The sequence below is a fragment of the Ailuropoda melanoleuca genome, chromosome 1 (assembly GCF_002007445.2).
Source record: "Ailuropoda melanoleuca isolate Jingjing chromosome 1, ASM200744v2, whole genome shotgun sequence".
NCBI lineage: Eukaryota > Metazoa > Chordata > Mammalia > Carnivora > Ursidae > Ailuropoda > Ailuropoda melanoleuca.
The window spans coordinates 128,361,704-128,498,841 of record NC_048218.1 but is presented as its reverse complement, the minus strand read 5'-3'; the positions used below and the strand labels follow the sequence as shown (position 1 = coordinate 128,498,841).

Genomic DNA, 137,138 nt, shown 5'->3' with positions numbered 1-137,138 from the left:
GCCCCCGCGCCGGGAGTGGCCGCGGCGGCCGGCGCCCGGGTTCCTCCGCCCCCGGCCTCGGCGCGCCGGCTCCGCCGAGGGCACCAGCAGCTGCAGGCACCGCCTCAACGCCCGCCGCTTCGCCATCGCTGAGGCGAGCTGTACCCATAAGCCGAGGCATAGTTCGCTCCACGTGGCCTGCTCACTCACTCATTATGACCTTCGAATCTGGCAGCCCTGCCAGCGTCGGGGCCGCCGCTCCGGCCTTTACCAAGATGGCCGCCCCCGCGGACCCCAACGCCGAGGCCATCTTGGTAAAGGAGGCGCCGCGGGGCGCGCGCTTAGCACCCCCCCCCACACACACTCCTTTCCGCCTCCCGGTCAGCGCGCGCTTCTGGTTCGCCCTGCAGAAGCCTTTCTCATACCAGATTGGTTACCCTGCTCTAAATCAATAGCTAACTCTCAGGTGCATGAACACGTTCCTAGACACGAGCCGTAACTGCTGAGACTAAATGGGATCTTGGTGGCATCTCATACCCGGCGCTATCGTAGTAGACAAACACTTGGTAGAATACTTAAAACTTACGATGCCATGAGCCTGGCAGCAAAGAAACTAATCGGAAGTGTGTACAAGAGATAATGAATATTAGTGGCAGCACTGCCTTTTCACAGTGCTCATTACCTCTTAAAATGATGTCACAGCCTAATAGTGTAAAAAAGAAAAAAGGACAAGAAATGTACTATCAGGTTACAGAGCATTAAACTGTGATTCGAGTTTCTCCTAGGATTTTTAAAGATTTTACTTATTGAGAGAGAACAGGGGCGCACAAGTGGGAGCGGCAGAGGGAGATAGAGAAGTAGACCCCCGCTGAGTAGGGAGCCCCACAGGGTGCTGGATCCCAGGACCCTGGGATCACGACCTGCACTGACTGAGCCACCCAGGAGCCCCTGGGATTTTCTTTTTAAACTGCAGGATATTAGCTGTTTTAAGAAGTCATTTAAGTATAAACAAGTTGAAATTGAATTCAACAGCAGATGGTTGGGCAAAAAGATTCCTTCATAAGAGTTTCCTGTTTGTGCCCATGGCCTCTGGGCCTTGAGGGATGGGGTGTTATGTTGGGGGAAAAATGCACAGGTCCCAAATGGAGATAGGACTGCTGGAAAATGCAAACGAAACTATTTTGCTATCCAAAAGTGAAGGCGCCGGTGTCATACTGTAGAAATACGAAGATTAGGTCAGGCGTGGACCGTGCTCCCTCCCGCTAGTGCTGACGTCACTCAATATTCAGTCCATATTCAAGTTTCTAGGATTATCCCAAGAACGTCTTTTATAACTTTTTCCCTCTGAACTAGGATACTGTCTAGGTTCAGGTGCTGCATTTGCTTACTAAGCTTAAGAATCAGCTTGCAGTATTCACTTGCAACTTTTCTCTACACATTCTTACAGATGCCATGAAGAGACCGATGCTTGCAGGGTGTTTTTCTGTGAGAGCAGGTACTTGGGATGAGCACACCTCTGTAAATCAGGAAAGCCTAGGAGGGATGAATAGTCTTTTAACACAACACTGAGATTATAACTGAAGCTGTATTAATTAAGGAATAGTGTTTATGCTTGCTTAACTCCTGGCACTACATAAACTTTATGGATTGTGTCATAATCTCTGCTCAACACAACTTCTAAAGCTTTTACAATGGTTGGATTTTTTTCTAGGCCATGAAAACAAGCTGATTAGTGTAACAATTTATATCACTCCAGGCAAAATTTCTAGGTTGCCCTGCTTCCCGGCTTAGGGCAAAATGAACAGTGCACCCTCTGCATTTCACTCATGGTTTAATTTTAGATCCCGACTTGCTGAACGGAGTTTTATTTGTCCTTCCCTCTTATGTCACCCCTAGGAAGTCAGGCACCTAGCACATAATGGTAACTATTTGTCTTCTGAATGGTTACTGTTAAAAACAAGACAACAGGTCTCAGAGTCACTCAGGCTAAGCTTCACATCACCAAACTGAGAAGTAGTTTTTGCCTCTCTCAGAAATGGAATCTTAAACTAATCAGGAATCACCTGGTCAGCAATAGTAAGATCATCTGCCTGACAGACCCCTGCCGTCACCTAAAGACACCTTGCCCCACCAGCCCACTTTCTGCTAGCGTAACTTCTTTGTCCTGCTCCCGTTGAAACTATAGAAATGTAAAGATGGACAGAAATTAAGATGGACAGTAATGCTTCAGCAAGGCTTGACTTTAAACTGTACACATTTTTCTCCTCCTCTTTCTTGAAGCCTCCCCTCCCCTTCACTTGTTTTTCTGTAGAATCCCTTGTTCCAAGTAACTCCCTATAGATGCTGACATCCTGCTGACCTCAACATACACTTAGTAACAAGACTCAGGCAGCCAGTCGGAATCTTGAGGCCACCTTGAAGACAATGAACATGGCTGGAAGCCCATGCTAGATTCCGGTCGAAACCGCCCAGATCCTGTACTTTTCTATAAAACCCCTCAGCCTTTTACCTGAGGGTGGGGGCGGGGGAAGGTTGGTCTGCGGCTTTGAAGGCATTAGCCTGCTGCAGCCTCCTTTGCCTGGCAAAGTAATAAAACGATCGTTCCTCTTTATCCCTAAACTCTTTGTGTTACATTTCAGCTCCAGAGCAGAGAGATTGGATTTCAACACCTTCTGGCTAGAAGTCTTTCATTTCGTACAGCTACTCAGAACTCCTTTCTATCTGCTGGATGGGATGCTGCCCGATCCACAAATCATTGAATAAAGTCAATAAGATCTTGAGAATTTGCTCACTTGAGGGGTGCCTGGGTGGCACAGTTCGATTGTGTTAAGTATATTCACACTGTTGCAGAAACAGATCTCCAGAACTTTCTCATCTTGCAGATCTGAAACTCTATACCCATTAAACAACACTCCCCCTCTTCCCCCCACCCCTAGGCCCGAATAACCACTATTCTACTTTCTATTTATGTGGATTTGACTATTTAAATATCTCATAAGCGGAATCACCCAGTATTTGTCTTTTTTGTGACTGGCCTACTTCACTTGGCATAGAGTCCTCAAGATTTAACCATGTGGTAGTGTGGGACGGGATTTTCTTTTGAAGGCTGAATAATATTTCATTTTATTTATTTACCCCGTGTTATTTATCCATTCGCCCACTGATGGACACTTGGCAGGCTTCTACCTCTTGAGTATTGTGAATAGTGATGCTATCAACAAGGATGTGCACACGTCTCTTCCAGCCCTGCCCTCCATTCTTTTAGATATACACCCAGAAGTAGGATTGCTGGGCCATATGGCATTACTATTTTTAATTTTTTGAGAATCTTCCATACAGTTTCCAGAGTGGCTGCATCATTTTACACTCCCACCAACAGTGCCCAAGGGCTCCAGTATCTCCACATTCTCGCCGTTTGTTATTTTTTGGTTGGTAGTGGCCACCCTAATGGGTCTGCGGTGAGCTCATTGTGGTTTTTATTAGTACTTTTCCGATGATTAGGAATGTTGAACATCTTTTTGTATACTTGTTGGCCATTTGTATAGCATCTTTGGAGAAATGTCTATTCAAGTCCTTTGCCCATTTTTAATTATATTATCTTCTGTTGTCAGATTCTTTATATAGGCTGGACATTAACCCCTTTCAGATGTAGGACTTGCAAATATTTTCTTGCACTCTATAGATTCCCTTCTCACTCTAATTGGGTCCTTGATGCACAAGTTTGAGATAGTCCCATTTGTCTTTTTGCTTTTGGTATCATATCTAAGAAACCACTGCCAGGAGCACCTGGGTGGCTCAGTCATTAAGTGTCTGCCTTCGGCTCAGGTCATGACCCCAGGGTCCTGGGTTCCAGCCCTGCGTGGAGTCCCCTGCTCAGCTGGGGGGCCTGCTTCTCCCTCTCCCACTCCCCCTGCTTGTGTTCCCTCTCTTGCTGTCAAATAAATAAAATCTTAAAGAAAAAAAAAAAAGGAAAGAAAAAAGAAAGAAAACCACTGCCAAGTCCAAGGTCATGAAGTTTTTCCTGTTTTCTCCTAGCAGGTTTATAGCTAGAGATCGCATCTATTTTTATATGGCCTGTGAACTAAGAATGGCTTTTACAATTTTACATGGTTGGCAGAGGGGGGTGGGAATCAAAAGGAAAATATTTTGTGACTCCTGAAATTAACACAAAATTCAAATTGCAGCGTCTGTAAAGTTTTATTGTCACACAACAACATTCATTCGTTTACATATTGTCTAACTGCTTTGCACAGGAGGGCAGAGCTGAGTACTTGCACCAGAGACATAGGACCCACCAAGACTAAAATATTTACTATCTGACCCTTTACCAAAAAAGTTTGCTGACCTCTATGTTAGGCTACTTTTCTCCCCCTACTCTCAGTATCTGAGATGGGCCAGAAAGAAAAGGTATAGAGTCAAGGACTCAAAGACAAGGACTGTGTTCTACCTAAAGGAAAGGGACAATTAAGTAAAAGTTCTCCAAACCTTCTCTTCTTTTAAAAGCGGAAATAGCAGCCAATTAGAGCCTGGGTGGCTCAATTTAGCATCTGCCTTCAGCTCAGGTCATGATCCCAGGGTCCTGGGATCGAGCCCCACATTGGGCTCCCTGCTCAGCAGGGGAGCCTGCTTCGCCCTCTGCAGCTCCACTCCCCCTGCTTGTGCTCTCTCTCAAAATCTTAAAAAAAAAAAAAAAAAAAAAAAAGGCAGCCAAGAGGAAGTTCTGAGTCAAATGATATCACCTTATAGTCACAGCTTCCAAGGTGGGGTGCCCCAACCCAGTGGGTATGCAAGAGAAAAAAAAAAACTTCTGTTTACATTTTTAAATCTTGTTTGCTTTCTGATCTTGAGTTTCATAATATGTATCTATACAGTAGCATATTATAAAATTAAAGAACAAGCACATATGGGTTATTTGTAGGGCATTCACAATAAAAATTGGAGACCACTGCATACCTCTAAATTAGAGAAGGATATTAGCAACTGGAGAAGGCACCTGATCCAAGGAAATAAAGAAAAATTAAGCCCTTTTGCTTCGTAAAACTAATTTCACACACTATAGTCATGAGATTGTACTTTGAATTTCATTTAGCCTTTATCCCGCTAGAAAAGAGACTAGCCAGATATTCTAGTATTTCAGTTGTGTGAGAAGTAATATTCCTCTTGCTGGTAACTGGCCAGTGTATTTCACCTTTTTCCAATCTAAAAGACTCAGGGTATGATCTTCATAAGCCCCAGGTAAACTCATCCAAGAAATGCTGATTGCTTTGACAATTTTAAAAATCAGAATTTTTTCTAAGAGCATTTTCTGTGGATTAACAGCACAGAAAGTACAGGGGAGAATTCAGACGTGGAGGGGAAGAGTCGGCCACCATTGCTATCTATTCTACCTGGAAAATTCTGTGCTTCCAAGAATAGCACTGAGAAAGTACAAGCTAGCCTGCTACTTTGAATCATGAAACTTGAGATTTAAAAAAAAAATTAAAATTTAAAAATTTAAAAAAATAAGTCGTGCCTGCCTGGCTCAGTTGATAGAGCCTGAGACTCCCTCTCAGGGTTGTGAGTTTGAGCCCCACTTTGAACATAGAGATTACTTTTTAAAAAAAGCATGGGGGGGGGGACCTAAAGCAACCAATACATACTTTGTGAGCAAGAAGAATTTTAGACTTCAGGGGTTTTTTAATATTTGAATTTATTCCTCATTAATTATTTTTTAAAGATTTATTTAGTTTATTTGAGAGAGCTAGAACACTAGAGCAGAGGCGAGAGGGGGAGGGAGGAACAGAAGAAGAGGGAGAGACTCTCAAGCACACTCCGAGCTGAGGGCGAGCCCAACATGGGGCTCAATCCCACAGCCCTGAGATCATGACCTGAGCCAAAATCAAGAGTTTAATGCTTAACTGACTGAACCACCCAGGCGCCCAAAATTTATTCTTCTCTTAAAACACTAGTTTTAGGGGCACCTGGGTGGCTCAGTCAGTTAAGCAACTGCCTTTGGCTCAGGTCATGATCCCAGGGTCCTGGGATCGAGCCCCACATCAGGCTCCCTGCTCAGCAGGGAGCCTGCTTCTCCCTCTCCCTGCCGCTCTGTCTACTTGTGCTCTCTAGCTCTCTGTCAAATAAATAAATTAAAAATCTTTTTAAAATAAAAAAGCACTAGTTTTAACTTTTAAAATGGTATTAGTGTTGAATATGGACTTGTTTTTAATCCTCTTATTAATTCGATTAGGAGAAATCCACTAAGTTAACAATGAGAATTTGGTTTTCTCCAATGAGAGACAAGACTTCCACACCTAAGTGGTTCCCAGAATAGGATTTGAGTGAAGTCTTCGTGGTGGCACACCGATTATGAAAAATCACTTATTCTTTTGTGCTTAGATTTTTGATAACATTATCTTTACTTCCCATGGAGCACAATCACATAGTTACCACAAAGGATTGTAATTCAGAATAAAGAACCAAACATATTTCAAAATCTAAACACCCAAACCCAACTGTTAATGTTGAAGACATTAGATTTTATTTATCTCCCTCAGCCACCCAGCCAAACGCCCTATGTTATGAAGGTTGAGGCCTGGAGATAGATACTTTCCTAATGACTTGAGGGATTCCATTCCGTTGAGGGCTCAAAGAACTGGACTTGACTGCTTCCTATTATGGGGCTTGCTTTGTGCTGCTCTGCGCAGCGTGGCCTACCGCTCACTTTAGCATTGCTATTCATAGCAGTGAGTGTAACTCTCCAGCCCTGCCCCTGATACATACAGAGCCCGAGGCAAGAGTATTCATGAGGCATACATCCCACATGTCTAATCATTGAAAAATTATATATCAGGCTGAAACTGGTAAAAGATCTTCAATCCTCCTACCTTAATAAAATACACCTTCATAAGGATGAGGCCCGGGTTCTTTAGAGTTCTCTGGCTCCCCAGAGCTCTCTGCGAGCCACTGGAGCTCACTTGGGGAGAGCTGGCAACTCGTCCATGACATCAGCTTCAAGCTTTTGTCCTTCACTGTGACGGCCTGGAGCTTATGCATGTGAACCCTTCCCAGTGTCTATGTCCCATCCATGCCCAACAGAGAGCCACCTCTGGGCCTTGGGGTGCACAGAGCAGCGTGTTGCCTGAGCTCAAGGGGACAGACATGGGGTGAAGTGGGTACAGGTCCTGGAAGCAGGCTTGGGACCATTGCGGCAAGACTCCAATTCCTGGGTACCTGGAGAGTGGTTGGGGATGGAGCTCGGGCTCTAAGAGACCAGGTCCCCGGGGCACAGTTAGGGTGCAGTAAAAGGAGGCCAGCATGGGCCCCTCTTACCTAGGTCTGAGGATAGTCATGCTCTCAGACTAAGGCATGTGCCAATCCAGCATCCGAAACTATGAACCTTCAGTATTTCCACATAAGACAGTTCATTCCCGGTGCTCAGCCAGTCGCGTGGCTCTGCCAACATGGATTCAGCAAGCAAAAATTTCAGAAGGAGTCCTCTAACCCTTTTTAAATTACCCAACACATTTCTAGTACAAGGGTAATCCAACTTGGATGGCATTTATTATGAGCAGAGAGAGAAAAACTATTGCCTTCTTCCCCACAAAGATCAGACCAATCCCTCAGGTATCTGATTCTCCATAGACTCAAGTCACTGATGAGGGTTACTTGTCCCAGCCCTTCTCATCTACCCCTGAATTGCCAAGTCCCTGGCCACAAACAGGAATGTGTGGTCTGCATGCTTCCAATTCAGGGACAAAGAGTACTACTATCTGTGTAAACTGACCAATCCTCTGTTCTCCCTAAAATGCCCACCTGCTAATCCCCAGAATCTGTGAATGCTACCTTGTGTGGCAAAAGAGACTTTAGACACGTGATTAAATGAAGGATCTAAAAGAAAGGGAGGTTAACCTGGATGATCTAGGTGGGCCCCAAATGTAATCACAAGGGTCCTTACAGAGAGAAGGCGGTAGGAGGACAGCAGCAGAGAGCAGAGTGAAGCAGCCATGGCCAAGGAATACACGCAGCCTCTAGGGGGATCCAGTCCTGTCACACCTTGACCTTAGCCCAGTGAAACAGCTTTTGGCCTCCAGAACTACAAGAAAATAAATGTGTTTAAACCACCAAGTTGAAGGTCATTTGTTACAGCAGCAATGGAAAATGCACACCCTCTCCTGTAAGCGGCCTTTGAAGTCTGATAACAACGTGTGTAAGACACTGAGGTCAAGGCTAACGTGACAAATGAGCAGATACATAGATCTAAACTCCATACTGTGACTTCCGGCTTGAACTCCGAGACAGCCAGCTTCTGGGCCTTATAGGAACAGCTTGCCAGGTTGGGGCTAGGGGTCATGGTTGGAGAAAGGAGACCTAGCACCGGAAGAGATTGCTTCTGGTCCTGGTGAGAACACATCGTGGACAGCCCTGAGCCACCATGATCACCAAGATCCCTTCTGATTCTAAAATTTAGAGCTGGAGCCAAACAGGTCTTACCTTTGAACTTCGCATTCATGTGTTACTGCTATTACAGTCTCTCTCCATCCTCCCTGTCCACGTATCTAACCTTGTGCACGTGTTACTACTTCTGCTCCGAATTTTCTTCCCTGCTTTCACCCTGTGAGCCCTCAGGCTCATTCCTCAACACTCCAATTGAGAATCACCACCTTTGAGAAGATTTCCCACCTTCCCAAAGCAGAACGGTTATCTCTGACCTTGGTGCTTTCCGAGAACTATTAAAGCAGTTATTGTAGTGTGACTGTTTCCATTTCCGTCTCCCTAACCAGACTGTGGGCCACTCGTATACAACTGTTCTGACACATATTTATACCTCTAGCAGCGAATTCTGTGGTTAGCACACAGCCCGCACTCCTATTATGGCTGGAGACTAGATAAAATAGATGAATGATTATTCCCTGAATTCTGAAGAGCCTCCTTGGGGCTGGGCGCGGGCTGGGCGGTGGGGAGAGATGGCGGTGAAGCACAAGAGGACAGGAAACTCATGTTTCAGCAAGACATCCAGAGCCCTGGAGAAAAAGAGGAGGCTGATTTGTGTGATGATTTAATTCAAGGCTATCCTCAGATGCTCATTGTACATGCAATTTGGCATCTCTCCTGACCTTGCTTCAAAGTCAGTTTCTAAGTGGAGTTAACAGTATGAGCCGCCTCGCACAGCAATCTGCTGATTAGAGGCTCTTAACTGGGGCGGATGGCAGGCAGCCATACCCGATTTGTCAGCTCCGCATCCCTGCGTGCCTCCAGGCAGAGGCTACAACTTGAGAATTTTACCTTAGCTAGCTCACAACTCTGTCCTCATAGACCCTTCTGGATAACAAGGCAACACATTCAGTTTTCCTTCTTAGGCATCACCAACACCCTCCCCCACTCCTAGAGTGCTCCAGATAAATAAAATCTTAAGAGAACGCAAGATCTATTTATTTGACGGTGAGACAGACAGCCAGCGAGAGAGGGAACACAGGCAGGGGGAGTGGGNAGGAAGAAGCAGGCTCCCAGCGGAGAAGCCTGATGTGGGGCTCAATCCCAGAACACCGGGATCACGCCCTGAGCCGAAGGCAGACGCTTAATGACTGAGCCACCCAGGCACCCCCAGATCTTGCCTTTCCTTGATTCAAATACAAAGGCCAAACCCACTCAGAAAACCTCCTTGAAGTGGAAATGAGGTTGTCATTTCCACACATCTAGAAAAACCATGAAATCACACTTTTTGCAATATACACTGAAATCTACAGTGTGTCCTTGATCATGCAGCACTTTTTATGACGTAGTCCTCTCTGTATTCCTTTGTTATTTACACTGTACACTTATGTTGATTTAGGAGTTTGCATTTCAGGCTCAGCTTTTTAAAGGTACACTTTTGTGCCTTTTCCATAGGCCAGACACTGTGTGAAGTACTTTCTAATTCTCAATCTTCATAACAAACTCAGACACTAGGCATTATTATACTCCTCTTATAGAAAATGGAGATTTAGAGAGACTAACTTTCCTGAGGGTACCAGGCTAGTAAGATGTGGAAGCAAGATTCAGGCCCATTTCTGTTGGAGGGAGGGAGCCAATAATTAGACTCTCCTCTTGCTTTTTACAATGTTAATGTCACATTATATTGCTTAATAAATACCACTCAGCAATTAACAATAGCCTGGGGTGCAGATAAGAGTATGAAACAATGTAATCCTGGTTTCCAAAATTCCAGCTCCCTACAATGTCCGTTCTGGAAAAGCAAAGGCGCTGCCAGCATGGAGGAGATCACCTAGCATTATCATCTAGGTGGGTAAGCTGTGTACCCCCTATGCTCAGAGTTTCCCCAGCATTAAAGGCTGGAAACCCTCTTGGAAAACAAACTACTGTTTTACCTCTTAAAGTTAGGGAGAGCAGAGTTAGAGCCCCAAGGACTTTCTACATGGATCTAGGCCAGAAATGAAATACAGGTTTCTCATGTACATTGAGGGGAACATTAGTAGAAATTAGAATGCTTTACAGAAATTCCCACTAACCTGCAACCTCTGTGCTGTTCTATACCATCATAAAGATGAAATCTACTGTGAATTAGAATCTGTTTTTTTAAGATTTTATTTATTTGAGAGAGAGAGAGAGAGAGAGAGAGAGAGCGCACTAGTTGGAGCAGGGGGAGGGGCAGAGGGAGAAGCAGGCTTCCCACTGAACAGGGAGCCTGACACTGGATCGATCCCAGGACCATGAGATCATGACCTGAGCTGAAGGCAGACGCACAACCGACTGAGCCACCCAGGCACCCCTAAGATTGATTATTTAGTAAACACAATCTGTATAGTAAGAGACAATCCAGATCTACGGAGGGATAAGGACTATGAGAGAATTTCTAACGCAAGCACAGTGAATTTATGGTTTACAGATTGTTCCAGATTTGTAAGGATCTCAGAGTCTGAGATTCACTCTTGGCTTGGTCTTGGCTCCTACAAGAAGCTACTCAATTCCTCCTAAGAACAAGAGTAATAGACTTCAGTGGTTTTGCAGGGGTCTATGAGCAAGCCCAGATGATTGCATAAAAATCACTTGGAAAGGGGCTCAGTTGGTTAAGCATCTGCTGAGGTCATGATCCCAGGGTTCTGGGATCCAGCACCCCATCAGGCTCCCTGCTCTGTGGGAAGCCTGCTTCTCCCTCTCCCTCTCCGCCGTGCTCGTGTGAGCATGCTTGCGTGTGCGAGCTCACTCTCTCGCAAAAACAAGTAAAAACTTTAAAAAATACAGAGAGGCCTTCCCCAGCATAAGCCTCAGTAATAGCAACAACTACTACTTTATATAGTAGTGTTTACTGTTTTCCAAGCACTCTTCTAAGCACTTCACAAACATTTCCTCATTTAATCTGCTCAACAACCCTGTGAGGTCAAAGTTGTTACCATCACCATCTATCAAAGATGAAACTGAGGCACAGAGAGGTTAAGGAACTTGCCCAAGGCTACCCAGCTAGTCAGGGGCTGAGCCAGACTTGAACATAAGCTCCTTGGCTCCAGTCTGAACTTTTAACCTCTACACTATATTCTCCATAACCTGTACATTAACAAGTTTTCCAGGTGATTCTGATGTGCAGGAAGGCTTGGAACACCTGACAATCCTCAATGGATGTTATGAGTCTTCCTATCTCTCACCACCCTGTGCCTGGCAGCCTCTGAGCTAATGTTGGAAGGCAGCCAGCTCAGGACGACTTGGTGTTTGAATTTCTAGTCATTAGCTCTTGCATGCTCTGCTCTGGGGAGACGGAGTCTGATCCTGGAATGAGGCACATAGAAAAGACTGTAGATTGGGAGTAAAGAAAGCCATATATGGGCTGGCTCATAGAACTTGGAAGAGCTAGCTGTTGGTGTGCCTCTCTTCCCAACCCTATGTTTAATAGCATTATATTGGTGGCTTGAAATCCACCCTGATGGGAGACATCAGCAAACACTACACACCAGGCTTTCTATTTCCCTGGAGAGCCGGTAGTTAAACCTTACCAGCACACCCCTGGATTCGCCGCGTAAGCTCCAGCCCCACCACCTGGTGGCTATGTCACTTCAGATGCATTGCAAAACCCTCCAAGCCTTGGTTTTCACATTTGCAAAAATGGAAGAAATGACCACTGGGGAAGTCAAATGTGGAAGCACTGGGCATAGTTTCAAAGAGATGGCTCAAGTGTGGGCATCTTACTGGTATTCTCTCCTTTCCATTTCCCAGTTGCTCCCAAACAGTGGAAGACACCTGTCCTAGTCCCGCATGCCTGCTTTCCCAAGGTAGCTTTTTTTTTTTTTTTAAGATTTTATTTATTTGCTAGAGAGACAGCCAGTGAGAGAGGGAACACAAGCAGGGGGAGTGGGAGAGGAAGAAGCAGGCTCCCAGCAGAGGAGCCTGATGTGGGGCTCGATCCCAGGACCCTGAAGATCACGCCCTGAGCCGAAGGCGGATACTTAACCAACTGAGCCACCTAGGCGCTCCCAAGCTAAATTTCTTTCAACTAGGACTCATTTTTTCTTAAGATTTGAGAGAGAGAGAGAGAGAGAGAGAGTGAGAGAGGAAGAGAGAACACACAAACAACGGAGGGGTAGGGGCATAGGGAGAAGCAGACCCCCCACTGACCAGGGATCCCAACTTGGGGCTCAATCCCAGGACCCCCAGGATCACGACCTGAGCCAAAGGCAGACACTTAACCAACTGAGCCACCCAGAAATCCCTCAACTATTACTCACTTGTCAGTGTTTCCAGACTTTTTCATATTTTGAGCTAGGTCACACAGATCACAGCTCTAGCTCCCCTGGGAAGTATTTTGGTCATTTCTCTGAGTCCCCAGGGGCACCTCACTTGTGCTCAGTCTGGTCAACTGCTCTTCCTGCTCCAGCTCCTTCAGCTGACACCACCTCTGCCTGCAACTTTGCTGCCAGTGTCAGAAGCCTCCGTCACCTCTGGGTACCCGTACCGGTGCACCAGAGCTCAGGAAACGTCACAGTTCTGTGGCAAAGCAGGAAGACGGCACCTGTCCCCAGATGGTGGACACTCTTCCACAAGCACAAAAAACATGTTGCTTAGACACCCCAATCTGGAAGTGCTTTGGTAAAATTCTGTTTAACTGTTTCACTGCTGTGCCCTCTCCATAGGAATCAAGTATGGATACGAGGGGATGGGATTTCCTGAATCACGAGAAAAATTCGAGTGACAAAACTTACAGGGATGGAATACATAGTGTGGGGAGTAGAGTCAATGGTGCTTGTAACACGTTGTATGGCAACAGATGGTAACCAGACTTACCGAGGTAACCATTTGGTAACACGTTTAAATATCAGATCACTGTTGTACACCTGAAACTAGCACTATATTGTTTGTCAGTTATTCAATTTAAAAAACCCTTTGAAGAAAGAGGGAGAGAGACGGACTGATAGACACCAACACATTGAGCTACAGAGGAAGAAAAAACCACACAAAAAAGGAAGGAAAAGGATGCTGTCTGCACTCATACATTAAGTCTCTCTGCAAAGAGAGAAGGCATGAGCCAATTTGGGGGCAGTAATTCTAATTATTGCCCATGAACACTTTTGTCAGAATGACTTGAAGAGGCTATTAGTTATACATAGAACACTCTAGTTCTGCTAAAACTGGGAGTGCAAACATCCCCATGTTTTCTAGTTTAGACACATGCATCTTTTTGACAATGCTATCAAGACGTTGCTACTGGGACGCCTGGGTGGCTCAGTCGGCTAAGTGTCTGCCTTCGGCTCAGGTCATGATCCCTGGGTCCTGGGATCAAGTCCCTCTCTCTGGCAAATAAAGTCTTAAAAAGAAAAAAAAAAGGCGCTGCCACTACAGTTCCGGAGGCGCGGGAGTCCAAGATCAAGGTGCCAGCGCAATCAGTCTGGGAAATCATCTTTCAGGATTTCGTGAGGAACTTCTTACAGCATATGAAGTCTGGAAGTAAGACCTGCAGTGATTTTCCTTAAGGCACCACGGAAAGACCCGGGATACTACAGTGTCTAAAACCAAATACGCGGGCGCCTGGGTGGCACAGCGGTTAAGCGTCTGCCTTCGGCTCAGGGCGTGATCCCGGCGTTATGGGATCGAGCCCCACGTCAGGCTCCTCTGCTTATGAGCCTGCTTCTTCCTCCCACTCCCCCTGCTTGTGTTCCCTCTTTCGCTGGCTGTCTCTATCTCTGTCGAATAAATAAATAAAATCTTAAAAAAAAAATAAAATAAATAAAATAAAATAAAACCAAATACGATCTCTGGAATCTTAAAAAAGAACGACTTACATTAAAAAAACAAAGCAACAACAACCAAAAAAAAAAAAAACCCTTTGAAAAACAGCAACAACAAAACACCTTATGCCCAGACCACAGATCCTTCAACACTTAAGGCTTCATAAGTGAGGTAGGGTTAGCTGCCTGACTCTTCCTTCTGCCTCCATTCTCTCCGGAGAGGCTCATTTGTCCATCAACCACCCAAACACATCTGTGCCAACCTGAATTTCAGCAATGACTTCTGATAGATTCACCTTTGGGGGCGCCTATACAGTTTCTCAAGTACGTACCCACGTACCCAGAGCCGAACACCATATTCCAGGAAGAGCTAGCTGTACAGAATGGAGTGGGAAGACCTATTCTCCTGGATAGAACATTGTGGTTTTATAAAAGTTGCCTAAGATGGAATTACTTTTTTGGGGGGTCATACTATTATTGGGTCATACTATTATTACTATAAACTTGCAGTTTGCAAAAAGATTGTTTTAGGTTGCTGTTTAGTCCCATCCTCACTCATCTCATGTTTATACAGTTAATTATTTGAAAATAAAGAGGGCTTTTAAGTTTGCATCTATGAAATCTTACTTTAGGACAGGAGGCCCAACATCCCAGCCAATGCAGGGAAGTTTAGGTTTTGATTTAGTCTCTGTCAAACATGACTAAGGGGATAGGTTTTTACTGAAAGGTATAGGAGAAAAGCCTCAAGGCAGACTGGACAAACATTTAACATTTAGGACATAGCAGTAGCTCTCTAGGCCCAAAACATCTCTGGCAACCCAAAGCCATCCAAGTGGACACCAATATTTCTGAGGCCCTGAACCTGTCTTTGTTTCCTTGTTTCCCTGTCTTTTCTATTATTGTTGCTTCTTTCTTCAATCTGCTCTAATTTTGAATGAGCATTCATCAGGTGGGACCTGATGTTAATTTGCAGGGTTTCCACCAAATTAGTGAAATGGTCAGCAAGAGTGTTGAAGCTACTGCCAGGTCCTGTTTTTTGTTTTGTTTTTAAAGATTTTATTTGAAAGAAAGCGTGCACAGGCACCAGTGGGGGGAGGGACAGAGGGAGAAGCAGACTCCCCGCTGGGCAGGGAGCCTAGCCCCAGGACTGCACCCCAGGACCTGAGCCAAAGGCGGACGCTTAACAAACTGAGCCACCGAGGCATCCCTCATATTTTCTTAGAGTAATGACCATTTCCTGTTATTTCAATATGGGGTTATGTTATTTGATACTACCAGCCTGATGCTTCAACATACTTTGTCACAAATAAAAAAATTACTGACTGGGTGGTCCAGTCAGTCAAGCATCCCATTCTTGGTTTCCAGCTCAGGTCATGGTCTCATGGGTCATAGGCCTGAACCCCACGTTGGGCTCTGAGCTCAGCGGGGAGCCTGCTTAAGGATTCTCTCCCTCTGCTGCTCCCCCCACTCCCATTCTCCTTCTTGCTCTCTAAATTGTTTTAATTGCTGTTTTAACATTAATCATAGGTTGCTTGTATGTTGCCCCTAAGAACAAAGAAATTGGAGCCAAGAGTGCTCATTCGTGTACAGTAAGGAGTCAATGTGTTCATGGAGTACAAAGACTGTCGGTTTGGACTTAGGCAGACCTCAACTTGCCTCTTCTTAATGCTAGGACCTTGGGCTATTAGGTGTCCTCTGAGCCCCAGCTTTCTCATTTATATATTCGAAATAATTACACCTACTTTACAGAAAGGTTTTGAGGTTAAGGATAATGCATGCGAAGTCCTAGTACAGAGTCCGACACACAGTAGGCGCTCACCACACAGTTGCTGTTTTTATTAATGTCAGGTTCTGTCTAGTCCCCAACTATTTAATCCCTCCCCTGACTCAAGTCTGATGCCCCCTTACACCCCTTCCAGCCCCTGCTTTGCGCCAAATGGCTCGACTCTGGGATGGTGTTTAGGCCAATCCGGGCCTCACTGTCCACCCTTCCCAGCTGCTAGTTTTCCTGCCCCCAGCCCTCCCCAACGCAGACGTGCGAGCGAGCTCTCACTTTCGCTCATGCGCTCGCGCTCGCGCTCTGTGTCTGCTTGGAGATGTGGACCTCTGCTCTGTTCCCAGGGGCCTGAACCTTGGTGCTCCATCCAGTACTAAGTCTGTTTCTTTGGAAACCTTCCTTTCAGACCCCATAGTCCTTCCACAGGGAGGGTCAAGGACAAGGCCACAGGGCCAGTCCCATAATGTGGTCCTATCACCAGCTAACAAGCCTCCCGGATCCCACTGCCTGGATTTCCAAGTATCGCCTGTTCCGGACCACCAGGCCTTGTCCCTCACCATTTGGGATATCCCCGTTGGTTGGGACTAGACCTCTCCTCACTTGGCTTGGAGAGCGTGTCCTCCTGCCTTCCAGATCCTCCTTTCACCCAGGACATGTTCTCCCAACACGTGTTCCCACCCAGTTATCAGGCCTAACTCCTGCCTATTCATATTGTAGGTCTATGGGGATATGAAACTACTATACCAAAGCCTTTTACCGAGGGTCACAGGGAGGTGTGTAAGATCTAGTTAGCCTTTCACATTTTAACCTTGAATGGTAATGAAGCCTACAAATATTAGGATGCAGGCAAGTCACAACTCGTGTGGAGCTTTAAGTTCATCTCAAATGGTCATGGAACAACGAGCTGGAGAGTTTGGCTGCTCTTCACATCAACGGCTCAGTGAAGACAGCTTCAGGTTAGATGATAGATTGGTGTTGTAATAACACAAATTCTTAAAAACACAGCTGTTGGTTGTTGACTCCACTTAGGAGCTGCGAAGTCATAAGCAGCTGTGGCTGGTACTGTTTTGTCAACACTGGCCCAGAGGAACGCCTGACTCAGACCCAGCAAGTCACTGGACCTGGTCACCCCTCTTGCTGATGAGGCTTCTGGGGAAGTTTCAAGCACTGGGTGTTATGAAGACCTGTGTTTCTAAGTTTTCTGTCTGCTTATTGGCAATCATCTAAGTCACAAATGAGAACACCTTAGGATAAAAATAACACATGTTCACTTTAGGAACTTAGAATACAGTGAAGCAGAAAGCAGCAGACAAAATCATCATCCATCCCCAGCATGAAGACATAAGCGCCACTGACATTTGTAAGCTACATTCTTGTAGCTTAAGAAGAACTTTGCATGTGTTTAGGAAATAATGTTAAGAGAAAAACAGTAATAGAAATGACTGAGAAGTGCCTGAAGGCACTTATGTGCCTGCCTCTTTACTTAGTGCTTTAATATGTATTAACCTATTTAAATCTCCCAACAGCCCTGGGAGATAAGCATGTGAGGTAAACAAAAACAGGCTTCAAACCAGGCAGCCTGCCTGGAGCAGGTGTTCTTACTCAACATAACATGCAAAGGAGAAAAACAGAGGCTACTCATAGTCCTAGGACTCAGAGGACCATTTTAACAAGTTGTGTTTCAAGAAACTGATTTTGAAATTCACCGGAAATTTGTGAATTTATGGAACAGGAGTAATATTAAATATAAAGCATCAAGATGGGTAACATGTATTAGTTCCTTGCCCCAAAGTTGAATATTTTCTCATAGGCAGAATGATGGTGTAACTAACCTTTGGTCCGTTCCTTTAGTCCTCAATGCATTCAATCTATTATACTGAGCAGTGACCTGGGGAACAAGTCTGGAAGAAGAGGGAAATGAAAGTAGGCAGAGAAGAGTGCCTCAACACACTGGGGTGGGAGACGCCCAGGACAAGATATCCAACTCCCACTTTACAGTTAGCCTCTTCTGATCTTATTGAGGCTTTGCAGGGACCAGTGCAGTAGCCACCTCGCTGATCTACCAGCACCCACTCTGGCAGGCTTCCACCCATTTTCTACGTAGAGCAACCAGAGTTTCCTTATAAGAAGTTGGGCCTGCTACCTCTTAACGATGACAAGCTCCATTTGTGGCCCACCAGACCCTGTGAGCCTCACTCCCAGCTGCATACGCTAGCTTCTGTGGCGCCCTCTGACTCCTACACCCTTTCCCTCCCCATAGCCTGTGTGCCCTCCGCCTGCATCATGGCCCACAAACTGCTTCTCCTTCCTGGGCTTAGAGGCTCATTCCTCAGAGGAGACTTTCCCGACCTATGTGAATAAACAGAACTGCCATCCAGTGGGTGCATAAGGTGGGTACTGTCCACCTCTCCTTCCCAGCTCAGGTCACAATTCCAGGCTTACATTTGTGCGTTTGACATGTGAGAGCTGTCTCCCCGACTAGAGTGTGAACCCCATGAAAACAGCCTCCATGTCAACAAAGGATCCCAAGGTCTAGCAGAGCACCTGGCATACAGTAGACACCCCAAAAATGAATAAGTGAGGGGCGCCTGGCTGGCTCAATCAGTAAAGCATGTGACTCTTGGTCCCATGGTTGTGACTCTGAGCCCCCCACTGGGTGCAGAGATTACTTGATAAAAAAAAAAAAGTGAATGACTAAAAACATTTTTACTGGAGTTTACCAGCTGTTATTTTTAAAGTAAGTTGACTTTGTGAATTACTGTCTAATTAACATAAGTTAACAACATTAAGGGACAAGGTGGTAGGAAAGAGTGAGCACTAAGCTGATTTTTCCTATCCTACCAAGAACAGAAAACTGATTCCAGAGAGGGTTTCAGCTCCATGGGATGGAGCTTTAAGGAACAGTGGTGTGATGGGGTTTTAAAACCGCATCCACCAATAATCCATAGGCTAATGGGCTTCCTGATGGGTTGAATTCAGCAGAATGAAGTCACAGCAAACTGACCATTTATTTCACCATCAGGGTGCTTTGCTGCTGGCTCTAACAAGTATTCTGGGAAAAAGTACTCCATTTCTTTCTTCTGACATCCTGACTGCTGTGTTGACATTTCTCTCACCCTCCACAGCTCAGACATCTGCAGATCATAACAGTGAGGGCTCCTCGGACGACTGGGTTTACTTTTACCTGGTGGGACACCGGGCTGCATTCATCTGTAAAACGAGGCCAAAGCTATCTTTCTCAAAAGATTCTTCTGCAGATGAAGAGGATTCAAGGAAGGGAGGTAGTGGGTAATATACTTAGTAAAGACCACTTAGGTTTTATTGAAAATGCTGTCCATGATTTAAATGAGAAAATTGTTTTACTTGAGGGCTAGCATGTCAAGCCCTGCTAAGTGGTGCTGGGCTACTGAAGACCGTTCCCATTTCTATGTTGCTCTTCTGAAGCAGAACAGGCAACATACCTGATGGAGAATCTCCCTGAACAAGTTTCTCTTCATTATTTTAAATAAAGTGATGCCTTCGGTACCATCAAATTCAAGGCTGAGGTTGTTTGGGGAAATTCCTTAGCTCATGGAAGTGAAGACTTAGGATGGGGGGGTACGTAAAGCGTAGAATTTGGTCAGACCTCTGGGTTCTTTTCAGCATCTCACCCTGATTTTTTAGAAGCTACGTGATCTCCTCAGAGCCTCATCCGTAAGCTGGCTGTGATATTAGCTGCTCCCCACCTTATCATAAGGACTAGAGTTTTATGGGAAACGGTCAACTCCCATACAAACTGAGTAACTCTCACTTGTATACATAAAAATACCAGTTTTACAATGATAACTGGGCCTAGTTCTCCACAGAAACACAGCCGTGTTACCCCCACCATTGGTAGCAAGTTGGTCCTATGTGCCTAATAAACTTCAACGTACTCAAGGGTTAGGGGACCCAAAACACCAACGTCAAAGATGACCGCATGAGGTTTAAAACCATTATATTGGCCTATTTTTTTTTCCAGGAAAATGTCCAATCTCTAGTCAACAAGGAATATATCAGTATAATGCATGAATTTAGTGTCTCCATGTGATTAAAATTAAAGACACCATACTGTTGCTATGTCAAGGCTCTTCTAAATGAAAACACTAAGAATATGCATGTAAGATTTGATGTGAAATAAGCACAAGTCAAGGGTCTATTCCATTTAATCCCATACGAATATCGGCTTTAAAGGAAAGTGTCTACATAGAGTTGATAAACATCTGTGTTCCCTACCTATGTATGTGCATATAAACATATTTTCCCAAAGGACTTTTCATTTATTTGCTGCAAATAAAAGAATCATTTGGTCATTCCCCTCATCCCTGTATTTTTAGGGTCAGGCAAGGATTTCATGAATCATTCAAACTACTGTTTTATGCCTGAGAAAGTTCCAGCTCTCTTAGAAACAGGCTGATTTGAGACAAAATGACAGGCCTACTTTTTGTGGGTCTCTTAAAATGCTTGGTAGCTGACATCTACCAGCAAAATCTGTGTGCAAAGACTGCAGCCTTATCCTCCCTGAAGGAAAAATCCTAATCACCAATTTCAAAAGCCTGAGCTCTGCTAACAAGCCAGCCACAATGCAATCTGCAGCCATTATGTCTTACTTGAAACCAGATATCCATACAACTCACAGCACAAAGAATCACTCTCCAGGCCCTGAAGACCCTCCGGCCTATTGCTCAGTGATTAATCATGGGAAAAGACCTGATTTTCAACTTAATTGGTTGGAGGGCAATCCATAGCTATAAGAAATGCAATTCACAGCCCACTAATGAACAGCTATTCAAGACATGCACACATTGAAAACACTATTTATATACATTATAAGGAACGTATAAAGCCAAATACAGCTTTATTCGCACAAAACCTTGCTGGTCTTATTTGCTTACTCTATTTTTTCCATTTCCTATCTGCTGCTTCAGTGAGCGAAAAGAACCTCTAGGCAGAAGCCATTGAGACACTCTTTAGACCCTGTGCACATTTTTATTAAACATTCCAGGCGGAATCAGACATGCTAAGTAGCCACAGTGGAACCAGGGGGACGTGTGTGCATGCTCTTTGTCTTTTCAATATTATGTTATTTTGAGCTTTCCGGGATCAGTGATGGTTTGACTACCTGTGCAGCCAGTGCATTTTATTTTGTTGTATTTCAGAAGCAGTTGGAAAATTCTCCATCAAGGCTTAGAACAGTCAAGTCTCAGGTTCAGAAGGGTCCCTTTATCAGTGAGGGTCCTGGCAGAAAAACAGCATTCCAAGCCAAAGACGAACCTGAAGATCTTTCCATGGCAAGAGGATTTGTAGGGATGTGGGCAGGGTTAAGGGATCGAAAAGGAGACTGAGGAAGCACCCGGGGCTCACAGTGGGGCTCTTACTAGCCTGGCCTTGAAGGAAAAGATAGTTGAGATAGTTTTGAGAGCTGGAGCCACGGAGGGAGCTGGTAGCCCCACCCAGAGGACGACACAACCACCGTTGGAACCAAGCTGCTGAGGCAGGGCAGGAGCAGGGAAGGACTCCCATCTTCCCATTCTCACATTCTCCATCTCCTGGCAGTGCCTCCCCCTGGATGAACCCCATGGAAGCCAGAAGCAGGGACGCTGTTGATAAGACTCAGCTCCTGCCTGGGTAAACACGTCAGGGTAGAGAAGGACAGAGAGTGGAAGAGGGGAGGGGGTAGGCAAACAGAATAACCCAACAGACCCTTAAAGGCCCACGTGCCTAGTGGTTCTCAGTGCTGTGCAGGTGAAAAAGCCACGGAGACCAGCTTCTTCCTTGGACAATACCTTCATTGTGATCAACTTGGACTGCATGCCTACCACGTGCTCGATGCTGCTAAAAGCGTAAATTCAGAGATGCATAAAGCAGCACTCCCTGTCCCAGAGGAGCCTATAGCCCAAGCCAGAACAGACTGGTAAGCAGATAAGGTCATGTTGCATAGACACGGACAAACGGATACCTATTTGCAGTCATGTACTGTAGTGTTGTTTATAGCAGCAAGAAACAGAAATACGTGTCCGTCCATTGGGGATTGGTTACATAAATGGGACATCAATTCGGTAGAACCCTCTGTAGTTGCATATTTAAAATGAAGATCTTTCTATTGTGCTATAGAAAGATCGTGGAGTTCTATTGTTTGAGAAACACAGGAGCTGAAGAGGCACCTGGCTGGCTCAGTTGGTAGAGCATGTGACTCCTGGTCTCAGGATTATAAGTTTATGCCCTACGTTGAGTGTAGATTTTACTTAAAATCTTTTAAAAAATAAAATAAAGGAGCTGAAAGTTATATATAATATGCTGCCATTTGTGTAAAAGAAAGGAAGGGAGGAAGAAAAAAAAAAAGAACAGTATGTATGTTTACTTTTGTATACTGGTCAAGTTCTCAAAAGAGGAATGAGAAAGTGGAGATATAGATGGTCTCTGTGGAAGGGAGGCCTGTGGCCAGAGGACAGGGTAAGGAGGAGACCTAGGATTTAGTTTCTTTTGAATTTTGAAACACATATGTATTACCAATTTAAAAATAAAATGAAAATTAAAAATTTTAAGTCAACATAATATGATAAAGGCACAGGGCGTATGGAGCCCACAGGGGGGTCTGTGGCCCAGCCTGACCCCTGAACCGCACCTTGAGGGCCGCGCAGAGCTTGGAGGGGACAGGCTCTGGGGCAGCAGGGAGGGTCTGAGCAAAGACAGAGGCCTGAGGCGGGCACGTGCTGCAGAGTGTGAGAACCTGGGCGGTGCGTGACTAGAGGCAAACAAGTGAAGTGGAAAGGGACAGGAGAGCCGGCAGGGCCAGCTGAGGGGGCCATGTGGCCCCTACGATAGACTGGATTTCATCCTGAAAAGTCAACATCAACTCTGGGGTTAAGGGCAAGTTTGAGGGAGATGGAAAGGATCAACTGCTAGTCCTTGAAATACAGGTGCATCTAATAACATCAGGTGAAGTAGGAACAACCGGGCCGGCAGGAGAGCTAATGGTTTGATACACATCAGCAGGAGACCGTTTCCATTTGTTAATTTTTTACTATTAAACTATCTTTGCTTGCTGTTGGTTCATGCATTTTAACAGGTTTCAGAGGAGAGTTTCTGGAGAAAACTGGAAAAAGAACATTCTATCGGATTATCAGGATCATGGAAGACACTCACTGACTTCAGGGGCAGAGCACCTTGTCAACACAGCAGTCCCTTTCTGAGGGGCACAGGGTGAGAACCACAGCTCCCGTGGCCACCAAACCCGACCGACTCAGGAGCTGCTTGAGGAAGGACCACCTGATCCATGAGCAAACCTCCCACCCTCCACTCAGTCCACCTAGGAGTAAAGGATCCCTGCATTTAAAGTTACGGCTTTGGGGGAGTCTGGGTGGCTCAGTTAAGCGTCTGCCTTTGGCTCAGGTCATGGTCCCTCCCCCTCAGGGAGCCTGCTGCTTCTTCTGCCTGCTGCTGCCCCTGATTGTGCTATCAAATGAATAAGTAAATCTTAAAAAAAATAATAATAATGAAGTTACAGCTTTAGCTTGTCAGATTTCTTCCTCACTTGTTATAGGAGCTTGGGTGAGTACTGAGAACTCTGGTTTCCACATCTATAAAATGGGAGTATTTATTCCTGCCTTGCCTAGCTCACTGATACACAGAAAAAGTAAAAACTCAGTGTATGTGAATGTGCTTTAAGAAAAATACATCATGGAGTTTTATTAATAAAAGTCCACTGATGACCACCCCAGACTCAGAACAGACTTGTCGAGCTCAACAGCCCTGACTCAATGGGCCTTCAATAACAACCAAAAACAATGAAACAAAATCTCCATCTCCCTTTTAGTCATGGTGAGATCAATGCTCAACACATTCCAGATTTCCAATAAAGTAACAGATCAAAGGGTAGTTCACAAGACTAACAGGATTCTAAGGCTTGTATTTAGTTTGACATGAACTCAAAGAAGTTGACTTAAAACTTTTAGTTAGATGTAGTCCAAGATCATTTCATCAGTAGCTTGAAAGGAAATAAGGTAGGAGGAAAGAAACACAGGTGTAGAGTCCAAAAAGCCCTGGATTCTGTTCACAGTTCTTTCACTTGTTTTGTGTCCAGAGCAAAGTGACCTCAAGCCCCCTGAAGGTCAGTTTTCTCAACACTCCCGGGTGAAGAGATAAGCACCACCACTTGGCTCTACTATTTTCTCCTTTTCTTCCTCCTCATTCTTCACAGGAGGCAAGAATCTAAGTTAAAGCAGACTTGTTTTCTAAGTGCTTCCACTTAAAAACACAGAACTTGCAAGTCATGGTCAAGACACAATGTAAGCATTCCATCCACTGCCAGTTAGGCTCATCTTGAGGGAAAAACACCAAAGTCACACCTTCATTCAACCATTCAACTTATTAGCTCCCCTGTGGTCCCGGGCGAGGTGCCACTGATTGGTGACAGAGAGGCAGTTGAAATACGCATGGTCCCCACCCTCAGAGCTCATGGCTAAGAGGGAAACAAAATGAATACACCCACAAATAAATACAAAATTGCTATTTTTATATAGTGCAGTGAAGGCAAAGAGAGTCTATGTAAGGTGGTGAGGGAGAAGGTCATTTCTGATGGGGGCCTCTTAGGGCAGGCTCTCTAGAAGCAGAGCCTGAAGGGGGGCGTTGCTTGTGCAAGACTGTCACTGAGGGAGTGCTCGCAGGAGAAACCTGTAAGAGTGGGAGCAGGGGGAGAATCTGGGCCATTGGGGGTTTCAGGAGAACTCTAGCCTCAGCCTAGTCTCACTGAGAGCTCTGGACCCTTAACGGCAGGACCAAACTTGTCCCACTCTCAGCAAAGGGGGCTGAATGGTTTTACCCGGTATCATTTGAGAGTCAGTGGAGGTTGCCCTCTGGGGACAGAAGAACCTCCCAGGCGTCTTTCAGCGAGCCAGGCGGTGCCCAACAGCCCAAGGCCATGCTCCGGCGGAAGGTGCAGGTGTGACCGTTAGCGGCAGCCGCACCTGCAGCGGCTAAGAGCCCGGGGGCACTGCCCGAGCAGGTGAGGTAGGCAGGGCAGCAGGAGCCTCCGCAGCAGTAGCCTCCGCAGCAGAGCGTCCGGGGAGGCTTCTCTGACCAAGGCATTTCTGAGCGAAGGCTCGAAAGAGAAGAGTTAGCCGAAGAAGAGATTCCAGGCTGCAGAGACCCCACGTGCGTGAGGGAAAACAGAAGACCAACAGCGCTGGAGAATGGCGAGGGGAGGAAAAACGGACCAAGGTTTTGAGAGAGAGCCTATATCATTTTAGATTTTGTCCGAAGGACGACAGGAAACCAATGAAGGGTTTTGAGAAGTGAAGGGACAGGGGCGCCTGCGTGGCTCAGTCGGTTGAGCATCCTTGTGATTTCAGCTCGGGTCCTGATCTCAGGGCTGTGCGATGGAGCCCCGCGTTGGGCTCTGTGTGGAGTGTGGAAACTGCTTAAGATTTTCTCTCGCCCTCTAGCCCTCCCCTCTGGCATGTTCTTTCAAGGAGAGGAAAAAAAAAAAAGTGAAGGGACACAATCCTTCCCCATATTTTATCATCACTTTGGATCGGCAGAGAGGGGAAGGGAAGATGCTGGGGACCGTGCAAGAGGCTGGTTTGCAGTTGTCTGGGCTACAGTGACGGATGCTTAGGGGAGGGTGAAATGGGGATGCAAAGAAAAAGATAGCTCAGGGTAGATTTTGGAGGTAGAATCAGAATTTGGTAATGAATGCCCTGTGAGGGGGAAAGCTTTAAAGCTTGATGGGAGACAGAGGTAAGAATTAGGTTTCCCCTCTTTTTATGTATTACATCCAAAACGCAGGCTTAGGGTCTTTTTTGGTTTTTTGTGGGTTTTTTTCTATATATCTGTTTTTTCTCTGAAAAAAAAACAACAATTAAGGTCACAACACAGCCACTCTGAACAGCCAGCCAAGCCTCTGGAGATGAAATGACATGCTCGGTTAACATTGCCGCATAACAAAGACAAATTCAGTGGCTTACTTCATGCCCGCACTATCCCCGGGACGTGGGTGAGGAGCCGGAGCAGGGCTTACCTGGGTTCTCTACTCCAGGGGCTCACAAACTACACCCACAGTGTCAGTCAGCACTGGGGTCTCCTTCCAAGTTCACTTGATTGTCGGAGGACTTCACTTTGTGGCGCTGTAGAACTTCTGGCGGCTTAGCTGCTTCAGGGCCAGGAGGAGAGCCTCTTACTTCTAGACCCTTTTAAAGGGTTCACCTGACTAGGCGAAGTTCACCCAGGACTATCTGATTCACTTAAACTCAGCTGATTAGGTACTTTAATTCCACGTGAAAGATCCCTTCACCGTGGCCATGTGATGAGACCTAATCACAGGAATGAGATTCCATGGGAAAGGGATTATACCAGGGTACGGGTCATTGTGGGTCATTTTAGAATTCCACCTACCACAAACTGAATCTAAAAACAGATCAGTTACAGAAGAATGTTTCATGGCCGGCTCATGGATTTGTAGGAATTTAAAAAATACCTTCATCGTTAAATTTCTACTTTAGGATCTCTACCCAAATTTGGTGAAATCAGCCAGGGGTAAGAAGAGGGGGGTGCGTACAGGAGATTCTGGTAATAGGTAATCAAACTGACTTGACTACCTTGTCTCCCTGCAAATCTAAGTTAACCGGAAAATCATCATTCCTACAGCTTCTGAATCTCTTCTTTTCTCAGATAACAGAAAAAGGAGTAAACATAAATAGGTCCAATCTACTTTTGCACGAATCTGACACCCAGATCTGAAGAAGAGCATCTTGGGACCCAGGTGCTTTTGATACTTGGTATCCCTGCAAATTTGTTTTGAGATCTTTATTGAAGGTCTTCCCACATTAAATTAGAATCTAGACTCTGTCTTCCTCTTGCCATCTTTGCCAAACTCCTTGGACTCTTCTCTAGAAGATTTAGCGAGTTTAAGTCTATCTTAAGAGTACCCCTGGAGACATCTAGAGCAAAACATTTGTCTAGAAGGCACCGTTGGTCTCCACTACAGGAAACGCAGCGTCTCCAGGAAGGTTTGTGGAATGATTAGAAACCAGGAGCAGAAACATTTGGTATCCATCAGTCCAGTGTGAATCAAGAAGCACAAAATGGATGAACAGAGAGAAGAACAAAATGTGGAGGCAATTCATGATTTTAAGGATTCCAGGAAGACCCCTGGTGTGGAAAAATCCGCATGATTTGGGGTCATCTGGGCCAAGAGGAAATGAAGGTGAGGAAGATAGAAAATCAGATTTTGCTGGTGTTATAACTGCTGGACCTGGTTCCTGTGGAAGAGACGGCAGCCTGCGTGGGGGGTAAGTGGGAGTTCAGATTTTTCAGAAGTGATTTTTCTTTTCATATACTTGATTATAATTGATTCCCTGCTAATAAGCACTAACCAGAAGTTTGAAGAACATAAAGCTCTTTGTATAAAGTGACCTACGTTTTCTTCCACCTCTGTCCTCAAGGCCCGATCAGTTCACCTTAAACACTACGTACACCAGGCCCACAAACACACGCTCGCTCACGCTCAGAAACATTGAGAACGCGGAAAAGGGCACAAGTAGGACTTTGACAATAGACATGTGGGGGCTGTGAGCCACATTCCCAGGGACTGATCATGGCCGCAGTTCCCATGGTGATTATATATTCAAGTCAGGGCCTACTTCCACTCAGTAGAGCCTCATTAAGAGGCAGGAGACAAAAAGAAATAAAGCTGAAACACTTCAATGCGTCCAGACTGGGCACAAAGGCAGCCAGCCAGCCCCACAGCCAGATGCAGGGAGCTGCTCAAACTGTCACAANAAGAGAAGGAGGAAGGTGGTCCAGGTGGGACGGATGATCCTTCGGGGGGGGGGGGGGGGGGGGGCCGGGAGGCATTGTAGAAAAGGCCAGATCAGAAGAGCGCTCCGAAACATGCAAAGATTTTTTTCCTTCATTTCATTTGCAGCTCCTTTTATTACTTTATTAGTTATGGCCCGATGAACAATTCTGAATTTCCCTTCCTGTTTCAATATGTATAAGAAATTGTGTGACGTGTGTGTGTGCGCGTGCGTGTGTGTGCGTGCACACGCAAGCACGTGACTGTGCGACTGCTACATGATCACTAAATAGAAAGCAGCGCTCTTCTCACGCTGTTTCCCTCTCATAATAAAAACATTTCTTTTGGAAATGTAACTTCATTTTTTCTTTTAATTTAACTTTTTATTTTGAGGTAATTGTAGATTCACAGGCAGCTGCAAGAAATATTACAGAGATCTCATGTACCCTTCATCTATTTTGCCCCAATAGGAACATGTTGCCTAACTGTAACACGACCAGGAAAGTGACTTTGACATAATTCACTGACCTTCTCATTTGCCCAATTTACATGCATTCATTTGCGTGTATTTAATTCTGTGAAATTTTATCGCATGCGGAGCTTTGTGCCGCCATCACCATGTTCACGATGGAAAATTGTTCCAGCACCTCAAGGACCTCTCCCTCTACCCTTTTTAGCCATGCTCACCTCACTCTTGACTCTGTCCTCTTCCCCTCCCTACTTCAACCCCTGGCAATCACTGATCTCTTCTCTGACTCTATAATTTTGTCTGTTCAAGAATGTTATATAAATGAAATCAAATAGTATATAACTTTTAAGATTGGCTTAATTCTTTTGAGGCACGTTGCATTTTTCAAGAGTTCATTTCTTTTTAGTGCCAAGTAATACTCCATAGTGTGAATGTACGTTTAACCATTTAATTATTTAACCATTTACCTGTCGAAGGACATCTGGTTCTTTCCAGTATTTTTTGGTGATCATGAACAAAGCCGCTGTTGATAACCATGGAGATGTCGTCGTCTCTCGGGATAAACGCCCAGCAGTGCAATTGCTGGGTCGTTGGGTAAGCATATATTTAATTTAGTTAAAAAAAAAAAACCTGCCAAGCTATTTTCCACAGTGACTGTACCCCTCTGGCATTTTACATTTCCAGCAGGATTATAGGAGAAATCTTGTTTCTCTGCGTCCTCACCAACACTGTGGTGTTAAGGCTATTGTTTATTTGAGCCTTTCTGCTGCAGGTGTAGTGATCTCTTATGATTTTAATTCACATTTCTCTAATGTCTAATGATGTTGATCTTCTAATGTGCTTATTTACCATCTTCAGTGAAATATCTGTTCATGTCTCCTGTCCATTTTTTAATTGGAATTTTTTTTGCTTGTTTGGGTTTTTTTTTAATTGTTTTGAGAATTATTTATGTATTGTAGACACCAGTCATTTGTCACATATGGCTTTCAATTATTTTCTCTGTCTATAGCTTGTCTTTCCATCCTCTAGCAGTGTCTTTTGTAGAACAAAAGTTTTTACTTTTGATGAAGTTCTGTTTATCAGTTTTTCCTTTTTATGGGTTATGCTTTTGGTGTCAAGCTTAAAATCTCTTTCTCTACCCTTCCATCCTAAAGAGATTTTATCTTACGTGTTTTTCTAAAAATTTTATAGTTTTATATTTAAGTCTCTGAGTCATTTTGAATTAATTTTTATAGCAAGTGTGAGGCTTAGGTTGGCGTTCATTTTTGGAAAGAAGGGGGCCTAGGAATATCCAATTGTTCCGGCACTGTTTGTGAAAAAGGCTATCCTTTGACCATTGAATTGCTTACGTGTCTTTGCAAAAAATTAGTTGGACAGATGTGTGTGGGTCTACTTCTGGTTTGAGATAATAAAAAAAAGATAAAGATAAAATTACAAAGCTTCAGGAAATTAGGGAGATGCCAACAAATATGGAAGATGGATAAAATAATTCAGCATAAGGATAACTGCTACCCCTGAATAAAGAACCCCCCCCCCGGAAAGAAATGGCAGATATATTGAAAGAGAATTTCCCTAAAATGAAGGAAAAAGTGAATCTGCCAATTGTAAGAACATATTATGTTTCTTGAAATTTTGATAAAAAGCACTCAACACAAAAATTGTTCAACACTAAGATGTAGACTAGTGCAGTTGTTAAACTTTGGGAATAAAGTAATTTTTTAGGTATTCAAACAGATAAAGCAAACCATATTTAAGGGTGGGAAAAAATCTGGTTAGCTTCAGACTTCTCCAAGGCAATATTCCTTCTACTTTCATAATTTATCTGGGCCTGATATTCTTGGATCACATTTTCATTTTCTTGGAATTATTATCCAAGCATAAAGGCAAAAGCAGACATGTTCAAATGTGAAAGAATGAAAAGAATATGACATTCATGATGAAACTTTCAAAACAACAAAAATAGCAACAACTGTTTGACAATGAAATGCAGTCTATTAAAATGTTGATCGATATAAGGAACTCAAGAATAGAAAAGCCACATAAAGGGATTGGTAATGAACATTGGTCTATTTAAATATTATGACCAGTACCAAATATTCATGGGAATGCTGGTTACAGAACAGAGTATGAGTAGAATACGACTGAGTAATGCAAAAATAATAATAACACAACTAACAAAAATCAGGAGCTGGAGAAATGAGGTCAGAGGAAATGTAAGATTTCCTTTCTCTTTCAAAGTTGGGAGTCAAGAGCTACTGTTTCTATTCGAACATGTATTTTTAAATCTTTAGAGAGGATTTTATTTATTTATTTATTTATCTATTTTTAAAGATGTATTTATTTTAGAGAGCACACGCGCGCGAGAGAGAGCACATACACGAGCGGGGAAAGAGGGAGAGGGAGAAAAAGAATGCAAAGCAGACACTGTGCTGAGCACAGAGACCAATGTGGGGCTTGAACTCACAACCCTGAGATCAAGGCCTGAGCTGAGATCAAGAGTCAGAGGCTTAACCGACTGAGCCACCCAACCACCCTGTTTCAGAGAGGATTTTAAAACAATACCTATTTCAATTTATTTTGCATGTATGTATGTATGTATTTATATTTCTAAAGATTTTCTTTTTAAGTAACCTCTACACCCAACACGGGGCCCGACCTCACAACCCCAAGATCAAGAATTGCACGGTCCCTGACTGAGCCAGCCAGGTGCCCCCGTATTTCAATTTAAACAATAGCTCCCGACCTCTGAAGAGGTAGCTTTTGGGGAATAATATCTGTTGTGGTGAAGAGATCTTTGAAGTTCAACGATTCCTTGTTTCATTTTAGTTTTTGTTTTCTTCTATTAAATTAAAATTAAATACTGACAAATAATACTATGAAATCAGTTGTCATCCTAATACAATATAATAAATACTATATGGCTCATTCATACTAATACTAATTAACAAAAGTTTTTAACTTTGTATAAGTCTAGTTTCCGGCTTATTCAAATAGGGTAATTTGAAGAGAGTTTAATAAGGGGGCTTTTTACAAAGGTAGGGACGGTGTTTAGAGAAACCAACAGGGGGAAGGGCAGTATCCTAGAACTAGTAATAGCAGAGAGCTGCCCCACTTAGCCTCAAAGGTAGAAGAAGAAAGAAAGGCTGCTAGAACGAATGCAGAGGATAGCTGGAGAAGAGGCTGTGTCCTTGGCCTCCAGTCCTGGGGAGGAAGCTGAGAGATGAAGGCACCCACCTCTCTTTATCCTGCTGTGACTTTCATTGGCTAAATCCAACTAAAAACCTGATGAATCAAGCAATCTGCAGGTAGGCTCCCTAAAGAATAGAACGGGAAAGCGTGGGGAGCGGGGAATGAAAGGCAGATACCCAGATACCGTTAATAAACAGCATTTGTTCTATTATCCCATTCTTTTAAAGACTCTTGCTTGAGCATTCAGTCACCATAGCTATGTATTCACCTATCCGGCCATCCTACCTTTCTAGTTATATATATGCATAAAAAGGTATCTGGAATGTTATGCCCTAATCTTATTGGTGATAATTTTTGAATGGCAAGATTTGAGGTATTTTTAAAAATTGATATATAATTTACATACTGTAGAATTTACCCTTTTAAAATATACTCGGGGCTTCTGTATGGTGCAGTTGGTTAAGTGCCTGGCTTTGGCGTGGGTTGTGGTCCCAGAGTCCTGGATCGAGCCCCACATCCGGCTCCCTGCTCAGAGGGGAATCTGCTTCTCCCTTTCCTTCTGCCTGCCACTCCCCCTGCTTATGCTCTCTCTCTCTCTGTCAAATAAATATATAAAATCTTTATAAAAATATATATAATAGTCAGTGGATTTTAGTATATTCATAAGGTCATACAACCATCACTACTATTTCCAGAAAATTTTCATCACCCCTAATGAAACCCATAACCATTAGCAGTCATTCCCCATTCCTCCCTGCCCCCAGCCCCTAGTAAACACTAATCTACTTTCTGTTTCATTGGATTTCCCATTCTAGATATATCATATGAATGGAACATATAATATGTGGCCTTTAAAAAATTTTTAATTTAATTTTTTTAGTACGTGGCCTTTTGTGGCTAGCTTTGTTCATACCATAATGTTTTCAAATATCCATATTGTAACATGTTTCAATACTTTGTCCTTTTTTTTTTTTAAGTAAGCTCTATGCCCAATGTGGGGTTTGAACTCCCGTCCCTGAGATCAAGCATCGCATTGTCTACTGATTGCGTCAGCCAGAGGCCCCAATACTTCATTCCCTTTTGTCACTGAACAGTATTCCATTGTACAGCTATGCCACATGGTGTTTATACATTCATCAGTTAGTGGACATGCTTTCCACTTGAAGGCTATTATGAATATGCGGTTATGGACATTGCTGTATAATTTTTTGTATGGACACATGCTTTCATTTCTGGGGTATATCCCTAAGAGTGGAATTTCTGGGTCAAATGGTGACTCTGTGTTTAACTTTTTGAAGAACTGCCCAACTGTTTTCCACAATGGTTGGACCATTTCATGTTCCCACGAGCAGTGTTGAGGGTTGCTATTTCTCCATATCCTCATCAACGCTTGTTCCTGTCTTTTTCATTAGAGCCATCTCGGTGTGTGTGAAATGGTAACTTATTAGAACTTTGACTTGCACTTTCCTGATGGCTAATGATGTTCAGCATCTTCATGTGCTTATTGGCTGTTTGTATATCTTTTTTGGAAAAATATCTGTTCAAATCCTTTGTCCAATTTTTGGTAACAATTGTATTGAGATATAATTTCACATGTCATATAATTCACCCACTTAAAGTATACAATTCAGTGACTCTCAGGATACTCATAGAGTTGTGCCACCACTAATTCCAGGATTTTTTTAAAGAGATTGATTTATTTATTTTGAGAGAGAGAGCACGAGTGGAAGGGGCAGAGAGAGAGGGAGAGAGAGTCCTAAGAAGACTCCATGCCAAACCTGGAGCTGACGTGGGGCTCAATCTCATGACCCTGAGATCACGACCCTGAGATCATGACCTGAGCGGAAACCAAGAGTTGGACACTTAACTGACTGTGCCACCCAGGTGCCCCTAACTCCAGGGTATTTTAATCACCTCAAAAATTAATTTTTTTTATACCCATAACTGCCAACCTCCAATCCTCCCATTAACCCCAACCTTAGATGACTACTAATGTACTTTGTTTCTCTATAGACTTGCCTATTCTAGACATTTTGGGTGAATGCAATCATGCAATATGTGGTCTTTCATACAATCATTGAATATACTGGCTTCTTTCACTTAACATAATGCTTTCAAGTTTCATCCACATGGTAGCGTGTATGAGTCCTTCATTCATTTTACTGTCGAATGATATTCTGTTGTATGGATATGCCAAGTGTTAACTTAATGATTCATCAATGTATGGACATGTGGGTTGTTTCCACCTTTCAACTATGATGACTTATGCTGCTATAGATATTATACAAGTGGGCATGTTTTCATTTTACTTGGGTATGTACCTTGGAGTAGAATTGCTGGGTTAACTGGTAACTCAATGTTTAATTTTTTTTTTAAAGATTTTTATTCATTTATCTGACAGAGAGAGACAGCCAGTGAGAGAGGGAACACAAGCAGGGGGAGTGGGAGAGGAAGAAGCAGGCTTCCAGCAGAGGAGCCCGATGTGAGGCTCGATCCCATAACACCAGGATCATGCCCTGAGCCGAAGGCAGACGCCTAATGAGTGAACCACCCAGGTGCCCCCCTCGATGTTTAATTTTTTGAGGAACCACCAGATTGTTTTCCAAATTAGCTGCACCATTTTTCATTCCCATTAGCAGTGCATGAGGGTTCCAGTTTCTCCACATCCTCATCAACACTTTTTTATTTTAGCCATCCTGGTGGAGTCAAAATGGTATCTCCTTGGGATTTTGATTTTGACTTTGAATTTTGAGGGAGAGTAGGATAGTGAGGAAAAGATGTACAGCAGAAGGGGCCATTGGAGAGCCTAAGAATATTGGAAGCACCAACCTCCCAGTAATGGCAGTGCCTTTGACATCCTGGCCTTCTTTGGTTTCTACTCATTTTCAGAGCTTGCTTCTCCAGTTGCTCCATTGATTCTGTGAAGCACAAAAGTTTTCAATTTGGTGAAGTCCTATTTATGTTTTTTTCTTGGCTGCTTGTGCTTTAGGTGTCATGTCTGAAAAAACCAATGTCAATTCTAAGGTTGTGAAGATTGATACCTATGTTTTCCTCTAAGAGCTTTATAGTTTTGGCTCTTTGATTTACAACTTTGATTCATTTTGAGTTAGTTTTTATATATGGTATGAGGTAGGAGGTCCAACTTTAGTCTTCTGCATGTGGGTGTCTAATTGTCTCAGCACTATTTGTTCAAAGTGAACTATTGGAAAGTTTCCGAGGATGTGTCTGAGCTTTTCAAAGCCTTTATAGACATCTCAGGCCTTAGCTTTCCCTTTTAAGCTTTTGTTTTAGCTATTGCTTGCCCCTGCTGCTATTTACCACCTCCAGGCAGCCACAAAGTGAAATAACTACCTCTACATATTTTTGACAACACCCCCAGAAATAGACTTTCTGCTTTGAGTCAGGTCAAACAAAAACAAATTTGCAAGTGAGGCTTTCCAAGGAACCACAGGATTGGCCAAATAATTTTAATTCTCCATGTTTGGGGCCTCAAAGGAGCTTCAGTTCAATTCTGCCTCCCCTGGTGGCTGCCAAGTATGGGATGTGGATTTATTATTCATTTTTTTTTAAAGAGTGTGTGGGTGTGTGTATGTGTGTACGTGTGTGAATGGNCAGGCTCCATGCCCAGTATGGAGCTCTACACGAGACTTGATCTCAAGGCCCTGAACCTGGACCAAAACCAAGAGTTGGACGCTTACCCAACTGAGCCACCCAGGCACCTGGGATGTGGATTTTTAAGACTACTGTGAAGTTAGGGGGAAAGGGTTCAGGATAAAATAAATGGAAACACTATAAAGCTACTCTTTTTGAGGTTTAGCTGTTTTTAAAAATAAAAGCTCCCCAGATTACTGCAAGCCTTTGTTTAATTTTCAGAGTTCTGAAAATGTTGCTTCTGGTCATTTTTTTAAAAAATTTTCTTTTCTTTCTTTTTTTTTTTTAAAGATTTTATTCATCTATTTTGAGATCAAGAGAGAGAGAGAGAGAGACAGAAAGAGAGAGAGAGAAAGCACAAGCACAGGGGAGCAGCAGAGGGTGAGAGAGAAGCAGACTTTCCACGGAGCAGGGGGCCTGACACGGGGCTGGATCCCAGGACCTTGGGACTATGATCCAAGCCAAAGGCAGATGCTCAACCAACTGAACCACCCAGGTGCCCTCTTTTGTTTCACTTATTTATTTATTTGAGAAAGTGAGCATGGGCTTGGTAGGAGAGGGAGAAGCAGACTCCCAGCTGAGCAGGGAGCCTGGGGCGGGGACCTGGATCCAAAGGACCCTGGGATTGTGACCTGAGCTGAAGGCAGGTGCTTAACAGACTGAGCCACCCAGATGCCCCTGCTTCTGGTCATTTTTTAAACCAGTTTTCTCATTTCTTTTATGAGAAAAAGAACTTTTGGAGGTCTTTATACTGTCATTTTCTCTGACATTCCAAATGACTTTGAGTTAAAATGTGCTAAAATTTCCCAGGAGCTTCCTGTGATTATACCTAAATATTTTTATGTATATGTATGCATGTTTGTGTTTCTTTATTAATGTTAACACACATTTGTTTTGGAAATATGAAGGAATAACCTTGGCTGTCCTTATTATGTAATAGAGCATGTTGGCTAAACCGGTGAGTCATAGCAGAGAGGGTAGGTGGAGAGAGATGAGTCCAGAAAGATAAGTAGGAGTCAGATCATGAAGGGCCCTAGCTCCCATACTAAGGAGCCTTCACTTTATCCTGACCATGCAGTTACTGGAGGATTTTTCATAATGGACTGTCATGCTAAAAGTTGCACTCTAAAAAGATCCCTTGGACAACAAGGTGAAAAACTGTGACAACTGGAGCAGATTCAAGAGGCAGGAGCCGGGTGTATCAATAGGGTGTGGCGGGTGGAAAAAAGATAGGAGATAAGGATGAAATACAGGTTTTTTGTTTGGATATCTGGGTGAAGGGAAGTTTCCTTGGCTGTTTTGCATTGGGCATAAAGGAAAGGACTTAGGGCCAGTGAATTGCATTTTGGACAAGTTGATTTTGAGTTGCCATTAGGATAGTCAATTGCAGTTTTCTAGTCATCAAAGGCATAAGTGGGCCTGGAGCTCGGGAGAAAGGCCGTTGGGTAGCCAGGGAAGTCCTTATGTGGAAATAGAAACTATTAGGGAGAGTGGGCAGCGGAAGAGGCTCAGGTCCATAACCCTGGGGAGCACCAACTTTTAGGGCAAAATGGTACAGGGTGTAAGAGCACAGGCTTTGGAGCGAGACAGCCTCTTGTTAGCATGGTGACCTCAGGCAATTTATTTTTACCTCAATTTCTACATCTGTAAAACGAACGTAAGAATAGCACAGAAGAGCGCTTATTATTTTTAGTTTCATTAAGAGATCTGTGAATAAAGAGCTGCCCAAGAAAGTAAAGAAGGTACTATGAAAAGGAGGAGGCGCTCTAAGATACAGTAAGAAAATTTCAAAGAGATCTATGATGTCAAATTATGTCATTAGAATCGTAACTACCGCGAAGCCTCCGTCATTAAGCAATTGGTGGCCTCACCGAGCAATTTCTGTGGAATGAAATGAACCAGACTGTAAAAGGTTTAAGAGTGAATAGGGGTCAACAATGACACATCCTTCCCTCCTGTCACCACGCTTGTCTCTCCCAGTAGATACTTCCTTAATGACGGTGAGTGAGTTTTGGATCGGTGAGTGAGTTTTGGATCGTATTCCACTTTGTCCAATCCATTCCAGCCACCTACAGGATGATAGGTAGCACCAGGTTACCTTTAACTCCTCCACATTTGAGCCTTATACGCCAGGGCGATCTAAGTAGCTGATAATACAAGACCTCCTACGGACTCTCTAATTCTTATAATTTGGGGCTGATCACTCAGCACGAAGTCCTTCTCCATTCCTTCCAGGACCGCGTCAAAGAGTATCATTTCCGTCACGGCCACAAGGCGGAGCCCGCGTTCTCTCCTGGGACCTCGGGTCACGACCCCGGAAGCACATCCTCCTCCCAGTCCCGAGCGGAGATGGCGGCAGCGGCGGCGCGAGGGTTGTTGTTGCCCGCGGCGCGGCGGCGGCTTTGGGGTCTCGCGGAGAGGCTTCTGGTTGGAGGCGCAGTCGGGAGGGTGAGCTTCTCTCAACTTGTCTGGGTGCCGCCCGAGACCGGGCCGGACCTTTCCTGCCGCACTCCACGCGGCAGACCTGAGTCACGGGCGCCCGGCCCAGCCGTGGAGTCCGCACCCCGCACCCCCACGGCGGGTCGGCACCCGCTGCCTGGGGTTGGGATGCTCACTTCCCGCCGGGGATGAGCTGGCCTTGGTCACCCACCGCGCGTGACCTGCTAGAGAAGTGTGGGATGACACTGGTTACCGCCTCCCCCCCCTGTTGCCCAGGGGTCAGTCATAAAGAGTGCGTGTTGATTACTAAAAGCAAGGTGGTTGCAAATTGGGGGAAATTAAAAAGTGAGACCAGAGTTGTTTTTTTTGCCTAAGACTGAGCTTCCTCTTCAGCTTGCTTTCTGCGAACCTCGGGGTAGCTAAAAGAAAGTTTTGTCAGGATATATGTTTTTCTCGTTCGAACCTCTAGCTTTCTCCAAGGTATGTGGGACTTTCACGTGTGTTTAAAGGAAAAAAATCGCAGGCAGGCGAATAGTCCATAGTCAGATCAATCAGCCAGAGTATAGCCTGAGTATCTGCCCTTCTTCCTATCTTCTACTTTTTCCAAAACAACTTCTTGAACAGTGAAAACCTAAATCTCATTTCTGTGTTGTGTATAGGTATTTTTACATTTTTCTCTTTCTTGGCTGCCCCCCTTGCTTGTTCCCTCTATAATGAATATTAAACATGTCTCGGAAATGTACTGAAATAAAAGCAGTTTCTCTCTGGATAATGATAATAACTGCTTATTTTCCTCAAGGAAGGGCACGTTTGGAGGCATGCTGCTGGCTTTAGGAGTGGTTAAGCAAGGTTCCAAAGGGGTGGATCCCGGTGGAACAAGGATTAAGGAGGAAAGGGTACTTTATAGAGTCTCTGGGATAGATTTGGTTTTCTAACCAACATTTAATATCAGAATAGTGATGTGTTTTGCTTCCTTCCTCCCACCCCTTCACCCCCAACCAGTCATTATATTTTGGAGGGAACAGATTGAGAAGTACACAGGCTGTTACACAGGTTGTTCTGAATGTTCCTGAAACACGAGTAACGCGTTTGGACAACGGACTCCGAGTGGCCTCTGAAGACTCTGGCCTCTCAACATGCACCGTAAGTGATTCCAGCAACCACTGTTTAGGTGACCCCTCAGTAGGAGAGAGCAGATGATTTTAATCTCAGCTTTTTATTGGCTGGTGGTGGTTGAAAAATAGTGACAGTTATTTTGCTTCCACAGATGACTCTCACTTGTGAATCTTCCGGTGACGCTTTCATAGCAAGTGCATACGTACCTTGTTTAAGGGTCTACATCTGGTTCTTATAGCCTGTTATTGTGTTATTGTTAGTAGTGTTGATAATGGTGAAAGGAGTACATTCTCTGGGCTATTCTGTGCCAGCTGTTCTTACATATACTGTCTTATTTGATCTTTAAAATAATTCTTTGTAGTAGGCGCCATCACACACATTTGAGGGTCAAGTTCAGAAAAGTTAAATGGTTTCGTCCAAGGTCACACAGCTAATATATGACAGAGCCAGGATGTGAACCTAGGTTTTCTGACAATCTCTGTAATGTTCTTTATACTGTAGTTGTTAATTGTACTAACAGGTTGGGCTAAAAATCTGGGTCCCCTGTGAGACTAGCAAATAGATACTTTAGCACCCAGCAGCAGCTCGACGACCAAAATTTTTAAATCTCATAGTTCATAGGAATGTGTTGTCAATCCACTGAAGTCAAGAAAACTTTAGGGTTAGGATTGGAAAGCATTTTTCAAAAAAAGGAAGGAGATTGCCCCCTCTCCCCACTTCCATTCCCCCAGAAGAAAGAAAATGATGTTTTATTTTTTTTCCCTTGATTACATTAAGGTTGGGCTCTGGATTGATGCTGGAAGTCGGTATGAAAATGAGAAGAATAATGGCACAGCTCACTTTTTGGAGCATATGGCTTTCAAGGCAAGTTTTAAGACTTTATAAAAATACGTTGTCTTTGAGAGGCGTTATGCACAAAATCCCAATCTAAGGCAAGGATAACTATTTCAGTAGTAGATGTGTGTGTGTGTGTATATATATATATGCGTGTGTGTGTATATATATATATACACACACACATATACACACACTTAAAGTATATATGTGTGTGTATATACTTTAATATAATATATTAAAGATTTATTTATTTGAAAAAAAAAGATGTATTTGAGAGAGAGCATGCATGTGTTCATGTGCACATGGGGTGGGGAGGGTAGGGAGAGGGAGAGAGAATCTCCAGCAGACTCCCCACTGAATGCAGAGCCCCATTCAGGGCTCTGTCTCATGACCCTGAGGATGATGACCTGAGCTGAAATCAAGTTGGACGGTTAACCGACTGGGCCATCCAAGCGCCCCCAGTAGTATAGTCTATTTTATTTATTAAATCTTTTTTTCCCCACAATAATTACCTGAAATAATTACTGAAAGTTGCTTTGTAGAGCTAAAACAAGGATTTTCTCTTGGAATGTAAGGGTCATCTGTAAGTATACCAGTGTTTTTGAGGCCCAGTGTACTTTATTTTTATTTCTAATTTTTTAAAAAAGTTTATTTATTTGACAGAGCTCAAGCAGGGGAAGTGGCAGGCAGAGGGAGAGGGAGAAGCAGGCTCTCTGCTGAGCAGGAAGCCCGACACAGGGCTGGATCCCAGGACTCTGGGATCGTGACTTGAGCTGAAGGCAGATGCTTAACGGACTGGGCCACCCAGGCAATCCCCCGCCCATGCACTTTAGAAATCAAATTTGGCCGTTGCATGAAACTGACAAAGGAAGGTATCATAATTTTCTTTTTCTTCTTTTTTGTTTCAGGGCACCAAAAAGAGATCCCAGTTAGATCTGGAACTTGAGATTGAAAACATGGGTGCTCATCTCAATGCTTATACCTCCAGAGAACAGACTGTATATTACGCCAAAGCATTCTCTAAAGACTTGCCGAGAGGTATTGTTGTTATGTGTAGTGCAGATAGGTAATTTTCACAAGTTCAAAATAATGTAGTACTGTTTTTTACTGTCTGTTGTGAAAGAGTAACCCTCAGAAATGTGAAAAAATGAATCAAACTCTGGGGGTGGGGGCACCTATTTTTATTTTTTTCTGTGAACATGACAAATGGTATCAACAGTTGCAAGCTGCAAGACTTGTACAAACCAGGCCCTAACACTTGATTCAAAAATACTTTCTCCAGAGCCATATGTGTGTAGTGAAACATTTTTAATGCCTTTGCAGTCTGTGGATGATTTCCTTTGCTGTGCAGCTTTTTAGTGTGAGGTAGTCCCACTTGTTTATTTTTTATTTTGTTGCTTTTGGTGTCAGTTCAAAAAAAAAAAATCACTAAGACCTATGTCAAGGTACTTTACTGCCTGTGTTTTCTTCTAGGAGTTGCATGGTTTCAGAGCTTACGTTCAAGTCCTTAACCCATTTTTAGTTAATTTTTGTATATTGTGTAAGACAGTGGTAGCTTTTCTTTTTTTTTAAGATTTTAAAAATTTATTTGACAGCGCACAAGCAGGGGGAGTGGCAGGCAGGCAGAAGGAGAGGGAATAGCAGGCTCCCTGCTGAGCAAGGAGCCTGAGAGGGGCCTCAGGACCCTGGGATCATGACCTGAGCCGAAGGCAGACACTTAACCGACTGAGCCACCCAGTGCCTCAAGATAGTGGTAGTTTCATTCTTTTGCATGTGGCTGCCCAGATTTCCCAATAGCATTTATTGAGGAGATTGTCCTATCCCATTGCATATTCTTGGTTCCTTTGTTTTAAATTAATTGACCGTACATGTGTGTGTTTATTTCTGGGTTCTCTGTTCTGTTATATTCATCTAGGTATCTCTTTTTATGCCAATAAAACTACTTTTGACTACTGTAGCTTTGTAATACAGTTCGAAGTGAGGGAGTTTGATGTCTCCAGCTTTATGCTTTCTCAAGATTCCTTTGGCTATTTGGGATTTTTTTGGTCCTTTCATACAAATTTTAGGATTCTTTTTTCTGTGAAAAATGCCATTGGAATTTTGATAGGGATTGTACTGAATCTGTAGATTGTTTTGGGTAGTAATGGACATTTTAATATTCTTCTAATCCATGAGGATGGAAGAGCTTTCCATTTAGTTGTGTCATCTTCAGTTTCTTAATGTCTTATAGTTTTCAGTTTCTTTTTCCCTCCTTTGTAAGTTTAATCCTAGATATTTAATAGATATTTAGTTCTTTAATTCTTTTTGATGCAGTTGTAAATGGGATTGTTTTCTTAGTTTCTGCTAGTTCATTATTAATGTATAGAAATGCAACAGATTTTTGTACTTTGATTTTGTATCCTGCAATTGTACTGGATTTATTAATTCTAAAGGTTTTTGATGGAGTCTTTAGGGTTTTCTTTGTATAATGTGTTGTCTGCAAATAGTGACAGTTTTGCCTGTTTCTAATTTGGATACCTTTTATTTCGTTCTCGTGTAATTGCTGTGGTTATTAGTTGTTTTTTTTTTTTAAAATTCCCTGTTCTATACAAAAACAACTACCACCTGCAAGTAAATAAAATAAAAATTTTATAACATGGTAGTCTAACTTGCATTACAACCAGTTAAAATGACAACAGTGAGGAGGGTGTGTTGGTTTAAATTGCAAAAAACATTGTTAAGGTTCTTAATGTTTTCCTTGAAAGGTTTTACCCTAGGACTAGTTAAGGACTAGGAACAGAGAGTAGGCCAGACTACTTTAAAGGATTGTTCATTCTAGCTCGTCCCTCTCCTTTTTTTATACAGAAACAGCAGGGAAAGCAAAAAAAGGACTAGAGAAAGGACAAGACAAGGTAGAAGACCATTTTTTTTCCTCCTGGCTTTTGGTTGGGAAGGACAGAGCCCCTGCCAGTGGCAGTGGCAAAGCCTGGGAGCTCCTTGAGGAATCCACAGTGGAAGTGCTCTCTGAAGCAGCTCATTTTCTCGGGGTTTGCTTGAGGTTTTTGTCCCCTCAGTTGGGTGAAGCCTGGTGTATGAGGTAATAATGTGATGTTTAGACTAGCAGTCTCCAAACGTTTATGATCACGCAGCCTTGCTAATGGTAAGAGATGTGGTTGTATATCAGTATAGGTATATTTATAAATTAAATACATGTACTACTAGAGAATATTAAATATACATTAAAAAGAAAGATTCTGGTTAAAACATAAATTCCAGGAAGTATGAACTCCCACTTGAGCAAACCCTAGTCTAGACTACCAATCCCATATAAGGAGAGTCTTCACACAGGATTCCTTGTCCTCCCCTGTCTTTGGAATCTTCGTCACGCATCATGGCCTCTGGTTCTCATCCAGACAGATGGTTTTTGTTTGGTCTTACAGATAATTTTTTCCCTTTGGGCATGATCTCTGCCCTAGCTTACTTTGGTCTAGCAGTCTTCTTCCTCATGTTGGGCAGTCTAGAGGTAACTATTATAGTTGGAATGTAACAGAATTGCCTCTGAGACAAGGACCCTTAAAGTGAACCTAAGACGAGGAACAAAAGTTTGCAGTAGAGAAAAAAAAAATGAAACTAAAGGTTATACATGTTTAATATTTACTAAAATTTAGATCGTAATTGCACCTATGTACTAATTCTTGAAGAACAGAATAGGTTTTTCCTTTTTGGAGAAGTATGTAATTTTTCTGATGAAACTGCTTAACGGCATAGTAGGATATTTTTGAGTTCAATTTTGGCTTTTTGCAAATTAGGGTCATTCCTGTATAAATATTTGAGGGCTTCATCAGTTTTTCCAAGAGTCACTTTTAACCTTTGGGATACCTACCCTTTACTTCATGTTAACTCTGCATCTCTGTTAGATCATCATTTATCAGTGATTTTGCTAATGGTGAGACTACAACCAACATGGATCAAAAGGGTGGAAACAGACACTGGGATTAAGTGGGGAAGGATATTTGAGGAGACTAATTCTGTAAGTGGTTCATTGGGGGCATAGTTTAGATTATGCCGTTTCTTGCCTCTCTGTAGCAGCCTCAGTGTTGTGGGAACCAGGGTAGCAAATACTTGGCGCTGTGGGTCCTCTGTAGATACCTCGATGTTCTAATGCAGAACAGTATATACGCTCATTTGCAGATTCTGTGGTGTGTTTGAAGTGGCAGAGTCATTACAAGTGTTGTGGGGACCTTTGACAAATGTAGGAATTTTCCTCAGATTCTTCTGTACCACAGGGGGCTTATATTTTATATTTTTAATTTTAATATTGTACTTTTAGGTATATTCAATGTATAGAAAAGTTTGTTTCTTCCTACTTTAATCATTTAGTCAAAATCGAATGATGCTCAGTGTCATGGTTTCTGATGCTAGTTTAATAGATCTTAATATTGAAAATTAAGACTCTTAGTGTTTCTTCTTGTTTTATTTTCAATTAGCTGTAGAAATTCTTGCTGATATAATACAAAACAGCACATTGGGAGAAGCAGAGATTGAACGTGAGCGTGGAGTAATCCTTAGAGAGATGCAGGAAGTTGAAACCAATTTACAGGAAGTTGTTTTTGATTATCTTCATGCCACAGCTTACCAAAATACTGCACTTGGACGGACAATTTTGGGACCAACTGAAAATATCAAGTAGGTACAATTCTCAAGATTTTTTTTTTTTTTGGAGAAAAATTTGAGTTTTGAAAATTAACATTCAGAAACATTCAAAAAGTGTGTTTCAAAATGTAATTTTTTCCTCCCTGATAATCCAAATGAAATTGTGGTTAGCTACATTTTAGCCCCACCTAACTCGCAGGTGTCTGGGCTCATGGATATTATTGACATAACAAGTAATGGTATCAGCTTTTTTCTTGATATATAAAAGTTTAAATTGTTTTGATACTTGTTGCCTATATCCCATTTCTGACTGCAGTTAAGTTAGAGCCTTTAAAGTCCAATTTAATGTTAGGTGTATTATATGAAGATCTGTGCTTTTTAGTTTCCCTTTAATTTGCTTTTCTTACTCCATTTACAGATCTATAAATCGTAAGGACTTGGTGGATTATATAACCACACATTATAAGGGGCCAAGAATAGTACTTGCAGCTGCTGGAGGTTAGTCGATTTCCACTTCTGTATCTTTTAAACACAGTCATAGATAGTTGTGCTTATTAGTTTGATCGTGTTGGGACATGTCCTGGGATTTATTATTTACCAAGCAAATTGTTTCATATGCTGTTTAAGGGGAATGTACAGCACTGAAAATAGACTTTTCCTCTGTCTTCAGTAGAGGGTTTTTTTTTTAAATAGAAAAACTTACATAAGTGTACACATGGAATGGAATTTACTTGCAGAGAAGGGGGCAAATGAGCAAATTCGGTGATAATGACATTTGGGAGGTGTACTATAGTTTGGGAATCTTTTGAGAATTTAAATTATTTTTTGAGAACCAACTCTATCCTTGGTCAGGCATGAAATAGGTATGTTATGTTGTTCATTCTTTGTTTATTCATTCAGTAGAGCTGATTACTGAAAAGGGGAAGTATATAGGGAACCATTTAGAGTGTTTAATGGGAATCCATACAGGTGGCATCAGGACAAGGCTTCCTTGGGGACATGTTTGAAGCTAGTGAATGAAAGTTAATTCCCATTAGATTCTGCTGGATTTCCTGACAGTCTGAAATTAGGCAAACAGGACACTTCATTGGTTTTCCAGGTTTGTTTTCTCTTTGGTCTTTTTAGGGTAAAGCAGAGTTAGATGGTGTTCTTTTGTGTAGACTTAATTTTTCTCTCTTTAGAAATGACAATAAGTTAAAATTCTAGTTGCCCTGGATAGACTTCTGAGCTAATTACTTGGGATTAATGGAGAAAATGAAAATGAGGGTTAAGTCTAACATGTTATTCATTGGCCTCTGAAACCTTTGTTAAGAGTGCACTCTGAGATTCTCTTGAGCAACATTGTTTCTAAAATGGCTGGTGCTGACCGGGGGTGGGGTCCACATTTGAAACTGCTAGGGAAACAGGAAGACCTAGTGAGAGGAGGCCTCAACCACCAGCTGGGATGTCTCTGTCGTTGTCAGTGGCATATGGACACAGTGGGTTTTATTGTAGTTCATAGGTTCGTTTTGACATTGCCGAAGTTGGAATATCTTACACTTCATGGCCTGTTCTGTATTAATCAGCATTTTGTATTTTGATACATAAGTGATAATGAGCCTTATAAACAATGGCTTCTTAAATTCAGTGAAAAAGACCAGACCTAGCTTCGTTAAAAAAAATTATTGGCTCCCTGCCTTTTGGATAAGGATGCACAGAGGTCTGGAGTGGGAGCTGAGTATCTGGAATGGCCAATCAGGAGGGCTGTAGGTGAAGTTAATAGAACCGTGGAAGTTGGTGGTGTCACGTGCTGAGAACTGTGTGCGTGTCCACGGTGGAACATCAGGGCCTTCTTGTTGTTTCCTCACCCTCTGGATTGATAGCCAAGGTGGCTCTCCTACACAGTGCTTCCGAAAACATGCAGTCATATGTGGTCTTGTTTATACCACAGATTTGTTTGGGAAATATGGGTGTAAGTTGTGCTTTTATGTTCTAAAGGAATGTTTCATATAAAGAACCTTCATGGCAGTATTTTTCAAAGCGCTTGCCGTATGCCTAAATTTGTTTTCTAAGTCTGGCTTTGTGTTTAAGAATCCCTCACTGAATCTGTTGGGGTCATGAGTTTGAATAGTCACGTATGTAGACTTCCTAGGTTTTGGATGGTCAACAGTGAATGTTTGGATAGCTATGGATTTATTCAGAAATTTAGATGACATTTTGTTTCTGAATTCTGATAGCAGAGCTAAGAGAACAAAGCCCATACTTACAGTCTTTTCTACTTAAAAAAATGAAAAGTGATTTTGCTCAATTTGCATTCTAGGGCTTTTAGTGATATAACATAATTCTGTATAGAATGTGGTATTTTCAAGCTGTCTTATCCTTAGCTGTGAATTTGTTGATGAAAACTGTTAATTGTTCTACAGAGAAAGCTGTGCAAGCAGCCAAGCCTTATAACAGCGAGGAGAAAGTGTGCTTGTGGCTTACTCTCTAATGGCTTTTGCCACATTATACCACCTGGAGCTTATTGTAAAACAAAGGTAGCTGTCTGCTTTAGATTGTGCTGCTACTAGATATATGAAATATTTTCCTTCAATTTAGGAGTTTCCCATGATGAACTGCTTGAGTTAGCAAAGTTTCATTTTGGTGACTCTCTGTCCACACACAAAGGAGAAATACCAGCTCTGCCTCCCTGCAAATTCACAGGAAGTGAGGTAGGGCAAGCCTCCTTAGCTAGTGTTTAGCCCTTTGGGTTTCTTGTATTTATGAATGAGTGTACAAAATGTGCTTATTTCTAACAGGAGTAAAATGGAAGAAACCAGAGGCTTAAATTGAAAGAAAAAGGGAAGAGGATGAATTCACGTGCTTATATTCCATAATATTTAACCACCTCTCTTTTTCCTGAGGAAGCAGGATTTTGAGGGGAATGTCATAATTTGCTTTATGTGCTTTTTCTTTGACATTATGCCCGTTTATATATTTTGAGGTGTGGAAATGTATTTTTAAAACTCCCCAACTTTTGACTTTCACGTCAGGTTTACTCTTCACGTTCTGCCCAGAGTACCCTTCTGGGAGTAGCTATTAGAGAACTTGCAGAGAATCGGCTACTCGTCAGCCGTAGCCAGCAGCTCATTGGCGGCCTCCTCTGCCACATCAGGGAGGAGGCTCCAAGGAGTACCCGGGAGAGGTCTGCCATTGGCGGACGCGTAGAACCGTGTAGCATCGGTGGTGCAAGAATAGGAGCTATGTCAGTATTAGAATATTACTGATCTCTACTGGGAAATAATCTAATCCCTTTGCACCAGGTAATCATCTAATGGCTATGTCTATGCTATTTCAATAGGAGATGTTTTGGTGAAGTTTACTTTCTAGCACTCAAGAAATTTTTCCGGATTAGACTGTTCAGCATAATGTGGCATGATTAAATCATCTTTCTTGTTAAACCCATTACGCGGTGGGTGTCTTAACCAGAGTTGTATTTCCTTCGTCTTAACTAGATTCGAGTGAGGGATGACAAGATGCCTTTGGCGCATCTTGCAGTAGCTGTGGAGGCCGTTGGTTGGGCACATCCAGATACAATCTGTCTAATGGTTGCAAATACACTGATTGGCAACTGGGATCGCTCTTTTGGAGGAGGAATGGTAAGTGATTTAAAAAAAAATTTTCCGTAATAAACGACAAGATAGAGCTTTGTACTGCGAATTGACTTTTAAAATATAAACTGTGATCCTGGATTGCATCCTGGGCCAGAAAATTTTCTGTGTGGATGCCGTAAAGTTTGTAAGTTGGATAAGTAACAAAATTTGAGTAAGGATAGAATTCATTAATAGTACCATATCGATGTTAATATTGTTTTAATGCTTGTATGGAGGTTAATTTCCTGGTTTTTCAGAAGTGTACACAAAGCATTTAAGGGTAAAAAAGCATCAGATCTTTCCGTGTACTCTCAGACAGTTGAAAAAATTTGTTAAAGAGAATGATAAAAAAAAAACATGGTAAAGTAACAGTTCTTAGGGAATTTGGATAAAGGGAATTCCTTGTACTATTTTCATAACTTTTCTGAAATTACTTCAAAGTACAAATATGTTTGTACTCAAGAGATTCAACAAAATAACATTTCATGTAAATATCTTAGGCTTCGTGTGCAATAGAATTTCAAATCTTTTAAGCACACACAGCCAAGAGCCCTGAAAATTGGGCTGATGACAGCAGTGAATTACTCTAGAAGTGGAGCAGCTACTGTGTTAATTATAAGGTTTTATTGCTTTTACATCGTGCATTTCTCTGGGGATACACTGGGCTGGTGAGAGAAGTAGGGTTCTTAGTCTCGAATTTTAACTTCTTGAGCTGTTGCTAGATAGAAACTCTACCTGTTGGGACATTCACTATTGGCCACAGAACTCATTTTTCTTTCTGGTAATTTGGGCACGTATTCCTACAGTTCTCTTAGACAATGTTTTTCCTTACAGAATCTATCTAGCAAGCTGGCCCAGCTCACCTGTCATGGCAACCTCTGTCATAGCTTCCAGTCCTTCAACACTTCCTACACAGATACGGGATTGTGGGGAATCTATATGGTCTGTGAACCAGCCACCATTGCAGATATGCTACATGTTGTTCAAAAAGAATGGTGAGAAAACAAGCTTAGAATTCATATTTTAATCTAGTTTCCTCCTCACACGGTTGGTGATTGGTTTTGATGGTGATGTTATTAGCATTTAATCAAGAGAACAAGACTGAAGAGTAGCAGTTGTTGCCATGTTTTTAAAGATCACAGAGGTTTCTTCTAAGTCTCATGTGAAGCTAACTGTATCCTATAGGAAATTCTTAATCTTTAAGAAGATTACTTCAGAAGGAAGATCCTAAAAGTTTGTTTGGAAAGTATCTTTACACGTTTTCTGGCTTGGAAAGGAGGTGTTAGCCAATGAATCCGAAGTTGCCACTGCTAAAAGAAAAATGCAGTGTTTGTTTTACTCTGCCTTGAGACAGAGGCAGATGGCCCATGCTGCTTGGAGAACTTCCTTAGCTCTGCTTCCTCTCTTCCTCTTAAATGGCTTACAGGTCTCTAAATCTCATCAATTGGGGTGGGAGGGGAGTGTATTTGTTAATTTAATTAGTAGGCTTAAATTAGACTCTGCTGGGTTCTTTTGAGAAACCGGTGGCCTCCAGACCTATCCTGTAGCATATTAGATCCAAACACGGGGATTGGTGAAGTATTTCTCAAAATGTGGTTAGCCTGCTTTCATGTTGGATTGAATCTCTATCTGTAATCATACTATTTTTGAGAAATTAACGATACCAGGAAAACAAGGAATCAGTAACATCTTAGCTTTTGTGTAGCTACTGGGATCATTAAAATTTCAACTTTTCATTAAGTTGAAATCATAATCTCTTGTATGTTGTGCAGTTCAGAGACAACAGTGTCATATCTTTGAGTTATTAACTCAAAAAGCACATAACCTTTTCAAACTAGTAGACATTTTGATTTTTCCCAATGGTTTTAGGATGCGACTCTGTACAAGCGTAACTGAAAGTGAAGTTGCACGAGCCAAAAATCTTCTGAAAACAAACATGTTGTTACAACTTGACGGTAAGAATAGAGACCTACATTCTACTTTCATAGGGTTGATCTGTATTCCAATACTTAGTTTTTCCTTCTCTTTAAACAGGTTCCACCCCAATCTGTGAAGATATTGGTAGACAAATGCTATGCTATAATAGAAGAATTCCCATCCCTGAGCTTGAAGCAAGAATTGATGTAAGTAGTCCTTAGATACTGTAGGCACTTGTATAAAAGTTTGTTACAAAAGCTGAAACTATGTATCATAAATCCCTGCTTTAGTTCTAAAAAGTTCTAGGTATAGACTCTTGTCTCTAACTACACAAAGCTCTGAATGCTGGTGTCTTCTCTATTTCAGGCTGTAAACGCTGAGACAATTCAAGAAGTGTGCACCAAATATATTTATGATAAGAGTCCAGCTCTTGCTGCTGTCGGTAAGCCCGGCTCCTTTTCTCTCCTGCACAAAGTGCCTAAGTACTTGGCTTTTATTCAGTTTTAACTATCTTCTTTTAATCTTTAGGTCCTATTGAACAACTGCCAGAGTTTAACCAGATTCGCAGGAACATGTGCTGGCTTCGTGATTAAAATGCTCCTACTCAAAATATTTTGAACATGTGTATTTATAACGCTAACATATCTGCAAGTTTTAAGCTACCAGTCCCTAAAGAAAAAAATAAAAACATATATACTTGGAAATTTGAATGAAATGCTGCTTCTGACTTTGAAAGGATAAGACCACCACACTGAACGGTAGATCAGCACACTTTCAAATTACCACTATAATTTTAAGAATGAAAATTTGTACATATTTTCAGTTTTATTATAAAAATGCACACACAACAAAGATTGTCATAAGTCATTTCTTGGCTCTACTTGCATTCAGCACCTGCTCTTGAGCAGCTTTCTTTGCTTTTACCATCTCGACAAGTTCCTAGGAAGGCAGAAAGGGGTTGGCAAAGAGGTCAGAGCTGGCATGCTAGGACTTTCCTAGCACTGGCTTTGTGCACGTATGCAAAACACTCAGGGTAAGTCTGTCATTAAGACACCACTGACGAGGCTGATGTGTGCTAAGTGCCAGAGCTAGAAAGCCGCTCAGGTGAAACGGTAATGGACTCGAAACATGGCTCACCTTGTATCGCTTCATGCAGTCCTTCTTTGTGCGGCCAGGCACTGCTGCTGCTATTTTTTCCCATCTTTCAGGTGTATTTACTGGGTACGTTTTTAAGGCTTGTTCCAAAAGCTTCTGTTCCTCTGTTGTCCAAGGGGTGAAATCTGTGCATGGACCTGTTTAAGAAAGATTTGTATTTGAAAAATCTTACCCTGATAGAAAATTCTGTTGCAGCGCCCTCCCGGAAGAGTCTTGGTGCACGGTTATCTTGGTCAGTGGCCATTCAAAGCTGTGGTAATTCTGAATAAACTTAGAGATGAAACACATGAAAATCTCTAAAGTACTAAATGAGAGAAGAAACTTAAAACTCCTCACATCCCCCCAAATATCTCAGAGGTTTTTTGTTTTAAGCATAGTCAGAAATACCTGCCTTATGTTGCTAATCTCCTACAACCTAACACTGTCCTCACCAGACTGGCTGGCTGAAAAACACAATCACAAATCGTACGAGAGCTGCCTCAGACTTTCAGGTGGGTGAGACCCTGAAAAACATTCTCTTTCTACACTGGAGGAAAGAGCCTAACAAAATTAAGCCAAGTGCCTAAGATTTCAGTGCTCTAGGGGCATCGGATTGTGTGTTCCAGTGTGGCATTTCTGACATCCATCAACTAAATTCCTGTGGAGCTAATGCTAGTAAGAACCTCTATTAAACTAACTCCTTTGTGCTTGACAAGACCTCTCACACACTATCAGAAACAAATGTAGGTCTTCCTAAGGATGTAAAGATTACACATCACAAACAAAACAAAAATGTTAAATGGTTAAAAAGCTGAAGTCAGCTTTTAAATTCCAGGAAGCCCTTAGTGGAATTTCGTTTCATTGGTCTCAGGCCCACATTTAACACCATAGACTGAATTCATTTCCTCTCTTGGAAAAAAGATGAAGGACACAAGGAGCAGGAAAGTAAAGCCTTTAGAAGTGCCCTCCAAGTGTCCTGGAACTTCCCTTTGTTACTTAACCTTAAAAGAGCCTAAATAATACCCAGCCTAGACCAAAAAAACCAAAATCACCCCCAATGATTTTTGCAACGACAGTAGGATTTTTTGGTCTTTATAGCATAAGCCTCTTTACTATTTTCATACTGGAAATTTTGGGATAATAAACCAGATTAAGAATACAGGAAACGTGGGACTTCGAGGACAGGTTTGACAGGTTATCAAATCATTTGACAGGTTATCAAATAGAGTTAGTTAATACCAAAACATATATTTGGAACTGTAATTTGGAAGGCATATCCCAAGATTAGTTTAGGGGAGAATCGATTGATGGCTCACAAATGCATCAAGTGAAATATGACTTTTCCCACCTTTGTTGTGAGCCACTCACAGAAAAAAAGTTCCCACCCCAAATGTACACATGGACAAGTTTTACAAATGATACCACTTATGTAAGAGGTGTAATGCTCTCTGATATTTTCTGTTCATGACCCATCTGTGGGTCACAGTTTGCATTTGAAACACACTGGTCCAGGGAAGAACACCCAGGACAATGTGAGCACCGTAACAGGTTTTAACTAAGTTTTATTTTGAAATGAAGAATCCCTGTACATGCTCCCCAGGTTCCCCAAATCTGAACATTTTTACCACGCCTGTTTTTTCTCTGTACGTTAACAGACATAATTTATTCTGAACCATGTAAAGTTGTAGACACGATGCCCTTTACTCCTTAACTTTTCCTTAAAAATAAGGACATAATTATAGTGTATTTTTCAAAATCAGGAAATTAACCTTGATAAAATACTATTATCTGGTCTATAGACCTCATTCAAATTTCAACTGGCCCAATATCCTTTAATACTGATTTGTAAAGTCTGGTCAACAAAACAAAGCCCGCCCCTCCCCTAACGCATCTGAAATGGAAGAACTGTACTTCTCAGTGGTGTCAGTGAGGTCAGTCTAGGACGGTCCTAGAAATGCTTCCTTTCCACCTTCTAGTCTGCGAAAAACCCTTTATTTTCCAGTTATTCTGACCATAGACCCCGGGTCTTGTCTGTCAGTGTGAGGACATGCCTAGCATTTTCTAAAGAAAAACGATCTCATTACCTTCAAATCGTTCTGAAGGTGTTGCGTTGTCTGCTTGAGGTACCACTCCATGTTCTTTTTTAAATTTATCAAAAGCCTTTTTGTTTATGTCGTCTTTTTGATGAGGGTCTGAGAAATGAAAAAAGAAATATATCACAGATCATCTCATTTAGTCTTTCATTAAACTGCACAGATTATTTTAAAAATACGTATTCAATGTAGCAAATTGATTTGCTCACCAAGTTTTTGAAGACTTTTTGCTTTGCCAATAACATCTTTGGCAGTTCTCTTGACTCCAGAAGAAGAGTGTATGTTCATGTAATTCGCGATAACTTCCCATCTAGAGACAGTGATGTAAGTTAGAGGGTAAAATGCCCAAATAAAAGAATGAATCTTCCATTTGTAATGCTTGGGGTTAGCTAGAATATCTACAGAATTAGCTCTGCTGGTGGTCTCATTACTCTTACCTGGACTATAGCTTTTGCATTCTGTATGTTTAAACCAATTGTACATAATCTTGGTTTCAAGTCTATAAAAACCTTAACGATTTCTGTGTACAAACCAAGAGTAATAAGACCATACGTAAAGAGAGATTCTGCAGAGTTTTAGTTTCCCCATCTATAGAAAGAGGGAGGCTGGATCTTAAAAGCTTCTTGAGTTCTAAATTCAGACCTGCAGTAAGTTTTGGTTCGAGGTGGGAATCAAGAAGGATTAAGACTAAGAGAAACTTGAACGCGATCTAGTTCCCAGGACAAGCCATGATGGAGTAGGCCAGCGTGAGAGTCAAGGTTTATGTGTCATAAAATTTAATTTCCTGAGAAATCAGTGAAGCATCCTCCTGTACATGTGTTGGTGAAAGTGCAAAATCCCGTAGGTTCAAAATGCACTCTGCTTTTCACACTTCCTACTGTGGCACTGAATTCAGTGGAAGGAGTCTGTCTAGACTCAGGCATAACCCTGGAAGTTTCTGCTGCAACCAATGCTATTTGGGTGTTGTCTGCATTTTCCCTAGGCTCTAATATGTGCTCAAGAGAAGTTTCATTAGGGGCGCCTGGTGGCTCAGTCGGTTAAGGGTCTGCCTTCGGCTCAGGTCATGGTCCCAGGGTCCTGGGATCAAGCCCCACGTCCATCATGCTCTCCGCTGAAGAGGGAGCCTGCTTTTCCGTCTCCCTCTGCTTGTGCTTTCATGAATAAATAAAATCTTTAAAAAAAAGTTTCATTAAAACCAGTACCTTGAATTTGTTCCAGCAGGGAAGAGGTTCACAGCTTTAATCAGTAATTGCAGATCATCTTCTGACCAGTTTTTACTGCCATTTCCACTGCCACCAGTTGATTTCTCTGCATTCCTGGATGCTTGGCGCATTCGAGCCTCAGCTTCCTCTTTCTCTTTTCTAATTTGCTCATTTATTTCTTCTATCTACACAAATATCACGGGTAAGTCAGGGACTTAAAACATCTTGCTACACTCCCTCTCTGGCTGGGCTCTGTGGTTCTCACTTCTCAGCATCCTCCTGACAATGCCCTACAGGCCTCCCAGGCCAGCCCCGAAACCGGCCATCAGGTTTTCACTCTGGCTTTGCCTCACTCTGGCCTCCAGGCACCAAGAACCACCCTCGGCCTGACCTGCCTTGTATTCACGTCCTGTGACTTCTATTTGCCTTGGACACGACTTGTCAAGTCTACAGTCACTGGGTTATTCGCACATAAGGGCCATTTCAAACCTCTCTTTAAGCTCAAAGCCACTCTTTCAGAAGATAACCTCGTTTATTCTCCACCAAAAGGTAAAGGCATAGATAGTGGCCAGCGTTTCATCCTGAAGTTCCACCCTTTACACTGTTACTTCCAGTCTACCTTCAAACATGCACAAGCAAAAAACAAGAAAACCTTTACTTGGCCTTGTTGCTTCTGTCAACAGCTCTCTAGGGGTCATCTGTGACTCATTTCCCCCCTTCCAGCCCTCAGAACCAGTCACCCAGAGCCAGCGATTCCAGTGACTGCCATCATCCCTCACAGCCCAAGTCCTTCCAGTGAGAGTCTTAGAACTAGTCACACTTCTCTGGCGCGTCCCGCCAACAAAAACCAGACTGAAAGTACATCAACCCTTTGCTACTCAAACATCTGCAGTAATGGAAAATAGTCATCACAGAATTAAAAACCCGCTTAATTTGGCTCTACTTTTCCTAACCGTCTTCATCTCCCACTTCTCCCCCTTGCTGCTCCTACCTATATGTTAGGGTTCATACTTTCCTCTGACCTTCGTCTTAGCACTGTCCATCCCTTCAAGGCTGGCTCATACCCTTCACTGAGCCTTCCCTGACCACTCTGCCCTGCACTGGGAACTTTCAGACCCTCCATCTTCCAGTCCTCAGGCCTCTTCTCTTCAGCGTAACTGTTCCTGAACTCCTTGAGGCAGCAAGAGCATGAGGCATTTTTCCAAACTACCTAGGCACAGTGCTATATATTGTAGGTACTAATACTTGTTACACTGAATTGAATTTCTGGGCCTGCTTCCTCATCTGTAAAATAAAAGGTGTACACTAGACAGAACAAAGATTTCTTTTGGTTCTCAATGTTACTATCCTACAAAGATGCTCAAGGAATAGTCAAAACAATTATTTTTTCTAACTGACTTTGAAAAACGATTAATATGCTATAGATACCCCAAATCAAATACATGTTACACAGTAACAACTTTACAGACTAAATCCAATTTAAAGTAACAACAGCACTTACTGGCAGCAAAACATACTGGAGGACACAAAGAGAAATGAGATTCCTTGCCCTTATTCGTACCTTACAAGTGAGGTAGGGAAATACTGAGGTGAAAGCAACACTGTAAGCAGAATTAAATGCTAAATAAAGGTAGAAGTGATGTGTTCTATTACCTGTTTTTCCAGAGCAGCCTTTCCTACTTCTTTTGTAGATGATGTGAGTGTTTCATTCAAGCACTGTAAGCTAAAGGAAAAAAGGGGATGAAACTTTATCCTAAGCCCAAGACAAGACTTCACCAGCACTCCTATAGCTATACCTTGCTAGTTCAAGCCGATCACAAAGTTTTTCCACTTCTTCCATCATTTTAACCCGCTCTGCCTCATTGTCAGAGAAGTGATTCCAGGTCTAGAAGCACAAACACAAATATTTTTATCTTTTATCTACTGACACTGAAGAATATGTCCATAAACACAACTGCAACATATTAAGTCCTCGAGAGATTCCTGAGGTGAGTGTACGGCCTTCTGAACATTAACAGCCATGCCCCCAGGCCCTCCCTGACCCGTTGGCAATAAAGAGCCATTACCAAGAAGATGGGGAGTCAGAAAAAAGGTGATGGCGTGAAAGATCGATCTCTGGATGTTATAAAAGAATGATTCCCCAGAGAACCACTTAAGAATCAAATTCTGTACGATGACTCAAAATTCCCTTTGTTGGGCTGCCTGTTCTTTCTTTGTGCTTTAAATGTGCAATTACAGGGGTGGCTGGGTCCTGGGATCGAGCCCCACATCGGGCTCCCCGCTCAGCGGGAAGCCTGCTTTCTCCCTCTCCTACTCTTCCTGGTGTTCCCTCTGTCTCTCTCTCTGTTCCAAAAAAAAAAAAAAAAAAAAAAAAAAAAANAAGATGAATAAAACCTTTAAAAAAAAATAAATGTGTAATTAAAGATAATGTAATGTGTTAAGAACAGGGGGTATAAGAAAAATTATGATTAACTAACAATTGTGCAATGTCTCCCATTCCTTAATGGAGACATTAATTAATGTTCTTAATCCACGCACTCTGGCTCTCACTAAGGTCCCAGTGCTGCTTTACTGCTGACCCTTCCCTAGTGTCCAAAAGCACTACTGATTTTCTTCCTACCGGTCTGGGTCGCTCCTTCCCAGGCTCTCTTCCTCTCTCAGTACCTTAACTAGGGTGTTTGCATCCTCCACCCTCCTCCCTCTTAACCCTCTCTGGGTGATCTACTCACATGGTTCCTAGTGGCACTGAGACAGAGAAGACTTTAGTGATCTCACTCTTGAACTCCAGACTTGTACAGCCAACCACCCACTCAGAATTTCCATCTGAGCATCTCATGTGCTCAACATGCCCTAAACTGAAGTCAACTGGAGCAGGTGGAAATGGCAGTAAACAGTTCTGAACTCATCATTTCCTTTCAGCTTTTTCTTCTTTGTTTTCTATTTCACTGAATTATACCATCATCCACCCAGTGCCCCATGCAGGAAACCAGAACATACATAAATCCTCCTTTACTAACCACCTCCAACATACAATCAGTGACACACAGGCAGCAGTCTCTCCTACCTCCCAAACACGGTTCATTTCCTCCACCTTTTCTATTCCCACCCTCTCTCAGTTAAAGGCACAATACTCTCTCTCATTGGGATTATGGCAAAAGACTCCCGACTGTCTCTGCCTCTGGTATTCTCTCATCATCCTGACTGAAACCAACCAACTCAGTAGCAGGTATGAACTAACAAGACATGTAACGTCCTTCAAGACCCAGCTCCTTACCTCTTCACAGCTGCCTCTGGCTCATTTAACCTGCGCTTCCTGGATCTCTGCCTTCCTTCCCTGCTCCCTGACCTCTCTCATCTTTCATCTCATGCATACACTGTTTCAACTGGTTAAACCCTACCAGATCCAGGAAGCCTTCCTTGACTACGTTTTTGGTACCTCTCTTGCTAGTACTCATCTTAAAGTGTTTACTTTTAATTCTCCACCATTAACCATATTTCTGGAAGGCAAGGACCATATCATCATTATATCTACATCAATTGTAACTGCTTAGCACATAGCAAGTGCTCGCCAGATATCTGATAAATGAATAATAACTCATCCTGGAGAGGAGCAATAAAACAGTTACCTAATGCCAGAACATTTACCCTCATTTATGCAACATCTCTAAGAACTATTCAAGCTTTCTAACTGGTCTTTTAGAGTTTTTGCGGATCTCTCATTACATGCCCAATGTGCTAAGTACTATATGTGAATGATCTCATTTAAACTTCACAATTCTATTAATAGGTACTCTTTCAGCCACTGTATAGGTGAGGAAACTGGGGCACAAAGGGGTTGAAGTAACCTGAGAGCCCACAGCAATAAGTGTCTAATAGAGAATGACTTCAAACCCAAGCAGCTTGCTCTCAGCCCCAACTCTTTATCACTACGATAAAATGCATCCTTCTCAAAACAATTTTCTGGGTGAAATCTGAGGAAAAGACTTCATTGTTTTCTATTTTGTTTCCTCTTACAGACCAAAAGCCTGAAGAGACCACCTGTGCTTGTATTTTGGTTAAACCTCCTTCAAAGCCTGCTGATGGGGCAGGTTAATTTCAATTACATTATATTAACTGAAGATTCAGAATGGCATATATTAAAATATAGATCCAATATCTAGGGCCTCTGGACAATGACATGAAGAGAATGTTTCTGCACATAGAAAGCATTTATGGGTGCTGGATTTAACTCAACGGTATGGTATACAATACTGTATGGCAATCTCTCCCTACAGCTTGGCAGTTCATTAATTTATTCATTCAGTGCTATTTGATAAGGAACAATACTGGTCCCTGACTCTACCAGCTTCAAATGTTAAGAACAGCTCTTAGACAAAACTACATTTGAATACTTCCGGGGTTTTTTGGTTAGTCTTTTTCAGTGAAAACTATCTGAATGCAAGCTACCAGTACTCCCCCAAATGATATCCATTTTGATAAAAATGAAACCTTTCAGATTCTTAAAAAGAACCCAAGTTTAACTTCCAAAAGAACTTCTTCTAAGATAAATATTGATTTTACACCATTAAGGAAGTAACCAGCCAAAACCAAACCAAGGGACATTATAAGAACAAATGATCTGGTTTTTGCAACAAATGAATGGCAATGAGAGAAGGAGAGGAGATGGTGATGGTGGGGGGGATCTGTTACAGACAACTGGGAGACACACAACAGAAGCCTTTGGAATGATCCTATTTAGATCCTAATTTGAATAAACCACCCATACAAAGACATTGTAGGGATAATCAAAGAGATAAATATGGACTATCAGAATACTGAGCAAGGGTTTTTTTTTTTTTTTTTAAGATTTTATTTATTTATTTGACAGAGATAGAGACAGCCAGCAAGAGAGGGANAGTTTTTGCAACAAATGAATGGCAATGAGAGAAGGAGAGGAGATGGTGATGGTGGGGGGATCTGTTACAGACAACTGGGAGACACACAACAGAAGCCTTTGGAATGATCCTATTTAGATCCTAATTTGAATAAACCACCCATACAAAGACATTGTAGGGATAATCAAAGAGATAAATATGGACTATCAGAATACTGAGCAAGGGTTTTTTTTTTTTTTTTNGAGGGAACACAAGCAGGGGGAGTGGGAGAGGAAGAAGCAGGCTCCTAGCGGAAGAGCCTGATGTGGGGCTCGATCCCAGAACGCTGGGATCACGCCCTGAGCCAAAGGCGGACGCTTAACGACTGTGCCACCCAGGCGCCCCTGAGCAAGGTTTTTTTTTTGTTAGGTTTGAAAGTAGCATGTTTATGTCAAAAAACCAATTACCACATTTGCATGCTGAAATATGCACACATGAAATTTTTTAAAANAAGGTTTTTTTTTTGTTAGGTTTGAAAATAGCATGTTTATGTCAAAAAACCAATTACCACATTTGCATGCTGAAATATGCACACATGAAATTTTTTAAAAAGTGAATTTAGAAGCATTTAAGATGTTTAAATGAGATAAAATGTATATAACAGTTTAATTATATATGTATAATATAAGAAAAGAAATATTAAGTTTAATCAGCAATTGGATTTGTTATCTAGCGTTGGTTCTCACACAGTCTGACGTACCTTGCATGAGTTTCGAAGTTTTTGCCTTTCCTTCTTAATGGCTTTCTTCTGGATATCTTTTTCCTTCTTTGCCAATAATGCCTGTTGTCTAACTTCCTCCTCTTCTTTTTCTTTAGCTAACCGAGCAGCTTCTAATTCAGCTTGTCTTTGCTTTAATAATGGAAAATAAAATCATTTTAGTAAGAAAATTCGGATTTCTAAATGTCTATAATCTTATTCAAAAAATTCAACCTTTAAATAAATTAGGAAAAAAGGGCACATGTCAATTTATTGAAGACTGAAGGTTAAACTGAGAAAAGCAGCTGGTACAGTTCTACATTTAGTAGAAATGTAAAACAGGCACATTAGAAATAAACATAGTATTAAAGGAATATATATGTTTTTGCTTAATAAAAATTTGCTGCAGGGGCACCTGGGTGGCTCAGTCGTTAAGCGCCTGCCTTCGGCTCAGGGCGTGATCCCAGAGTCCTGGGATCGAACCCCACATCAGGCTCCTCTGCTGGAAGCCTGCTTCTTCCTCTCCCACTCCCCCTGCTTGTGTTCCCTCTCTCGCTGGCTGTCTCTCTGTCAAATAAATAAATAAAATCTTAAAAAATAAATAAATAAATTTAAAAAAAATAAAAATTTGCTGCAAGGAATATGCCTGTAAGTATCAATGGTACCAAAGTATCAAGATTCATTCATGTAGCACCTAATTCTCTACTACAAGATTATAGTTGTTTTGTTTCATTTTGTTTTTTTAAAGGAGGCTCCATACCCAGCCTACAGTCCAACACAGGACTTGAACTCATGACCCTGAGATCAAGAGCCGGATGCTTAACCAACTGAGCTGAGCCACCAAGGCGCCCCTCAAAATGATAGCTTTTTAAATATATCTGAGGATTAAAGATTTTATGAACACTTAAAATCCAGCTTTGTCATCTTACTTTTTCTTTAGCTTCTTGCTCCTTCCGTTTTGCTTCTGCCTTTGCTTTCTTTTCTGCTTCTTTTTTGGCTTTTTCTTCTTCCTTAAATTTTTTTATTCTTGGATCACAGCTATACGCATTGTCTACCAGAAAAAAAAAAGTTAACTTTTTCAACTTCCAATATTTAATTGAAGAACCTTTTAAAAAGTATCAGTTATGCTTACCAACTAATGTTCTTATTCTATTCATTTCTTCTTTTTTTCTTTGTGCCCTTGTTGCTCTGTTCTGCTTTTCAATCCATCTCCTCTCATCACGACTATTAAATAGAAAATATTGCAAATAAACTATTGATTATAGATGGTATCACTGGAAAATGTAATATTTTATAAGTTTATATGTAAATAATGTCTGAGAAGGTTAAAATGCCATGTCACTATAACATTAGTTAAAGGGTGATTCTACTTAATTTCGGTTGATTTTTTGGTGCGCATATTCATGTCAAAAGCATTTCCCTATGCACATGTGGAAAACTAAAACCAGTTAAGCAAACAGAAGAAAAATAGTTTGCTGAATTGAGCTTTTGTGACAATTATATTTCTTGGCAATTTCTTAAGCGTATCATAACCAACTATTGATTTGGCCTCATCTAGTTTAACTTGTGAGATGGGATTTCAAAATACTACTAAAAAACTCAAAAAAGGATACACAAAGAAAATTACTTAAGAAAATATATGCAGTATATTTATACAACATCACAAAAGGGAACCAAATAACTGTCTTCCTTTATTAGTGACTTACATACATACCATTCTGCTTTTTCTTTTTCTTCTTCATCTAAGTAAGAAAATTCTCTCCAAGAATCAAAATTATACCTAATATAAATAAAAACAAAATTAAGCCAAAATAAATGAAAAAAATCTTCCTTTTAAAATTAAGTTACATGCACGTAATTCTAAGAAACATTAATGGCAAGTGGATGAGTTTGTCTTAGTAGATCCCCACCCCCCACTGGTGGAACGAACACGATGCTTCTTCCTCTTTCTTAAATGACACTATTTGGTATGAAAATCTAGAAGTACATTAATTACGCCTAACTTAAAATCACAGCTCCCTGCAATCTCCATTAGCTTTCTCTCTTGCCTGGGACTTGTTAAAGTTTTCCCTACCTTCACCTGTCCTAGTCTGTCAAGTCTTAAGGGAACCCTCAAAGCGGCTACTGCATCTCTGATTTTTATCACCTGAAGGGAAAAAGCAACTACAACTGGTCCAGCTAAATTTGGATATTTTTGTTTCACATTTATCTTATGTTTTCATTTACCAGATACTTAAGGAGAAGAGATAGCACAATTATGAATTGCCCATGAATATTGTGTTTATTAAACATTAGTGTATTAGTTACAGAGACAAAGCAGCACTGCCTCCTTCATGTATTCAAGTATTTTTATTAGCAAGACAAATGAAAAGGTATTTATTTTTATTGAAATCAAATGGCTCCTTAATTTCCTTTTTTTTTTTACCAATATAGTATTCTTTTTTTTTTTTTTTAAAGATTTTATTTATTTATTCGATAGAGATAGAGACAAGCCAGCGAGAGAGGGAACACAAGCAGGGGGAGTGGGAGAAGAAGAAGCAGGCTCATAGCGGAAGAGCCTGATGTGGGGCTCGATCCCATAACGCCGGGATCACGCCCTGAGCCGAAGGCAGATGCTTAACCGCTGTGCCACCCAGGCGCCCCTATGATTATTTCTGAATAGAGTGCTTTTGTTCAGAAAAGGTTCTGTGATTCTATCCTTCAGTTAATTTATGAACGAGCAAGTATTGAATAATTATCCTTTTTAAAAATCGGCAGCATCATAGAAACAGTGTATTCACTTACCAGAAAGAATAAAATGCATCTACATCTTCAAATGATGAATTCATATCACCAAGTTTAGGGACATTTTTTTTATTTGACCATCTGAAATATTATAAGAGAAAAATTCAGTTTAAAATTTTGTGTAACGGTCAACAGACAAGCTAATTTATTAAAAAACCATTTTTACCAAGCCCCTATGATCTCTCTTCCCTACGACTAAGAGATGGTGCTGGAAGATCCGCAGTGGGGTATTGAACAATGCAGGTGCAGCGCGAGAGGACAAGGGTTGACGGGGTTGGGAAGAAAATGACACAGTGTTCTCGTCAGGTGGTCTTCAGCTCCATGAATTAGCAGCTGCCACACTGGATAGGAAAATCAGGCGCTAGCCGCCTCGCCCAGGCACACTCCTGCCTCTAAACAGCCAGTACAGAAACAGCCAGTACAGAAACAACCTAAACTCTGCCTCTAAACAGCCAGTACAGAAACAACCTGTAGGCCCAGATGTTTAAAAAATGTTACTTCAGAGAGATGACTCGCACCCCATCGTCACCATGACCACCCCCCCATGAGTCAGACTTCTCAGTTCAACACCTCACCCATCATCTCTGAAAGGATCCTGAGGCTGTTACTGACCCATGTTTTCCACTCTAGGAAACCATTCCACAACAGAATATATTACACTATTTTGTTTTTACCACCTTCAACACTATGACAAAACAAAAATGAGAATGGGTGGAGAAAATATTAAGCTGCACTAAGCCAATGAAGTAGGCCTCAAACCTGACTGCACACTAGGGTCACCTGGGTATTTAAAAGCCGACAGACATTCCAAGCTCATTAAATCGAAATCACAGCTAAAGCACAATCTCTCCGGGCGGCACACAGCCCTCAGGAGCTCTTCAAGCTCTCCAGGCGATGCCGGTGCGCAGCCACGCTGTGCTCTAAGGAAACCTTCCAGTGCAGATGGAAGCAAAAAATGTAGAATATTGATATATACTATTTAAAAACTGACTTTAATGAAATAAATTACATATACACTAACATTAAAGTTAGATCATCCTTTGTCAGAGAACCTTCTGATGATGAAATGCTTCAAGAAACAGCTCAGTTCAGAAAGAACAAAAGCTTTCTCAAATGATAAGGGGCCAAATAGAGTACATGCACATTAGTAAAGGGGAAGCAAAAGAATGGGAAATTACCGTCACCTAAGTAATAATATCATACTACATAAAGTCAGCTATTGTTCTTTCCCCACAAAGGAAATCTAAAAGAAAAACATCCCATGAGGTGTAAAGGAATCTCGCCATGGAAAGGCAGAACTTCTGTTCAGAGAGCAAAATAAATTAAGAGCAGTACGTTCACCCGAGGAGCTCAACTCTGTAGAGAAGGAGGAAGAGAGCAAAAACTCTTGAGCAGAGGAAAGACGCCGCCGTCCGGAAGCACATGCAGCAAGCCGATATAGCATTACAATCACAAGGGGGTGCCTTAACTCACCTAGAATTCCTTTCAAACACTGGGGAAAACACTTCGAAGAAATTGTCCTTTGCTTCACTTTTAGAAGGAACTGAGTTATCAAAAGTAGGATCTACACTGTTGAATGCCCGTCTTTTCACTGGATCAGATAACATTTCATACGCTGAGGAAAAAATGGTAAGGTCAAATTACCATGACTCTACATTTTTTTCCTGTGAGGAAAAAAAAAATCCCCTTCTTTAAAAAGTTATTTTTCATATTTAAAAATTTTGTGTGCTTGTGGGCAGGAAGAGACTGAATCTGGGTAATGGCACCTCCAGCACTACTGGGATATAATTTCACTTCACAATTTCCTTCACAATCTCTTCTGGAAGGCACATAACAAAACAATGGTTAGTCAACCCTTAAGAATGCATGACTCCGAGGAAAAAGACATAGAAAACTAACCATTAGATTCCAAGGTTGTAAAAAAAAATCAAAGAATCTTTAGCATCTTGAGCACTGTGTAAGAATGGGCCAAAGAGAGTAAGTTTGAAAGGTGTGTATGCAATTTTAAAATTTTACCACCAAAATGTAAAATTAGGGGCACCTGGGTGGCTCAGTTGGTTAAGCACCCGACTCTTGATCTCAGCTCAGGTCTTGACCTCGGGGTCGTGCATTCAAGCCCCGAGTTGGGAGTAAAATCACATTTAAGGACACATTTAGAAACAGCAACAACCTATATTAATTTTGCTTAATGAAAACACGGCTATGTAAACAGCAATCAACTGTCTTTGGGTCCATAGCAGGATATAATCAATTTTTGGATTTAAATTATCAAAACATCTAAGGAACAATTTAGTCCTACAAAGTATATGAAATGGAGAAATTAGTATTCTTATTAGACATAACACTTACGATGAATTAACTCTAGGATGAGCTTCTCCTAAGAATCACCTGATGATCTCATTAAAATGCAGACTGTGTCAGCAGACCTGGGGTGGGGGCCAAGCTGCTGCGTTCCCGAAAAGCTGCCAGGTACTGCGGACGCTGCTGGTTGGGAGAACCTCACTTTGTTGTAGTGAGGCTCTGGGGCAGTTTATCAGAAACAACCAGATATAACTGAAAATGTTTTCAAATGTCATGGTATAGTTAACTACAGAATATACACTAGAAATCCATTCCCAGCACTTAATAAATAATCATCACTATTAGAAATTCCTGACTCCAAAGTATTTTCTTACCTTTAGTTATGCAAGTGAAGTAGTCATTATCTCCTTCTTTTATTGGTTCACCAGCTGCTTTCCGTTTGTCTGGGTGATGTTTTAAAACCATTGCTTTATCTACAAAACAAGCCAGATTTAGACAATTTGTCACTTTATGCATCAAAACTAAAAATAAAGATGAGGAGCTTCGGAAGATGGCCGTGTAGGAGGACCCTGAGCTCATCTACGCCCACGAACCTACCAAGACTGCAACTACATACAGTGCAACTCACTCTGAGAAGGCCCTGAAGACCAACAGAACAGCTTCTCCAGAGCTGAAGAGGTAAAGAAAAAGCCACACTGACAGGCAAAAAGAGGAAGAGATGTAGTCTGGAACCAAATCCCCAGTGTGGCAACCCACTGGGGCTGAAGGAAGGATATCACAGGTGCAGAGGTCCTCCCTGAGGAGTGGGGGATCAAGCCCCTACTGGGCACCCTTGCCCTGGAGTTTCACACAGGGAAGAGGAGCTCCCATAACATCTAGCTTTGAAAATCAGTGGGGCTCCACTCCAGGAGTTGGAAGGCTATACTGAGACTCTGCTTTTAAAGGGCCAGTGCACTGTATCACTCATTCTGAGACCCAGCACAGAGGGAGCAATTTGAAAAGTACGTGCGTCATGTGTGACAGGGATTTATTGACTAATTATAGGGCATGTGCCAGAGGAATCTGCAGGAACTTTCTCTAGAAAGAGAAGTGTGGGCAGGTGCCATTTTTCCCTGTCCTCCTTCAGCCTTACTGCCCTGATGCTGGTGGAAGCCAGTTGTGACACTCTCCATCTACCTTGCTAACACTACTTGCCCCACCCCATGGTCCCCTGTAGAACCCCCCACCCAAAGGTGCCCATTCCAAGTGGCTCCCATCCCACCACACCTGGTAGGGAGCCTCAGTCAGAACCAGTGCTTCTCCAAACCAATTGTGGATAAAGGAGGGAGGGCAGCTCCATCCACCAGCACACCTGCAACACTTGTAGCTTGACCTCTAAACCAGCTGTGCTGGGGGCAAGCCGGGTCTACCACTGCACCCACAGTAGGCTTGGAGCAGTCTACATCAGGAGGGTGCATGCAGCCCCCACACAAAATATTCTGGGAGGGCCTGGGCCTGGTGACCAGGGTGGGGGAAATGCACTACCGGGCACCACAGGACACATTTTACATAAGGCCACTACTTTCAAGGACAAGAGAGGGAGATGACTTACCTAATACAGACACACAGAGAGTCACACAAACTGAGGAGACAGGAATATGATCCAAATGAAAGTTCAAAACAAAATCCAAGAAAAAAGAACTACTAAACAAAATGGAAATAAGCATTCAACCTGATAAAGGCTCAAAGTAATGGTTATAACAATATTCACTGGATTGGAGGGAAGAGTGCATGATTCAGTGAGTACTTCAACAAAGAGAGAGAAAATATGAAAAACAAACTAGAGGGAATTAATGCCAGATTAGAGGATGCAGAAGAATGGATCAGTGATCAGGAGGACAGGGTAACGGGAAGCAACCAAGCCAAAGAGCAAAAAGAAAAAAAAATGAATTTAAAAAATGAGGCTATGTGGGACACCTGGGTGGTTCAGTTGGTTAAGCATCTGCCTTCGGCTCAGGTCTTGATCCCAGGGTCCTGGAATCGAGTCCTAATCCGGCTCTGCTCAGCAAGGAGCCTGCTTCTCCCTCTGCCTGCCACTCCCCCTGCTTGTGCTTTCTCTCTCTCATTCTGATAAATCAATCAATCAATCTTTAAAAAATTTTTAAAAAATGATATGTTAAGGGACCTCTGCAACAGCATCAAGTATAAGAACATCTGCATTACAGGGGTCACAGAAGGCCAGAGATAGGGGCAGAAAGCTTATCTGAAGAAATAACGGCTGAAAATCTCTCCAACCTGCAAGGAAACAGATATCCAGCTCTAGAACACAAAGGGAGTCCCACAAAGGGAGAATGAAACAAAGAAGGTCTACGCCAATGCATAATAATTTAAATAGCAAAAATTAAAGATAAACAGGGAATCTTAAAAGCATCGAGAGAAAAGGAAACAGTTACAAGGGGAACTCGATAAGGATGATTTTTCAGCAGAAATTTTGCAGCTCAGAAGAAAGTAGCATGATATACTCAAAGTGCTGGGAAAAAACCTACAACCAAGAATACTGTACTGAGCAAGGTTATCATTCAGAATGAAAGGAGAGATAAAGAGTCTGCAAGACAAACAAAAGTTGAAGAAGTCCATCACCACTAAGCCAGCCTTGCAAGAAATGTTAAAGGGAATTCTTTAAGTGAAAAGAATAGGCCATAACTGGAAGAAAATGGTGAAAACAAAACATCATTGATAAAAGCAAACATACAGTGAAGACAGATAACCATAAAGCCAGTATGAAGGTAAAAGGACAAAGTAGTGAAGTATGAAGGTAAAAGGACAAAAGTAGTGAAATCAATTGTTACGCAGAAAAATCAGTCAACAGATAACACAAGGTAAAAAGTTGTAAAATATGACAACATAATACATAAAACACATGGGGGAGTAAAAAAGGAGTGCTTTTAAAATGTGTCTGAACTTAAGCAACCATCAACTTAACAAAGACTACGATTATATACACAGGATGTCATAATAGGAACCTCAGGGTAACCACAAACCAAAACCCTGTTAATAGATACAAAAAAAACAAAAAACGAAAAAGGAATCCAAGCCTAACTCTAAAGAAAGTCATCACATCATGAGGGAAGACAGTATGAGTGGAATAAAGAAGCAGAACTACACCTTCCCCCCCAAAACAAACAAAACCTCACCACAAAACCAAACCCAACCCAGGAAGCAATTGGCAAAATGGCAGTAAGTACATACTATTAATAACCTCTTAAAATGTAAATGGTCTAAATGCTTCAAAAAAGACACAGTGTGACTGAATGGATAAAATAACAAGATCCACTGGGGCACCTGGGTGGCGCAGTTGGTTAAGCATCTGCCTTTGCCTCAGGTCCTGCTATCAAGCCCCACATCAGGCTCTCTGCTCAGGGGGGGGAGTCTGCTTCCCCCGCACCCTCTCCCTCTGTGCACCCTCTCCCTCTGTGCGTTCTCTCTCTCTCTCTCAAATAGTCTTTTTTTCTTTTTAAAGATTTTATCTATTTGACAGAGAGACAGCCAGCGAGAGAGGGAACACAGCAGGGGAGTGGGAGAGGAAGAAGCAGGCTCCCAGAGGAGGAGCCTGATGTGAGGCTCGATCCCAGAACGCCAGGATCACGCCCTGAGCCGAAGGCAGACGCTTAACGACTGAGCCACCCAGGCACCCCACAAATAAATAGTCTTTAAAAACAACATCAAGACCCACCTATATGCTGCCTACAAGAGACTCATTTCAGCTGTAAAGACGCACACAGACTGAAAGTGAAGGGATTGAAAAAAATATACCACGCAAATAGAAGTGGAAAAAAAAATTGAGGTAGCAACACTATGTCAGATAAAATTGACGTTAAAACAAAAACTGTTACTACAGACAAAACAAGGCTTTACTTAAAGAGATCGATCCAATGAGAGGATATAACAATTGTAAATATCTATATACCCAACAGAGGAGCACCTAAATATATATTAAAAAAATTACTGGTTTTAAAAAGAAATCGACAGTAATTACACAATAATCATAGGGGCCTTTAATCCCCACTTACAGCAATAGACAAATTATCCAAACAGAAAATTAGTAAGGGAACACTGGCTTTGACAACACATTAGACCAGATATACTTAACAAACAGACCACCACCCAACCCTGGCAGAATACACTTCTTCTCAAGTGCACATGGAACATTCTCCAACATAGATCACGTGTTAGGCCATTAAGTCTCAATCAATTTAAGAACACAGAAATTATACCGAGCATCTATTATAACCACAATGGCATGAAACTAGAAATCAATTACAGAAAAAAAACACAGGAAAAAAACAAACATGTGGAGGCTAGGGGCGCCTGGGTAGCGCAGCGGTTAAGTGTCTGCCTTCGGCTCAGGGCGTGATCCCGGCGTTATGGGATTGAGCCCCACATCGGGCTCCTCCACTGGGAGCCTGCTTCTTCCTCTCCCACTCCCCCTGCTTGTGTTCCCTCTCTCACTGGCTGTCTCTATCTCTGTCGAATAAATAAATAAAATCTTTAAAAAAAAAAAAAAAACCATGTGGAGGCTAAACAACATGCTACTAAACAATCAATGGGTCAAAGAGGAAATCACAGAGGAAATAAAAAAAATACTTTGACACAAATAAAATGTAAACATAACAGCCTAAAAAGGCAACCTACTGAATGGGAGAAGATATTTGCAAATAATGTATCTGATAAGGGGTTAGTATCCAAAACATAAAGAACTCCTAGAACTGAACACCAAAAAACCCTCAAATAATTCTATTAAAAAATGGGCAGAGAACCTGAATAAACATTTTTCTAAGAGGACATATGGATGGCCAACAGACACAGGAAATGATGCTCAGTATCACTAATCATCAGAGAAATGCAATTCAAAACCACAACGAGCTCACACCAGTCAGAATGGCTATTACCAAAAAGACAAGAACTAAGATTTGGTAAGAATGCAGAGAAAAGGGAAACTTCATGCACTGTTGGAAGGATTGTAAATTATTTTTTAAGACTTCATTTATTTATTTGAGAGAGAGAAAGAGAGCACGAGCAACCGGGAGAGGGAGAAGCAGGTTCCCCACTGATCAGAGAGCCCAACGTGGGGCTCATCCCAGGACCCTGGGATCATGACCTGAGCCAAAGGCAGACGCTTAACTGACTGAGCCACCCAGGCACCCTGGTAGGATTGTAAATTCATAGAGCCACTATGGAAAACAGTACACAAGGGGCGCCTGGGTGGCACAGCGGTTAAGCGTCTGCCTTCGGCTCAGGGCGTGATCCCGGCGTTCTGGGATCGAGCCCCGCATCAGGCTCCTCTGCTAGGAGCCTGCTTCTTCCTCTCCCACTCCCCCTGCTTGTGTTCCCTCTCTCGCTGGCTGTCTCTGTCGAATAAATAAATAAAATCTTTAAAAAAAAAAAAAAACAGTACACAAGAAGTAAAAATGACTTTGAAAGATGGGTGAATTTGGTCCAGGTGAGTGGAAGACAGGAGGTAATTCCAAGCAAATGAGTAAGAGTTAACAAGGCACAGTGACAAAATAATTGAGCTAAGACCCTTGTAGCAAACACTTCAGGCAAGGAAATTGTTTTTAAAAAATCTTATTGATGACTCTTAACAGCATTCTTCTCTGTATTAATAACAGCACTTTTATATTTGCCAAAAAGATTCTAAACAGAAGTTACAAGTTTAAAGGAAGTGATCACTTGTTTTAAAACATTCTTTTGTTTTACATCATGTATTACTTAAAACCTTTATCTCATGGGGGCGCCTGGGGGAATCAGGCAGTTAAGCCCCATGTCGGGCTCCCTGCTGAGCAGGGAGCCCGTTTCTCCCTCTCCCTTGCCTGTCACTCCCCTTGCTTGTGCTCTCTCTGTCAAATAAATAAATAAGATCTTAAAAAAAAACCCAAAACCTTTATCTCATGTAACACTAAGTAATAAATAGCTTGTGATGTTTGTGGGGGATATATAGAAAAGAAACTTGCCCCCCCCAAAAATTTTTTTTTAAAACTAAGTATAATCTGGGGCGCCCGGGTGGCTCAGCCAGTTAAGCGTCTTGACTCTTGATTTCAGCTCAGGTCATGATCCTGGAGTCTCCGAATTGAGCCCCATGTCGGGCTCCCTGCTCAGTGGGGAGTGTGCTTCTCTTTCTCCCTCTGCTCTCCCCCTGCTCATGCTCTTTCGCTCACTCACTCTCTCAAATAAAAAATTTTTAAAAAATCTTAAAAAAAAAAATTTTAGAACTAGAAGGGATGTTAGAGATTATCTAGTCACATTTTAAATTTTACAATGGAAAAACTGAGACCCCTAAATTCCCTGTTCTATTCCTGCTCAGCAAAACTCAATTTTCTTAATACCTCAGATTTAAAAAGTGATTACCTACTGTATTTGTTTCTAAAATGCTTTTTCTATGAATACTGTTGTCATTTTCCTTGTGATATGTATCATATATATACATTATACATATCTACATATATATTCACAATATATATATACATTATTTATACATACGTAAAACTTCTACTTCTTGAGATGTGAGATTTTCACTGCCAGCTAACTTAATGGGAACCCTAAATGATGGGGAAAAAAATCCTCAAAATAGAAGTTTTACATATATAAAAATAATGTATATGTACATATGTCATATATATGTACAGTTACAAAATTTATATATGTACAATATATGTATCAGTCATTTTCATTTATATTTACTGATCATTTCCTTTATAATTTTTTTCAGTACTTAAAAACGTATAAGGTACTTCATCATACTCAACAATATATTTTGTAGTTTCATTAATATTTTCTGTGGTTAGAACTGAAAAATTTAAAAAAGTCTTTAAATTTTTTTTAGAATTTTAACATATTCAAGTTAATATCTAACCCTCTCATTTTTCGAAGTGCTAATAACATCTAATAATCCTTCCCTTCTCCAGTGATGATGCCTCTTTTATCATAGTAAATTTAATCAGGGTTTGTTTCTGATTACCTATTCTTGCCCTGGATCATCTTTAAAATGATTATACACTCCTAACAAATTTGATGGTGACTTCCAAAAACTATCATTTTTGATATTTCTCCTGCATCTAGCCACTTGACTCAACCTTTTTTTCATTTTCTAGGTAGAGCCTGTATTACCTACAAATAATTTATTTCTTTTTTTCTTTCCATTAATTCTCTTATTTAATATCTTAATTCACTAAACCATACTCCTAAAATAGCATAAAAAATAATAGGCAGGTTAACTTCTCCCATGGATTTTAATGGTAATATCACTAACCACATGGTTAAATTTGTTGGCTGTGGGTCTGAAATGCTTACCAAAGTAGGAAATTAACCGTATTTCTCTGCAAAGTTCTATTTATCAAAAAAGAATGGCTATTAAATTGTTTTATACATTTTCACTATTTAGGAAATCACATATTATCTAAACTATAGATTTAGCTATATTAATACATTTCCTAAGTTAGATTCCCGAGAGAAATCCTACCTGTCTGTGGGTATTATTCTTTTAATGTGCTGTTAAATTCAAGTTGCTATGATTATTTTTTAAAGTTAATTTATTTATTTTAAGTAATCTCTATATCCACCGTGGAGCTCAGACTCACAACCCCCAAGATCAAGAACTGCATGCTCTTCCAACTGAGCCAGCCAAGTGTGCCCCTAAAAACATTTTTTTTCAGGAGGTAATTCTTTCCTAACTTTTAAAATTTCTTCCTATTTAAGGATGCTTGGGTGGCTCAGTCAGTTAAGCATCTGACTCTTGGTTTTGGCTCAGGTCATGATCTCAGGGTCGAGAGACTGAGCTCTGTGTTGGGCTCCGTGCCCGTCACACAGTCTGCTGGAGGTTCTCTCCCACCCTCTCCCTCTGCTTCACCACCCGCGTGCATTCTCTCTCTAAAATAAATAAAAAACATTTGCCTTTAAAATTTCTTCCTCAATTTCAAAAAATTATTTGAGAGAGAGGGAGCTCATGCGTGCTCACAAGCAGGGGGAGGGGCAAAGGCAGAGGGAGAAGCAGACTCCCTGCTGAGCAAGGAGCCCGATGCCAATGCTGGGCTCGATCTTGACCTGAGCTGAAGGCAGAAGCCTAACTGACTGAGCCACCCAGGTGCCTCTCAAAAAAGTTCATTTAACAAAATTTTTGAATCTATTACATTTAATAGTGGTCTCCATTAAAAATATCATACTATAATGATTTCTTTCTGTATTTCACTATTTGTTTTTTCTTCTTATAAATTCACTTCGGGATGCTGCTGTTTTATCTTTTCTATGTTTCCATGTCCCTTAGTGCTATTCTTTTAAACATCTGAATTAGATGCCCATTTTATTCCCCCCCCTTCTTTTTTAAGATTTTATTTATTTATTTGACAGAGAGAGACAGCCAGCGAGACAGAGAACAAAAGCAGGGGGAGTGGGAGAGGAAGAAGCAGGCTCCCAGCAGAGGAGCCTGATGCGGGGCTCGATCCCAGGACTCCGGGATCACGCCCTGAGCCAAAGGCAAATGCTTAACGACTGAGCCACCCAGGCACCCCTATTTTTCCCTCTTTTTAAAAAGTAACAGTTTAAGGCAATGAACTTACTTATGGTGCAGCTCTAACTGCCATCCCTCAAGTTTTGATAGGCAATGATTTTACTTCTACAAAAAGAAACTCTTAATACAATTTTTGTAACTTTCTAGGCCCCAAAGAGTGTATCTGATTTCCCAAGTGATTGTTTTTTTGTTTAAGCACATCTTTTACTGAATTAAAATAAAACTGACATTGGGGCGCCTGGGTGGCACAGCCGTTGGGCGTCTGCCTTCGGCTCAGGGCGTGATCCCGGCGTTATGGGATCGAGCCCCACATCAGGGCTCCTCCGCTATGAGCCTGCTTCTTCCTCTCCCACTCCCCCTTCTTGTGTTCCCCCTCTCGCTGGCTATCTCTATCTCTGTCAAATAAATAAATAAAATCTTTAAAAAAAAATAAATAAATAAAAAAATAAAACTGACATTGAATTTTGACAATTGTATACACCCTAAAACTACCACCAAAGAAAGTACAGACCATTTCCATCATTTCCATCATCGAGTTCCCTTTACACTTTCCAGTCAACTCCCAGCCATACCCCACGATTTCCTTCACCACAACTTTTGCATGCTCTTGAACTTCATGTAAATGGAATTCTAGTCTGTCTTTGTATCTTTTCTGCTCAACCCAATATCTTAGTTATCTCTTCTTTTTTTAACCACCGAGCACTAATCTACTGTATGAAGATACGGCAGTTTGCTTACCCATGATCCTGCTGGTGAATACTGGGTGGTTTCCAGTTTTTGGATATTGTGAATAAGGCTGCTATAAACGTTTGTGTACAAATCTTTTTATAGGCATAACAAACTTAGAAATTTCTATATATACTGCAGGGCTTCAAAAACTGACAAATACGTTTTTGGTTTTTTGAATTCATATTTTTTTAGTAGTCTAGTATATCATCAGTTTCTTTACTAACATTCCAGAAAAGGCATTTTTGTCTTCTAGCTGGTTTAAGCAGAAAAGGAATTTATTAAACGTTATTAGGCAGCTCACAGAATCTCTGAGAGAGTCAGACGATAGGGCTTGAAAGCTATGTACCTAGGAACTATAATCAAATCATATGAGATAGTTCAGAGGTGTGATGATCCCAGCACTGCGGGGCACTAGAGAAACTGAGCACAGGCTACTTCCATGGCCAGGGCTTCAGGATAAAGCCATAAGCTCTGCAGGGCGCCTCCACACCTGCTGGCAAAATGGATTCTGTGCAGCACAGCCTAACTCACGCTGCTCTCCTGTGAATGCGCTGGCGGTGAGACCTAAGTCACATGCCCGCAAACATTCTCAATCCCAAGACGTATTTTCTTATAAATCAGTAAGTTTCCTTCTTCATTTGCAATTATGGTTTGTGACATTTTTCTGAGTTCTTTAGAAATCTGGCATCCCTTTATTCTTTCTCTCCGAATCTTGGGAACATTCCTCAAGGTTGTCCTCTGCTTTACTGTTTTTCTAATTGTACGTAAACTTCTGGAATTCTAAATTCTGCTCTCATGTTTTCAGTTTCCACACAATTCTACTTATTTCTCCCTAGTCTCTTTCCGCAATGCCTACACCACGCCCCCAAAGCAGTGTCTTCATATGTTACTGACAACATGAGGAGATACTTTAATTTTCTTTTGAACCTTATAAGTCTAAGAGAGGTGATGCTTCATTTTTTGTTGGATAGTCTCCTCTAACGCTGCACTGTTTTTTTCTTCATGGAGTTTTCTGCCTAATCTTTACTCATCCATGTACATTAGAGAGTCCTGAGACTGTCTTATATTGTCTCTTGTGGAGGGGGCAAAAGATATTTCTCAATATTAAAAATAAAGGAGGCCAAAGAAACACTATCTGAAAAATAAATGGGTAATTTGCCAGTAGCAACTGTTTACTGAAATTTCAAAGATATCCCCTCTCCTCCCACTGAAGACAGTTTCTGGGATGTTGTGAGGGTACATTAGCAAAAAGGCTTTTACTGTACATGCATACTGCTATTATTATAAAATGTCTCTAAACAGGATTTTTAATTTTTAAGAAGCATAAGGAACGGCTTCAGTTTAAAATGCCACAAATATTTTGAACTAAAATTATTAAATTTAGAAAATTCAAATCACCGAAGACTTTGCTTCCGTGCAAAGAATATCAAACCTACACACATCATTTGCCAGTGTGGCTATTTTACTTCAAGACAAAATTATGTAAGCAACTGAAATCCCACTTATAGTATTCAAGTACTTTCTCTTAACCCATCCTTCAACTTTTCTAGTGACTTATTCTTTTCAGATAATGCAGAAAACAGAAAAAAAAAAAGACCACTTACTCTATTCATCCTTCACTTTTTTTCATTACAGCAATTCCAAATACATTAAACAAAAAGAAAACTCTTTTATACGTGTAAGAGTATGTAAGAACTTGAAGGATCTCAAATGCAGTAAGATTTTTATTTTTATTAGGCTTCTCTGTGCTAATAATTACGGACCTGTGAACACTAACTTCGCATTTTTACTTTTGAACTAAATTTCAAAAAGCAGTAAAGCAAGCAACTGCCTTTTTTATAATGACAGAGGTAAGAGAACATCAGTTGCCTTTTGAATAAATACTGAGAATATCAACACAGTGGCAGAGAGTGAATTATAATTCTACTTAATGTTAATAATCTGGTACACTGGGGTGGCAAAACTTTTGGCTATGGAGTATTAAAAAATTAACTTCTATTATGCCAATAAAATGATGGACTTAGAAACAAATGAATGTTTCTTCTACAGCTTATCATACATCTTTTATCTTTAGAGAAAAAATTCTTTCAACTATTTTCATAGTCCTAAATCACTTCCAATTCTTTCACAAATTTATATGTATCAAGACTCACTTGGTATTTGCATGCTGCTCTTTCATATAGCAAGACTTTGCAAATATTTTTCCATGGCAAATCAATTTCCCTGGCATTTCTGTACACTGCAATGGCTATTCATATGCATTATCATATGCTTAGTCTAAAACCATGCCAGCTTTTTAAGAAACTGAATAGATCTAAAATAATCTCATAAATTCCTTCAACTTATTAAAAATATTTCCTGCGATTTTCCTAAATATAAGCATTAGTGGAGAACATTTTGAGTTTATCTACTATAGTTAGTTTCAACTAGTATTTTTCAACATGAGATGGGTCTCATTCTGCCATCTTCCTCCAAGGACAATACTTTCTCCTCCTGATTGGCCTTGACTCCCTAACTCCTCTTCCATATGGTCACAATCTTACCTCCTCTGACCTCAATATCCATTCTCTAGAGTGGAGGGCAGAACATTCTCCTAAGATAAAACACAGAAAACTAATCACCTTCACCTCTTTCATCAAACTTTACTAACCAGGTGAACCGAATGGTGTGCAGAGTACTAAGGGGATTGTGTTTTCCAAGGCATGTGAAGACTAGGTTTCCAACAATTCCCCCGAAATTTTTAATCTTATTAATGAAGAAAGCAGTAAAACATCAGATAATTCTTTCTTGGGCAGAAAACACAGGGTGGTATAAATAAAAATGTAACCCAAACCACAAAATAATATCAAAAAACCTAAGTGACAAGGCAGATTCCACTAAATACAGCTGGCCATACTTCTAATGGGAAATGAAATATTTTTAAAAAGCTTGCCATTGGAAGAATGTTATCTTCGTCACAAACACACCGACCCTCCCACCCTCTGATTTCTTATCCCCAGTGGAAAAAGTCCATGCATGAGAATGATTGCTTTTTTCTGGTTCTAAAGGTAAAGACGACTGTGGTTACGCACTGTTATGACCATATATCAAATGCTGTTGAACCTAGATTTATGGCTATAGACTGTGGTTGTGCATATCTTTTCAAAAAGATAGCAATTCCTATACCAGATATTGGATTATCTCAAAAGAACTAAGTACTTACGAGCTGCTTTGATCTGTCTCTGTGTAGCTTTGTATCTTACATGGCCAAGTCCAAGTACTGCATAATGATCTTGGTTCTGATAAAGACACAAAAGTGAGTCAAGTGTGAAACAGAGCAATATATCTTATCCCTTGCGCTGGTACCCTAAAATAGTGCTTCCCATAATAGGAGTCCAGTGAGACGTTGCATATAAAATGGATTCTGTAGTAAGTCTGGGGAAATGTGGACTGTGATATAGCCTTCATGATTTATATGCACATAAACCTAATAAAGGCTCTGAGAAGTCCTGCAATTAAAAAAAAATACACAAACCTGCAAAACCCAGCATTTTCCAAACTTACTTGACCACGGAGCCCATTTTTCTCTTAATACCTACTAATATCTTATGGCCATCCTTAAATCAGGGTATAGCCAGGAAGATTTCAGAACAGAGGGAAGCATTATCACAGTCCCACAGGGTTGGGGCAGGGCAATGATAGAACCAGGAGTCATATTAAGCAAAGAAGGTAGGTTGCATGGAAATTTTGAGAAACTGAGGGATGAGGCTTCTCTGGAGAGGAAATACCTGCTTTTGTTTCTGCTTTGGTTAACATCCTTGTGAATTTACAAGCTGAAGTAGCAACTGAAGTCTCCCTACAGAACTCAAAGGCTGTATCTAGTATTGGAGAAGTGAATGGTGAGGAAAGGGAGTTGAGGGCATGTAACATGGGAAAAAGTCAAGCAGGGCTGACTCATTTCCCTTTAAATTCAGGACTGCAAAGTTCGTGTGAATGGGCTCCTTCACTACGCCTGGCAATCATACTTTGTTCCAGCTGATTTACCTTACTACTCTCTAAGGTTACTCTTTCTCTAGTCTCTCCATCTCACAGATCCTTCTCTACCCTCTTATCAACAGCCCTGCCTCCTGCTTAACTAAAAAATGTAAATTATCCTACTCAAATTCCTACTCAATCCTTCTACCACCCTACTGGCATCCATATACCTTTCCCTTTCCCTCCATTCACAACTGAAAAAGCCTGTCTTACCAAGAGAAACTACACCATCCTTCTTCTTGGTTCTGAGCCCTGTCTTCTCTAAGTCTCCTCAAAATACTAGCATCTTTCAGTTATCTCCTAAATTTCAACTGGTTTATCTTCATCCATATAAAAACATACTCTGTCAGCTCTCACCTCCCCCCTTTTTAAAGATTTTATTGATTTATCTGAGAGAGAGAAAGATAGTGCGTGCGCAAAAGCTGAGGGGAGAGGCAGAAGAAGCAGGCTCCCCCGTGATCAGGGAGCCTGACTTGGGGCTCGATCCCAGGACCCTGGCATCACAACCTGACCTGAAGGCAGATGCTTAACTGACTGAACCATCCAGGTGCCCCTGTTAGCTCTTATCCTAAAAATACTTCCAAGATCCCCTTTCCAGTTACCGCTCTATCTCCCATTTTTCTGCTGTTCATCAAGTTAAACTTGTTGAAAAAGTCACCCACACATTTACCTCCTTTAGCATTCATTTTTTTTTTATTTTTTTTTTTTATTTTTTTTTAAAGAAAGTTAAACTTGTTGAAAAAGTCACCCACACATTTACCTCCTTTAGCATTCATTTTTTTTTTTTTAAGCATTCATATTCAAACCACTCACTCCACTTTGGTTCTGCTCCATCCACTCCCACCCCAGGTGCAATGAGGCTGCTCTCTTCAGTAAGAATTTCCAGGTGCCAAGTCCAAGATCACTGATCTGCCCTCACTTGACTTCAGCTCCCAGTGGCAGCACAGCTGACTCCTTTCTTGAAATATCACCTTCCTTTAGTGTTTCGTGCATTCATTCTTTTCATCCCACCTGCCAGTACCTTTTTTCAGCCACTTCTACTGACTTCTCTAGGACCTGCAAAGCTCAGTTCTGGGGTTTCTCTGGTTTCTATATTTGGTCCTGGGTGACGTGAGCCAATGCCAGGGCTAGAATATAGTTAGTACCCTGTATATGCTTATGACTCCCCAGTTCACTTGAGCACAGACCTCTCCTCTGAGCCCAACACATGGAGCACCTCCACCTCTTGCTTGCTATTCCCAGCCTGTCAGTCTCTACCTTAGTCACTTATTTCCAAATCCAAGACTGGTGTTGCAGTTCCCTGCAGACAGCAAGCCCTTTCTCTTCACGTGCTGTTTGTTCTCCCCACCTTGCACATTCTCCACTCTTCACCTTCTCATCCTTCAGTCTCAGCCTAAATGTTATCACCTTATTTAAAAGAGACAACCTTCTCTGCCCATCTCTGCTCCTTCGTTTCCCCTAAAGTACTTACAAATTGTTATTGCTCCCTACTCTCCAGTGGCTGTCTAGTGACTCCTGCTCCTTAACCTCCTCGCCTCTCCCTGCTCCACGCTGCTCCACGCATTTGCCTTCTTCAGTTCCTGGCACACTTTGAACTTCTTTCTGCCCCCACACAAGCTCTCTGCCTGGAATGCCATTCTCCCTGATCTCTGCGTGTCATTCAGGTTTTATCTTAAATGTCAACTCCACAGGCCTTCCCTGCCCACTCAGCCTAAAGCAGTCATCTGGACACTCTATCACAGGACCCTGTTGTACTTCTTTGCCCAGCACCTGGTGACCATGTCCTTGACTGTTTACTTCTTGTCTGTCTCGTCACTGGAATAGAAACTATGTGGGAGCAGTGATACTGTCTTGTTCGGCAGACTCCTCAGCCCCCAGAACAGCATCTGACACGAAGCAGATGCTTGATCACTGCTTGTTGAAAGAAACAATTAACTAAACCAAGGTATGAACCCTGCTACCTTGTTCTGATGTCACCTACTCTTTTCTATATCAAAGACCTCCATCTTTCTTCCTTTTCTCTCTTGTAGACCTCAATGGTCCCCAATTCTATCTTCTCCTGACCCAGCCTTTCTCTCGTTAGTATTTTCTCTACAGCCCAGCTTCGCCTCCTAATTACTCAACCGATCTGTAACCACTTGCCCTCCCAACCACTCACTAGAACTGCTTTCAATGTGGTCACCTACCCTTCGGGTGCCATACCCTGTGGCTTTTATTATTATTCATGTTATGTGACTGACCTCTCCAAAGCAGTGACACAGGTAACTGTTTTGTCCTTCTTGAGACTTCTTCCTTTCCTAGTTTCCAGAAGAGTCTAGTGCCTGATGTTTAATAAACCTTAGTTGAACAAATGTCTCTTGTTTTTTTCTACCTCTTTCACTCTTCTTAGTATCATTTGCTGCTTCTCCTCCTCTGCCCACCCCTTACTCAGGCTCAACATTCGGTCCTTTTCTTTTAAAATTGATCATGACAGTGTGTGAATCAGCTAACATTCTGAGTGCTTATTTACTTTTCTAAGTGCTTTACACGTACACTTGATCTCATTTAACCCTCACAAGCTAGGAGACAGGAACTCATTATCTACTACCTGTTTAGTATTTATCACATGTCAAGCACTAGGTTAAGTGCTTTATACGCATCATTGCATTAATCCTCACTATACTCCTTTGAGCTGTTAGCAATCTCACTGCATGAAACAGACGTGTCAAGTAACTTTCCCAAGGTCCCAGCGCACTAAATGGGCAGAACCAGATTTGAATTCTGGCACTCTAATTCCACGGTATACATATTTATTATACTAGTGCCTACTTAAGCTTTATGTGATACCTATTTGTCAATATTCTTCTCCTCGGCTGATTATCACTCAACTCCCCCAGGTTCAACTACCACCTACAACTTGCCAATGACTTGCAAATGTTCTTGGCTTTATCCTCCTTTCAGAGCGACAGACCAATTTCTAACCATTTACTAGAAGACTTCATCAGTATGTTACTGGAACCTCAATTTTGACATTGCCAAACTTGAACACAAACACCACATTCCCCACAAACTTCCTTATTCCTGCATCCCAGTGTTGGTGACTGATGTCACACTCCAGCAGGTCATTCAAGCTGGAATGCTCAGAGGTCTTCTGAGTACATCTCCTTCTCTTGTACCACACGGTCAAGGTCATCAAGCTCTATCAAGTCTACCTCCAAAAAAAGCACATGTTCCCTCTTCCTCAAAACCCAGCCATAAATTTAGCTCAAGTATGCATCTGCAGGCTTGGATTATTGCGCTAGCCCTGTAACAGCAAACTATTCACTTCCCTTCCAGTCCTGCCCTCCCTTTTCAAGCAATTTTCTGTACTCCCAGGAGAATTACTTTGCTAAAATTAGCTTAGAAACTTTTGATGACTTCCTACTGCCCTGAAAATAAAATCTTAGTTCCTTCCTTAGCATGACATAAAAAGGACACTACAACAGAATTTGGTCTAGAGACTTGTTTCAGGATTAATTTCTCACCACCACCCTTTAAGTACCCTACCCACTCTACTTTTCATTAATCCCTGAAGAGGTGGTATACATTCTTTACTCCTTTGTGTCTTTGCAGATCTACTCCTTCTGCCCAGAACACCTTTTCTCCCTTCTCTGCTTCAAAAACTGCCACTGATCCTTTTAAGTCCAGCTCAAACATGTTTTCTGTGAAAAATTCCTGGATTTTTCCATCAGAGACAGTATCCTATGACCAGTGCTATCCCACTCAGCTTAACAATAAACAGGTGCTCAATTATGGTTCTCGTTGAAGCACCTTGAAACATGGCTCACTGATGGAAAACTCACGGGAAACTGCCTATGCCTTTCAAAGCATCTGACTGAACAAAAGATTCAGATATTAAATACCTTCCAGTCTTTGGGATCAAGTGTTTTCAACATGGGAAACTCTTCCAACTGCAATTCTTCATCTTCTGATTCTTCTGATAATTCTTTCTTATCCTCCAGTTCCTGAAAAGAGGCAGAAGCATTTCTGTTTCTCCTCTTAACAAAAGCTTCAAACCATCTTCCCACAGGTTCAACTTGACAGAGTGTTGAGGCTGTGATTGAAAGTGTTAAGAGAGGCTTCAATGTATTGCATGGAATAAATCTGTTTCAAGGCAATATGAGATCAAAACAGCACCAGAATATAATTTTAAAACCATCAACTAAAGAAATAATTGCAGTACAGGGATACCTGGGAGATAGTGCAGGTTTGGTTCCAGACCACCACAATAATGCAAATACTGCAAAAAAGTGAATCAAATATATTTTTCGGTTTCCCAGTACGTATAAAGGCTAGGTTTACAGTATGCTGTAGTCTATTAAGAGTCCAACAGTACCATGTCTTAAAAAACCATGTGTATACCTTAATTTTAAAATATTTTATTGCTAAAAAATGGTAACCATCATCTGAGCCGTCAGCGAGTCAATCACATCATAGATCACCATAAGAATAGTGACAAAGTTTGAAATACTGTATTACCAAAATGTGACAGAGACACAGAGAAAACAAATACTGTTGGAAAAGTTGTCCTGAAAGACTTCCTCAACACAGGGTTGCCACAAACCTTCAGTTTTAAGAAATGCACTATCACCAAAGCACAATAAAGTCAAGTGCCATAAAACAAGGTATGCCTGCATTCCAGTTAACATGAGGGTTAGCAATAATCATTTCCTAGTATTTACAGAGTATTCAATCAACCTCTTCCAGTTATCTGATAAAATATTCAGCAAAACTTTTCTGAGAATATGAGAGGAAGGTGGGGAACAGGGAGAAATGTTGCCAACTGCTTTCCTTTTAGACCAATAATTGCAATAAAATAAATGATCAACTGTCATAAAAAACTAATCTCATCAAAAAAATTTTTTTCTAAAAACAAGTCAAAGTATCTTAATTAAAACCTTGAAATCAGATAGCTTTTAAAAATTTTAAGAATTCACTAGCAATGATTTGTTCTGGAAGACAATTTTCCAAGCAGCTAATGAGGATTTACTGACCACGGCTATGCTTTAGTGAAACAAGCTCTAGATCTGAAATCAGAAGCTCTGGGTTTAGTCTAGGTCTGACAATTAGTGACTATGTGAAATGAGAGATGTCTTCAACTGTAAAATGGGAACAATATCTATCTTCTATGGTTTCCCTGGAAGACTGAATGACAAACCACATTTTGAAACCACTCTGAAAACCACAAACTGTTGTATCAAAGTAAGGCTTTATCATCATTCCTGAGAAGCAGGAATAAATCACTGTATATCTGTATATTAACAATTCCAGAAAGGCAATGAGTAAGGAAAAAAAACTGAACACTTTAATTTTAATTTCATGGTCCATATGAATGCAAAAAGCTTTACTTTGCACAGCAATAAGTAACTCAAATATAAGTCGTTCCATGTACCTAATGGCCACAATTTTCTAAAAATAACTGATTTTTCATGCTTTAGTTGGTTTGGGAAATTCAGCTCTCCTGTACCATATACAGGAGAGGATTCAAACACTATGCTCAGGAAGTACTAGCTGTGTTGTAGGGGCGCAGCTTTGAAGAACACCACCTTTCAAGCCTTTTCCTTTAGGTGTTAAGATTACACAGAGACTTCCGTGAGCAGAACGCAACATGTGCCCCGAGATATGCTCAAAATCATCCGACAACTGTCTCTGTAAGTGGCACTGGTAATTAATGTGGATCGCTGAAACCGGAGACTAGGTTTACGGCTGTCCTGGGCTATACATTGAAGAAACTACAGCAGCAGTTCAACTCTCACTTAATGACTCTTTTTAAAAAGTCTGTCTACACAAATCTTATTAGCAGCAGTACCGGCAAGGATCTTTTCATACTAAGTATGAGTATAAGGAGCAGTGTCTGAGTTCTGACATTAAAAAAAAGCCGAAGCAAAAGCAAAGCGGGAGAATGGTGTTTAACAGAACACCAGCAACAAGGCTTTGTACAACCCGAGGCACGTGGGAACTCGCTGCGGGCACTCTTGCCCTAGGCAAGGAAATGCTTACAAGAGCCTTCTTAGGGTACTAGAGGGTTCGGTCCCGAACTGCTCCTCCCGATCCATGAGTCAGCAGCCGGGAGAGGAGGAAGAAACTGTAGGAGGCGAAAGAAGATGCCCCCTCCCTCCTTCCTTTCAGTCTGGGCAAAGATTACTGGATAGCCTGGAGCAAAAAGGCAACGGCATCAGGGGCCCACACGTCCGGGGGCTAGTCTCCAAGGACAAGGACAGAGCGATTTCGCGGTCGCGCAGGTGGAGAACTGAGGCAAGGGCGGCTAAGGCGGGACGGAGCCGGGGTTGAGTGGGCACGTACCAGAGGTCAGAGCGTGGGTGATGGCGGTGCCCTGGCCGTCCGCAGCGCTCGGCAGGAGTAGCATGATGGCGCCGGGACCAGACCCGCGGGCGCAGCGGTTCGCGTCCCGGGTGGAGGGCACTTAGCGTCCCCTCCAGCTCTACCTCTCGGTCCGAGCCTCGCGCCTTGGCTCTACGACGCCCAGGAACCGGCGCATGGAGACGACCAATAACTACTTCCGGGATGAATCTTTCGCGGTGCGGAGGCCAATTCCACCCCCACACACCGCGCCAACGTGTGCGGCAGCCTAGTTCCGTTCTGACTCAGATCCGGTTGGGGACCGACTCTCACAAAAGAAAGGTTCCTAGACTCCTCAGTTCCCCGGCGAAAAGGATTGTTTTCCTCCACCAGGTGCTGCTACACGTGGAGCATAATTTTCCGAAGCAGCTGTTTCAATGTTCTTTTTATTTTTAAATCACTACTAGCCCGAGCCTAACCGCAGGTTTTTCCAGTAGCTCTACTGGTATAAATAAAAAATGAAAAGATATGTACGAATAAATATGAGAATAATTATTATAGTCTATATATATCTCTATAATTTTGTACAGAGATTTGTAATATATTTGCGTTTACGTAAATAATAGTGTCAACTAATATTTGTTGCGATATTACTAATTTACCTGTGTTGTCTCATTTAATCCTCATAACATTTGGAGAAGACCACGTCCTCAGTGTTAAGATTGTTTGTATTCCAAGGCCAGTAATCTCTTTACCCTGCTCTAAAAATGAAGTTCCCGCCCCCCCAAAATATTTACAATTATAGGATTTTGGAATTTAGTTGTTTAATGCTTAATAAAGTCAACTGTAATCCTACTATGATTCCTTCTAGGACTGAGGTCAAACGGAAAAACTAGCAAAAGGAAACCGGTGGATGAACATTCACCGCTGTCCCCCACCCGCTCCAGCCGGGCAGCAGTATCTCGAATAGGTTGAGCAAAATGAAAGACTTGATGAGTTAAAGAGCACCAGAAGTTAGAGAATTATTCTCTATGAATTACATTTTCACTGTTAAATAAGTTGAATGGGCCTCCCATCTACCACATGACAAAACTGTCACTTCAAAATTGACATTTCAAAAAGTTAATTATCTCCCCCTAAATTACTCTTCCTGATCCCTTTATTAATGCAATCACTTGTTAAGACAGGCTTTAAGGTTCAAAGTAACCTGAATCCACTTTCTTAATTTTTTCTCACCCTACCCCATCCATTCTTACAATTACCTCTAAGGTCATATGGCTGGTGTGTGTGTTTGTTTTTATTGTGGTAAAATACACATAACATGAAATTCACAACCTAACCATTTTTTAAGTGCACAGTTTAGTAGTGTTAAATATTCATTTTGTTTTGTTTTTACAATACTTTTTAAAAATTTTTATTTATTTATTTGAGAGCGAGAGAGAACCAGGGAGGTGGGGCAGAGGGAGAGGGAGAAGCAGGCTCCCCACTGAGCAGGGAGGGCCCTTGCGGGGACTGGATTCCAATTCTGTGACCTGAGCTGAAGGAAGATGCTCAACTGACTGAGCCACCCAGGTGCCCCATTCATTTTGTTGCACAACCAATTGTCAAAACTCTTTTCATCTTGCAAAACTGAAACTCTATTCCCATTAAATAGCAACTCCCCAGTTCTGCCTCCCCGTAGGCTCTGGCAACCACCATTCTAATTTCTGCTATGAACATGGATACATAAATTATTTTTTTGAGACCCAGCTTTTGATTCTTTTGAGTATATCCAGAACTGAAATTGCTGGATCATATGATAATTATATTTTTATTTTTTTTAGGAACTGCCATACTATTTTCCATAGTTACATCATTTTACATTCTCACCAACAGTACGGAAGGTTTTCTTTCTTCTTCATGTTCTCACCAACACTCTTCTTTCTCCTCACCCCCTTTTTTTTGATAGTAGCCATTCTAATGGGTGTAAGGCAGTATCTCCTGGTTTTGATTTGCATTTCCCCAATGACTAGTGTTGTTGAGCATCTTTTTCCTGTGCTTGCTGGCCATTTGTACATTTTCTTTGGAGAGATGTCTATTCAAATCCATTGCCCATCTTTTTTTCCAAGATTTTATTTACTTATTTATTTGAGAGAGCCAGTTGGGGGAGGAGCATCAGGAGAGATACAAGCGGACTCCAAGCTGAGTGCAGAGCCTAAGCGGGGTTCCAGGCGGGGCTCGATCGCAGGACCCTGAGATCCTGAACTGAGCCAAAATCAAGAGTCAGACGTCTGCTCAACCAACTTAGCCACCCAGGTGCCCCCATAGCCCATTTTTAAAATGGGGCTGTTTTCCTCTTGAGTTGTAGTTCTTCATATATTCGAGATATTAATCCGTCATCGGATTATGACATGAAAATACTTTCTCCCACCCTGTAGGTTACGTTTCCACTTTATTGTCATGCTTCGGTGTAAAGAAGGGTCAGGCTTTTCATTTCTAAATTTACAGTTGTTTCCTAACTACTCACTTCTGTTCATCACCTAATTTCTTTCAAAACGTGCTCTTTTCGCCAACTCCCCCGTACTTGAAGATGGTTCCTACCACTCCTCTTCGGCAGGACGTTCAAAAATTGAAACTGTTTTCTCATCTCATGTAGACATTAGATTAACGGACAATTTCTATTTATCTCCACTCTGTATGTACATCCAGCTACTACTTACTGCGTATCTAATACGCCAGATACTTTGAAAACACTAATTACTGTCTCCACAATGCTGTGAGATAAACTAGGGAACAGAGTAAAGAAGTTACCCAAGAGGAGACTGAAGAAATGACAAAATAAGGACTTAAACTCAGCGACGTTGCCAGGGTGGGTCTCGGAATCTGTTGCTCAGGGAAACTCTCCCGGGTGAGGGGCCAGACCCCACCCACGTTTCGTTTCCCACGGGGAATTCTTCCCACTGCACGCAACTGCCAGGAGGACGCCAGCGCGTGTCCTCCGCGACTCTCTTCCGGTTCTCGTGCGCAGACTAAACGGGTCCGCAGAGCACGGCTTACTTCCGGCGAGGAAAGGAAAGAGCGGCACCACCGGAAGCGACAGAGGTGCTGTGTAATCACTAAGGGCGTTGAGGCACTCGGAGCTTCTAAAATGCCGGATTACCTCGGTGCCGATCAGCGGAAAACCAAAGAGGATGAGAAGGACGACAAGCCCATCCGAGGTCAGTTGACACAGGCAGGCGGTCCCGGCCGGGGCAGAACCAGACTTGGCTCCCGAGGGGAGGCTGGATTCCTTGCTCGCCGCTCGGCGCTGTGTCCCTTTTGTGCCCCTGGTGATTTAGTCGGGGACGGCAGCGCGTTTAGCCTGCCTGCCTTCTCTCTGCCCCTCGTGCTGCTCCAGGTTCTGTATTCGTCTCCCGCGATTGAAGTTTGTATTCATACTGAGCTGTCAGGTCGTGAGGAAGTCACGCACCCAGCTTGGCCTTGCAGGCCGTGAAAAGTGTCCCCGCCTGGCGGTACTTGGTCACCTGGATCCTCTTTCCTGTTCCTCCTCCCCCTCTAGTGGGACGGCTTGGTGCTCTCCCTGTGTAGCCGAGATCCTGAGACGTAGTTTTCTTTAAAAAAAACAAAAACAAAAACAAAACAACCCGAACATTCCTTTGGTTAATTTATTCGTGTGGTTCAAAACGCTAAAGGCATAAAAAAAGATACATTGAAAAGTGTGTCACCCTTGGTCCTGCCAGCCAGCCATTATCTACGGAGGCAACTAGTGTTGCCTTTTTGCGTTATCTTTCTAGACATTTTCTGTGCATAAACAAGCGTTTATTATTTTTACATAAATGTAGCATATTGTACCTCTTGCTTTTTTCCTGTCTTCATGTGTCTTAGGGATAAGTTCATATCATTATATGAAGGGTCAGTGCTTTCTGCCTGTCTCTGCATCTGAGTAGTATCCCCCTTTATTGGGGAAGCCGTAGTATATATAATTAATCCTTATTGATGCGCATTAAGATTTCTTCCAATCTGATGGCCATTCTAGGACAACGAATAACCTTGTTCATATAACTTTTATCCCAGGCACAAACACAAGCTGTAGGGTAAATTTTAGAAATGGAGTTGTAATTTTGATAATGCTAAATTACTCTCTGTAGAGACTACTACTTGACACTTCTACCCACAGTGCCGGAGATAATGCACACCTAGCTCACCTTCCCCTTTTAATCTCATCTTTATGCTATTTTCTTCTTTTGTTCCTTACAGACCATTTAAAAAATATTCTTGCATTGTTTTTTTTTTTCCTTTCTTTGCTCTTACTCATCCCTTCCTAAACAACTTCAACCTCTCCTAGCACTGTTTTCTTCTCCATTTCCACTTCCCTGCCAAAGAAAGAACTTGTCTACTTTAAATCCCATACTCTGCTCTTTGCTTTGGAAGTGTTTTAGGATACTGCAGACCTCAGAGCTACTCAGGCACCTGGTGGAAAACTTAGTCACAGAGACTTAACATTTCATCCATGTATTTCTCTGGGTAGGTTATCATTCTGTAAATGTATTAATAAACTTATCCCTTGCATATAGTTATGACTGATGTATAAGAATTTTATGTGCTGCTTCATCCATTTCTTATTTGGCAACATTGTGAGGGTAAAATGAGTGTTATCTCTGTTTCTCAGATGACAGAACTGATGCTTAGAAAAGTGGTTTTTCCAACATTACTTCACAAGTGCATGCCTTGCTGGGACTTTGCTAGTGCCCAGGTTGTTCTGACCCTCAGACTGTTCTTTGGGCTCGCTGTTCTTTTTGTGTCACAGCACTTTGAAACTCTTCAGCATATATGTTACACAGTTGGTAAAGATCCGCCTTCACCCAATTAGATAAAAGTTCCTTAAGTCCAGGAACTTTTTTTTGGTTGTATTTATATCATTACAACTTTGCATAATTTTTCTCACTCAATTAATGCAATCTAAATTGAACAGAATTGTTAGTTCTAGTTTCCTCTTTTTGAATCTATTATTTTTCTTATTTTAGCTCTGGATGAGGGGGATATTGCCTTGCTGAAAACTTACGTAAGTCCTTTCAGTGTCTACCAAATACAGATGTTTTATTTTGAAATAAGAACTATTGTTGGTATTATCCTTTCAAAATAGTTAGAAGAGGATGTCTAGCAGTTTATAGTAATCCTCACTGAAAAAAGTTACACACCACAGTTTCTCTCTAGATTAGATTGGAGAGTAAATATTCAGCATGTCAAAGTTTGTACATTTTTTTAATACTATTTGTAATTAAGGGTGGTACTATATTGAAAGATACTTGAAATAGCTTACACAAATGTACTATATTTAAAATGTATGTAACTGAATTAGATCTGAAATGGAAAGTTTTAATTCATAGAAAGGGGCTTGTAGTTTTGGTTAATTTGGTTAAATGGAAAAATGATTTTCATTTGTTAGCTTCCATAATGGTGTGTTGTTTGGGGGAAAATACTGGTTCAGGAATACTTCGGAAAGATACGCTCTCTCTCTACTTCCTTCACAAGCTTTGGGTCAATAATAGCTATTAAGATTGTAACTTAAAAATTTCTGTCTGCAGCTTAATAGATTGTGGATATCTTAATGTTCTAATTAAAGTGATCTTTATCTCCTAGGGTCAAAGCACTTACTCTAGGCAGATAAAGCAGGTTGAAGATGACATTCAACAACTTCTTAAGAAAATTAATGAGCTCACTGGTATTTATTTCTTTATTCTTGTCTCCTCTCTTTAAATGTCATGTGTTAATTATATCAAAATAGTTTAACTACAAAACTTACTGTTTCTTGAATTACAGATTAAAAAAATTATTGTCCTCTTATCTAGAGATCTAAGAAATTAGATCTCCTTTAATAATCTTTCACTACCTTTTACAACCAAGTTCAGTACTTACACAGTTAAGCAACATCATCCTTTAAGCAAATGTTCTGTTGGTCAGAGCCAAGTTCAGTAAACTCAAACAAGTAAAAATTTCTTAGCAAATAAAAATATGGTCTCCCATGGTATTGCTTGAAGTTAGTGGGCTATTGCCTAGTAGTTGGAAACTTTTCTTCTCAGTAACTTGAGTGGTGAAGTTTTATAGTATTTGACATGCAGAAATTTGTGAAATATGGTGAATTTTGGCTGTGACTACTTTAGGGCAGCAGTTTTCAAAGGGGGTGATTTTGCCCCAATGCCCCCCTTCCCCCAGGACATTTGGCAGTGGCTAGAGATACTCTTGATGCTCATGACTTGTGGGGGAGGTGGTGCTGGTGGCATCTAGTGGCTAGCGGCCAGGGATGTTGCCTACTACACGAAAACTCACAGGACACCCCCCACAACAAATTATTCCGTCCAGAATGTCGGTAGTGCTGAGGTTGAGAACTCTTGCTTGCAGGTGATGCATTACATTTCAGTGAGTTTTGTTATCTTTCTTTATGTAGGTATTAAAGAATCTGATACTGGCCTGGCCCCACCAGCGCTCTGGGATTTGGCTGCAGATAAGCAGACACTGCAGAGTGAACAGCCTTTGCAGGTTGCGAGGTATGTGTAGCACTCTGGAAATTTGTTTTTATTTGTACTCTTAAGTACTTTTTAGGATCTAGGGCATACACGGTAGTTCATAAAAATTTTTTATTCCTAATTTGAAGTAAAAAAGCTTTGTACAGAAGTATCTGGGATTAAATTTTATGCCTTCAACAATTATTCAAGTAGATGAAAACATAACATATAAAAGATTCAGAAGATTCAAATGGTACAAAAAAGATCAGATGAAAATAGGAGAACTTCCCTTCGCATCTTTGCTGTCCCATTGCCCCTTCTCAGCTGTAACTGAAAATAGTTCGGTCCTCTTAGCCCTCTTGTGTATTTTCATATACATATTTGCATGCAAAGAAACATATCCTGATTCTTTTTTAGTACTTCTTTCTTTCTCTTGTTTTTAAAAATTACTAATATTCCATAGATTTTGGTTTATTTACAATTTCGTTAGTGGACATGGTGCTACACTGAACATTCATGTTAAATATTTCTCTGTGTGCGTACACTTCGGTAGTGTAGCTTACTAGCAGTGGAATTGGGAGGTCAAAGGCATTTACGGTTTTGAAGACCTGGAAAAAGGTGGTTTGGCCCGTTTATACTCCTTAATACGAGGTTTTGAGGCAAATACCTGTTTGCCTGATCAATATAAGATATGTGATCATCTGTTTTTATACTTTTACCATTTATGGAGAAAAAAATCTCATTTTAATTTGCATTATGCTGATTACTTTTATGACAGCTTATTATACTTACTAAACATTTGTATTTTCTGTGTCCGGTCATGTTTTGTTCTATTGCGTTTTTGTGAATTTTTAGGAGCACTTTCTATATTGTACATATTAATCTTCAATATGCTACAAATATTTTTTCCCATTCTGTCACTTGACTTTTAACTTCTTGGTACCTTTTGTTGTAGTAAGGTTTAACATTTTTAGGAGGTTAATAAAATACATAAATATTTTCACTATACCTTTTGGGTTTGATTGTTGCTCAAGAAGGCTTATTAGCTCAATCCAAGATTATATTCTCCTGTGTTTTATTCTAATCATTGAAAATTTTGTTTCAGTTTTACCTCTGTACTGTAGCTAAAGGTTATTTTTCCTTTCCTCTTTTCCTTCCTCCCTCACTCCTTTTTTTCTGTCTTTCCTTCTTTTCATTTATTGATTTATTTTTCAGTGTTATCATGATTTTAAAGAGTTAAATAGTTCTAGGACAATAGTTGTCTTTCCCAATTCCTCATCCCTAGAGACACCTATTTTCAAAATTTTTAACTGGTTACTTGGTTACTACCTTCATGATCCTTATGGACACAATTCTTGTAGACTGTGGATTGCATCTTCTTGTTTTTTAGTTTTAGGTATTATCTTTTGGCTTGAGGATTTTGTTTTGTTTCCTCTTCCTTCATCCCCAGAACATACCTTTCCTATCTCTATATCCTCCTGATGTAATTACATTAAAATTTTGGTTAGATCAGTAGTCATTGTTTTCGTAACTGTGGTAAGTAATGCTACTCACAAAGAGGCAAGTAGTAAACTGTGATTACTTTTTCTTTCTTGTACTGTTTTTTGTTTTCCTTGTCATAATTGTCTTGTTTTCTCATTTGCCCAGTTTTCTGCGTATAGAAAAACTCAACCTTCCAGTTTTTCCTGATTGTCTAAATTGCTTTTTGGATGCTTTAGGTCCGTCAGGTTTTTTCTCACGTATACCTCAGGTGCATTGCCTGTGCCTCGGGTTCTCTCAGGTCCATTCTCCTGAAGTCTTTCCCAGCACTTGCCCACCTGCTTCAGTTTGCACCGTGGCCTTTTGTACCTGCTAAATCACAACGATCCCATGACCTCTGACCCTGGAGGTTCCCTTTGCCCCTCTCCTGTTGCTTGTGTACCATGAGTTTCTCTTGTTGGTTTCCTTACACCTGCATTAGGTAGGCTTTATTCTCTGGTAGCTTCCTGAAAGAAGTGAGCTGGGAGGCAATATTTTGAGACCACATTATGTCTGAAAATGTCTTGGTATAAATAGTTCCTTCAGAATTTTGAAGGCATCGTTCCATGGTCCTCCACCTCCCGGGGTTGTTGGTCTGAAGCTGTTGATTCCCAGTCCTGTATCTGTGACCTGTTTTTCATCTGGAAGTTGTAGGGTCGCCTTGTTCTCACGATTCTGAGATTTCATGAATGACATGCCTCAGTATCCATGGTGCTGGGCTCTCATGGCCTTCACTGTGGCATTTTTTCTTGAAATGATTTGTTAATAATTTCTGTTTTCTTGGTCCTCTGTTCCAGGCTTGTATTATTTGGATCTTGGGCCTCCTGGATATTTCTGCTAATATGTTAATCTTTCCTGTGTGGGGTTTTTTTGTTTTGTTTTGTTTTGTCTTTTTGCTCTACTTTTTGTGAGATTTTCTTAACATTAAGTCCTTTTATTTTTTTCCTCCCTGTTTCTCTTTTCAAGGCTTTAATTTCTAAGAGCTCTTTAGTCTTTAAATATATGTGTTTTGTTGTTTTTTTGAATGTCCTCTATTTTTGAATCATGGTTTTAATATGTTTTCATCTCTAAGGAAATTAACGATAACTGCAGGGTTTCTACTTCATACATACCCTTGCTTGTTGGGTGTCCATCTTTTATGCTAGATGTCTGGTAATCATACTTTGGTTTTAGTTGGAGACTTAAGAGCTGAGAGAAACTCAGCTTCATTCTGGAAGTTGACATCCTTACATAGATATACTTTCTCAGCTTTGGATTAGAAAAATCCTTATTTGTGCAGACAGTGTTGACACGGTTTGTCAGAGAAAGTAGTGATAGGTATTTTCTATATATGTAATCCTCCCTGGTGGACCTTAGCCGGTAACAGAAAACAGAGTCCTGTCACACAGTTAACGCTGAGGGGACAAAGCATTCTTTGTTTTTTTTTGTTGTTTTTTTAAAAGATTTTATTTATTTGACAGAGAGTGAGAAAGCACAAGCAGGGGGAGTGGTATAGGGAGAGGGAGAAGCAGGCCCTGTGCTGAGCAGGGAGCCCTATGCAGGGCTGGATCCCAGAACCCTGGGATCATGACCTGAGCCGAAGGCAGATGCTTAACGGACTGAGCCACCCACGTGCCCTGTGGACAAAGCATTCTTGAGCTTACTTTGGGCTCTACATTTATGTACACGCCAGACTATTTTGTATTTCCCCGTATTATTGGTACAGCTTATGACATGGATTCTTTCTAAAGTGAGTTCTGTTTTTTTGTTTTTCTTCCATAAACAGAAGAGGAAAGGCAGTAGACTGCTTTTTACTATGATGTACATGGTATTACAAATTTGCCTTCACCATGTCACAAAGAAAAAGAATACATTTGAGTTAAAAATAGCAACAATGATAAACATGGATTTGAAGTGTAAACTCAGGAAAGAATGAAAACACATTTAGTACTTAACTTGATGTAAGACAAGATGACCATCTTCCTAAAGGGAAAATAAAATGGAGAGTAACTTAAGATATAGAGGAGTATCACTAATAAAGGAATGTAAGAAAATCAAGAAATTGGGGCACCTGGGTGGCTCAGTCGGTTAAATGTCTGCCTTCGGCTCAGGTCCTGATCCTAAGGTCCTGGGATCGAGCCCGGCATCAGGCTTCCTCCTCGGTGGGGAGCCTGCTTCTCCCTCTCCCCGCTCGTGCTCTCTCCCCCGTCTCTGTGTTTCTCTCAAATAAATAAAACCCTTGAAAAGAAAAATCAAGAAATAGAGAACTTCTTAATGATGAAATATTTGGCTTTAACTTTCTGGGGGAATGTATCTTTTGAAAATTTTGCAGCTTAGCTAAGTTGAGTGGACCCTTGGGTTTCTATAGAAAAGGATCTTTAGCAGTGACCTATTTTCTGCAGTTCTAGTTTATACCTGCTCATTAGTATACCACTTGCCCAGGGAGAATCTGGTTACTTGAATTCATTATTAGTGGTTTAGGTTCCTTACTCTAATCAAGCCTTTTGCTGGGTTAGGTGTACGAAGATAATCAATGCTGATTCGGAGGACCCAAAGTACATTATCAACGTGAAGCAGTTTGCCAAGTTTGTGGTGGACCTCAGTGATCAGGTAGCACCTACCGACATTGAAGAAGGGATGAGAGTCGGGTAAGATTCTATTGACAGTAAGTACTCTGCACTCCTTAAAGATACCTTGTCACTTTCACATCCTTGGCTTTCTTTGGAATGAATGAGCTGGGTGCCGTAGAAAACAAAGAAACACTCCGTAGTAGAGCACTACAGTTGAACATCCTTTCTTCCGCAGCTGCTTCTTCCCCCTACCCCGGGGCTTTTTGTGAATGGCTTTAGATGTTGTACTTAAGTGCAGGATTTTAGAGTTGAGTTTGCCAGTCTGTTTAAGGGAACGTGGTGTGAGTGGAGGAAGCACTTGCTCTCGGGTACTTAGGATTAAGTAAGTTGGTTTATATACAATAATTAACTTAGTAAATTTTTTGAATGCATTGAGTGAGGATCTTTTTTACCTCCTTAGGGTGGACAGAAATAAATATCAGATTCACATTCCACTGCCTCCAAAGATTGACCCAACAGTTACCATGATGCAGGTAAGAAGATATGGGAGGGAAAAGGAATGGCATGACTTTGAATATAATTGCATCCATCTCAAAAAATTTTGAGACTTTGACTTGTAAGCTATCAGTATGTGGGCATATACTGAAGAGTTGCAGAAATGTTTTAAATAATTTTTCAGATGAGAAAATTTTTATCAGTCTTTTTTTTTACTGGTTTGTCTTTCACTTGATGTCATAACAAGTAGTATCGCAGGTGGCTCTAGGACACTGGACAGTGTATTCCATTTTTATGGAATTCTTATTTGCTTTGAGTCTGATTTTCCTTTTAGGGTATTGGGTCTGCTCTACCAGATAGAACATTTGAACTAGCATTCAAAAGCCTGTGGCTGTATGTTACACATTTTCATCCTTCTCTTAGGTGGAGGAAAAACCTGATGTCACATACAGTGATGTGGGTGGCTGTAAGGAACAGATTGAGAAACTTCGAGAAGTAGTTGAAACCCCATTACTTCATGTAAGTGGTTGAGTCTGTGTACTTGATTGCCTATTATTAGATAGCTTTAAAAAGTTTATATTTTCCTTAGTAAAACTTTTTGATGGGGTAACGGATAGAGGTGTGGTGAGTTGGTATGTTCCAGAAGAGAGAAAGCAAAAGGATTGAAACCCATTCAAAAACAGAAGGATCTGCTATTTTGAGTGATAGAGGAGGTTGAGGTATAACCTTCAGCAATATATTAAATGTTATAAGTTATTGTAGAAGAAACTATGTGTTTTAATGATACCAAGAGGAAATAGGCCTAAATTGAGTCAGATTAAGTTCGGGAGGATAATGGAAAACTAGGATATTAAACACCAGATAATACTTTCGTTTTTAAAAACATTATTTTTTTAAATCAGGGGAAAATGTTTTGTTAAGCCTGAATAAGAGAAACACCTTTAGAAGCCATTTAGCATTATGTATTGATATGAGTCTAGTTTAGATCTTAGGTCTTAGAATAAGTAAAATTCTTATGTAGATAAGTATATAGGTTGTGGACTTAATTTTGGTTTAAATATAATAATATGATGATACTTACAGATATGATACAGAAGTAGTTCTGTGTTTATTACACAGAAGTGATAAGTGTAAAACTCATGTCTCCCACCACAGCCAGAGAGGTTTGTTAACCTTGGCATTGAGCCTCCCAAGGGTGTGCTGCTCTTTGGTCCGCCGGGTACAGGCAAGACCCTCTGTGCTCGGGCAGTTGCTAACAGGACTGATGCTTGCTTCATTCGAGTTATTGGATCTGAACTTGTACAGAAGTACGTCGGTGAGGTAAAGTACATTGATCAGAATCAAATAATATGTAGCCCTGTGAAAGGTTTATAATATGGAATAGCAATTCCACATTGAAGGACTGAGACTTGAAATTTCTTGACTGACTTTTGATTAGTAGTTCAGAAGCCACTGGCCTTCCCTTGGTCACTGGAAACAAACAGCTGCTTAAACCTTTTAATCAGTATTCTCCCTCTTCAGAAGGAGGACCTTTTCTACAGATTTGGTTTCTAAGACCCCAGAAATGTGGTGAATGCATTCAAAAGTGTACTTTCATTGTAGGGGCAGCGTTTCATATCCTATTGAGAAGGAGAACATGATTGTCTGTGTACGTGCAAGGGTATATACACATACACACACGATTACATGATGTATTTTTTCATTAAAGTCTAGGGCTATATAGATCACATCTGAAACATGAATGATCAGTACACTTAGAATAGGAATTAGTAAAGGAGCTGCATGAGTTAAGATATACTTCTGTTCCTTGTTCAAAACTTAAAAAGCAAAATCAGTGATCAGAAATGCCAAGTGATAAATCAGATGCTTTCTTTCATTTCGTCAAGTTTAACTGATTGAAATGGTGCTTTTATTCAAGTGTTCATTTGACCTCTTCAGGTCTTGAAGTATTTGGCTATTCAATAGATATAGAAACATGAGATTAATAAATACTGTTTTGAGGCTAATGAGATTAATTTGATGGAATAGGTAACAAACTTTGGTTTTTTTGAAAAAGCTTTAGGTAATAATACTTGAGAATAGTGTTAGGAATATTGAAAAGTTTGAACCATAGCTTCTTATTATATTTAAAAAATATTTTAAACCAACTCTCAATTATTTTTTTCATTAGGGGGCTCGAATGGTTCGCGAGCTCTTTGAAATGGCCAGAACGAAAAAAGCCTGCCTTATCTTCTTTGACGAAATTGATGCTATTGGAGGTATGAGTGGTATTTTAGAGAACAACTTTAGGATTGGTTTTCATGAGTGTTCTAAAGTAATGTATGTAGAGTTCTCTTGATTTGTTAATCTTACTATAAATTTTAATTCCAATTCTTCTATGAGCTCTGGCATGTCTGAGCTACACATCTAATAAGCAACAGAGATACACTGTAAAGGAAAAAAATATAGAGCATTGCTATTTCTCAAAGTCTTTATCTTTGTACTTTCCTAATTTCATTCACATGAAATCCAGCTCCTAACTTGGGATATAGCTCCACTTAATGTGGTAAGAAAGCCTTGGGGCATAATTTAGTTTGTGGTGGTTTTTCATAAAGTATACATAAAATAATGTTATTGTTGGCTTCATAGATTTGATGAAATACAGTATTAGCTGTGTGATCTTGGCAGGTTGTTCCAACTAACTATGAACCTCTGCTCACTTACCTTATAAAGGAAATGGTAATTCCTGCCTTGCTTATTTCATAGGTTTTTGAGAGATTTAAAGTAAGTCATAGGGGTGCTTGGGTGGCTCAGTTGGTTAAGCATCCAACTCTTGATCTCAGTTCAGGTTTTGATCTCCGGGTCTTGAGTTCAAGCTTCACAATGGGCTCTATGCTGGGGTAGAGCCTACTTAAAAAAAAAATCAATAAATGAGATAGACCTTGAAAACTAAACTGTTCTGTAGGTGTGGACTATTGTAATAGTTTATGATATTTCTTTTTTTTTTAGGAGAGGGGAGGGGCGAGGGAGAGGGAGAGAGGGAGCCTGATACGGGCTCGATCTCACAACCCTGAGGTCATGACCTGAGCCGAAATCAAGAGTTGGACACTCAACTGACTGAGCCACCCCAGATGCCCTTAGAGTAATGATTCCTAATAGCTCAAGAGATGTCATATGTTCAGACAGTTATTTAATGAACTTAATGACAAAAATGACTTGAAAACATAATGCACCCCTAATACTCTTTGGGGACTGCAGTTAGGTTACCTAGAGTCTTGTTTTTAGACTGGATGAGTGTTGTTGGGTGTGGACATTTCTGTGGCTACTGTCTTGGAGGGACATAGTGTGACCACAGTGTATCAGTGTAGTGTTGCGACTCTGAAGTTATTTGTATAGTGTTTTTGAAATAAGCCTTTTGATGACTTCAGGATGCTCTGAAGCTGTGGCTTCCAAAGTATACTGTGTATAAAGTAGTATTAGGGCACAGGAAGAATATCTAGAATTTTTCTTTGTATCTTTAATCTCCTTTAAAATTTTTCTAATTTTTTTGTTTTATAATGTACATAATACATTAATACAACCGTATGCATTTATACAACTTAAAATGAAAATATATACTTGGAGGTTTTTTTGTTGTGTGTTTTTTTGTTTTGTTTTGTTTTTGCTATTTTGGTTGAAATGAGAGATTGACATGAAGCTAGAATAATCTATCTCAGTGTGATAATAAGCTGTTACAGTTCTACTATATTATGGATTTAGCCATATTTTTAAGGAAAGTTTCTAGGAAACGTGGAGCAGGACCGTTTCTTACGTACAGTCGGACACCATTGTAGCACGAAAGCCCGCGTGTATTCTGGTGCCTAGTCCAGATGTATATTGTGCCAAAAATGGAGGTGTTCTTGAGTGATTTTAAAAAACAGAATTCCTAAAACAGGTTTAAAAAAAAAATACTTAAAGGGAACCTCTGTTAAGTAAATCTATGATGAGTCCTTTTGAAAGATTCACTTTCTAATTAGTTTTGTGTAAAAGAGGCTGTTCTTCGAGAACATGCTTCACAGTGAGATACTCGCTTGCGCTGAGTACCGGGTTTGAGCTGAGATTGACAGTACTTCCGAGTTACGCATTGCACTATCCTGAGTGGATGTGAAGAGCTTATTTTTCCTTTTGTCTTCTCAGGGGCCCGTTTTGATGATGGTGCTGGAGGTGACAACGAAGTGCAGAGAACGATGCTGGAACTGATCAATCAGCTGGACGGTTTTGATCCTCGAGGTAACATCAAAGTGCTCATGGCCACTAACAGACCGGACACCTTGGACCCAGCACTGATGAGGCCGGGCAGGTTGGACAGAAAGATTGAGTTTAGCTTACCTGATCTAGAGGTAAGAAAATCATTGCATTTTAGAGAGTCCAGGAATCCCTTTGCTTGAAATTTTTTCTTCCCATGATATTTTTCCATTTTAATATTCATCAATTCCATTTTTAGGGCCGGACTCACATTTTTAAGATTCATGCTCGTTCAATGAGTGTTGAAAGAGATATCAGATTTGAATTGTTAGCACGACTGTGTCCAAATAGCACTGGTAGGTTGAAAGGTCTTCCTTACTACATTTGCTGGTCTGTCTGTTCAGGCTGCTTGAATAAGCCTGTTGTTTTCTTTTTGTTTGAAAGGTGCTGAGATTAGAAGCGTCTGCACAGAAGCTGGTATGTTTGCCATCAGAGCACGGCGAAAAATTGCTACTGAGAAGGATTTCTTGGAGGCTGTAAATAAGGTCATTAAGTCTTATGCCAAATTCAGTGCTACTCCCCGCTATATGACATACAACTGATCCCTGAAGGCTTTCATGAAAACACTTCTTTTCACTGGAATCCTAACTTTATTAAATAGACTTGTTAATAACCATTAATTACACACACAAAAATAAAACATTTCAAAATTGTATGTTTTCTTCAGATGTCTTTTGTCTGTAGTACAATAAAAGGTAATATCTAACGTCATTGGGTAGAAAAGCTTATACGATGTATGTTGATTGTGTTTTGATCACTACCATTTAAGGGTCCCCCATCATAAAGTGCTTGCTTAGACCACATACGTTCTTGGAATATGCTGGCTGGGTGCCGATGATATCCTCCCATCTGCCCAGTGACTTGATCTAATGCATCTTGATGTGATGCATGCAAAAACTTTCCTACTTACTATACTTGTAGCCAAGCTGGGATTCAATCCAGTTTTGTCAGCTCTGTACCTGTGTTTCACCTTTCATGCTCTTCTGCCCTCCATCAAAACAGCCCATCTAGGCACAGGACCTCATGTGTTTCAATGCTTTTTTAATTTTTTTCCTACCACATTGAATAATAAAGCTTTGGCCAAACTTTTTTTAAGGTGGAAGAAGCATCTGATGTATTAGGTTTTGCTTTGTCATTTCAGTTGATTTCAAGTTAATCAAGAAGAATTAGTGACTTTAATGACCAGCGAAGTAGTAAAGCAGAAAGAAAAATAAATACACATAATAATCTAATTTAGAAAATCCAGAATTGGTTTCATACTAAGAAGTACTTATTTTCATTTTATAAATTAATGGTTTAAAATTTTGGCAGAGCTCCTGTTAGACTTCTGGTGAAGCAAGCTACTTCTAAAAATAAAGTTGTATTGGGATCCTCAGCAGATTTAAAATTATTTCTTGTGCAGCCATCACCAAACCCCTCCCATCTTGCACCACCATTAGCCTCCACGTCCAAATACTGAGACCCAAGCACAATAGAGAATGTTTTTATTGCAGTTCAGTATTCGTAAGTAATGCAAAACAGCAAGAGCTGGATACATTTTAATTCGCAGACGAAAAAGTTAACATAGAAAATGCTTTAAATGTTGTATTGAAATATTTAAAATATGAAAGTTTTCAAAGAGAAAAATGAAAGTCCTTCATTCATAAAATCCAGCCAGCATTCTTTTCTTTCTTCATTTTTCTTTTTTGTGAAATGGATCAGAACAGGTTTTCTGAGCTTGCCCTGGTCTTCCATGAGGTATGAAACAGCGAGCCCTTTCTAGGTGTTAGGCTTATGATACACTCAAGTCAGTGAAGATGTATGTTTTTGTAATGCTTTGATAAACATAAGCATTTATGTCACACTTTTTGAAATCTTACCAATTTTTCAGGGAGCCACATACTTGCATCCTATGCACCAGTGTGGGATTACTCAAACTGGCTATGTTGAGCTCACTCAGGCCTAACATGGTACGGCTCTGGAGAATCTTAACATCTCAGTTACATGATAAAAATCTAACGCCACACATCAAACTGACAATTACCTGAAAAATTTGGGTGTTTCTGGCCAACAGCATTAACCCTATCTAGATTAGCATCTTCGTACCCCATTTTAAAAGAAAATGAACACACATCCACCGGTAACCCCCTCCACCTAATTCACGTACATGTGTGTCCACAGACATGCATATATACATGCCTGTGGACACACGTTATGTTCTACACATCAGGGTGCTGATAAATCGGAATACAAAGAGTTGACGACTTTAGAAAAATACTGTGGTGATCTTTAAAATATACTTTCTATAAACATTTTAAAAATGTGATTGGATTTATAAAAACTTAATTTCCACAAAGCTCAGGTTTATCCGTTACATAAAGTGAAATGAAAAACCTGGTATGCTTTTTTCTCAAAGGCAAGATAGATTTTTGAGATGCTCAAACTTGATTAAATCCAGGTCAGTAAGCCAGCGGGTTACCTGTTAAATGCTAAGCTTTTGAACATTCTGTTGTTGGGATGTGAGGGATTTCAAAGCGGTCAAGTGCATTTCAGTTGGCTATATGGAGAATGCAGGCAGTACTTCTTACCAGTTCTCAAACCAAGTCTTACCAACACTCAAACCATATTATCAATCTAAAAATAGTGACTCCTAAAAGCATTCCTGAAAGATACACTAAAACAGACCAACAGCATTTTTGCACTCAAAAGCAAACAGGCTCACACCAAGGACATTTTATTTGATTTTAAAACTTAATTTACTGTTTTTAAAGGAGCAGACATCCCTACCATTTACCCTATCTTCCCTCTCCCTTAGCCTCTCACAAGGGCATACGCCACCCACCCCACACCCCTCAAAACAGGAAAAGCACACCTACCCTCTCCAGGGCAGTTTCCCTGCATTTGTTACCCTCTCCTTTGTGCACACGTGAGGGCAGACTCATTTTCTCAAAATGTACCTTTGGAGGCAGGCACCTCCTTTCTCTGTTGAACAGTTAAGAGTACAAGATCAAACCACATGGAGTGGATATTTTATATGTTACCTGAAAACTATAACATGAGTTACTCCCAGGGCTTGCAGAGGATTCCTATCCTTTCTTGTTTTTCGGAGTCCCACTGCAGATGAGACTGGCAATTGGAATCCCACTATAAGCTGCCATATAATTATACAGAATCAATGTCTGTGACATGAATTAGTTTCCCGGGCCCTGGTTCACAATTATTTTCAAACCTATTCCATCTACCCACGAGGCAGAAATCAACCACTGTTATACTGTGTAAGATCTGAGAAAGACAAAAGACTTCTCTATGTGGGACCCTTTCTGAAGACAGGGCTTTCCCATCTTGCCATAAAATAAGACTAGCTAAGTCCCGGTATCTGTCATTGTGGATTATGCCCATTTTGACAGGGCATTAAGACAATTTGAACCAGGGCTGAGAAACATAGGAAGCATACACTGGTAGCTATTAAGGTCCAGAAAGAAGAACACAGAGGCATACTTAAAGTAAAAAAGGTCAGGAAATTTCACACTATACTAAATTTTAAGTAAAACATTCCAACATATTTACATATAGATAAAACATTTTGAAATGCACTCATATTCTCAGAGGCATGCTAAAACAAAAACAGATTTCCCTTCAGTAAGACTTAAGTGCTTTTTTTGTGCTTTTTACATGGTAAAATTCTACTCAAAATAGGTTGAAAATTAAAAACAGAAAAGTTAAATACAAATCTGTTAGACAGGTAAATGCTATTTTTGTACGCTTTCAATCCACCAACAACTAGGACGTGATTATCAACTGTGTGTAAAGCATTTGTGGAAGATGGGTGCTAAAGAATACGCAATGAAGTATTTTATAACATTGTTTACAATCCTCAAATTCTGCTTTAGTGGCTGAAATGGTGCAGGCCCTTTGACAAAAGCTTCCACTAAAGCTGAGGTCTACAGCTCTGTGCTCCTTCAGAAGGCGGACTGTATCACAACGCGGATGTATCTGGTCTTGCGTGTGGTGTTTGCAAACGAAGTAACTGGACGTGAACCTAATGTCACTCTAGTTCTACACTAAGTACTGATGAGAACGCAGGGGTCTACTTTGAATTAAATTAGTAAAGTCTCTGAGAAACCCAGTAGTTAAAGCAAACAAACCATAGGGTTTGGCTGGAGTAGACTCATGCTAACGTAGTTCTTCCCTGGTGTTTTCTTTGTGAAAACGAAAACAAGAAGTCAATAAGAGAACCTACTTTAAAAACTGACTATTAGGGGCACCTGGGTGGCTTAGTTGGTTAAGCATCTGTCTGCTTCGGCTCAGGTCACGATCCCAGAGTCCTGGGACTGAGCCCCGCATGGGGCTCCCTGCTGAAGGCAGAAGCCTGCTTCTCTCCCTTGCTTCCCCCTCCCCCGGCTCGTGCTCTCAAATAAATAAAATCTTTTTTAAAAAACCTGATTATTAGCAGGAAATCTCAGCAGAGGAGGCTTTAGGCATACTTGTGCTTTGATTTGGAATAAAGTGGTAGTTGGAACTTCAAGAGTAAGAACTTTTGATGACAAATTGGCTTAAAGTTCTCCCCCACTCCTGACCAGCTATAAAGAGTGCTTGAAATAGGCATTTTACTCACTCACAGGCTTTACTCTGGGTTTAATGAAGAATTAACTGACAACTCTTACAGACATCCAAGGAAGATACTGAATTATAGCTAGGAGTTAACCTTTATAAATACACGGCCTTTAAGGTTACTTTACTCTTAGCAACAACAAAACTTCTGGTCACAGCTGTGACAATTTGAATACCAAAAAGAATAATTATAATGGACTGAAGAACACTAAAACTATAAAAATTCATGAGCCTATAATTATCTGAAAAAAGATATAAAAGAACCTAATTTATCATCATCTGTTAAGCCAACTCCTTACTTTGAAGCTGACAATTAAGTGGCAAAAAATAAAATATTTAACCTGCCTTTCCAGTAAGAGATGTATTTAAGGATGACCAAATAGCTCAAGTGGAGGAGGGACAGTTGTAGTTTACAAAGAAACATCAACTAATAAATGCTGAAGAAATGAGAGAAAGGGAACCCCCCCAAACCTTAATAAAATTATTGACTTAGGCAAGGATTATCAGTAGATGTTAAAACCCCTGGGTGAATGGTTAACAGGAAACTGGGCATTCATTCAATGCCAAAGGAATACCATACAGGTAACATACTAGTCACAAAGGAGATGACGTAAGTGGGGGATTAGGCTGTCTTGTCAATCCAGTGATCCACTTTAGCATCGTTCGTTAATGGCAGGTCAACTAGATGTTATGTGTTTTCTGATGTGATGAGATTTGAAGCATGTGTCTCATCTATGATATATTCTAGCAGAAAAATGTTTTCTTTCAATCCATGAAACTTTTAGTTATAACTTTTAGATTACAGGCAGTTCAGGAAATAAAGGGACAAGAGAAATAACACCTTGAAAAAACAAGATGGGATTCTACAGGACAACTGCCCCAGTCTCTTTAAATAACCTAATGTCATAAAAGGGACTGTGCTGGATTAAGATGGACTTGAAGAGACATGACCAGTTGTAGTGTTAGGTCACAGAATGGATAATAGTTTGGACAGACCAACTACAAATTTGAGAACAGTGGGAAATTTGAAGATGGTCTGAGGTGAAAGTATTCTGGAATGAGAAAGCAAGGATTACTGACTGAAAACAGTGGGTTACAGAACACTGTGTTGAATATGATCTTCCTTTGGTTAGAAGATGAAAATACATAGGCACAGAAAAAGATGTGGAAGGAAATGCATTAAATAAAGTGTTAGTGATAATCTTTGAGTGGTAGCAATATCATGTGTTTCTTTTCTTCTGTTCTCATTTTTTATTGTTCTTTAATAATAACAGATTATTTTAAAAGAACTTCTAGAAAATTGTGGGTTTGCTCCTTCTTTTAGATAACTCTGATTACAAAAATCCTGTAAATCAACAAGTGTAAGGGTAAGGAGCCACTACCCTCCTGGGGACAGCATATCTGATTTGTAGGTAAAGTACTTAAAGGGAATAACTTCTCAAGTGCTTGGCTTATAAAGGTAATACTAAAGAGTAACAGAAATGTCACTGCACAAAAAATGAACTATTGGGACTTCATCAAGATAGGGCTTCTGCACAGCAAAGGAAACAGTCAACAAAACTAAAAGGCAACCTACAGAATGGGAGAAGATATTTGCAAATGACTTATCAGATAAAGGGCTAGCATCCAAGATCTATAAAGAACTTATCAAACTCAACACCCCAAAACCAAATAATCTAGTCAAGAAATAGACAAAAGACACGAACAGACACGTCTCCAGAGAAGACATCCAAATGGCCAACAGACACATGAAAAAGTGCTCAACATCACTCGTCATCAGGGAAATACAAATCAAAACCACAATGAGATACCACCTCACACCAGTCAGAATGTTAATCTTAGCAGATTAACAACATAGGAAACAACAAATGTTGGAGAGGATGTAGAAAAAGGGGAACCCTCTTACACTGTTGGTGGGAATGCAAGCTGCTACAGCCACTCTGGAAAACAGTATGGAGGTTCCTCAAGGCGTTAAAAATAGAGCTACCCTACAACCCAGCAATTGCACTACTGTGTATTTACCCCAAAGACACAGATGTAGTGAAAGAAAGGGCACATGCACCCCAATGTTCATAGCAGCAGTGTCCACAATAGCCAAACTGTGGAAAGAGCTGAGATGCCCTTCAACAGATGAATGGATAAAGAAGATGTGGTTCATCATGTGCAATAAAATATTATTCAGCCATCAGAAAGGATGAATATCTACCATTTATGTGGACATGGATGGAACTGGAGGGGATTATGCTAAGTGAAATAAGTCAGTCAGAGGAAGACAATTATCATATGGTTTTAACCATATGTGGAACATAAATAGCACAGAAGGGAAGGGAGGGAAAACTGGGAAGAAATCAGAGAGGGAGACAAACCATGACAGACTCTTGACTCTTGGAAACAAGCTGAGGGTTGCAGAAGGTGAGGTGGGTGGGGGGATGGGGTAACTGGGTGATGGACATTAAGGACGGCACGTAATGTGATGAGCACTGGGTGTTATACGCAACTAATGGATCACTGAACACTACATCAAAAACTAATGATGTACTATATGTTGGCTAATTGAATTTAAATTAAAAAAAAATGTCACCACATAAGAAATGCAGGCTAGAGGACAGTTTATCTTTGAAATATTCAATTAAAAAACCCCCACAAGTAAGATATATCTTGCTATGCTTCATTCACCCTCCAAATCAAGCTTTGACTACTAGTATTTACCCCTAGGAAAAAAAATCTAGTGTCTAGGACTTAAGCTGTGTAACAATGAGTAATGTCATGAGAGGCTCATACCCCATCCCAGCTGAGTTGCTCATCTATGCTTCTGGAGTGGCAGGAGTGGCGTTGGGCTCCGAGTCCTCCTGCGGAGGAGGAGCCGAGGCTTCTTGCTCAGCAAGCGCTTCCCGAAGCTGGCTGCCTAGAACTGCATCGTGAATGCTGTGGAACAGCAGCTCCTTTAAGGCAGGATTTTCAAAAAATCGATTTTGAGTGAGGTCGTTTACAACTTGTGCTATAAAAGAAGAAAGGAAAATCAGTCCCCACTCTGGGTATCAGTCTTGAACATTAAAAAAAATTAGCACTCTTACATAGTTTAAATATTAAAATGGTATTGTAAAAAGTGTCACTCCAATCCTGTCCCCATGATATCACCCCCCAGTAGTAGCAGGAAACTATTTTTTTATTTTTTTTAATTTCAATTTTTTAATTCAAGTTTTTGTCGAAATTGTAGGTAGGTAACATATATGGTAAAATTGATTTCAGGAGCAGAATGTAGTGACTCATCACTTACATAGAACACCCAGTGCTCATCCCAACAAGCGCCCTCCTTAATGCTCATCACCCAGTTACCCCTCCCCCTCATTAACAGTCTCTTATGGTTGGCCTTCCTTTCTATCTTATTTTTCCTTCCCTTCCCCTATGTTTCATTTCTTAAATTTCACATGAGTGAAATAATATGCTATTTGTCTTTTTCTGACTTATTTCGCTTAGCATAATACCCTCTAGTTTCATCCACGTCGCTGCAGATGGCAAGATTTCGTTCTTTTTGATGGTTAATACTCCTGTGTGTGTGTGTGTGTGTGTGTGTGTGTATCAGTATATATCTCACACATGCACATACTCACACACATCACATCTTCTTTATCCAGGAAACTATTTTCTTGAATATTCTTCCAGTATTTCTTTATGGAAATACAAATATATATTCTTATTTTTCCCTTTTTTCTTGCCCAAAAGTATCTCTTTAGCATTATATATGTATTATTCTGGATTTTTTTTTTTACTTTTTTTTTTTTTTTACCACTACATGATATTCTATTGTGTGGATGTACCCTAGTTTATTTAAGTGGTCCCTTTTCTTTGACATCTTCCCAGTCTTTGTTTTATAGACAATAACCAGTTTCTAGAACTGCTTATAGATGGTTAACCATGTACACGTATCATTTTGAGTATGTGCAGCACGCTGCTGGATTTGCTGGGGTCAAGGGTAAAGTGCACTGGTGATCGGGCACGATAATGCCGCTCTGCCCTCCAGAGGCTGTTCCATTTTGCGCTCCTGCCAGCAATGTCCAAGAGCCCCTGCTCTCCCTCGTGTGCCTACAGAGCGTGCTGTCAATTCTCCTTTTTGCCATCCTGGCAGGTGAAAAGCGATGCCTCTATGTAGATTTCATTTTCAGGCACTGTTTCAACCAAAATTCATTATAAAGCAAAAATAGCAGGGGTTGTCATGGAAAGACCTAAATGATTTTATAGAACTATGTTTACAGCTGCTGTTAATAATTACTAAAAAATGTACCAGCCCGGAACAATGGTTTGTAAGCTCCTTCCCTCCAAGGCCAGGTCAGGAGGCCTGCCGCAACAGCCCAGGACAGGGGTGCCCGTGAGTGACTAACTGCAAAGCTAGCTTCAGAGTCATATTTCAGGAAAATAATTTTCATTTTTTTCCCTTCCCAACCCTGAATAATTTTCATTTCTGCCAGGAACTAAAATTAAGGGAAAATATTTCTTTTTTTTTTTTTTTAAGATTTTATTTATTTACTCGACAGAGATAGAGACAGCCAGATAGAGAGGGAACACAAGCAGGGGGAGTGGGAGAGGAAGAAGCAGACTCCCAGCAGAGGAGCCTGATGTGGGGCTCGATCCCATAACGCCAGGATCACGCCCTGAGCCGAAGGCAGACGCTTAACCGCTGTGCCACCCAGGCGCAAGGGAAAATATTTCTAAACTTTTTAAAAGTTAATAAGAAAAAGAGAAATAAAACTAAAATGTCAAAACTTCTCCCCATTCTAGAAGCATACTCACCGCTGCATCCTGCTAAATACACATAAATACCGACATCTCCATATTCTTTTACAATCTGTAATAATGTTGAAATAAAGTTTAGTTTCTCTCGACTCTGGGCCCGAGGCAAGTCTCTTTCTACGAGTATGTATTTAGTGACACAAGACACGAGTTCATTCACCTGAGCTACTTCACTTCAATAATTAGGCATCTTTGAGCTACTCGTTTAAAGCTAATTTTGTATTTCTCTTAATTTTTATATGGACAGTGATAATGAGGGCTATCAAAGAATTCTTGTTGAATTTTATGGAGGCGTAATAAAAGGATTATGGTACTGACTGGTAAAGAATCCTCTTGTAGAGCCATGCCCTGAAATAGTCACAAAGAGGCGACAGCTGGGATGCGCGTCAGGGTGGGGAAGGGGGCAGCGGGTGCGGTGGATGCCACGGGCCTGCCCTCAAGCTGATGGGCTGTTGCCGCCGAGCCGTGCTTACGCGGGGCTGCATCACACTGTGCTCTTTACTCTGGTATGGTTTTGAAATTTTCCACAATCAAAAGTTGAAGAAAAAAAAACACAACAAAGAACTTTAAGAGTTGAAAAGGGGACCCTAGTCCAACTCTCTGATTTGACTGACGGCACAGAGCTACGAAACGACTCATTTAAGATGATGCTTACCCCAGCCAGGGTTTTCACGCCAACAGAGTCAATAAAGTTGACCTGCGTAAAATCCAGAATGATGGTGTGGACGTTATCCCCCGGGGGCATGAATCTTTGCAGTTCCTCAGGGAGTGTGCTCTTGATGACTATTGGGGGATATTTTACTTCATCACCCTCGTCTTCAGGCTTCGTGGCATCTTCTCCATCGACTTCTGCATCCTGTCAACGGGTAAACCAAACCAAAAGTCTATGAACAGCTCATGGGCTGGCTCTGAAAGATTTACGAGGGAAAATTCGTCCCCCTCCTCTCAAGCTGCTGACTCCGCCAGACATCTTCTAAAGCATTTGCCATATCCCCGCCTTTAATGTGACAGAAAGGATGTGCACATAATATTCAGTTTTAGCTCGGTTTCTTTTCTCCTCTTCTTCCTCTTGTTTTTGTCCATTAAAACTCACTCTTTAGTCATCATATCCAATTTCTCCTCATTTCTAAAACAGTTCTGTTAACTTCAGCACAGCCACAAGTTACCATAAGCTTGAACAGCAAAATCCAGCCTTTGAGGCTTATTTTTTTATTGTCATCTGAGTGAATCTATGACAAAGTACCCACAGTACAATTTATTAAGGTACTACTGGATGATCATTTTTTTTTTAAACAGTGTTTTCCGGGGCTCATATCCCTACTTTTTTCAGAAGCATTCTCATAACTGACTTTATCATGTATCTTTAATATATAAAGGATACTTCAATTGTCTCTAAGCTTTCCTATTTTAAGGGCTTCGTGCTAAGACTTCAATCATGAGGGGCACCTGGGCGGCTCAGTAGTTAAATGTCTGCCTTCGGCTCGGGTCATGATCTTAGGGTCCTGGGATTGAGCCCGGCATCGTTGGGCTCCCTGCTCAGGGGGGAGTCTGCTTCTCCCACTCCCCATGCTTGTGTACTGTCTCTCTCTGTCTCTCTCTCTGTCAAATAAATAAATAAAATCTTAAAAAAAAAAAGAGACGTCAATCAAGAATGAAGGTGGGGGTCGGTGCAGATCAAGAGAGAAGGGAAAGCAACGCGAAGAGACCACTTACCACTTTGACAACGTTTGCATTGGCCACATTTGCATTTCCAACTTCCTTGGCATACTTCTTCATGGCCTTTCTTCTCGCTCCCATTATGACTGCTGGGTTCACTCCAGTCTTTACAGAAGAGGAATACATGCATAATCACCTCTTGGCGCCCAGGAACCCACCCAAATGCGATAAATCTTCAAATCTCCCCATTGGACTGTTTATGATGCCAAGTTATCACCCCACCTCTTGCTCTACCTTTCCCTAGGACACCCTGAGCTGAGTTACTCCCACATTAAAGGAACATGAGTAACTCTCCTTATTCTTATGTGCATTTAGCAGGATGCAGCAGTGAATACACTAAAGGACAAAGACAATTTTTAAAGGAGTATTTTTCAAACATACTCTCAGATTCTTATATTTAAGAGATTCTGTGGGTTGACTGGGAGGTTTTCTCATACACTGGGCAGTGTGGGGTCCAGGTTTAATCACAACCAAAGGAACCCACATGATCCGAAGAGTGAGACAACTAAAATTACTTTTTCACTCTTTTTCTTAAAAATTTTTTGAAAAGGTAATATGTGCACATGATAAAAGAGAATGACTAGTGGTGTTAGTGGTGTTGTTTGCACAACAATGTGGATATACTTAATTCCATCTGAATGGTAAATTTACTGAAAATAGTAAATTTTATGTATATTTTACCAAAACACAGAAAGAGAGTATAAAAAATATATCAAGACATTTAAGTGTCCCTCACATTCCTGTCAATCCACAGGTCCCCTCAAAAATAATCAATTTCTTGTGACTCACCTTTCTTTTCAAAGCACTGCTATATAAGTCGCTATTTGCATAATAAATTGGGGCATTTATTTGGAATATTTTTATTCCAGGAATTTCTTTCACCTGAGAAATAAAATGTGAATTTAACACATGGGAATATTTCAGAATCAAAACTGCACCCGCCTCCCTCCTCCAGCCTGAAAATCAACGCAGAAGTTGCTAACGGCCCTCTCACAGGCCCTCTCACCGTGTTTAGATATAATTCCGTCACTCTAGCCTACCTACTGTCCTGGAGGAAGGAGGTCTGAGAAGAAAACCTTTAATATGCACAACTCTACATTTCTTTTAAAAGTCTTTGTTTCATATTCACCATAAAACACAAAGAAGGAACCAAAAACTATTACAAACAGAGAAAAGAAACCAGATAGGGAGGGGAGGCTGCCCCTCAGACTGTGAGGAACAGGCGGGTGGAGTGAAGAGAGGTGACGCTGGTTGGTTCCTGGAATGCAGGCAGGAGCTGAAGTAGACCCAAGTTCAAGAGAGTGAATGTTTTACCCAGAAGCCTCAAGGAATTCTAGAATGACAAATCCAGCACATAATTGTTTAGAAGGAGGAAAAATGGACAATCCTTGTAACAGTCTCATTTCCTAGTAGCTTATAGGGAGTCTGAGAATTTCTTCCCAAACATAAAGCAAATCAAAGAGATAAAACTAATTTTAAAAGGTTCTGTACAAGTCTTCTAGGTGTCACCTGAGGATATTCAAAATCAAGCGAATTTGAAGGCATAAGTCGTGCACGTACAAACCATCCTCTCAGTTTCAGTATTTGGTAAATATATACTTAAATTCCAAGAATATCTATTTATTCCCATTAAAGAAAGAGGAAAAGTAAATATGAGGAGGTTGAGTAATTAACCTAGAGTATAAACTCTAGAACTGCCTCCAGACAAACTCCAGTTCAGGCTTTTTATTCTGACCGCGACACCTCTCTCCTTTTCAGCCCCACTTTTTGTCCTGTGTAAAAATAATAGTCAGCTGATCCCATGACATGCTTACAACCATTTACTATTTTTTTTTAAATTTTTAAAAGATTTTCTTTATTTGGCTTACATCCATTTAAAATGAGAAAAAAGTCTTACCTCTTCATATGCGTCTATATCGATATACACATCCGTGTCGGGAAGCTGTCCAAGGACTTTGTAGCTGGGACTAAAGACAGAGGGACAGGGTGTTAAAATACCATTGTTTTGAGGCCCAGTATGTGGTTTAAACAGGAGGTTCTGCGTGTTTACATGTCATGTATGGACCTTCCGGTGAGCTCAGGAATACTCTTTGCAGAGGGCTTCACATGGATCACACGCCCAGGGCCATTCCCGGCACGCCCCCACACCCTGCCCCAACATCCACGACCCACATCCACACACCCTTCATGCACACGCACATGCACACAGACACACACACACACACATACACGCTGCACAATCTGGTAAGGACAAAAGACTCGGGCATTTAAAGCTGGGGGCAAAAGTGAACGGTGCAGAGTTCAAGCCATGCCAAGGAATGTGTAACTCAAATTCTCATCCACTCAATACAACTGTCTTCCTACTCTTATTCTAAATCAGGGGAGGAGATTTTCTTTTGATTTCTAATAAGAGGCTCTGACTCATGGGGGTGGTAGTCAACTGAAGGTGTGGGAAGAAAACAAAAAATCTCATTAGCATAGAAAGAAGTTTTCTTGAGTTTGGTTTGAATAGATTTTAAACATTATTTTTCGAGAGCCCTCCCCTTCTTATAGGATAATCTGGCTCAAACTGGATACTGTATATATATATGTATATACACACACTATATATAATGACGACAGATGCTACTGCTTGAGCGTCTCACATTACCTCATTATATCCTACACACGAGGCTTATTTCTGCTGTTGTGTGGATGAGAAACTAAGGCCTAGTGGAGTGAGCTGTTCAATGTCAGAGGGATCGGCAAAGCCAGAATATGGCTCAAGGTCTTTGAGCTGACAGTCCGTGGACTTGCTACAATGCCCTGATGCTTCTTAGCAGCTACGCGCCCGTGCTCTGTGAATCAGAATCTATGATATGAATATTAGTTATTTTCTGGGTGGATTTCCTCAAAAAGCTTCCAGAGAACACACAGTATGTGCCCGGTACTGGACTCTGGGAACACCGCCTTCACAGTCAAGACGCTCACAGGCTAGGTGCTTCTGTTGACAAATACAATATATTTAAAGTCAACACTGCAATTTCAGGCAGGACAATCACATCCATCCCAATCTGTACACTCACCTCTGTGTTCTGTAAATCACAGTCAGCAGAGCGATGATCACAGCTGTAATCAAACCATAGTCCAATCCCAGGAACAAGGAGGAAACAAAAGTGGTGAGCCAGATGGTCTACCCGAAAGACAGAGAGCTTTATGTAGAATCATGCTAAAAATGATGGCACCAACTTATCTTTTTCAAATTTTTACCAGCCCTGGTCCATGTGTCGCAATGACATATGAACCTAACAGTCATCTTTGTTACTTACCAGTTCTATTTTGCTCGTTCTCCAGAAAAAGGGGAGATCTGAGAATTGCATAAACATTCCTTTCAGGTTGACAATCACAATAGCCGACAGCACAGCCTGAAACAGAGCACATCACGCATGCCTCTCCTCTCGTGTCCAGAGAGTCCCTTTTGCTGGCTCCTCACTGCCCTGCGGCCCTCCCCATGTCCTCTCCCCACTCACTTCCCACGCAGCAGTGATGGTACGTTTTGAGCCATGAGCACCTGGTTTTCAGGACTTCCTCATATTTACTTTTCCTTTCTTTAATGGGAATAAATAGATATTCTTGGAATTAAAGTATATATTTACCTGGTTAGCTAAAATGGGCCTTGGAAAACCAGGCTTATATACTAGTAGCAAGCCTCCATGGTGGTCAAGAAGTTCAGAATTAAACTTGGTACCCGAGGAATCATTTCATCCATGGTTTTCCTACACCATGATTTTCTCCACTCTATATTGTCCCTGATCTCTGCTAGATTAAACAGATTGGCGAACAAATGTCTTCTGAGTGAAGTCCATCTCAGATTTTTTTTTCAAGATTTTACTTATTTGACACAGAGTGAGCAAGCAAGCGAGCGAGAGACAGCACGCAAGCACAGGCAGGGGGAACGGCAGGCAGGGGAGAAGCAGTCTCCCTGCTGAGCAAGGAGCCCGATGTGGGGCTTGATCCCAGGACGCTGGGATCATGATGTGAGCCAAAGGCAGCCACTTAACTGACCAAGGCACCCAGGTGCCCTGCCATCTCAGATTTTTAATGGAAGTACAAGGTCACAGAAGATCAGAGAGAGATGGGACCTTGGAGATGAATCAGTCCAAACCCCCACTTTGCAGATAAGGAAACAGAGCCCCAGAGACGTTGAGATGGCTTTCCCAAGGTCCAGATTGTGGGGCAGGATTGTAGATTGTGAAGCGGGATCTTGGTCCCAGCCTTGGCCCTTTCTTACACCACCCTGATAGGGTTACAGTAAAAACCCATGAGATGGCCACAAAAATACAAATAAACAAAATAGCAAAATCTCTACACATGGAAACAGCTCACACCAAGTCCAAACTACACACCTGGGGTAATGATTCAAAGAGGAATCCAGTGGCTAATATGACCAGCAGAATCATTAGTGAGGCCAAACAACCCGCAAGCTGAATGAGAGAAGACACACGGAAGGGCTTTTAGGAGATGCGAGTTAGAGGTGGGGCAGAGGGTGGTCTTAGTCTTTTGTTAGTTACTGCGGGAAGATCTAGAAAATACGGATTCAAACAAGTCATCAAAATCATTACATAAACCTGTAACTCCTTCCCACTCCCTTTCTGAAGTTTTGAGTTCTCTTATAGCTTTTAAATAGGGGCTGAGGGGTGCCTGGGTGGCAGAGCGGTTAAGCGCCTGCCTTCGACTCAGGGCGTGATCCCGGCGTTACGGGTTCGAGCCCCACATCAGGCTCCTCCGCTATGGGCCTGCTTCTTCCTCTCCCACTCCCCTGCTTGTGTCCTCTCGCTGGCTGTCTCTTTCTCTGTCGAATAAATAAATAAAATCTTTAAAAAAAAAAAATAAATAAATAAATAAATAAATAGGGGCTGAAATGATTAAAAACCCTGACAGAAATGCCCTTGCCAGGGGTGAGGGAAAGGAGCTAATGACCCAAGACCCACAAGGGCCAGAAGCGTCAAATGAGACTCTGCCGTCCAATGTGGCAGCCACTAGCCACGAGCAGCTATGAAATTCTTAAAATTAAAATTAAGTACAACTAAAAATTCAGGTCTTGGTTACATTTCCCACATTTCAAGTCTCAAGGGCCATATGTGGCTAGTGGTTGTCATACTGGGTGATGCAAAACAGTGACATTTCCTGGACGGTGCTGGCATCCTGACCATCCACACCCCGTCTCAGGCTTTCAGGACAACATCCTACGTCTGAACTGTGAGGTTTACTGGCAGCAGGGAGTGTTGAATAATTTCCGATTTAACTGGAGAATATACCTCTTTCCTATAGATTCAGGTCCTGTGATTCGCTTCAACCATTCATGCCTTTCTCTGATTCACTACACAGCTCCCTGGAGCATCAGTCTTCAGTCAGAGGAGCTTTGTTTGGGTTCAGAATAGAATCAAGGGATTAAGGTAAACCACCCCAAGTCACCGGTCCTCAGAGGCCACTTGTATACACACCTGCGTCTTCCCTCCAGTTCCCTCCTGAACAAGGCTTCGAGACAAGGAGCATGAAATGGAGAAAGTCTGGAAGAGTGAGCCAATGGAATTGCACAGTCCCAGGGCAATGAGCTCCTTTTCCATGTGGAAACAAAGCACACAAGAGGTCAGTCATTCCTCAGGAAAAACAGGCATGAAGGTCCATTTAAGACACATTTTCAGCTGGATAGACTGTCTCTTCATTCTCTTTCCAGATACAAGTTTGTTTAGCATGAGTTTAAAATAGGGATTCTTAAATAAGATGGGAGAAAAACTCTTAGAGCTTTTGTTCTGTCAGAGGTAAAAAGCTGCACTCACTACCTAGTCCCCTCTTTCCCAAACACACTCTTACACAATTTTTTTTTTAAAGAAAACTGTAGCAAAAAGGGACAACATATTTTTGTTATGAGTAAGTTATTGGTGTATAGAACTGTTGGCATCTTCTAAATGCCTGGACTGTTGCTTTTCAGTGAGTGCACGCCAGTGTCCTCCTGGGACAGTGAGTGAGTCCTGCTCTCGGGGCTACTTCTGGTCTTCCTAGTTGGATCACTGTGTCTTGCGGGAATGTGGAGCATTTTAGTCTTCTCCTAGAAATACACACTGTGTTAAAGCAGACAGTGTTATGCCAGAATTATGGCTCACGGTATTCCGATTAAATACCTTATCTATAGATAGGTTATAAAAGGAGGTGGCAGGGCACCTGGGGGGGGGCTCCGTCAGTTGTGTGGCTGACTCTTGATTTTGGCTCAGGTCGTCTTCATCTCAGGGTCATGAGATCGAGCCCCGTGTTGGGCTCTGTGCTGGGCGTGGAGCCTGCTTAAGATTCTCTCTCTCCCTCTTCCTTTGCCCCTCCTCCCATCCTTCTAAAAAAAAAACTTAAAAAAGAGGTAGCAAAGACTATAATGCGGAGTTTGGGTGATGAATCACATATCCAAGTTTAATGAACAAAGAAAAGTCTTCCCAGAAATGGTTCTAGAAAAACATTTGCTTCTCAGGCTGTGAGCTTTAAAAACAGGGATGCCATCTGTCAGAGTATGGCAAATTGAAAGCCTCACATCAAAGGTTACCTCTTCCTAGCAGGACCCCTACCCGTGATATAAGGTAGGACTGTACCTCAGTGCTCTGATGACCTAATGCACATATATAATGAAAAAACTGTATTGTTGAATAAATACATGTTTCCAATACCCCCAACATCAAACTAGAAGTTTTTCTAACAATACAGTGAAATCCAAATCATTTGCCTTCCGTAGCACAGCAGGATGATTATACCATAATGAAACATCTGCAGGGAATGAATGATTTTTTACCTGATTGCCATCAACCTGGTAGCCATGTTTACTTGCCAAAGTCTTGGCCATTGAGATGGTCACTGAAAATCCAACAATGGCTATGGCGATAGCATCCACGTATACAAGGTGGAAGAGGCTGGTGTCCGGGTTGGCTGGAGGCAGTAGCCTGAAAGGTCAAGCTGACTTTAACCCAAGCGTGTGACCACTGGGAAAAAAACATGCAACTAGAGGGGAGCATTCCAGAAGAGCATCACCTGCAGATAAGGTGATCAATGCTTGGCTATTTGTTTGCTCTGGTTGTCAAAAAGGAACACCCTCTTTGACACACATAGGTTCTTTTTAGGGCCCAACCCTAGAGCACTGGCTTTCTACCTGAATGGGTTATCAGCAGACATCAGATGCCATTTTATTTAGAAAGGAGTAACCTCATACCTCATGACGCCCTGCGTGGCAGGTGTAAGTAAGACACAGAACAGGAAGAAGAGAGGGTCAGTGAAGGGCTCAGATGGCACAAGACATTTGAACCAAAGTCTGAGGGCAGGGAGGGTGTTCAGCAAGGGCTGTCTTAGAGAAGAACTACTGTCCAGACTGCTCCCCTTTGTTATTTCAAGTAAGGGCTCTGCTTCCCAGGATCCCTCAAGGTGAGTTTCTAACATGGGAAAGGAGAAGATTACACTCTTTGGGTCTCACCTGGTAGTCCTGGGAATCTGGAGAGACCAATGGGGAGCCCAATTTTTATGGTTCATTCTTATAGTTTTGAACCCTTGTCCTAACGGAACAGAATAGGGATTCCCTAGAATGGTATGGGGTAAGGGGCACCAGAGGGTTTCAAAGACACCTGATTCAATTCAAGGCACTGGGTTAAATAATAACAATCAATTCACATATTATTCTTTTTTACAATAACAACCATTTATTAAGTGCTTCCTCTGTGCTTATTTATCTCTGACAGCCCTGTGAGCTAGGCACCACTATATTGCCCAGTTTACAGATGAGGAAAATGAAGGATAGGAGACTAAGCCACTTGTCCAGGGTCCAATGGCTCATGTACAAATGGCCACCAGTACAACAAAAACCACGAAGAACCCGCCTCCCTGTGTCTCTCTCTCTGACTGTGTCATATCACAGTGACAAAGGGGATGTTTCAAGTTCTGGGGTAAGGGAAAGGGAGGGGGAGAAGGAAAAAAAACAATCTGAACATATATTAAGCCTACGTTTTGTGCTATATGCTTGCCATATGTCATCTCATCTGTCCTCACAGCAATCCTCTTAGTTAGCTGCCATTATTATCGTAATTAATAGGTGAAAAAACAGATACTTGCAGATGTTAAGTTATTGGCCCAAGATGGAGCAAGGAGTCAAACCCAGGAGGTCTGCCTGCAAAACTTAGTGTCTTTCCCTTGTACGTTGCTACAGAAGCACTAGCCAGAAGAGAAGCCCGAGCAGCAGATTTGGGACTGCAGAAGAATAGGAGAAAAGAATGTATTTTGGAATGAGTTAAGGAAAGTAGACCAAGAAAAAGGATATATTGCTGCGACTGGGATCTTTAAGAGTCAACTATCATTTTCTGGACACTGACCTGTGTGCGTATTTGTGTGTGTGTACCGGTAAGTGTGGTAGTTTGCTTTCAAATATGGCTGCCAACAGTTCCTCCCATACTTGTATGTGCTCTCCTCCTGTGTAGCGGGGGGATCTGTGTCTCTGGTGAATCTGGGCTGGTCTTGTGATTTGCTTTAGCCAACTGAATGTGGGGCGGGTGATGCTGTATGAGTGCTTTTAGCAGTCTAGCACCTTCTGCTTTTCTGTCTTGTTTCCCTGAGCCACCACAAAAGAGTCTGGCTATCCTGCTGGAGTCACCATGCGGGGAGAAGATGCCGGCCAGCCCTCCGCCATTCCAGCCCTCCACCTGACACATCAGACGTGGGAGTGGGGCCCACCAGGCACACCTTCAGACATTGGCAGCTGCCTGAGAGACCCCAAGTGACAGCAGGAGACCGCCAAGTTCCTTACCTAGACTGTGAATTGTGGGCAAGTAAATGGATGTTGTTTTAAGACATTGTTTTGGAGTTGTTATTCAGCAGTAAGACTCACAGATAACTGAAACGGTAGTATTGTATGTAAATACAGGTAGTTAGGTAAGCATGATTTGTTTCCTGCTTGGTTTTGGGCAAAGTTCCAGAAAGGGTAGCCAAGTTAGGGAAAGGTAAATTTTTTTTTGCTTTGTTTTTTGTGGTTTTGTTATTGGTTTGTTTTTTTGTTTGTTTGTTGAAGTATGGCTCTCACACATGGAGGAAAAGCAACATATTTGGGTACAGTGCAATAGGGAAAGGAAGGTACTCGGCAGAAACTGTGGTGAACTGGATGCGAATTTTTAAAAGGAGAAATCTAAGTGTAAGAATTCACATTTCATCAAATTATTTGTAATTAGTTATTGAATAGAATTGTCTATTGGATCTAGTCAAAGACTAATGCTTCACACATGACTAATTATGTTAGAGACCCAGGTGTGAGGTAATGGAAACAGCAAACCATTGAGCATCGGACGACTGTATTCTGGGTCCAGGCTGGGACTCACCGGTGAGCCACTAAACCTCATCCACGTCTCTCAAATGTCGCCTTCTCTGATAGACTACCTAACCCAGCAACCCCAACCCCTCCCACCCTTACCTGCCCTCCCTCTTCTTCACAGCACTTCTCACTGTTTATTCTCCCCTCTCCCTCCTCCCCGCCGCTGGACAATATAAGCTTCGTGAGGGCAGACAGTTTTCTGCTTGCATGGCTGCTTTTGTTTTTAATTGCTGTGGCCCTGGCACATAATAGCTATATGTTAAACATATGCTAAATAAATGAACTTCCTTACCTTGTAAAATGAGGACAGCGTATATGTCAATAGTGTGACTGTGAGCACCAACGGAGATGGTGGGTAGAAGAGTATTTTATAAATTGTAAGTCCAAATAGAAAAGCAAGTGTCACTACTGGGTTCTACCTCTACACGGAATCACAAGTAACATGTTCATGACAGCAATCCATTGTTTTGAAGTGGAGTGCATGCTCCCTCCTTCAACACCTGCTCTGGGTGGGGGGAGAACTCTGGCTTCAAGAGCAACTCCTGGCCCTGTGCTTCCCAGGAGATTCTTAGATGGCACCAGAGGCAAGGCCTGATGCACGATGCCAGGTTCGTCAATGCCCAACATCTGGGCGAACATCTGATTCTGCTCATCTGGAAAGAGAGAAGAGGATGGCAAGAGGAAGAGATAGTACAAGAGACAGGAAGACAGAGACACACAGAGAGATGCAGAGAAGCCTGAGCGCGTCGGAGAGGAGCAGACTGAGATGAGAAGAGAGGCTCATAGTTATTCCAGCTCCTTCAAATATAAAGAGAGTAGTAAACAATTTTAATGTAGAGTTAGATGAAAGAATACCGATCAAGCAAAGACGAGATGACTTGAAACTAGAAAATCTGTTCAAATAATGAGCCACAGAGCTTCCAATTAGCATGTCTTAAATGCTTCCAGGCGGATGCATGAGATCCTGTGGCTTCCTGACTGCCCTTGAGACCGGAGGCAACAACTGTGCTAACCTGACAGGGGAGGAGACTGGGGCTTTGAGGATAAGTGACTTGCCCGAGGTCACCAGCTAGTGTCAGGCTAGTTTTGGTATTTTGGCTTTTAATTCCCACGCCACCCGAAGAGAGATTTGAAAAACCAGCAAGTGCTAAACAATGGGAAACAAAGAAAATACTGCATACCACTGTTGGTGGAATCGCTACGGGACATAGTATGGAAGTGCCTCAGAAAGTTAAAAATTGAACTGTCTTATGATCCAGCAACCCCACTTCTGGGTATGTATCCAAAAGAACCGCTGACAGGGTCCTGAGGACATATTTGCACACCCATGTGCATAGCAGTAATATTCACAGTAGCTAAGAGGTGGAAGTACCCCAAAGGTCCATTGTTGGGTGAGTGGATAAACGAAATGTGGTATATATACATCCAGTGAAATTTCATTGAGCCTTTAAAAAGGAAGGACATTCTGTCACTTGCTACAATACAGATGAATTCTGAGGATATTATGCTGAGTGAAATAACCCAGGCGCAAAAAGACAAATAGAATTCCACTTCTGTAAAGTACCAAGAGTAGTTACATTCATTCAGAGATAAAGAATGGTGGTTGCCAGGGGCGGGGTGGGGTGGGGTGGGGGGAGGGAGAATAGAGAATTCTTGTTTAATGGGTATAGAGTTTCAGATTTGCAAGATGAGAAAATTCTGGGGATCCGTTTCACAACAATGTGAATATGCTTAACATACTGAACTATACACTTCAAATGATTAAAATGGTAAATTTTCCATTATGTGTTGTTGTGTTTTTTTTTTTAACCACAATTAAAAAAACCCACTAAAACCCCAAAGACCCAAAGCCTCAGCTAGTTGATATGTAAAAAAAAGAGATTTTTGATTGTAAGAATGCTAAAGCAGGAGTTAGAAACAATGATATGTCTATTGATTATTCAAGTCACACTGTTACTTAAAACAGTTTTCCTACCCCAGAGGAAGTGTCCCGACGACATCCACATTGTAGGATTCTTTCAGGTTAAACCCAGCTGAAATGCCAGTCCCCATCACCACCTAGAACAGACATAAATCCGAACGTGACTTCATCGATGACAATCAACCGCCACAAACGTGGGCTTCAAACGATGTCTGGCTTGTTCTCACTTTCAACTTCCAGTTTTAAAAAACAGAATTATAGTTAGCTTCTGGCATTTCTAACTTCTGATGGCCCTTCCCCTCCCCCCAAATTAGAATGGACTCTACAGTTGCCTGTGGCCTGGCATTCTTTCCTCTTTATTTTGTTCTGTTCCCTGCTGAGGTATTCGGCAGCTGACCACAAACAGGAAGAGTCCTAAAACCTTCCAGGAGTTGCCTCTGCCCTTCTGACTAAGATGGCGTGAACAAAGGATGTTGGAGAGTGTATTGTCAGGGGGGGTGTCCTGACAGCGTGTCATCAGAAAAGGTGTGTTTGGACCCACAATCCTGCTGATGCTGTGTTCGCGTCAGCAGCGTCAACTGTGGCTAGAGGCCTCCACCAGCCCCACTGCGGTCTCCCAGCTCAGCTACACGCGGGGTCACAGAACGCTGTTGTGCATAAGTGTTCCTGGACGGCCAGGACACAGACTGAGTTGGTGTGTAAAGTACAGCCCTTTCTGAAGTGCGACGGAAACATAACAGAAGGAGAAGCAATTTTATTCATCTTGAAGAACTATTACTATCGAACTTTCTGAGTGGGTCGTCCAGGGGAGAAGGAGGGCTGGCCAGGGCAGGGAGCCAGTCCTCACTGTAGTGGCTGCCGTAGGAAACCAATAAGGCAAATGTTATTAATAAACCATTGTGGTCATTTAAGAACATAATAGAATATATAGTAGTTCACTGCATGTGCATTACTTTTACAATAGTTGCTAAGTTGTGAGATGTGAATACATATTAAGTTGTAAATATGTATTAACTACTTAATACTGTTAGGTATTTCTTCTGGCTTAGGAATGCCAGGAACCAAGAAAGTCTAGGAACCTTTGTCTCTTGCTCTTTTCAAAATGGAAACAGCTTAATTTCTTTAGGTTATTGAAGTTGCAGGTGTTCATTAAAAAACAATTAGCCAATAAAAACTTTGAGAAAGAAAAATATTCCATAATCTCATCACTCAGAGATAATTCATATTGCAGTTTTTACGGATGGCCTTCACCTAGACTTGGAAAACCATCCCTGTCTATGCTCTCCTAGATTTCCTTTCCTTTTAGCTTATTTGTGAACGTTTCCCTTGACACATTCTACCCTTCTCTTGGCAGGACTGGGAGAAAAAAGGTAGGGACTCCCTGTTCCTCCCCTGTCCAAATCCCTCACCAGAACAGCGAGGCATCTGTGGCCAAAGTTGACTTACCGCAAAGAACTCTAAAGGAATGGGTGCCGGTAGTTTCTCTTTAAATCTCTCATTAAACTCCTTGCCACCCAACAGCAAACCAAAAACCATCAGCCCGACGCCTAGAGAACACACGTTGAGGTTTTTAACATTCTGCAACACAGCAACCGTACTCTGTAACACAGTGAACACTGGACGTTTACATTGAGCAGCAGCCCCTGGGTAGACAGAGACACTCGCGGAGACACCGGTGAGCTAACTCACACCAGCCATCCCGTCACCGCGCATTCCTAGTTGAAAGTTCTCAGACTGAAATCTCTCTCTCCCACCAATCAGGAGGCATGTTTACCCAGTCATGCAACTTTACAGTTTTCATTCTTTTTTTTTTTTTCTAGAGAGAGAGGGAGAGCACGAATGAGCAAGCAGGGGAGAGGGAGAGAGAGAATCCCAGGCAGAGTCCGCGCTGGGCTCCATCTCAAGACCCCGAGAGCATGACCTGATCTGAAATCAAGAGTCAGATGCTTAACTGACTGAGCCATCCAGAGCCCCTGTCGCGGTAATTGTTTTCCAACGATCTTATATTACAGTGTTCTTTGATTCTGTAATGGGTCAATGTAGTATTATCATACTCAGAGAGGTACCCCTTAAGCTGAGTCCTGAGCATGAGGAAAGATTAGGGGTTGATATCAGCAAAATAATGCAAAGGTAAATACACAGAGAAGTATTTTGGAGGCAAAAGAGGGAGAAAGTCGTCATGATCAGCACAGGAAAGAGGGAGCAGGAGCACTTCAAAGGCAAGAGAGTGCTAAAGTTTGGAAGAAGCCCAGGACAGTTAGAAAAGAAAGTCTCCAGGGTGCCTGGGTGGCTCAGTTGGTTAAGTGTCTGCCTTCAGCTCAGGTCACAAGGCTGGGGGTCCTAGGATCAGGCCTCGAATCAGGCTCCCTCCCTGCTCAGTGGGGAGTCTGCTTCTCCCTTTGCCCCTCCCTCCCTTGTGCTCTGTCTTTCTCTCAAAAATAAATAAAATCTTAAAAAAATAAAAAGAAAAGAAAGTCTCCTACTTTTATCCTAGGGTTGCAGTCTCGGCACCCCAAATCTGGTCAGTACTCATCTGGCCCCTGGGAAAGTGGGCTACACTGAGCCCAGGCTACACACCTTGCCTGTTGATGCCTACAGCACTCTCAGGGCTTGATCTCTTTTTTTTCTTTGTGACAAGGCACTGAGAGAAATCTCAGTGTAGGAAGCATGTCACTGGCTACTATGGGAAATGAAGAGTTTAGTTATTTAAGGCATGTTCCTACAGTTTGATCCCATTCTAGTCCATCGAGGACTCAATTTTTTTTTTAAAGATTTTATTTATTTATTCGACAGAGATAGAGACAGATAGCGAGAGAGGGAACACAAGCAGGGGGAGTGGGAGAGGAAGAAGCAGGCTCATAGCGAAGGAGCCTGACGCGGGGCTCGATCCCATAACGACGGGATCACGCCCTGAGCCGAAGGCAGACGCTCAACCGCTGTGCCACCCAGGCGCCCCGAGGACTCAATTTAAATGTCATTTCCTTATTGACTTTTAATTGAAAGATCCCTAATTGAAAGATCTCCCTATTTACCCCTAATTGAAAGATCTCCCTATTTGAAAGATCCCTAATTGAAAGATCTCCCTATTTACCTTTCATAGCCGCCTGTACCTTTCCTCCATAGCATGGAACACAGTTTGTAATTAATTACATATTTATGCAATTAATGGTTTACTATCTGTCTTCCCACGGGACTTGGGCTCCAAGAGGGCAAGGGCCGTATCTGCCCACTGACTGCTGTGCCCACCATGGTGCATGGCACACAAACACCGGCAGAGGCCATCGGTCCTTCTGCCCAAGACTAGCTTTAGCAGCATCGCAGAACTTCTGATATGAAGCATTCAACTGTCATTTGATTTTAGTTATTTCATCATTTCCTCTTTATGCATGGAATATTAAGAAGCAGGCTTTTTGTTTTCCAAATGTATGGGTGTTTTAAAGCTACATTTAGTTATCGATTGCTAATTACACTGCACTGTGTGAGAAAATAGTGAATTTTTAGAATTTGTGATCAGTTTCAACATGATCAGTTCTTAGCATTGTTCCCTATGTGCCTGCAAGTAATTTATATTTTCTCTGAGCTGGGTGCAAGCGTCCACATATATTTTATTCGATTCAATGGGTAATCGTGTTAGTTAAATCTTTTACAGATTTTTTTTTTTTTTTTTTTTTTTTNTTTTTTGCCTGCTGGAGTAAGCAGTTTTAGAGAGAGATGCATTCTCCCATGATGCCTTTAAATTGTTAGTTCCCAAAGAGAATACTATTTGGTCTTAAGAAAAAGCAGTCTCTTCCTGTAATTAGGGTGGGTGAAGGTGCGGTCACCAAATAAAGGCCTAATAAAATAATTCCTTGTGAGGCATCACCTATTAATAAAATGGGACTTTAAGGTTTAATTCTCCGTGTAGGGTTCTCAGAAACGTCTTAGAATAATGAGATCTTATCCATTTTATTTTAATTCTTGGAAGAGTGAGCACTAAAGGTGACAGGGACACAGAAGAGAAGAGGGGGAAAGAAGAAGGGAAAACAAATGCCAGGAAGTTGGGAAGTAGCTTACTTACATACACCACCGAAAAGATCCCACTGTACCGCTTTGTTTTCACTCCAAACAGGTATTTCAACATGGAAGTGAAGACGTGCACAGCGGCCGCGGTGGTGAACCCCCGGACCAGGGGCTCGGTGAGATATATGGCCACAAATCCAAACCTACAGACACCTAGGCAACTATTTTTTTTTAATGACAAAGAAACAAAGAAGTCACATGATAGATCAGGAAGCGAAAACCAACCAGAAAACACACAAAAGTTCTTTCTGGACCACTTTCTAACAGGACAGTCTTGCCCCTGCAACAGTTAAGTAGCTCACAGGTGAAACGCTGGTTGTACAGCAAATGGGAAGATGTGGAGCGGCCTGGGGCTCTGGGCACACTCGCAGTTTCCCTGTTCCTCAGGACTGGGGCGGGTTCAGTCAATTGCCACCTCCTGCTCCTTCCAAGCAGTTAAGAGAGGCCTTTTCCTGATCCATCCTGCTTTAAACTTCTCTTGCCTTTGGAATCTCAATGGAAGCTTGTTAGCTCCGTAAATACCAGTTTAAGCCTAAATACTAGCTTAAGCCGGGCGTGAGGTGGGGCTGGTGCTCCTGAGTGCTTTGAACCCGGAGCTCCAGACCTTTGCTGGCTGGACCCTGGCCACCACGGACACCAGCCATGAAGGCTCAACAGATATTTATTCAATGAACAAATGAGAGCCCATTTCTCCACCTGTGAATAGTACCTGGATGATTCCCGAGAGTAAGGTCACAGACATGGCGACTTTCACCCTCAAGGCGTCTCTTGCTTCCGTACCATTGGTTGCATTTACTCCTCCTGGAATGACTATATCGTCTGGTACTAATCGAACGGCCACACCACCAATCATCAGGCTGATCACAGCAAATGGACCTGACAGAATGAAGCATTAACTGAGGCAATCATTTTTGGTGTATCTCCTGGGGTTGTTGCCAAGGGAGACACGGGTGAGGGTCAATAAAGCATCACTGACATAAACGCACTGCTCTCCCTCGGCCTTCCGCCCCTGGGTTATGTGTAAGCTGTGTATGTACACACCACATTCTCTACAAATGACCACAAGGATATCTTCCGCCCCATGGACTCTTCCAGAACCGGGACATCTGCCCATTAAGAAGTAGTCTAATTCCTCTCTCCTTCAATCTGGGTGGGCTTGTGACATGCTAGTTGCCAAAAGAATGCAGCAAAAGTGATACTGCATGGCTTCTGAAGCCAGGTAACAGAAGGGGATGGCTTCCATCCGCACTTGCTTGTGCTGGGCCTGAGGGCGAGCAACCTCCATTAGGACCCAGCGGAGAGAAGGATGGAGAGGGAGGGAGGGAGAGAGTAGCTGCTCCAGCTCCCCCTCTGACTCACAACTGCCTGAAAGACCCCGAGCAGGCACTGCCCAGAGGAGCGCTTCCCAAATCCTGACCCACAGCAAATCTGCAAGATAATCAAGTCAATATTTTAAGCTGCTATAGTTAGGAGGGTATTTTTTACCCAGCACCAGACACTGGAAACAGTGTGTGTGCGTGCTTGCACGTGTGTGTGCGTGCACGCGCGCACTGCTAGCAGCCTCGTGCAGCACCAACACTGTTATGAAGTCCATATAAATCTTATCCTAAATACACTGGGAAAAATCATGTATAATTCAAGGCCTCAAATAGGATGAAAACACAATACATGCATAGTACTTAGGAACATGCAGTAACACGAATAAAAGAAAAAGAAAAACCAGATCCAAGCAAACTGTATCATGAACTAAAGTACTTATTCCCCAGATTTCAACAATTGCTCTTTTACAGGAGAAAATGGTCTTTTTCTCCCCGTTATGTCAAGATTATAAGAAAGCTATTCATTCTGGAAATCTGCAGAGTCTCTTTTTACAAAGCACCTAGTGCGTATGCAGTAACCAAAGTTTCTATGAAGTGGATGTTGTGAGAACAAACATGCAATTTCTCTGGCACACTGCAAAGCTGGAAACCCACACAGAACGGCACTAACATAGCAACTCTAAGCTTTTACCGATGGATATGTGTCTGGAGGTTCCAAGAAAACAATACATGATAACAGGGTAAAATGAAGAGTACAGGCCAAACACCGGAGGCACAGCTGCTAGCATCGCAAAGGCTAACCCTGGGGGATCGAAACCAGACAGGTATGGAGAGATCATTAGAAGGCAGAGGGTTCCGTGTACTTACCTCTCGGCGCTTTAGGACGAAGCGGTGAAAGGCACGGTATTTTAAGCAGATGGGTCTTAACCTGCCCACCCTTGCACCCCAATCCTACACCCAGACTGAGACTGGTTTCCCCGTCATCTTCTCTTTGCCAAGGGATGGATTTTTTTCTGCTTTATTCTTTCCCAACCTAAATAAGGGCAGAAAGTCTTAGTTGACTGGTGTAGCTATAATCCGTGTTGATGGCCAAATGTTGGCTGTTTCTCTAAGGGGTGTTTCTGTGGGTTCGTTGGGGATTCCTTTTCAATAAGGAGCTCGCAGTTTCCAGTTCTTTTACCTCTTCCAGGTTCTCTCTGCGGGCATATGCTCCTCCGTAGGCAGTCTTCTTGGGCAGGTACCTTTCAAATGAGCCAAGCCTTGTTACCTTCCAGAGCACCCACTTATCCAACGGGAAAGCACCTTTACCCCAAGAAACTTCGGAAGTGCAGGCCACGCCCACTGGAGGGCTTTCCATTCTGCCTACATGGGCAGTTTATACCCTTTTACCTGTAGATTCTTTTTCTTGCAAGAATTAGGCAACAAACCCCCAAACTCCAGAGGATACATGTCTAGCGCTCTGAGTCGTTCTCCTGCAGTCACACCTACCTTGACTTTAGAGGAGGGGAAATGTATAGCGCTTTCACCTCTCTAGAAAATTCTCACTCCAGATTATCATATCCCTGGTCCCCGAATATATCCTGCTGAAGTGATGCACTAAAGAGACAGTTTGGTGTCATTTATTCATAGTTTTGCAGAGATGGTCTGGCACCCTCTTCAGAATGTGGAGACTATAAACGCCCCTTGTTCTCAGCTCAGGGAGCTCAACAAAATATCTGAGACAACTAGAAAATTCACTTCATGCATTGTTAGGTCGTAAGAAAAAAATTTTAGCCGAAGAAGAGGTGGGGAAGCATCCCTATTCCATATATAATAATATGGTTATCTCAATGTTGTCTTTTTTAAAAAAAACAAATTTCTATTTTTTAATTTTTATTTCAAAGGAACACATGTCTATGGTTTAAAAAGCCTAACAGTACTAAAAGGCTCTGAAGAAAAGCAGGCTCTCTTCTGCCTTACCTCCAGGTTCTGCTCCCCAGGGTGCTCACTTCCAACTTGTTTAGCTGTTTTTCTACCATTTATCTTGTTTCTTTAAATCAACAGTCCTCAACTGAGAGGATTTTGCTCCCCTCCCCCGCCCCCTAGGGGACATCCTGGCAATGTCAGCAGACATTTTTTTATCATCTTGACGGAGGGTGGGGGCTGCTCCTGGCACGGGTTGGGGCTGGGAAACCTTGCTCTAAATAACGTGTTGGCATGATTCTCAGTTTATCAGTTTCACATGTTAACTACTGACTTCCTAGTTTTTCAGCTTTCATATCATAATTATGTGACTTTTTTTTTTCTTTCTAAGAAGTTTTGAGATCTTCTCTCTATCCCTGGTATTCTGATATTTTATTATGGTGTGCCTCATTTTATTTTTTATTTCTTCTGCTGGGTACCTGGTGGTTTCTCGCAGTCTGAAGACTCATGTATTTCAAATCTGAAAATATTCTTTGATGGTATGTTCCCTTCTGTTTCACCTCTTCTTTCTGGAACTGCCAGTACATGTGTGACGAAACGCCAGGACGGATCCCCGGTGTTCTTGTCTCGTCTCTCCTACTGCGCACATATTCATCTTTTTCTTCTACTTCCAGATTTCCTCTATCTTCCAACCCTTTCACAGAGTGTTTTATCCCAGCTATCATAATTCTAATTTCTGCGATCTCTTTCTTGTTCTCTGAAGGCTCCTTTTAAAAATCACATCCTGGGGCGCCTGGGTGGCTCAACCGGTTAAGCGTCCGACTCTTGATTTCAGCTCAGGTCGTGATCTCAGGGTCGTGAGATGGAGCCATGTGTGCGGCTCTGTGCTCAGTGTGGTGTCTGCTTGAGATTCTCTCTCCTCTGCGTCTGTCCCTTCCCCTGCTCATGGTCTCTCTGGAAATAAAATCTTTAAAATCACACCCTGTTCTTATCTCACGGATTCAGTATGTTTTCATAACTTGCTGAGAATACTACAGAGCAGATATGTCTTATTTTGCCTTCTCCATTATTTATGTGCCCAATGAGTTCCTTCTTTCTATTTGGTTTGTTTTCTCCCTTGAAGCTTCGTGTGCATTCGCCCCCTTTATTTACTGATGAGCTTTACTGTATGGCAATTGGGGGACCAGCCAGCATCTTGTTTGGGGAACCCGCAGTTGTCACTATAGCTTTTTTTCTCTGAAGATGGGTCGTTTGCCTTGGGCTGCAAGTCCTCTCAGGCTCTTTGGAGCTGCTCAGGGCAAGGAAGAGCCTTTGTTAGTGCACAGGTCAACGTGTAACCTCATTCCTCCTGACATCTTTCAGTGTTTTCACCTGCCATCCACTGCACGGGATCGGTGGGGACCTGGGTGGCCATGTGCTTGCTGTTTCTTATACAGACTTTCAAACAATCCTCTTGCTTCTAGCCCTCTGCCTGACTCTCACCTTTGACAATCCTTGGAGCTGCCCATTTCCCAACGTTCTGCAAGGCAGACACCCAAAAACCAGCTTCCTCCACTCTGATAATTCAGTTGTCACTCATCTATCACTTGCCTTTTTTTTTTCTCCTGCTCCACGGCATCTGCTCCCCCATTTTCTTTGTCCTTGCTAGTTTACACCATTTCCCTCTCCTTTACCAACATTTTAGAGGGATTTTAAATTTAGAGACAGAATCATGTATTCAATTAAATTCATGAATCCATTAATTGAATGCTTAACAAAGTCTTTTCACTAATAATTTACCAACCTCAAGAAATTAACTTACTATCTCTTGAATCTCTATCTTTGCTACATTTTGTTTTTCCTATTTATCTATCTTCATTGACTAGTAATGGGCAGAAAAATACCTTTTCCATACAAATTTGATTGTAGGATGACTTACATCTCTTAGTGTTCAATCTACTGGATCATTCTTCTTTTCTGTAATACCACAGGGTTCTGGTTCTCCTTTCCCCTTTCCAGATGCTTCTTTTTCAGTCTCTTCTGCTGGTTCCTCCTTCTTTATTTGGTCTTTAATGTTGGACAAAGCTTGATCCTGGCTCTCTTCTCTTTCACTCGCATTCTTTTCTTGGGTGGCCTTGTCTATTGCCGTGGCTTAAATGTCCCCTGTATGTCAAGGATCCCCAAACTGACATCTCTAGCTCACAGCTCTCTTTTTAGCCCGTTATATTTTAAATATAAATATGCAATGTCCATTTGTCTATCTCACAAGCATTTCAAATTTAACATATTCAAAATTACCCTTCAATCCATTCCTCCTGCAGTCTTTATTATGTCTGCATTTGGCACCTCCAACCCTCAGAGGTTAGAACCAGAAATCTGAGAGTCATTCTTGACCATCCTTCTTCCTCAATGTCCCCACATCCAACTCATTGGCCCAGAAACCTTAAAGTAATTCTTGACATGCCTTGCTTCCCCATTCTCCCCTCCAGTCAATCTGGCTGATTTCACCATAAAATATAGCATGTATCTTTATAACTCTTTTAATTTTTATCGCCACCACCCTAGTTCAAGATGGAAGAATGCTAACAGGTCAAATATAAATCTGTGGAATGGCATTTTAACCGAATTCGGCACAACCCTGAGGTCTTTTCTGAAGTATTAGCTTACATGGGTTCACTGCAATCACTTCCTGTAGCTTTATCTGTCCCACTTGACTGTTTGTTTCACTTATTTCCCATTTCAGATACTGAGCGCTGTGCGCTTCCCTCCCTGCCCCCACCTCTGCCTTTGAACCTGTCCCCTTCTCCGCCCTTGGGGTGTTGGTGCCCAAATGGATGTGAAAAACTATCGTAAACCTGGTGTGAGGCTTTTGTTTAAAAGATTTGGTATTAGTCACTTGGAAAATTAAAAATGCAGCAAATTGATCATTAGGGGAAGTGATTTTTTTTTTGACAAATTGATCATTTGGTAATTAATTTTTAGGAAACTGGAGAAGTAAACAGATTCTTGGCCAACTGACCTAGAGGTTGTTCAAGACATTATCACCTTTTGCCGACACTGAGTTATTGTCACCTCTAATTGGTCTCCCCACTTTCATTCTGGTACCCTCCCACCAAGCAAATCAATCCCCCCCCAACAGCAGTCCTAGAAACCTCTTAGAAAGAAAGAAACCCCAAGTGAAAGCACGATGATAGCTTTCAGTGCCCTCAGAGTGGAATCCAAAGAGTGGCCAACAAAGCTGTGCAGACCTGCTACCGCCCACCTCGCTGGCGCCAGGCCCTCACTCCCTACACCCCTAGCAAGCTGCTTTTCTATGAATTCTTCAAACCAAGTCTTCAAATACTCAATTCTTTCCCTGCTAAGTGTCTTCACACATGCTATTCCTTCTGCCTCAAATGCACTTCCTCTCATTCCTTACCTTCCCCCTGTTCATCCTTCAGGGCACAACTCAAATCTCTCTTAAAGAAGTTTCTATGACTTACCTACTTGAGTTAGGTTCCCCTATTACTACCTTCTGGTACCCTGTATTTTCCTTCATTGTGTTTAACATCATTTGTAGTTAAAATTTATATGTGCTTTCTGCCTGTTTGGATAGTTAGTTCCATAAGGACAAGGAGGGCTGGAGAGATGCTTGATAAGCATGCATAAATAGATGAATGAATTAAAGATCATTTTCTTAAATTCTTATATCACAGATAAAATCACAGAAATGTAGAGGAACTCAGCAATCCTGGTCCCTTGTAATTAGAATATGGACTTAAAAGTCAAGATCCTTAACAATGACAACTCCAACAACACATTCATTGAGTGACTGATTAACTTAGCAAGAAGTAAGGCCAACAGTTTAGCAATTGTGGAAGGAGCCGAGATGCCCTTCAACAGATGACCAGATTAAGAAGACACGGTCCATAGGGGCGCCTGGGTGGCACAGCGGTTAAGCGTCTGCCTTCGGCTCAGGGCGTGATCCTGGCGTTCTGGGATCGAGCCCCACATCAGGCTCCTCTGCTATGAGCCTGCTTCTTCCTCTCCCACTCCCCCTGCTTGTGTTCCCTCTCTCACTGGCTGTCTCTATCTCNGTTTAGCAATTGTGGAAGGAGCCGAGATGCCCTTCAACAGATGACCAGATTAAGAAGACACGGTCCATATATACAATGGAATATTACTCAGCTATCAGAAAGAACGATTTCTCAACATTTGCTGCAACATGGACGGCACTGGAGGAGATAATGCTAAGTGAAATAAGTCAAGCAGAGAAAGACAATTATCATATGGTTTCGCTCATTTATGGAACATAAGAAATAGGAGGGAGATCGGTAGAAGAAGAAAGGGAAGAATGAAGGGGGGGTAAACTGAAGGAGGAATGAACCATGAGAGACTGTGGACTCTGGGAAACAAACTGAGGGCTTCAAAGGGGAGGGGGTAGGGGATTAGGATAGGCCAGTNGGTAACCTGAAGGAGGAATGAACTACAAGAGACTGTGGACTCTGGGAAACAAACTGAGGGCTTCAAAGGGGAGGGGGTAGGGGATTAGGATAGGCCAGTGATGGGTAGTAAGGAGGGCACATATTGCATGGAGCACTGGGTGTTATTCGCGAACAATGAATCATGGGACACTACATCAAAAACTAAGGATGTACTGTATGGTGACTAACATAACATAATAAAAAAATTAAAAAAAAGAAGAAGAAGAAGAAGAAGGCCAGGCCCAGGCAGTTCCTAGAAATATACTGATCTTCAAACTAGTATCATCATAGTCACTACTACTGTTTCTGGGCTTTTTAAGGGTAAATGTTTCTGAAGAATTCCTTTAGACCAGTAAAGTTGAGTAGAATGATATGATACAAACTATGAATTTGCAATCATGATGAAAGTAAACAGAAAAAAAGGTCAACAATTATTTGAAGCGATGGTGGCAAGGGAAACAACACAAAGAAATAAATATACCTACTAACCTTGAGGAAGCTGGAGCACCCCTGTGCTTATGCCTGAGACCAAGTCACCCAACACATACTCTTTGAACTTGTATGCCGGTAACCACTTCGTTATGGGCAGGAACATATAAATGATATTTCGTATCTTCTTGGGAGTACATCTGGGAGGACAAAAACCAAAACAAACCCAGAAATAAAATGAGGAACACGGCTACAGAAGTCACACCAAGGCATTTTCCCTTCCCCATATCCTGGAGCAATAAGGAAAAATTCACACTCTGTGCTAAGAATGACCTTTCCACTTTGCAGAGAACAGAAACAAGAAGAGCTGCTTGTAACCCCCCCTTTTTTTTTTAAATGGAAACATCTGAATTGGCTCCATAACAATGCCCTACGACTTACCATGAACAATAAGAAAAATTTAGCTTGAAAATAATTGAGATAACCCAGAAGCTATTATTTTAGTAGATGAAGTGCTAATGTACCTTCTGGGTTGTTGTAAAAACAAAGCGGGGGAATCATTCACTGATTGAGCAAATTTTTGAATGTGGAACCACTGGCGGGCAGGCCCATTTAGTTTCCCCTGTCCTTATAAAATGAAGGAAATTTATATAAGTACTATGAGCTTTATGGGTATGTATTCAACACTTTAGGGTCTTTGATTAGGTGAACTCAAAACACCATTTGTCACTGGCCTGTAGTAGTGGATTCTGTGTCTGGGTGTCTTGATCAGGTGGAACAACGTGCTAATAAAACCCAGGCCTTGTATTTAATCCCTACAGAGTTCAATTAATTTTGATATATAGACTATTCTGGGCCCTGGCCAGTCCTTTTGCCAGTCTATGCCAATCATCAGAGACATCACTGAATAAGAGCACGGACAGATGGGTTCCATCACCACTGGGACAGCCCCAAGCCCTCTGGGTGACAAGGAGGCAATTTATTCCATTCAAAAGACAATGCATTCTTACAGCACACATGGTACTTTGTACCATGTCTTTAGGAGCCAGAAGTATCTGATCGTCCCGTGAAGGAAGATACCAGAAGCAGATTTGGGGCAACTATAGCAAGAGCTATGAATTTGAGGGAAACAAACTGGATTAGATGCCAGGCTCCATGTTTAGGAAATTAAGATATTAGTAATAGCTACATTTGTGTAGTGATTGCCATGTGCCTCGCACTTTGCATGTATTAACAGATTTTAACCCCCAGGAACTCTTTGATGTAAGTACTATTATTATCCCCATTTTACAGAGCAGGAAATGCAAGCACATAGCTGGTAGGTGGTTGGGACTAGGATTAAAACTCAGTCTGACTACAGTGAATACATTTTAAAACTCTCCTGATGATCATTCCTAGAGCGGAGGGTCCCTGTGAAGCTACGTGAACACAGAGCACAGACGTATGGTCCCAAGGGTGCAGAAGGCAGCAATCAAACCTAATCTCGGGAGCTCTCAAGAGACACACACATATTACCATTCCCAGGCCTGCAACACGGCTGTGTAAGTGTCTCCAAAGTGAGGAGTCCTAGGACACTGAGTGTCCTTGACAGCCTGCATTGGGACTTAAATTCAGGATATTGCCAAATGGGGTAGAAGCCGGGGTGGAAAAAAAGACAGAGTGGTTGGAACATTCCTAAGAGATGAAGGAAGAGGTGGATATTTCAAAGGTGGTGGAGTATGGGAAAAAAGCGTGCTTAAACTGTTAAAGGGTGTGAGTATAATCAGAATTTAATAAACAGGGTGAAATATATGATGAAGCTGGGGTTCAATCAAATACCTATCCCTGAGTGAACTGTGTGGACAGTTCTGCAAACCCTAAGTGCTCACCATTTGTTTTTTTTCCCCACTGCACCAGATTTTCTTGATACATTTGACCTTGCTTTTGTCATCACTGAATGACGGGATAAAGGAAATGGGTTAAAACACAACATACGTGAATGCCTGTTTCAGCTTATCCCCGATGGAATCCGAAATCTTGTCCTTCTTGTGCAGTCTNTCCCCGATGGAATCCGAAATCTTGTCCTTCTTGTGCAGTCTTTCCTGGAGGACCGGGTGACTGAAGATAGGCCTTTCCACATAGTACCTCTGGCTTGCTGCGAGGATTTCATTTTCTTCTGCATGATCCATAGTCCTCTGAGATTATGCGTCAACAGCAGGAGACAAGCATTGCCTGAGAGTCACTAAAGGAGAAAATGAAGAGCCTATTTCAGATGCCAAAATCTGACAGATGACTGTTCCTAAGCATCTCTTCCCTGCAGGACTGTAAGCTCGCTGGAGGACTTCATCATCTTCGGACATCCCAGAGCACCTACCTCAGTATCTAGCGATCATTAATAAATCAAATGAAGTTAAAATCAATAAAAGAAAAAACCCACATGTGACTTATTTCCTCCCACGGCAATAAGTGGTAATGTGTATGCTTTTAACGGAAACTCATATTAAATTCAGTGGCTAAATTCTGCAGTCAGCTGGCTTTCAGTGCATATGAGGGGAAGAGTGACTCAGGCTGACACGGATCATTTACATGTCAAGGAACCAGGAAAAGGGGCAAGATCAGTCCTTAGATTGACCCCAAGGTTCTTGAAGGTATATTATGCTCCTCTCCAATTCTGTACTCACGTTTGATTACTCCTTAAATTATTCCACGGTTCAGAACTGAGGTTTATACACCTCCATGAGGGAAATTCCTGGTGACTAGTGAAAGGGTGTAAGTTGAAAATATCAGTGCAGTATTATAATACGGTTTTAAAGGTGATGATGTTGTCATGTTTGAGACAATCAGGATGGTAGATTCACATATATACAACATACATATATTATATATATACGTATGTGTATATATATGCTACACATACTGAATGTTAACATGAGTAAAAGAAATGATTAAGGAATAAAAACCCAATATATTTGTGCACATGAAAATA

The 137,138-nt window shown here is 41.6% G+C and overlaps 4 protein-coding genes across 5 annotated transcripts in view; 2 read left to right on the top strand and 2 right to left on the bottom strand.

Annotated features, from left to right (window-relative positions):
- The first annotated feature begins 37,353 nt into the window (after positions 1–37,353).
- PMPCB (peptidase, mitochondrial processing subunit beta) lies at positions 37,354–50,325 on the top strand. The gene is made up of 13 exons (XM_002928664.4): positions 37,354–37,511; positions 38,505–38,645; positions 39,396–39,482; positions 40,364–40,493; positions 43,922–44,120; positions 44,506–44,585; positions 46,665–46,777; positions 47,561–47,704; positions 48,533–48,693; positions 49,568–49,653; positions 49,733–49,821; positions 49,982–50,057; positions 50,144–50,325. The coding sequence occupies exons 1-13, from the start codon at positions 37,413–37,415 to the stop codon at positions 50,206–50,208; spliced, it is 1,470 nt and encodes a 489-aa protein (XP_002928710.2). The 5' UTR covers positions 37,354–37,412; the 3' UTR covers positions 50,209–50,325.
- An 87-nt stretch (positions 50,326–50,412) lies between these two features.
- On the bottom strand, positions 50,413–84,617 carry DNAJC2 (DnaJ heat shock protein family (Hsp40) member C2). Of its 2 annotated transcripts, none has more exons than XM_034666831.1 (17): positions 84,343–84,617; positions 81,903–82,093; positions 77,210–77,285; positions 65,114–65,212; positions 63,912–64,053; positions 62,439–62,519; positions 61,369–61,434; positions 60,787–60,878; positions 60,584–60,705; positions 59,658–59,807; positions 55,841–55,929; positions 55,698–55,767; positions 54,045–54,229; positions 53,052–53,152; positions 52,834–52,941; positions 50,753–50,907; positions 50,413–50,554 (listed from the first exon to the last, which is right to left on the bottom strand). In XM_034666831.1, exons 1-17 carry the CDS (start codon positions 84,404–84,406, stop codon positions 50,480–50,482), a joined length of 1,866 nt encoding a protein of 621 aa, XP_034522722.1. In that variant the 5' UTR covers positions 84,407–84,617; the 3' UTR covers positions 50,413–50,479. The 2 variants fall into 2 exon arrangements, with proteins under 2 accessions (XP_034522722.1, XP_034522729.1); XM_034666838.1 differs by having other exon boundaries at positions 81,903–82,004.
- Positions 84,618–87,384: 2,767 nt separating this feature from the next.
- Positions 87,385–100,301, top strand: PSMC2 (proteasome 26S subunit, ATPase 2). Its single transcript, XM_002928663.4, has 12 exons — positions 87,385–87,536; positions 89,343–89,380; positions 89,959–90,040; positions 90,764–90,863; positions 94,835–94,966; positions 95,349–95,421; positions 95,807–95,902; positions 96,539–96,703; positions 97,554–97,641; positions 99,539–99,741; positions 99,846–99,942; positions 100,031–100,301. Exons 1-12 carry the CDS (start codon positions 87,467–87,469, stop codon positions 100,186–100,188), a joined length of 1,302 nt encoding a protein of 433 aa, XP_002928709.1. The 5' UTR covers positions 87,385–87,466; the 3' UTR covers positions 100,189–100,301.
- Positions 100,302–106,767: 6,466 nt separating this feature from the next.
- The window catches only part of SLC26A5 (solute carrier family 26 member 5), a 51,389-nt gene continuing 21,018 nt past the window's right edge, over positions 106,768–137,138 (bottom strand). Inside the window, exons 3-20 of the mRNA XM_034666811.1 lie at positions 136,148–136,394; positions 134,234–134,373; positions 128,092–128,202; positions 126,756–126,957; positions 126,080–126,242; positions 123,469–123,621; positions 122,077–122,159; positions 117,552–117,699; positions 116,224–116,337; positions 115,126–115,203; positions 114,049–114,144; positions 113,806–113,912; positions 112,638–112,707; positions 111,530–111,622; positions 110,738–110,845; positions 109,680–109,880; positions 109,025–109,079; positions 106,768–107,234 (exon numbers count right to left, since the gene is read on the bottom strand). Of these exons, the coding sequence (XP_034522702.1) occupies positions 107,041–107,234; positions 109,025–109,079; positions 109,680–109,880; positions 110,738–110,845; positions 111,530–111,622; positions 112,638–112,707; positions 113,806–113,912; positions 114,049–114,144; positions 115,126–115,203; positions 116,224–116,337; positions 117,552–117,699; positions 122,077–122,159; positions 123,469–123,621; positions 126,080–126,242; positions 126,756–126,957; positions 128,092–128,202; positions 134,234–134,373; positions 136,148–136,341 (2,310 nt within the window). The 5' untranslated portion in view covers positions 136,342–136,394 and the 3' untranslated portion in view covers positions 106,768–107,040. The remainder of the gene's footprint in view (positions 107,235–109,024; positions 109,080–109,679; positions 109,881–110,737; positions 110,846–111,529; positions 111,623–112,637; positions 112,708–113,805; positions 113,913–114,048; positions 114,145–115,125; positions 115,204–116,223; positions 116,338–117,551; positions 117,700–122,076; positions 122,160–123,468; positions 123,622–126,079; positions 126,243–126,755; positions 126,958–128,091; positions 128,203–134,233; positions 134,374–136,147; positions 136,395–137,138) is intronic.

Excerpts from the sequence above, each read along its gene's own strand:
- PMPCB (XM_002928664.4), top strand. The coding sequence starts at position 37,413 with ATGGCGGCAGCGGCGGCGCGAGGGTTGTTGTTGCCCGCGGCGCGGCGG. Across the intron at positions 37,512-38,504 it reads TTGGAGGCGCAGTCGGGAGG|TCATTATATTTTGGAGGGAA; the intron begins GTGAGCTTCTCT and ends ACCCCCAACCAG. Across the intron at positions 50,058-50,143 it reads TCCAGCTCTTGCTGCTGTCG|GTCCTATTGAACAACTGCCA; the intron begins GTAAGCCCGGCT and ends TTTAATCTTTAG.
- DNAJC2 (XM_034666831.1), bottom strand. The coding sequence starts at position 84,406 with ATGCTACTCCTGCCGAGCGCTGCGGACGGCCAGGGCACCGCCATCACC. Across the intron at positions 82,094-84,342 it reads CACCCACGCTCTGACCTCTG|CCTCAACACTCTGTCAAGTT; the intron begins GTACGTGCCCAC and ends TTTCAATCACAG. Across the intron at positions 52,942-53,051 it reads AAAAAGTCTTCAAAAACTTG|ACCCTCATCAAAAAGACGAC; the intron begins GTGAGCAAATCA and ends TTCATTTCTCAG.
- PSMC2 (XM_002928663.4), top strand. The coding sequence starts at position 87,467 with ATGCCGGATTACCTCGGTGCCGATCAGCGGAAAACCAAAGAGGATGAG. Across the intron at positions 90,864-94,834 it reads CAGCCTTTGCAGGTTGCGAG|GTGTACGAAGATAATCAATG; the intron begins GTATGTGTAGCA and ends TTGCTGGGTTAG. Across the intron at positions 99,943-100,030 it reads ACTGTGTCCAAATAGCACTG|GTGCTGAGATTAGAAGCGTC; the intron begins GTAGGTTGAAAG and ends TTTGTTTGAAAG.